At 44.0% G+C, this 115,820-nt stretch overlaps 1 protein-coding gene and 1 long non-coding RNA gene across 3 annotated transcripts; one reads left to right on the plus strand and one right to left on the minus strand.

Annotated features, from left to right (window-relative positions):
• The first annotated feature begins 22,552 nt into the window (after positions 1-22,552).
• Positions 22,553-25,190, plus strand: LOC311485793. Its single transcript, XR_014698978.1, has 2 exons — positions 22,553-23,457; positions 23,690-25,190. It is a non-coding gene; the product is annotated as an uncharacterized lncRNA (long non-coding RNA).
• Positions 23,534-75,182, minus strand: afap1 (actin filament associated protein 1). Of its 2 annotated transcripts, none has more exons than XM_084541402.1 (17): positions 74,870-75,182; positions 62,800-62,928; positions 62,100-62,182; positions 46,088-46,196; positions 45,716-45,927; positions 45,388-45,567; positions 41,468-41,554; positions 40,059-40,134; positions 34,598-34,750; positions 33,358-33,569; positions 32,648-32,793; positions 31,854-31,968; positions 27,647-27,776; positions 26,449-26,613; positions 26,173-26,363; positions 25,901-26,068; positions 23,534-25,496 (listed from the first exon to the last, which is right to left on the minus strand). In XM_084541402.1, the coding sequence occupies exons 1-17, from the start codon at positions 74,904-74,906 to the stop codon at positions 25,470-25,472; spliced, it is 2,220 nt and encodes a 739-aa protein (XP_084397528.1). In that variant the 5' UTR covers positions 74,907-75,182; the 3' UTR covers positions 23,534-25,469. The 2 variants fall into 2 exon arrangements, with proteins under 2 accessions (XP_084397528.1, XP_084397527.1); XM_084541401.1 differs by having other exon boundaries at positions 40,041-40,134.
• Positions 75,183-115,820: the final 40,638 nt, after the last annotated feature.

Genomic DNA, 115,820 nt, shown 5'->3' on the forward strand with positions numbered 1-115,820 from the left:
ACTGTTTGTTGGTCTGAGCTTCCGTTCAGGTCTTGTTTCTGTGCTTTGTGTGTTTTACAGTATGTAATCAGTGAACTGTGTGTTTGCTGTTCAGAAAATGAACCAAAAATTCAAAAACAGTTCAACTTAAACATTTCTTTTCCATAGAATTTCTTCACATGATGCGAATCAAAGTAAAACTGGTTGCCCCTTGGAAAGAAAACTTTATTCTAGCAGAACAAAAGTGGCACCCTAAACACTTTGGTAGGGTGCCTGTTCCGTCATCTATAGTCCATGGCTCACTAGGTGAAAGACGCTATTAAAAATATATTTGTTACTACTTCAGGTTTTGATCTACCTTCCTGCCTAAGTCACTTCTCTCTTCACTCCAGCAGCCCTGCTCGCTTTGTCTGCTGAAAAACTCCACTGTCCTCACTATTGAAAAAAGAGAGGCATACTGAGTATACTTCAATGGTTTAGGTAAGTTTATTATGAATATGTTACAGATGAAGTATCTAACCTGTCACTATCAGTGATCACTCAGTGATACTAAAAGTAGTTTTACTGCACCATACACTGGGCTACACACTCGATTCCTTATTTTTTCATCTCACTGCCACCAGCAGATCCACTGTGTGATTCCATTTCGCCAATCAGACATAGCAAAAATAATCACATGACCATACACACTCAACCTGTCGCTGCTCTACCCACCTCTGTTACTGTGATACAGTAACATGACAGTATAATGGTTTGGACCTTTGTAATATTAACAAAGATTTAGAGATTTAGAGGGCAAATTTCCTACTGCTACAGCGTCACATTAAAAACATTTAACTGGCAAAACACAAGCTCACATTTATTATGAAGAGGTCACAGGACATGCAAGTCTTTACCATAGACTGTATAAAGATGGGCGACAGAACTGCTCCTCTAAAGTGAAGCCAAAGCAAGTAGAGCTCCCCCTGGTGTCTGGCTGCAGTATAGGTCATAAGCTCCACCCCCTCCATGTTAGTGGATGGGACTTGGGAGAAACTAAAACACTAAAGTAGACATCAAACACATTTTTTTTTTCAAGGATGGTTTCTGTCATTTTAGGTGGTTAATATAATGTTGATGAATGACCTGGATGATGTCATCTCTGAGCGCCGCGCGCACCCCGTGCGGCTTGTTTACCTGTAATTTGCTAGTGCTAGTTTTTTTGCAACATGGCTGAATATTTTTCTGATTCTGAGGTTGTGGACAATGATTTTCTTTATGATGGACGTCCTTACCGTTTTTTAGCTGGAGTATGAGGAGCTCGTTGAAAGGAGGATGCAGAGGCAGAGAGAGAAGCAGGTGACCAAAGAACAACAAACCGCTGCACGTCCGCGAATAGATAAGCGGTAACTCCGGACTCAACGAGGAATAGCACTAGCATATCATAACAAAATATTGGGGAAATTAACGAGTTTCACTGCAGATAATGTGTTATTTAGAGGCTGCGTTTCGGTGCCCCAGTCACTCCCACTATATGGATATATGTGTTTCTAAATCTCGTCCGAACAACTCCAAATGACATTAAAGTTATATGGGTGAGTAAACGATCGTATTTTATGCCAGAAATAAGGTCCAGGTTGTAAAAAATGTTAATTCTCCTTTATGGAATTCAAATCCTGAAAACTATCGAAATGTTGGTAGTTTTGAGCAAGTCTGAAGTTGTTGATTTATGAAAAAAATAAATAAATAAAAATGCACAAAGAAATACTGATGTGTGAGGATTTTATGGCTGTTTTTTTGCATGCGTACATTTTTGCCACAAAGCTGTCCAGCGGTTGCAAAATTTTAGATCTGACACTACATAAAAAATAGTAATGCAACTCCTGGCCTGAATAACAGTAACACACAGTTTTTCTTTATTATGTCAGGATATCAGTATAATACAACAATACGCAGTCAACAAACATTTCACTGACCTGACAGATACAAGACAGTCAGCAAGATCCTGTGCATCATGAAGCTAGAGTCCATCCAGTAACTGACTATTGATGTCACTGTTAGGCAAGTCCAGAGAAAGACTAAGGAGGACAAATGGTCTGCTGCTGCCTTCATGCAAACCTAGTATCAGATGTCTGGCCAGTCATATTCCCATGTTAAAAACAATTTTAAATAACTAAATCGCAGCAGAGGTGCATCTACAATTTTACAAAATATCTGATGTCATCAGGAGCATTAAAATCATGAGGTCACCTTTTAGACTATGCCAAACTCTGTTAAAATTTAATCTTTAAAGCCCCATGAACAGGTGTCTGTGTTAAGCCACCACAGTGATGACAGTCAGATATAAATATGCATAATTTGCATGAACAAACACTGACACAGCCACGGCATGCAGATGTGCAGATTCATATACACACTGACGCTGAGTTTCAGATAAGCAGAAGTAAAGTTGGATTTAAGTTTCAGAGCTCTGACTTCTTCTTCTTCTCTCGCTCCTTCTGGAAGACTTCCCCATCAGGCTGCTCTCTCCACTTCAGGGTCACTCCTTTCACGTTTAGTTTCTCCTGGACCTAGGAGACACAGAATAATAGAATAAAGATAGTCCTCTTGCCTCACTATGCTGTGTTCCTGGTGTAACCATTCACTCATTGTGTCGCCACAAACTAAATGATTTAAAAATCACAATATATAGTAGTTATCAGTCAGGTTGTACAAACAAACAAAATGATGATCTTCTTTTACAAACAAAATGTAAATCTTGTGATTGTACACCTGTAAACTTTACAGCCAAGTATAACTTCTTTCAATGATTAGAGGATGGATTTTGGAGACTTGCCTTTTTCAGTAGCTCTGCTTTCACTGCAGGGTCATTCAGATTCACAGAGGGATCTTCCACCTTCATCCTCAGCTTAAACACTTGGAAACAGATGGAGGAGAAAAAACACAGTGAGTTTGGTGGTGTTACATTTGTGATCACAAACTTGTAACTTTTTTTTTTTTTTTTTTACCTTTTTTATGAGTGGTGTCTTTCACGGGATTATTTTGCATGCTGTAGCAGACAAATGGTAGTGTTTTTAAGTGGCTCAGTGGAATCCATTTTCCTGATCTCTGCAAATCTGCAGCACCATACCACCAAGTACTAGAGTCAGGTAGTTTTGGAACGTCATCCCAGTATTTGAATGATGACCCACTGCCATCAGCCCAATGAATGTGAGGATATCTGAACTGGCCGATCCATGCCTGACTTCCACTTGGAACCAAATGATAAATCTGGTTGGACCATGAGTCGACCAGGTCTGTGAAGTTCTCCCTGCAGTACCTCAAAGCTCTGAACCAGTCCATTGATTCATTCACATAAGTATGATTCTGGGGTGATCCTGTAGTTAGTAAATGAGGATAAAATTCAGATTTCTTATATATTACACATGGTAGAAATATTTAAAATGTATATTTGAATAATCTTTGATAAAAGTGATATCCAACGTAATCTTTTGAGGGAAAGATAATGCTCACCATTATAACAGATGAATGGATGTTCCAGAGAGCACTTATCATACTGCTCTCCTCCACTGTTTGTTACGCTATAGCAGAGATAATAGCCTGAGAAAGTTTCATCTTGTATTTGGTTTTCCCAGCTCCAAAAGTCATCATCAATGTCATTTGTGGTACGCCAGGAGAGATGAAAGTGAGCACCGATCCAGACCTTGGAGTTGTGACCAGCAGATGAAACTGTTTGGATAAGTTGGTCCATTTCTTCACAGTTTTCAATGGAGGCCAGGTGTTTGGATGTGTTTCTGCAGTAGGTATAAGCTTCTTCCCAACTCAAGGATTCATTAACAAAGTGGTACTGACGGACAAGGCATGTGCCGAGGGTGAGCCACCCTGTGAGAAAGAAAAACGTACAGTAAACCATCTACACCTCTGAAAATGGAAGAAGGCCCCAAACTAACAATGTATTTCTCCTCCAGTGCAGCAATATCACTCAGTAATATTCACTTCTAAATGTTAACACCAACAAAACACTGACCTGAGAGACACAAGACACCCAGCAAGATCCTCTCCATCATGATGCAGCTTTGTGGACTGGAAAAGGGAACTTTGCCTTTATAATAAAAGGGAGAAGCAAATTCCACCCCTGCTTTATTTTCTCTGTGTGTTTGTCTCCATGCAAACAGTGATGTAATTGATGCTTTATGCAAATGTGTATATGTGTACATAACAACACAGACATATATAACAACATTCAAACCTAGCAGCTGGACCTTGGGCCAGTAGCACCAGGTAGATATAAAAAACATCAGAGGGATTAAATCATATCAATGATTGACCAGTGACATTTTCATTTAGGACATGTGGATTACTTTATGTCCTCTGGAAACAAGAAATGCTGTGTTACTGCCCAGGACGTCAATGGTCACATAGAAGCACGAGGAGCTGAGAGGCAAATATGCAGCCATAAACATTCGTGCATTCATCTGGCGCCAGTCAAAGGTTTGGACACACCTCCTCGTCCAATGGTTTTTCTTAATTTTTATTAATTCCGACATAGTAGACTAATGTGAACACATCAAAACTATGAAGGAGTACGTATGGAATTGCATGGTGAACCGAAAGTGGTTGGGTTTAGAGTTAGTAGGGTTAGGGTTAGATTGTTCAAGGTAGCCGCCTTTAGCTTTGACAGAATTGAGCACCTTCATGAGCTAGTCACCTGGAATGGTTTCTATTAAACAGCTGAGTCTTTGAGTCTGAGTAGGGTTGGTACATAGTTCTCTACAGTGAATAGCTCTGCTATAGATGTGATGTATTCACTTAATTTACAACATAGAAAAGAATACAAATAAAAGAAGAATACTGATTAAGGTGTGTCCAAACATTTGACCTGTACTGTAATAACCATTTCATTTCCTTTTATTTTCATAACCATTATCATATATGAAATATGAAATGTAACTAGAGATAACTACATACACAACTTTCCAGCAGTGTAACTGGACTAACACAGTGGAGTAGACATGTACTGCAAATCTATACAAAGTAAACTCTACCACACTTAAATGTCACTTAAAACGTCATGGTACATGGTACAGTGTGATGAGCTCACTCCAGCAATTAGCCAGGCTCAACCCTCATCAGGAAGGACACCATGACCGGGTAACTCAAAGCCTCAGTTAAGCAAATAGTGTTAAGAAGGTTGACTTCAATTGAAACTAATGACATGTAGGCTGTGGTCCATCACATCCCTCTACAACCCCCACCAGTCTTACAAAAGCAAGGCACAATATACACCAATCAGGCATAACATTATGACCACCTTCCTAATATTGCTTAGGTCTCTCTTGTGCCTCCAAAACAGTTGTGACTCATTAGAGAATGAACATGGGCCTTCTGAGGGTGTCCTGTGGTGTCTGGAAACAGGATGTTGTTAATGGGGGCCTTTGGGTCCTATGTGTTGAGGGGAAGGGCTTCTGTGGATCATCCCACAGATACTTGATCAGTTTGGGATCGAGTGAATTTGGAGGACAGGTGTTCTTCATGTTTTTATTTATTTATTTATTTTTTTATTTATTTTTTTAATTGTTCCTAAAGCGTTTTTGTGTGTGTGTCTGTGTCAGGCTGCATCCTGCTGGGGAGTGTCATTGCTATCTAACATAAATAAAGCCATGGGTTTAGAATATCTTCCCACATCAGCTCTCATCATAGTAAACACAGGTAAAGTTACTTATGCAAAGTGAATCAATCATTGACTGGCGTCTCACCAGCCTAAACAACACATTCGCTTCAGGGTGACGTCAATGGGGATGGTAATCTTTGTCCCTTTTACACTATGAAACACCACCACCTAGTGGAACAGAGAGGAAATTACTTAAAATGTTCATGATGTGAACAAAGATGAAAATAATTAAACATTGTTTAGAAATCTGGCACCTGTTTAGTATCAGTGGGGAGGAAGCCAGCCATCAGAGAGAATGCAAGCACTTTGTCTTCACTTTTCGGATCTGGAGGACACAGTATGGACACATCTTAGCTAGTCCAGCTCATGTTTCAATCATACAGTAAATAATAATAATACATTTTATTTATTTTTATTTATTTTTATTTAAAGAAGCGCCTTTCAAGGTACCCAAGGACACTGTACAAAGTAGGTATAGGCAAGGAACACAAAACACAAAACACCCCCAGACACAAAAACACCCCCAGACACACACAACAGTACACTGAGCACAAAGCGAGGACAGATAAAAACAGGGAAAATAAATAAAATAAAAGAGGCGGTGTAAGTAGAGATCAGGGGGCTGACAGGTAAGCTAAGCTAAAAAGATATGTTTTTAATTGAGTTTTAAAAGTGGACATACATGTATTTTGGCGCATCACGAGTGGCAGGTCATTCCACAGTTTAGGACCTGCCACACTGAAGGCCCTGTCACCCATGGAGCGAAGACGCGTTGTGGGGACTGTTAAAAGACATGCGTCTGTAGAGCGGAGGGTGTGGGATTGCAAGTATGGGGTAAGGAGATCTGATAGGTAAGATGGGGCCAGATTGTGTAGGGATTTGTAGACTAAGAGAAGGATTTTGTATTGAATGCGGTAGTGGACAGGAAGCCAATGCAGGTGCTGGAGGATGGGAGTAATGTGATCCCAGGACCTGGTGCGGGTGAGTAGCCTTGCAGCGGAGTTTTGGACATACTGCAGCCTGTTTAGGGTTTTAGCCGGGATGTCGCACAGTAGAGCATTGCAGTAGTCGAGCCTAGATGTGATGAAGGCATGTATGAGGGTTTCTGCTGTAGATGCGTTAAGGGAGGGCCGGAGTTTGGAGATGCTTTTGAGGTGGAAGAAAGACACCCTGGTGATGCTTTTGATATGTGACTCAAATGAGAGAGTAGGATCAAGGATTACGCCCAGATTCCTAACTTCAGCAGAGGTTGTAGTGAAATAGCCGGGGATAGATAGCTGCAGATGTTCAAGTTTTTTTAGAATGTTAGGGGTGGAAATGAGAATAGCTTCAGTCTTATCTTGGTTGAGTTTGAGGAAATTTTGAGTCATCCAGTTGTTAATGGCATTTAGACAGTTGACCAGATTGGATGATGATAGTATGTGAGCGGGCTTGGTGTGAATGTAAATCTGGGTGTCATCTGCGTAACAGTGAAAATTGAGCCCATGATGTTGTATTATGTGGCCCAGGGGAAGGACGTAGATTAAAAACAGCAGGGGGCCAAGGAGAGTAAAGTCCCAAGAGATGAAACATGTAACTCTAATTTGGTGGTACCAGGAGATGAAACAGTGTTGGTGGTCAGGTCACTGTTTGTTCGTCTGAGCTTCCATTCAGATCTTGTCTCTGTGCTTTGTGTGTTTTACAGTATGTAATCAGTGAACTGTGTGTTTTCTGTTCAGAAAATGAAGCAAAAATTCAAAAACAGTTCAACTTAAACATTTCTTTCCCATAGAATTTCTTCACATGATGCGAATCAAAGTAAAACCAGTTGACCATTGAAATGAAAACTTTATTCTAGCAGGACAAAAGTGGCACCCTAAACACTTTGGTAGGGTGCCTGTTCCGTCATCTATAGTCCATGGCTCACTCGGTGAAAGACGCTATTAAAGGTAAGTTTATTATGAATATGTTACATGTGAAGTATCTAACCTGTCACTATAAGTGATCAGGGATGAGTACGAGTTATATTTACCCTGTTACATTTACTTAAGTAACTTTAAAAAAAAATAAAAAATACTTCCAAGAGTAGTTTTACTGCACCATACTGTTTACTTTAACTTGAGAAGATTTGTGAAGAAGAAATGATATTTCATTTCTCACTCTGCTACACTGGGCTACACAGTCGAACTACATTCTTTGTGAAGATATTATTTATTTTTACTATTTTTTTCTTTTATTATTTGGAAATACCGGAATTTGCACATCATTTTGTATTTGTGTCTGTCTGTCTGATTTCTAAAAAAAAAATAAAATAAAAAAATTAGACATTACCATCAACCAGTTAACTCAGTACGTGGGGCGTTTTTTCATCAAATGCTTTTACTTCTACTTGAGTAATATTATTTAGAAATAACGCTGCTCTATTAGGCTACTCTACCCACCTCTGTCAGTGATACAGTAACATGACAGTAACGGTTTGGACCTTTGTAATATTAACATAGATGCTGCAGCGTCACATTAAAAACATTTAACTGGCAAAACACAAGCTGACGTTTATTATGAAGAGGTCACAGGACATGCAAGTCTTTACCATAGACTTTATAAAGACGGATAGGTCATAAGCTCCACCCCCTCCATGTTAGTGGGAGGGACTTGGGCCAAACTAAAACACTAAAATACACGTCAAATACATTTCTGTCATTTCAGGTAGTTGATATAATGTTGATGACTGTTCAAGTGTAATTCTTTTTTTTGAGAAGTTTCATTTTAGTTATTGCCATGCCAACAGCTCCATAAAGCGGTCCTGTGAGACCGTGACAGATGTAAAATAAAATGAAATAAGTACGTACAGTGTGTAATCCAACATTTCCTTGTAACTGGTGGAGGTAGAGCAGAGCGTAGTATTAATTAAACAAAAATGCGAGTGAGTCTGGAGGAAGTGTCAACATCAGCGTGGCTCCACTGTCAGTTTGGCCAATGGAAGGAAGTGGCGACACAGTCTGTGGTCTTTACACTTAGTGCTGTGTTTGCATAAAACAAGACAAATATTTTTTTAAAACATTTTTTGGACGATAGATCAGTTTGATGTATTTTAGGGAGTAATGGAACGAGAGGGAGCAGGTGCAGTGAGCTGTTAGATGAAGAGCTGCAGGAGACAGATTGCACAACTTCTCAGTGAGGCAACAAACTTCTGCCACTTTTGTTTTCCTCTGCTGTTTTCTGACTCAAAGGTGTGTGAGGAATAAACTCATAGTTGCTTACAAAATGATGGCAAAGGGCAAATCATGGTCTGATTTATTTCAAGTTAAAATGACAAGTTTATATTAATTGTATTTAAGCCACCAAGGTGAAGTCTATCAGATATACAGTACATACTATATGTATAATCTGCACAAACAAACAGAGATGGAAATCTCTACTGAGAAAGACCAATGGTCTATTACTGCTTTTATGCAAAACAAGTATCAGATGGATCCTTTTATGAAAATGTTTTGCCAGTTACAAAGACTTGTTTTTGAAAATAAATAGTAGCACGTTGTTCTCCAGCAGAGGTGATACATGGAATTTGATGCTATCAGGAATATTAAAATCATGGGGTCATCTTTTAGACTACTGAACTCTATTAAAATATATCCTGGAAATCCTATAAATAGGTGCCTGTGTTAAGCCATTGAGAGGAGGACAGTCAAATGTAAATCTGTATAATTAGCATGAACAAACACTGACACAGCCACAGCATGCAGATCTGCAGATTCATATACGCACTGACGCAGAAGTAAAGTTGGATTTAAGTTTCAGAGCTCTGACTTCTTCTTCGTCTCTCGCTCCTTCTGGAAGACTTCCCCATCAGGCTGCTCTCTCCACTTCAGGGTCACTCCTTTCACGTTTAGTTTCTCCTGGAACTAGGAGACACAGAATAATAGAATAAAGATAGTCCTCTTGTCTCACTATGCTGTGTTCCTGGTGTAACCATTCACTCATTGTGTCGCCACAAACTAAATTATAGGGTTGCACATCTCTCTCTGATAAACGATTCGATATGCATCTAGATACACAAGTTACGATTCGATTCAAAAACGATATCCTTTTATTACAGACAGATTCGATTCGATTCGATTCGATTCCGAACGATACGATTCGATTTGACGGTTAATATTCAAGACTCCAAATCCCCAAGCATTGTGGCTTTATGGCACTGGCAAAAAAAACAGAACAACAAAATCACATGTCAATGTATTTATTTTTTAGACATGGACCAAAAAAAGTCTGGCTGAATTGTTGGATGGGAACTCCAGAGGTAAAAGTAGCACAGAATAGTAACAACAAAGTGCAATATTTCAGCCTGAGCATAGTTGGGCATACAACGCTGGCATGCACGTGTTGGTCATATGATTTCGGGACGGTATCTTATACCTGGGCTCTAAGGTATGAATCAAATCCTGAAATCCTTCCCACTCAACAATGTTGTAAGGACATAAACCCTTGGCGATAAAACGCGTAATTGACGCTGTGATTTCCTTAGCGCGTGCTGAATTGTGACCAAGTTGCCCGAATAAGTTAGGAATGCCTGGCTGTGTGCTACTGCTTGCTGCACACTCCTGCTCGTTGGTACGGGGTTTTAACTCACCGTACTCTTGGCCGTGTTTCCTCTTTGCATGCTGGTCGAGATTTGTAGTGCTGCCAGTGTACGTCAACGATGCTCGACACAATTTACAAATAGCATGGCTTCTGTCGAGCTTCCCTTCCTTCTTATAAAACCCAAAAACTTTCCACACTTTAGATTTCTGTCTCCCCGATGCATTGAAAATCTTTCTCGGTCCATTATCACCTTCGGTCAGACTGACGCTTTCGTTCTCCTCCTCCTCCATTTTCCGTGTTGTCCCTTGTTTATCACTCGTGCTAATACCAGCTAGGCAGCTACCGCGTTTAGCGGGTAGCTTCAGCTCTCGCGTTGTTTTAGAGACGCTGGCGCATGTTGTAATGCCGCAAACCGATTCAAAGTCTCGCGATAACCGATCCATGACTCTATAACCGATTCAGCTAGGAATTCATGGATTATTCGCATCGATTGAGGAGTCTGCTACCGATGCAGCCGAGTCGCTCACTTGTTGAATCGAATATCCGGTCGCATCGGTTTATCGTTCACAACCCTACTAAATTATTTAAAAATCAGAATATATGGTGGTTATCAGTCAGGTTGTACATAAAACAAAATGTAAATCTTGTGATTATACACCTGTAAACTTTACAGCTACTAATCCTACTAACAACAACATGGGTTCAGAAGTGTAACTTCTTTCAATGATTAGAGGATGGATTTTGGAGACTTGCCTTTTTCAGTAGCTCTGCTTTCACTGCAGGGTCATTCAGATTCACAGAGGGATCTTCCACCTTCATCCTCAGTTTAAACACTCGGAAACAGTTGGAGGACAAAAAAAAAAAAAAACAACAGTGCGAGTTTGGTGGTGTTACATTTGTGATCACAAACTTGTAGCTTTTTTTGTTTTTTACCTTTCACAGGAATATTTTCCACGCTGTAGCAGACAAATGGTAGTCACCCTAACCCAAGATGGCGCCGGTGAGGTCAGCAGCCGTCGTACCTGCTCCGACACTTTCTTTGTACATAGTGCTTTTTGCTTTTATTTTTAACTTATTTAGCTCACCTACCCTGTGTCATATCACTTATGATAGACAGGCACTCATAAATATCGGATTACATTCGTCAGACTTTTTTATACAACCATTTTCTTCCGACACGGTGTGGCCCCAGGACATCCTGCGCCAGGGAGCCGACACAAACAAGAAGGACGCGGGAGCCCCAGGTCACGCAGACGGCCTCGGGGGAAAAGAGCTGGCGTAAGAGAAAGGCTGAGGCGAAGAGCACACCACACGCCACTGCCGAGTATCTTACTAGCCAATGTCCAGTCACTGGAGAACAAGCTGGACGAACTCAGGGCCAGGATACAGTTCCAGAGGGACTTACGGGACTGCAACATCATCTGCCTCACCGAGACATGGCTGACTCCTCTCGTACCGGACTTCGCCATTCAACCTGCGGAGTTCCTTACAGTTCACCGCATGGACAGAACGAGTGAGTCTGGGAAATCTAAGGGAGGTGGAGTGTGTCTTATGGTTAACAACAACTGGTGTGACAGTAGGAACGTTGTCCCTCTCAAACGCTCATGCTCGCCTAACCTGGAGCTCCTAACCATTAAATGCCGTCCCCACTACCTGCCCCGTGAGTTTACTTCGGTCATCATCAGCGCCGTCTATATCCCACCCCAGGCGGCCACGGACGCTGCACTGTCCGACCTACATGAGGCGATTTCCACCCTTCAGACTAACCATCGTGAAGCGGCCCTCATTGTAACCGGGGACTTTAACAGTGCTAACTTGAAGAAGGTGATGCCGGAGTTCATTCAACACATCGACTGTCCCACCAGAGGAGTACGGACTCTAGACCACTGCTACTCTCCATTCAAAGAAGGCTACAAAGCAAAACCTCTCCCCCCCTTTGGAAAATCGGATCACGCCGCTGTCCTTCTCATGCCCAAATACAAACAACGGCTGAAGCAGGAACCCCCTGCTGTGAGAGAAGTGACGCGCTGGACAGATCAATCGGAGGCCGCTCTGCAGGGTGCGCTGGACTCAGCCGACTGGGACATGTTTCACAGCAGTGCGGGTGGAGATATCGAGGAGTTTACGGAAGCGGTTGTGGGATTTATCGGGAAAGTTGTGGATGATACCACGCCGAAGAGAAACATCAGGACTTTCCCCAACCAGAAGCCGTGGGTGGATCGATCTGTCCGCGACGCTCTGCGTTCCCGCACCGCTGCCTACAACTCCGGACTCGCCTCTGGGAACATGGAGGAATACAAGTCGGCCTCTTACAGTGCTCGCAGAGCGGTGAAAGAGGCAAAACACCGCTACGGTCAAAGACTGGAGAAACTGATGGGACAGTCTGACTCCAGGGGACTGTGGCAGGGACTACGCACCATCACGGACTACAAAGCAGCACCCGCCCCCCCGGTGAGTGCCGACGCCTCTCTGGCTGACGAACTCAACACCTTTTTTGCGCGCTTTGAGTCGGGAAACCGACTGCCTGCTGCGCTCCCAGCCGGAGGGGAGGACACATTCACTGTGACAGAGCGCGACGTGAGGAGGGTGTTTAAAAGTGTGAACACCAGGAAAGCGGCTGGTCCAGACGGGATTAGTGGGCGTGTCCTCAAAACCTGCGCTGATCAGCTGGCACCTCTGTTCACAGTGATATTCAACCTCTCACTCAGACAGTGTGTGATCCCAACCTGCTTTAAGAAGTCCACAATAGTCCCTGTCCCAAAGAAACCACACCCCAGCAGCTCCAATGACTTCAGGCCCATAGCCCTCACATCTGTGGTGATGAAATGTTTTGAGAGACTGATCAAGACATTCATCACCTCCACACTGCCCACCACCCTGGATCCACTACAGTTTGCATACAGGCCGGACAGATCTACAGATGACGCCATAAACCTCCTCCTCCACAAGACCCTCTCCCACGTGGACACTGGTAAGGGAAACTATGTGAGAGTGCTGTTTGTTGACTACAGCTCAGCATTCAATACCATAGTCCCCTCCAGACTGGCTGCTAAGCTGCATGACCTGGGTCTGGACTCCTCCCTGTGCAGGTGGATCTACAGCTTCCTGACCGGCAGACCACAGGTGGTCCGAGTGGGTCACCACACTTCAGCCCCCCTGACTCTCAACACTGGATCCCCCCAGGGCTGTGTGCTCAGCCCTTTGCTGTACTCGCTGTACACACACGACTGCGAGGCCACTTCAGATTCCAACATCATCATTAAGTTTGCTGACGACACCGCTGTTGTAGGACTAATCTCCCAAGACGACGAGACAGCCTACAGGAGGGAGGTGTCCTACCTGGAGGACTGGTGCCGGGAGAACCACCTCCTGCTGAACGTCAGCAAAACAAAGGAACTGATAGTGGACTTCAGCAGGAAACAGCAGAGGGACTTCCATCCACTCACTATCTGTGGCTCTGAGGTGGAAAGAGTGGACACTTTCAGATACCTGGGAGTGACCATCTCACAGGACCTGTCATGGACCCACCATCTGAACACCATCGTGAAGAAGGCCAGACAGCGTCTCTACCTCCTCAGACGCCTCAGAGACTTCAAGCTCCCTCTCAAGGTGCTCAGAAACTTTTACACCTGCACCATCGAGAGCATCTTGTGTGGGAGCATCACCACCTGGATGGGAAACTGTACCAGGCAGGACTTCCTGGCCCTCAAGAGGGTGGTCCGTTCAGCGGAGCGGACCATCAGAACTCCCCTCCCCACCTGCAGGACATTTACACCAAGCGTTGCAGGTTAAAGGCCACAAAGATCCTGAAACAGCCCAGTCACCCCGGACACTCTCTCTTCTCTCTACTGCCATCAGGCCGGCGTTTCCGATGCCTGAGGACAAAGACTGAGAGGCTGAAGAAGAGTTTCTATCCCCATGCCATCCGCCTGCTCAACTCTGAGCCTTAACTGGACTTAAATATCACTGCACTTTATTCATGAAGCTGCTAACACTGTAAATTGATGTACATATACAACCCCCCCCCCCCCCCCCAAGTTTACCAGTCTATATTTTTATTTTTATTCAGTCTATATTATTATTTTATTTTTATTTTTATTTTTTATTCTTATATTTAATTCTCTATTGGTGTACATTACACTTATATTGCTTACCTTGTGTGCATACTACTGTTTACTGTAGTACTATATTTCTTTCTTTTTATTTCTTTTTACTACAGGCTGCAGGTACAACAACACATTTCACTGTACATTGTACTATGTATAACTGTGCATGTGACAAATAAAAATCTATCTATCTATCTATCGTGTCACAGCTCAGTAGTCTCCATTTTCCTGATCTTTGCAAATCTGCAGCACCACACAACCCACCACCGGGACCAAATATTTTTGGAACGTCATCCCAGTATTTGAATGATGACCTACTGCCATCAGCCCAGGAAATGTGAGGACGTGCGAGCCAGCCGAACCATGCTCGACTTCCACTTGGAATCAACTGATAAGTCTGGTTGGACAATGAGTAGACCAGGTCTGTGAAGTTCTCCCTGCAGTACCTCCAAGCTCTGAACCAGTCCATTGATTCATTCACATAAGTATGATTCTGTGATGATCCTGTAGTTAGTAAATGAGGATAAAATTCAGATTTCTTATATATTACACATGGTAAAAATATTTAAAATGTATATTTGAATAATCTTTGACAAAAGTGATATCTAACGTAATATTTCTAGGGAAAGATAATGCTCACCATTATAACAGATGAATGGACGTTCCACAGAGCAATTATCATACTGCCCATATCCACTGTTTGTTAAGCTATAGCAGAGATAATAGACTGAGAAAGGTTCATCTTGTGTTTGGTTTTCCCAGCTCCAATAGTCATCACCAACGTTATTTGTGGAATACCAGTAGAGATGAAAGTGAGCACCGATCCAGACCTCAGAGTTGTGACCAGCAGATGAAACTGTTTGGATAAGTTGGTACATTTCTGTACTGTTTTCAATGGAGGCCAGGTATTTGTATGTGTTTCTGCAGTAGGTTTTAGCCTCACCCCAAGTCAAGGGTTTATTAACAAAGTGGTACTGACAGACAAGGCATGTGCCGAGGATGAGCCACCCTGTGAGAAAGAAAAACGTACAGTAAACCATCTACACCTCTGAAAATGTAAGAAGGCCTCAAACTGACAATGTATTTCTCCTCCAGTGCAGCAATATCACTCAGTAATATTCACTTCTAAATGTTAACACCAACATAACACTGACCTGAGAGACACAAGACACCCAGCAAGGTCCTTTCCATCATGATGCAGCTCTGTGGACTGGAAAAGGGAACTCTGCCTTTATAATAAAAGGGAGAGGAAAATTCTGGGAATTTTTTGTTGGTCTGTTTATGCAAAACTTGACGGAGTGGTGGACTTCATGGAAATGTTGTTCTCTGACACGGTTTCCTGGTTTGGTTAACTTTCAGCACCTTAAAAAAAACGTGAAATAAAGAACAGTTTTTCACGTTATTAAACAACACAGTGAACGCAGGTAATAGCCAATATGGAACATTAAATGTGTATACCAAAGAATCCATCCATTGAAACACAGAGTCAGGAGAGAGCTGTTTGTCAATCAGAAGCTTTATTCCTTTATGTACAAGCATGTCTGACTCTGAGGTGGAGATTGTCAGAGATACACAACAAACAAAATAAAAAACAAATACGACCCCCACCCCACCCCGCCAACCCCTTTGCCAAGCTATGTACAGCAGGTTCACATTTACCGACAGACATCAGACATCCTGCTCTATTCTGACTACAGATAAACGTCCCCTAAGGGCCCCATCTTCCTGCTAACATGCTCTGTCTACGCTGCAGACTACGCTGTGGGGTATCCATCTGAAAGCAGGCAGGAGATAGAAAATATGTACATGGCTGTGGAGCAGTTGTGCCGTATGAAGCACTGACTTCCAGAACACGTCCAATAGAAGCACCTTCCCTACTTATGCAGTATGTGCACGGTAGCAAAGCTTAGGCAGTAAAACTATTATATTAAAAAAAAAAAAAGCACCACAAAAATGTGATATTGGTGAGTGTGTGTGTGTGCAGCACTGTGAAAATCTGAGTCACAGTCTTTGATTTGTCAATTTGAACTTACAGTAAGTGCCACTATTTCAGTCAGTGTATTGTTTGGGATGTGCCTCGGAGACATTGGAGTGCAAACACACACACACTGACACAGCACGGCATGCAGATCTGCAGATTCATATACGCACTGACGCTGAGTTTCAGATAAGCAGAAGTAAAGTTGGATTTAAGTTTCAGAGCTCTGACTTCTTCTTCTCTCGCTCCTTCTGGAAGACTTCCCCATCAGGCTGCTCTCTCCACTTCAGGGTCACTCCTTTCACGTTTAGTTTCTCCTGGACCTAGGAGACACAGAATAATAGAATAAAGATAGTCTTCTTGTCTCACTATGCTGTGTTCCTGGTGTAACGTTTTTAACATAATCACTAATTCTAATGAAACATATTGTCCTGACATACTTTAGTAGATATATAGAGCAGATGGAGCCTATCCTAGCTGTCATAGGACGAGAGGCGGGGTACACCAAGGACAGGTCTCTGGTCTATCTCAGGGCTAACACAGAGAGACAGACAACCATTCACACTCACACCTACGGAAAATTTAGAATCACTAATTAACCAAATGAGCATGTCTTTGGACGGTGGGAGGAAGCTAGAGTACCTGGAGAGAACCCACGCAGACACAGGAGAACATGCAAACTTGGTCTGATGACAGCTGAGATTTATTATATTGTATTATATTATATTATATTATATTATATTATATTATATTATATTCTTTTATAAACCTTGTAAATCTTGTGATTGTACACCTGTAAACTTTACAGCCACTAATCCTACAAACAACAACATGGGTTCAGTAGTGTAACTTCTTTCAATGATTAGAGGATGGATTTTGGAGACTTGCCTTTTTCAGTAGCTCTGCTTTCACTGCAGGGTCATTCAGATTCACAGAGGGATCTTCCACCTTCATCATCAGCTTAAACACTTGGAAACAGATGGAGGACAAAAAAAACAAAAAACAAAAAAACACTGAGTTTGGTGGTGTTACATTTGTGATCACAAACTTGTAGCTTTTTTTTTTACCTTTTTTATGAGTGGTGTCTTTCACAGGATTATTTTGTTTCACAGAATTATTTTGCATGCTGTAGCAGACAAATGGTAGTCTCGTGTCGTGGCTCAGTGGCCTCCATTTTCCAGACCTTTGCAAATCTGCAGCAACATACAACCAATTACTAGAGCCAAGTAATTTTGGAACATCATCCCAGTATTTGAATGATGACCCACTGCCATCAGCCCAGTAAAAGCGAGGATATCTGAACTCGCCGACCCATGCTCGACTTCCACTTGGAATCAACTGAGAAGTCTGGGAGGACCATGGGTTGGCCAGGTCTGTGAAGTTCTCCCTGCAGTACCTCCAAGCTCTGAACCAGTCCATTGATTCATACACATAAACATTCTGTGATGATCCTGTAGTTAGTAAATGAAGATAAAAGTCAGATTTCTTATATATTGCACATGGTAGAAATATTTAAAATGTATATTTGAATAATCTTTGATAAAAGTGATATCCAGCGTAATCTTTTTAGGGAAATATAATGCTCACCATTAGAACAGACAAATGGATGTTCCACAGAGCACTTATCATACTGCCCTCCTCCACTGTTTGCTAAGCTATGGCAGAGATAATAGACTGAGAAAGGTTCATATTGTATTTGGTTTTCCCAGTTCCAATAGTCATCACCAATGTTATTTGTGTAATACTTGCTACTCCAGTAGAGACCAAAGTAAGCACCGATCCAGACCTCAGAGTTGTAACCAGCAGATGAAACTGTTTGGATAAGTTGGTTCATTTCTTCACTGTTTTCAATGGAGGCCAGGTCTTTGTATGTGTTTCTGCAGTAGGTATAAGCCTTACCCCAACTCAAGGATTCATTAACAAAGTGGTACTGATGGACAAGGCATGTGCCGAGGATGAGCCACCCTGTGCGAAATAAAAACGTACAGTAAACCATCTACACCTCTGAAAATGGAAGAAGGCCCCAAACTAACAATGTATTTCTCCTCCAGTGCAGCAATATCACTCAGTAATATTCACTTCTAAATGTTAACACCAACATAACACTGACCTGAGAGACACAAGACACCCAGCAAGATCCTCTCCATCATGATGCAGCTCTGTGGACTGGAAAAGGGAACTCTGCCTTTATAATAAAGGGGAGAGGAAAATTCTGGAAAATGTTATTGGTTTGTTGGTCTGTCTATGCAAAACTTGATGCAGTGGGGGACTTTATGTAAATGTTGTTCTCTGACACATTTTCCTGGTTTGGTTAACTTTCAGCACCTTAAAAAAAAAAAAGTATATTTTGTTGAAGACAAGGTAAATAATATAAAAGATCATTGACATTTATGACGTTCAAAATGAGATGAAAATAACAGACTATGAAATGTTTTTCTTTCTTTTATGAATCTTGTAAATCTTGTGATTGTACACCTGTAAACTTTACAGCCACTAATCGTACTAACAACAACATGTGTTCAGAAGTGTAACTTCTTTCAATGATTAGAGAATGGATTTTGGAGACTTGCCTTTTTCAGTGGCTCTGCTTTCACTGCAGGGTCATTCAGATTCACAGAGGGATCTTCCACCTTCATCCTCAGCTTAAACACTTGGAAACAGATGGAGGACAAAAATACACTGAGTTTGGTGGTGTTACATTTGTGATCACAAACTTGTTGCTTTTTTTTAATTTACCTTTTTTATGAGTGGTGTCTTTCACAGGATTGTTTTGCATGCTGTAGCATTCATTAATACACAGGATTAGATGTTTTAATCCCTTGTGCCAAAATCCAAGGCAAAACACATTTGGAGGCCCTGTCCAACTGAGAAACTCTAATAAACCTATTGTCATGTGATATGACGCTTAACCTACAATCTAAATGAACTAAGTGAATGCTGCTGGCTTGTATGGCCCGCTCTGCAGCACACGCTAACTCAAACCTTGTGGAATATAAGCTAACCAAATGCTGCTGGCTAGCTTAGCCTACAATCTAAATGAACTAAGTAAATGCTGGTGGCTTGTAGGCCCACAGAGCAGCAGAGGATAGTTTGAACCTTGTGAAACATAAGCTAACCTAACGCTGCTGGCTTGTATGGCCCGCTCAGCAGCTAACCATAGCTACCAAGCAACATAAAGACATCCGGAACCTGGCCTAAACAACAGCAGTATGCAGCAAGTCATTAGGGTTTTCAAGTGGGCACCTCCCTTCACCGATGTTTCGTTAAGTTAGGCCTACGACACCTCGAGAAGGCTTAACAGTGAATTCCAGCGTCCTGGAGTCACCCCCCTCCACGCTGCCACTGCAAAACCCTGTTTTTCTCACCATTCTCACCATTCGTATTAGACAACAGACAACACTGGACTGAACCGCAGACTGAACCACGCAACAAACAAACAATCGCGTTTCGCCCTGTTGATGCGGGCTGAAACACGAACCAAACAAAGAAACCAACCATGGTTCGCCCCGATAATGCGGACTGAACCCCGAACCAATCGACCACATCTATAATGATTTGTAAACTTCTATAATAATTTGTAAACACACTAAAGTCACGCAGCCACCCTTACCTTTAGCTAGCTCCCCAGCTAGCATGCTTCCTACGTGTCCAGAGCCACTCGCTCGCTCTCTCTGCTGCCCGAGACATGTTACATACCGCAGTCCTCTGGCTTTTTCCCGTATGCCCAGCTCGCTCAGAAGGGCAATTGCCGATTTTGCCACAAATCCACGGCAGCCGACTTCTACTGGGCGGAGAAAAGCCCTCCAGCTGTTTTGCTCCGCGTCTGCTGCTAACTCTGCATACTTAGCTCTCTTACGTTCATTAGCCTCCTCAACTCTATCTTCCCACGGGACAGTCAGCTCTATGAAATACACTACTTTCTCTGGCTCAGACCACAACAGCAGATCTGGCCGTAGACGGGTGCTAGCTATCTTGGCTGGAGTAACTAGTTGTCCATTTAAATCCGCCCTCATCTCCCAGGCTCCTCCTACTCTTAGCTGTCCCGTGTTATGCCTGATGCCTGCTAGTCTAGCCTTTTCTCCCTCCCGTACAAAGTTAATATATTTAATACCTCTGTTAATGGCCATGGAATTTACATTCACCCGTTTTTCCTCAATTGCAGCTGCTGAACATTTCAGTACCTGGTTGTGACGCCAGGTGTAACGTCCTTGGGCAAGACTAACCTTACAACCTGTCAGAATATGGCTAAGCGTGCATACACAAGTGCACAGTGGGCAGGCAACCTCCTCACCTACCCACTGGTTTAGGTTCTGGGGAGTTGGCAGCACATCATAAGTAGCCCCTATCATAAATCTAATCCTGCTAGCCTCCATGCTCCAAAGCTCTCTCCACTTCAACTTCCTTTTCTCCACACTCTCCCAGTTCACCCATTGACCCTGCTTAGCCTGCAACACTGCCTTAGTGCATCTTACTGCTTCCTCTTGTTTCTGTACCTTTTCCACTACCATCTTTCTCCTTTCTACTGCTGATGCCTTGCTCCACAGAGGTTTCCCTGCACACAGCCCTAAGCCTCCACGCCCTTGCTGTACATTGCCTATGATATACCTATGCCTAAGAGCTGCCTGTGCTTGCTGCACAGCCTCTTTTGGGTTCCACTTCCTCCCTGTCTTAACAGTAGGCGCTGCACTCCTAACCAATGGATCCTTTGACTGAGTAAGAGTAATTTCCAGTCTAACTTTAGCACACTTAAACTCCTCTGTTAGGCTGGTAACTGGGAGCTCCAGAATGCCTTTCCCATACAAGGCTGTGCCACTTAAGCAGCGTGGGACACCGAGCCACTTTCTGATAGATGAATTAATCATCCTTTCTAACTTTTCTACCTTTGACAGGGCAACCTCATACACTGTTAGCGGCCACATTAGCCGGGGCAGTAAACCAAATTGCAGGCACCATAACTTTAACTTCCCTGGTAGCCCTGACCGCTCGATGCTTGAAATACCTTGAATCATTTCCTGCCTCAACCCTTCAAACTGCGCCTTATCTAAGACTTGCATCATACCATCTTCCCAAACTCTTCACTGGCTTCTCCAGCACTGTGGGAACCACTTCATCATTTATAACAAAGTTCTTATCTACCACCTTTCCTTTAACAATGGAAATATTCCTAGATTTAATTGGCTTCACTTTCATCCTAGCCCACTGCAGGTTGCTGTTTAGCTTATCCAGCAATCTTCTGGTACAAGGAGCGGTTGACGTTGTAGTCGTCATGTCGTCCATGTAGGCCCTAATTGGGGGGAGGCAAAGCCCTCCCTGCAGCCTTTCTCCACCTACCACCCATTTGGAAGCCCTAATAATGACCTCCATTGCCATTGTAAAGGCTAGTGGAGAGATTGTACACCCTGCCATGATGCCTACCTCCAGCTGCTGCCATGATGTAGTGTACTCTGCTGTGGTAAAACAGAGTTGAATGTCTAAAAAGTAGGCTTTGACTAAGTTTTTAAACTACCTGGAACTCTAAAGAAGTCAAATGCTTCCCATAACAAACTATATGGTACTGACCCAAAAGCATTAGCCAGGTCTAAGAATACTACATGCAGGTCTCTCTTCTCTTGCTTTGCTAACTGAATTTGGTGCCAAATCATACTGGTGTGCTCTAAGCATCCAGAGAAGCCAGGAAATCTTCCACTCAACATTAAGTAGACTAATTGGTCTAAACTTCATTTCTTTACTGTTTTCAATGGAGGCCAGGTATTTGGATGTGTTTCTGCAGTAGGTATCAGCCTCAAACCAAGTCAAGGGTTCATTAACAAAGTGGTACTGACGGACAAGGCATGTGCCGAGGATGAGCCACCCTGTGAGAAAGACTGTACTGGAAAAGGGAACTCTGCCTTTACATTTAAAGGAAGAGGAAAATTCTGGGAAATGTTATTGGTTTGTTGGTCTGTTTATGCAAAAATTGATGCAATGGTGGACGTTATGTAAAACTTTCAGCACCTTAAACAAAATGTTCAACATGAACTGAAGAACAGTTTGTCACGTTACTAAACAACACAGTGAACGCAGGTAATAACCAAGAGTCAGGAGAGAGCTGTTTGTCAATCAGAAGCTTTATTCCTTTATGTACAAGCATGTCCGTCTCCGAGGTGGAGACTGTCAGAGATAAACAACGAACAAAGTAAAAAAAAAAAAAAAAAATGTATAAGGTGCAAAAACCAACACTGATGCATGAATCTGTACTCCGACCCCCCCCCCCCCCCCCCCCACCCCACCAACCCCTTTGCCAAGCTATGTACAGCAGGTTCACATTTACCGACAGACATCAGACATCCTGCTCTATTCTGACTACAGATAAACGTCCCCTAAGGGCCCCGTCTTCCTGCTAACATGCTCTGTCTACGCTGCAGACTACGCTGTGGGGTATCCATCTGAAAGCAGGCAGGAGATAGAAAATATGTACATGGCTGTGCTTCATACGGCAGTAGTGCCGTAAGAAGCACTGACGTCCAGACGGTGTCAACACGTCCAATAGAAGCACCTTCCCTACTTATGCAGTATGTGCACGGTAGCAAAGCTTAGGCAGTAAAACCATTATATTAAAAAAACAAAACAAAAAAAAGCACCACAAAAATGTGACATTGGTGAGTGTGTGTGTGTGCAGCAGTGTGAAAATCTGAGTCACAGTCTTTAATTTGGCAATCTGAATTTACAGTAAGTGCCTCTATTTCAGTCAGTGTATTGTTTGGGATGTGCCTCGGAGACGTTGGAGTGCAAACACACACACACACACCCACACACACACACACACGAACGCAAACGCGCTAGGCTACAGTAGACCGGCGACGTGATTAGAGGAGCCGGACTGAGGATCTTGGACGAGGGACTAACGCCGGCCACGTCGGCTGAGGTTTCGGAGTTTTTCCGAAGGCGAGCGCCAAAATCTAAGTGTGGCCACGCCCGAGCCTGACCTGCGCCAACACACACCCTGCTGGAGTCCTGCTGCAGCCATCCATCAATACGCTGAGGGGACTATTTAAAGAAGCACAATTACTCTGTTGGCAAGATAACTCTCAAATCGTGTGGTCGAAGCTGCATGGAGTTACTTTGCACACTGGTAGCTAAAACTGTACCGAGGAGAAGGTGAATTTCATTTACTGGCTTAAAATTACTGTTCGATGGCTTCTGTGAAGGTTCTCCGTCATCCAGGTCATGGTATAAACCCCTAAAAAATCTGAAAATGAGGGCGACCGAACTTGTAGAGTTTCTTGAAGACATTGCGCTACCACACGAGTAGCTCATGCCACTTGGATGAGTTGCGAGCGTCTTCCAGGAACTCTACAAGTCCGGTTGCCCTCATCTTCAGATTTTTTGGGGGGGATACCATGACCTGGATGACGGAGAACCTTCACATATCATTTTTAGTTTCTGAGACACGGTGTTCAGTCCAGTGGCTAGCATAACAAATGGCCGAACCCTTGGTGACATTACCCATAGAAGAGCGGTTTTGAAGCTCAACGTAGTGGCACTGGGCCTCGCCATCTTGCCACTGCCTGACTTCTCCTTATTCCTAGCTAATATAAAACCAGGCAAAGAGCCTGAGTGGAACTGAGGCAGACAGCTGCCCGTGATTTAAGCAATACTTTCGTGTTGGCTTCAAAGGTTGCTGCTTGGTTAACTTCAGCAATTTTCTTTCAGGGCGTCTTTTGCCCTAACCAATCAATAGCCAGCTATGTGTTTATCAGACCAATGCTATGTGCAGCTTGTCGGCGTATATGTCATATGTCAAATTACGTTATTGCCTCGTAGCATAATTGCCTATGTCGTATTTTAACGCTTTCGGAAAACAAGAAAAAACGCAATTTTTAGCAAGCACATTGGTATTTTTTTGTTGATATTGTTAAAAATGACCAAAAATCACTTCCAATTATGCTATGAGGGTAACGTACTGTTTGTACAACTTTTCAGTTGCATTTTTCATTAACTGAATTGCACTTAATTGAATAGCTAGTTAGCTAGCTATCATAAAATGTACAGACGTTTGGAAATATAAAGACTGGACAAATAGAAGATACATGGTCCACAAGACTGTAAACTTTTTTTCCAATGGACCCATTGGCTCAAATTCTGTGTTTCTGTCCCTCAGATCAAACTAAGTATTAGTCCATAGCATATCTTTATCAATAAACATGTACATATGTCTAGATGTCAGATTCTGGCTTAGGCTGATATTCTCTTTGATCCAAACGCAAATGATGAGCTCTCATAAGCACATTCGGACGCAGTTTGATGGTACGTGAAGGTTGACCTAGATCCATGAAGATGAATCGTCAACTTCTCTCAACGGTAGCTGCGTCTTTTCCGGTTTGGAGTTTGACGGTTTACCACATAGTTTTTGGAAGTTTTCCAAACACGACACAATACTGCATCTGTTCTCATTCAGGACAGCTGTGTGGGCAGGAAGTAAACATAATAAATAGGGAATTTCCAACCATATCATCATCGAACCGGTTGGGGATATTTATCTGCACTGTATATATGCTGTATACATACTGGTCCTACTAAAATATGACGATTAAGTTTGATATATCTATTGACTTCTGCACCCAGATCGTCCTCAGGCTAGGAAGTAGGTAGATCTGCATGAGCTATTCTGAAAATGAGGAGAATAATTCTGCTTCTTTAAAATACCCGGAGCTGCGTAGTTGCTCAGCTTGTGTGTATTTAATTATTATTTTTTTGTGTGTGTGTGTGAATGGCAACCAATAGTGTCGTAGGAAGTGGGGATTGCGTGAAGAGCCAGAGATTCTACAAAAATACTTTAAATATATCAACATAAATAAACAAAGGGAAGCTAGTATTTCCTTTAAACATTTACAAATAAATACTTGGTTTTGACTCAAACAACTGCTGGAACAGATTTTGAAACGGTGGTTGCTTGAAAAGACATTACAGCGGCCAACACGAGTTGCACAACTAGGCACACTAAGCATGCTCGATAGTATAAAAGTTTAAAAAAGGCTGCTACGTCCGCGTGCCGTGGTACTTACAGTACACCGAAAAAAACGGCTGCTGGTTTTAGCTCACGTGAATGCTATGCTCGTGTCCTCCTTAGCGCGCCCTCCGTGTGTACGAACGGTTTTAAATAAATATATACACAATTTGAAAACATTACGAGTGGGACTGGCGTGAAGGCTTGAGCGGTCTATGTGCCGTTCTTCTGCTCCCATTCCTGCAAAACAAACGGAGACGCAGTCAGTCAGCGGGGTCCTAGCGCCAAGGATCCAGCAAACAACACATGATGAATCTTCAGCATGATGAAAAGCACCTAAAGCACCTTACTTCTAATCTTGGTTGCGTGACTCCCTGCTCCACCTCTCCTTCAATCTGGACCCTGACAAACTCCTGGTCTCCGCTTTGGTGGCACTCTGAACCACATCCCTGCTGATTTGCTCATCTACATATGTACTAACTGTTATGGCCTGGATTCTGAGAACTGTGCTTCAGCCTAACATGTCTTCACGAATCCGACCTTGCGTGAAAAGACCAAGCACAAACTGACGCAAAGCATGCATGCAATGTTTTTGGTCGTACGGACCACAGCTACGTCTACTCCCTAAGGGTGCGGGCTCTGACCTTAGCCTTCCTGAGGACGTGCCCGCGGACCGTCGAGGGCTTCTGGCCGCCCTGCTGCCGGCGGAGCAGCGACGCGCTGTTGACGGGCAGGGAGCAGGACTCCGTGTCGCTGGTGTCACAGCTGGAGAAGGGAGAAGACTCCTGCGTCCGTCTCAGCATGGCCGGCGACTGCGCACACGGATATTCAAAATCAGAACTACAAACGCGGTGGCATGCACCCGTCAAGGATCACAAAAGAACCTCAAAACGACAAACGTCGTTGGCGTCCTGACCTGGAGGCCAGAGGAGCCAGCTTTCGGTTCGATGGTGAGGCCCAGGGTGACCCCTCCGCTCAGGGCTTTCTTCAGGCTCTCCTTCACTTCTGTCAGCTCCAGCTCCAGGTTCACGCGCTCCTCCTCCTTCTTCCTGCACTCGTCCTCCACCTTCTTCAGCCGCTCCGACAGAGAGGCTTGTGAGCGTTTGCCTGGTGGGTGAAGAGAGGAGGAATCAAGAGTTGCAAAGACTCTCCGCAAACACCCTCCTTCCCCGCTTCTTCAGCTTTCTCTTACCGGCGGCGGCCTCCACGGCGGTGCGCAGGTCGCTCCTATCCTTCTTCAGCTGGGTCAGATGGTTCCTGATCTCCTGCTTCTTCTTCATCAACTCTTCCTCCTTGGTCTGCAGTCGCTTGGCGTCAGCCTCCACGCGGTTCTTCCCGTACTTGCACTGCTCTGCATCTGCACAACAAAAGACTGGGTGTAAACAAGCCGGACTAAGGAGGCTGAAATCATCTGGCCCTTTCACAAAAGAACCTCTGCACAGCTGTGCTCTGGATGTGGTGCATGTCTTCATTTGCAACTTCTATTAGGTCATAGTCAAACAATGGCCACCAAAACCACACCCTCAACGCTGACACTCAATATCAACATGCTGTAAGTGGGGAAAAATGAAAGAGACAGCAAGGCGGTTATTATGAGGGCACTGTGAGATGCAAGCTACCCAGAAACCCACTGAACTCACAGCCACAGGCTTAAGCAGTCATTCATTACCGGGGCTATGCCGTGGAGGGCCGTGCGCGTCTGCGTGCGTCCGCGAAGGATCGCTCAATCACACCGCCGCTGACATTTTCAAATTCAATACACTCATTAGCCGGTGGAAATATGAGAAGCGTGCGGCGCGCTCTAAATCCGACACACGCTGCACGCGCAATTTCCATTCCGACATCGTGGGAGGAGTGACGAGCTATGCAAGCGGTTGCAATGCGGCCCTCCGCGTTTACACATTAGGCGAAGACAAAAAAAATAAATAAAAAAATCTATTCTGAGCCGCAGGGATTAGCACGACCGCATTTCACCAGTGAGCTGGACCCTGCTTCTGCTATCCCGTCTGTTCTAGGGTTACCCCGGTGCTGGCAGGAGGCTCACGTCTGGCCTGCATGCGTCACATGGATAAAGGGTTTTTTAGATATTCAAGTTATTTACCCCCCCCCCCCCCCCAAACCGACTGTAATTTGGACATCCTGCATTTTCCAAATTTCTGTGGAGGAGAGTTTTGCTAGAAAGCAATCAGTGGTGGTGAGGCTGGGACAAGGAGGCCAGACATACTGTCTGCTGCTCACTGACAGCACGAGACCTGACTGCATAAAGGTGGACCGCTTGTAAAAATGTCAGCGTGCTAATGATATTTCAGCTTTGGTCTGCACTAAACCGGACTGCCAGTTTGACTTTGTGCTGCGTAACTACGAAAAGCTCCTCTGACGTCCACACTTACTGGAGTTGTTGCGTTTCAGAGACGCCGTCCCGTTTGTCCCATTGACTCCCGTCTTCTTGGGCTGATTCTTCGGTTCCGCCTTCTGTTTCGATGCCACCCCATTGGTTGTTGCTCCCTTCTTTCCCTTAAACTGTTTGGAGCAGGACAAGGAGGGGGGGACAATTAACCGTTATATTTTATCTTAGAAAAGTTAATACACTACATAAACAATATACATGTACCTTACGAAAGAAAGAAAATAACTGGTGCGCACACCGTCACTCCTGTTTCATTGCTTGCTTTTTAACAGTAGTTACTTTAACCCTGCAGGGCAACAGCATGAATTTCAATAGTTTTTTTTACAACTCCGTTTTGGTCTCCACCAGAGCCTAGGGAACATATCTGGCTCTTTAGTTGGCAAATGCTCCACTATATACACTAGCTAGTAGCTACAGTTGTGTGCCTGCTGTTTTGTGCTTAGCAGGTATTACGTAGTTGGATCTTTTTTTTCTTTTTATTGAGTTTTCAGTTCTTTTTTCCAACAAAAAAAAGGTGTCAAGAGCACTGTATAAAGATAATCATCCTGGTTCGCAAGTCCAACAGGGATTTTACCCAAATACAGTGCAACAAAAGAAAAATCGACTTTTAGACCGAAGATTTTAAAATCAAATTTTACACAGCTTTTGCTGCAAAAAGAAAATTACCAGCTTCGACAACCAGTCAGTGCAGTTTCTATCAATGTCCGTCTTTTATCCTATTATCCTTTTAAGCCTTTGAAACAGAATGTGTCGAAGATGGCGCATTCGGATTACCGGAATTTGAAAGCCTTTATTGTCATTACACACGGTACAATGAGATTTAAAGAGCATCTCCTTAAAGTGCACACAGCAAAAACATACAATAAAAACATATAAATACGCAGTAAAAAGACACAAACAGACAGACAGAGACATTACGTCACGGTTTGCGCGGTTTTGGAGAAATCCCATTAGCCTCTGTAAATAACTGTAAGATATCGAACGTGCCAGGTTTTCTGACATTTTAAAAGTCAAAATAAGAGTAAGAGAGAGAGAGAAAAAAGTCCAGGAAGACATTTTTAAACTTAGGCGTTAAAACACAGTTGTCAAACATGCGGCCCACGGGCCAAAAGCGGCCCACCAGAGAGACCCTCTGGCCTTAAAACCATGAATTTGCAAAGTGCAAAAATTACAGCGAATTACAGAGAAGACTCCACTGTTTTAGTAAGAGAAGTGGACAGAACACAACACTGAGACCCAGGACTAAACAGCAGACAGCAATGTGCTCAAATTGCACTTATTTTTCTTAGGAATTTTTTTTTAAGGATAGTTTATTGAATGTAAACAATTTACTTGTTCTTCTTTGCACTAAAACAAAAAATCTGGAGTTGTTGTTACTTTATGCTGTTAGCTTACTGGTCCCACCACCTTGAGATCAAACTGACTGCAGTGTATATTCTTCTGACCCAAGTTACTCATTCAACAGGGAATTGCAAGAATTCTTTTATTTTTTTTTTAATGGTGATCCTAACGTCAAGTTTCAAATCAGGCTGGCACTGTTGCACGCAGTCTGTCATACACCTCGCTGGGATAAAATCTACTTCTCACAGCGGAGCGGTGCTCTGTGGTCTCCGAGGCAATGTTAACACCCGTTGGCCGCGCTACACTCAGCACACACATCAAAGGGTGGCGGGAAGGAGGCGGAGCTCCGTACAACACCATGTGGTGAATTATATGGTCGCAAAGGCTGTGTGGCACTTACAGCAGGGCAGTAAAAATATAAATGGCACACACAGGCGACGCTTGTTGTATAAGGAGAAGGAAGATGGAAATGCAAGGAGCAACCGCATGAGCTCGAGCACCGAGTCGGTCCAGATATATACTGTACGCACCGCGCATATTTTAAGCTCAAAGTCTGTATTTAGGTCTTCAAACCAACCAGTCCATGTGGAGAGGTTTTTAAAAACATGGATCCGTTTTCAGACTTTATTGATATCAGCATCAGCTGTAAAAGTTCTGACCGGAGCATCTGTTATTAGATCTGAAGGACACGGTGAGCATTTCCAAAAGCCTGGACATGGGAGTGATTTCAGGCCCAGTCAAGGTAATAATGAAATTACTAAGGACTACACCAGAGGGGATACACCGCGATTCACGGGGCTGATGGGAAAGAGAGGTGGGCTCTTGGGTGGGCCAACATCAACACCTTATCTTGAGTGAGTTAAAGCGTACTCCTGCAGGAACAATAAACAGACTTTTCTCTTTCCCTCAGCCAAGAGACTGTCAGCTGACGTGCCGTATGCAAAGCAGGGAACTGAACGCATCAGCTTCAGGGTTTTCCCCGGGAAACAGTTAGAGCTGAAGCTGCTTTTGATGAGACTGGCCGATGCAAATAGACAGGACAGCATAACATTTGGCATTAGACATTAAGGCCGCAAGAGCTATACTGACAAACCCACAGATGATTATCACTTAACTCTGCAGTTATCTCCAGGTTAACCCCCTTTTAGAAACTTCCAGCTGCAGCCATTACCCGCTAAACGACTTATGGAGTGCATACTTTTCAGTTAGCGACAACAAAAAGGTAAAAGGAGAGTAAATGCTGAAGTTTCATTCATCATGTGGACACAATTCTGTGTGACTAACTGATCATGACAACATCAGTTTGTTTTTAAAGCTTCTTCCTCAGCTCACACAACATTTTACGTAATGTTTTTCAGATTTTCAGATGAGTTCCACCTGGTTTCAAGTGACATAATTTGGATGACCCGTTGCTTAGCGTCGCTTGGGACGTGCAAACAGGCAGCTGTGTGCTAACAAGTTAGCCACTTTATAAGATATTAATTGGGGTTGTTTTTTTTGTTTCCAGCATGACCGACTGTCCCTACGTAGCCAAAACTTTAATTGAAGGCAGCTTCATTACACACATCCAGTTGGTGGTTATTAAACTCACTGCTGCTTGTGGTTTTGTTGCATGTATCTTTGTTTTCGATGCACATTTGAGGTTGACGGACTTCGCCTCCACTCCCTAAAACGGAGGGAATGTACAGTTAATCCTAGACAAGGCTCATTTAAGGTACTGCGGGACATAGACGCCGTAATCTACGTATGGCCGATTGAACCCTATAATCTATAAAGTAGAAATCAACGTTTCTAGAGTCTACTACCTGATGGACTACTTTTAAAGTCGTTGCCGTCTGATTTTCAACCCAATGCTTGCTTTGTATTCTACAGAGGAATCATGTTTGTCTCCTGACATTAGAAGAGGCTGATTGCTTTAGCTGAGGTGACCTGTCTCCACCCTACAATGCATGGGCCTGACCAAAATGACCAAGTATTTTTCCAGGAATATCCTGGTGCTCACTAAACATGGGCAAAGGATAGCCCAAACTGAGCTAGACAGACTGCTGAATGCAAAAGAGCAAGAGAAAAAAAGAATGTAAAGGTTGAGTGAGTAGAGTACAGTGTTAGTCACCTGAGCAGTGGCTTTAGTTTTAGAATCAGCAGTGAGGAACTTGGAAGAGACTTTAGGAACAGGGGTTTTGTAGTGGCCGGCAGAGGCGGAGGAAGAGGAAGCAGCGGGAGCAGAAGAAGAGGTGGTGTTCTTAGGAGGGTAGCGGGTGGCCAGCTTGGGCGAGGGCATGTTCTCATAGAGGTCTGTGTTCTGGTATTGAGCCTCCTCTTTCAGCTGGCGCCCCCTTGTGCTGGGACTGGAGTACGCCACCTCCGGCTCCTTGAGTTAGACCACGCAAGCATGCAAGCAAGCAAAGCAGTAGGGAGAGAGAAAGGTAGTGGGGGAACAGGAGTGAAGGAGGATAGTTATATAACGTTAGTAGCGTCCATACGTCAATATGTGACATTACTCATAATAGGCCTTCCTAATAGAAGCACAACCAGGAGTACCCATTTAATTAAAGGTACGGCATGTAACACAGTTACAACCATACTAACCATCTAAATGTAAGCTTTTGACAAAGTTAAAAAGGAGGTTTAGGAAAGCAAAGGGGGGTGAATTATAAGGGTTAATGGGAAAATGAGATCCACAGATCACATATGACTGAAGGTTTTAGAACCTACGCCCTTATTGTTATACTGAAAATATGAAAGTTAGCAAAAAGAAAAGAGTCAAGGTGAAGTATCAGATAGACGTGATACCGTGAGCTGAGCTGCAGTAGCTCGCTCTTTACACCAACAAGCAGGCGTGTCCTTACCATTCCATTTATGGGCACGTCGTCATAGTGCAGGGCCATGCCGGTGGGGCAGGCGTAGCCGTTGACTGGGTTGTCCAGGTAGGGGTTGGGAGAGACGGCGCGCTTGCTGGTGAAACTGGAGATAAAACACAGGTATCTTCTTTTTAGGCTTGTGTCACAGACCATACACTGCATGTACTGTAAACGGTGGACACAGAAACGCAAGGTCGCTAGGTGCAAACTCCTTCTCATTCAAATAGTGTCACTGCTCCTGCTCCACCAAAAGCAAAACCCAAGGCTTTAAAACGGTAAATCCGCAAACCAATGAAGCTACGTCCATCTTTTGCATACAGTCTGTGTCACAGGCTGCAAACAGCCCCACAACAATGCACTGTACAGTTGTCAGTGACAGCAATATGCAAGCCTTGGGTCACAACAGTGTCTGAATACGAACTGAAAGTCATTCAAATGAGACATTTTCTATCATCATTGTCAATCTGCAGCAGCTTGTACACCCTGCTAGCATGATTGTACGACCTGCTAGGTTTTTTTTCCCCACCAAAACAAAAGTAGCTAGGTGGATTCTCTGCAACTCACTCATAAGCAGAAAGGGCAAGTCTGAAAAGGGGTTAAGGTTGTCGGGAAGCAGTTTTCAAAAAAGTGGAGCAAAACCAAATATTACTACTCTTTACTCTATCCCTAAAGATTGTTCAGTCAATAGATAGACAGATCGATCTAGCAATCCTAAGTGGCAATGTTCTCCAAGTATTAGACAGAAAATGATAAACATCAAGCAGTAAATGTATGTCCCTCACCAGAAGGACTGCTTGGCCAGCTGGATGACGTTGGCAGTGGTCTCGACGTCGATGTAATCGTAGTGCAGCGTGGCTGGGTCTGTGGTGGAGCCGGTCTCGGCCAGTAAAACCCCCAGCCAGCGACCCATCTCCTCAGAGGAGGAGGCCTGGAGGAAGAAATGCAGCCACAGCGGTTCAACGTAGAGCATAGAGCAGCTGTACAGTTGAAATGGAAACCAGCGCTACTGCCTCGTAGCTGGTGGATGTCAGAGCCTTATTTGAATAAATTCCGCTAGGGCATCCATGCTAATGTGAGAGCCAGATATACAGCATATATAGACTACAGACAATGGGAAAATCTTAAAATATAAGTTTTAATTCTAAATAAATACTAATAATGTGTTGAAATGTAAAGAATTTTAGCATTGTTGTAGGAACTGACCACTCCTTGCATGCTACCGTCCATCAGAGGTTTAGTAATGATATGGTTTTACAGGAAAAAGAAAGTCAAGTCACATAGCGTGCAGACTATATGAAGAAACTGGCAAATGGAGGAAGTTGGTACACACACAACAACATCAAACAAACAGACACAAGTCACTGGCGGTTTAACCACATGACAGGAAAACCAAGAACAAGGAGGAAAACATGGCCGGCGGAGTTTGCTTGCACCACCATGACTGTGTTCTGATGCCGTTTGAGGTATCACGTGAACCGGAACCACAGCTCACCTCCAGCACGGCCACTTCTTGACCGTTGCGAAGCAGTCGGAAGGCAAAGGGGTGCTTGTGGTCGAGGCCGGGGCTGACGTCGCAGCCTCGGAGGGGCAGCGAGGCGATGTGGCTCTTCAGGTCGTCGCGGTCCTTGTGCAGGAGCAGCTGGTTGTCCTTCAGGCGGCACCAGCGCTCCCGCCAGCGGTTGTTGGAGAGCACGTTCAGGTAGCCTGTCAGTTAAAACACGCACAGTCAAGGGTCATTTAAGGTACTACGGGACATAGATGCCATGACCTACGTACGTAGCCTACGGCATTTATACTTGTGCGCCCGTCAGTCTGGCTCGCTCTGTAATAACACCACCCAAACACTAGTCGGCGCTGTGTCTCTTTTGCCAATCAGGTTAATTTTTGTTTCCACTTCCTGCTTCACTTTCAACAATGGCAACTGAAACTTTCGCCAAAATTTTGTCGAAGACGAGTCGTACAAATGTTTGTATTGCTGAACCACGTCACTGAACCTTTCCTTGATGTGTTCCATCTTTATTGATGCAAAACAATCAATTTGGAGTTTGCATGTTCTCCCTGTGTCCGCGTGGGTTCTCTCCAGGTACTCCAGCTTCCTCCCACCGTCCAAAGACATGCTGGTTAGATTCACTGGTGTCTACACTGGCCGTAGATGTGAGTGTGAATGGTTGTCTGTCTCGCTGTGTTAGCCCTGGCGACTTGTCTAGGGTGTACTCCGCCTCTCGCCCAATGACAGGGACAAGCGCCTCCAGAAAACGAACGAATCAGTGAATGAATGGCTGTTATTTGCCCGAAAATGTGTAATTTTCAAAGCCAAATCAAACTTCTCAGGCCTGTCTCCTAATTTACGCTTGATTAAATTCCACATTAAGAGAACGTAATTAGCTAAGATTTTTCTTGAGTGATGTAGGCTATTATTTTATCCGCTCACTAACTATCCGCTAGCATGTTTATTTTCTTAAAGAAGAGGCCTGTCTGACCCGTAGATTAACATCGGTGCCTGTGGACATAAATGCAGTTCTGCACATATTTGTAGACGAGACATCTTTAACAGAAGTCTGGAACCCGAATTATTATCACAGTTGTGTCCAGATCAACTCAGTAAAGACCTCTGGATGCAAACGTACAAAATTCAAATTATCTAAAGCTTGTTTCATGTGGTTTGACCTCACGGACATGGTCAAATGTCTCCAGGATTCAACCCTGAATTGGCTTTATGCCACGTGTCTTACCACACGTGGGTACGTCTTCCTCCGCCGACGAAGTCTGTTCATCCGTGGACGGCTTCTTCTTCCCCAGCCCTATGATCTTGGTGATCTTCTTGCCGGCTCCCTTCCCCACGGTGCCGGTCTTCTGCTCCGACTTTGAGTTTTTCTTCCCTTTCCCTGAAACAAACGGAGAGGAAGGGGAAATAAGCAAAACACGGCGTAATGTGCTCGTGGAAGGACTCCTGCAGTCCTAATGCGCCTTATCGTCGTCATCTAAACAGGGGGAATTACCATAGAGATGTTACGTGTTCATTTATGTTGATTTAATTATGTTTGGATGCTTTTGTAATACTGTAAGAGAAGAGAAGAGAGAGAAAGTGCAACCTTAGACTTCCACTATAAACAAGCATGAGTTCAGGATTGGTTGCACTGGGTATAATCAGACCCTTGTGGGTTCAAGAGGCCTTTGTTGGTGAATTAAGAGTCATTTTAAAAATCCCAGCATCCCCGCTAGTCTGAGTGGGCCGGTCTGAGCTGGCCTAGTTTCTGCCCAAAGACAGAAAGGGAGGAGAATGACGGTGCACATTCTGCTGGAAGGATGGCTAACGTCTCAGGTAGGTCTGGTCTCAGGAAGCCATGTATGAGTCGCTCTGTCTGTCTGTCTGTCTTTGAGGAGAATAGCTTGGCTCACTTCGTTTAGTAGATACCGCGGTCTTCGGTGCGTTTCGGTGGACGCGAAAGAGAATCCGAGTGAGAAAAACTAAGCCTCAGTGTGGCTGCGTCTGTGTTATGAAGGGAAGAACAAACTCTAAATCTGACTTCTAACCCGTCTCCGCTGCCAGATATCGAGGCAAAAGAAACAGTGAAGAAGAAGAAGAAGAAGAAGAAGAAGTGGGGGAGGACGATATAAAGCATTCTCCCTTGCTTAGGTCATACCAAGCGTCTGGACGGATTCTAGACACACATGTGCATTCAGAAATATGCTGCATATAATCACCGGGCCTGCTTTACACACACACGCGCACACACACTTGCAAGAATCAAACACTAGCCGTTGAAAACTAATGAACGGTAGTCCAGAGTGATACGGCAATGACAGAAACTCTTTGTGTTCGATTCTTTCCGGCGCTTACGGGCTCAGGTTTCAACATTTTTTCCACATCACGTCATGATGCGACAACTACCGCGGCGACCGCCCTTAATTAAATAGGAAGCCGTCTGCTCTCGATCTGAGTCCCAGGGGTTTTTCTCACAGTGCAAAAAGTATACAAGCACACACACAATGCAAGGCCTGAGGTGGAAAGCTTTTTTTAAAAAAGGCATTTACTATTATTATTATTATTATTCGTATTATTATTATTATTCAAATGATCAAAAGAAGAGGAGTGGGAAAACTCTGATCAGGTAAATTTATATAAGCCATGGAAAGAGTGTTGCTGATTAAGCTCAAAGGAGGAATGAAGGATGTGAAGACTAAGAAGTTCATTATGTTTCATGATCATCTATTATGTTTAATGGGTGACAGCGCAGTACTAGAAACACCTGCACTCACTATGGTTTTATGATTAGCTCGTCATCAGATCATCCCAAAGTTATAAAATCCGGCAACATTAATATGTCCTAACGGATCAAAACCAAAGTCGGTGTTCGGCAATGAGCCATAACATTATGACCACTTGCCTAATATCGTGTGGTTCCCTCGTTTCGCGACACAAAACAGCCCTGACTTGTTGAGAGATGCGTACACTTGCCATTTGTCCAGCTAATCCTGCAGGTGTTCGATTGGGCCGAGATCATGGAGATTTAGAGACCGACTTAACACGTGTTCCTCAAACCATTTCGTCAACCATTTTCAATTTATGGCATTATACATCAGGGAACCATAGACCAGGACCATAGACCCCGTAACCTACGTACATAGCCCTTGCTGGTGCGAGCCATTTTTATTTGTATGCTTGTCAGTCTGGCTCGCTCTATAACAAAACTACCCAAACGCTAGTGGGAGCCGTGTCTTTGTCTTTTTTTGCCACTCGGGTTAATTTTCGTTTCTACTTCCTGCTTCACTTTCAACAATGGCGACTTGTACCTCCGAAACTCCTCAGTTAACCTTTCCTTGATGTGTTCTATCTTTATTGATCCAATACAATCAATTAAAAAACTGCAGAGATGGAGAAACAGACGGAAATACTAAAGCGGAAACACGCTACTACCAAGCGGACCAATCACAGCTCTTGTGGTCTGCGTCGCCGTGGTAGGTAGTTACATTTCTGGGAAAGTGCATGTCAGGCTAAGTCGTTAGGGTCTGTGTAGGGTCCGTGCTGTCGCCGTAGCTACAGGGTCAAATTGCCGCAGAAGCATAAACCGCGCCGTATGGATGTCAAAGATGTCCACATGAATGGCAGGACCCTAAGACTCCCAGCCGAACTTAGGCCAAAGCATCACACTGCCTCTGCTGGCTTACTTTCTTCCCACAGTGCATTCCAATGCTACGTGGTCTCCAGGTAAACCATCACATCTCTTTGGATAGCCGTAACAGTTTGACTCAAATTACTACAATTTCCCAGTTTTCCGGCGTCTAAAACATCAACATTCTGGCAGATATATAAAATAACGGCTGGTTGGCCTTCTCTTCCACGGCATAACATGTTCACACTGGATAACTGCTGCAATGCCAACCGGACTGCAGTATTTTGGTGAATAAATTATTTTCTTTCAATGTTGTATCTGATTCTGATCATGATGCACAACAAAGTCAGAGTAAATGAAAAGCTGCTGTTTTTTTTGTTTTTTGTTTTTTAATGATTCCAACCTTGTGAATTCTCGACGCCGCAAACCATGAAAGCAGTACCTCTCTGGAGAAACAATCAACAATTCTGTGTGATTTTCTTAAGCTCATCTGGGAGATCACTGCCGAACCCATTTCTTCATTTCCCGTAGTTCCACACAAAAAAAAGAAAGACGTGTAAACATGGCTTGCACAACCGTGTTCATGAATCACAGCTCTTAGCTAACTCCACAAAGACCCAACTGGATAGAAGATTTGAAATGAGCTGCTCGTGGGAAATCTGTTTCAGACTGAATACTTGGAAAAATTAAACAATTTAAACTGAGAAAAAAAAAAATAATAGTGTTAAGTTATAGTTGACAATCCAAGCAACTGAGCTGACAAGTAAAATGAGATTTCTCTCCCAGAGGAATTTTGCCTGCTGAGCAAACAAACTGTAAATAATAGGAGACTCTTTCCAGTGTGTCTCTTTGTTTTGGCGCGTAGTTCTCCAGGGGAAGACCATCCCTTCGTAAAAACTGTGTTAAATAAATCCAAATGCTCATTCTTCAGGCTTCACGCAGCATTAGCCAAAGGCTGACCCTTCCAGAGCATGCAGAGATTCCTCTCTGAATTATGAGACAGATTACGTGAGAAAGGGGGTCATAATTTAACATTTAGAATTGGGTCCAACATGAGAACAATCCTCGTTGGCTCCGAGAAACAATGATATTGATGATGCCCCCGTCCAACTTGACCGTTGTTTTGTGCTTTAGCTTTAGGGCTACAATTAAAGGTACTGGGTGAATGCAGTGCAGTTTATGATGGGGATTTTGCTCTATAAAAAAAAAAAAAGATGAATTCTCAACTAAACACATAACCATCTGCAGATGTAGAAACATCACCCAAGTCAAGCTGCACTTAGCAACTTTGTCTGGAGCTTTCAACTGTATCATACTCTCCTTATTGGGCCAGTTTGTCAATTTGCAATGGAAATGGATCTGTTGACGTGCAAGCTCGGTAGCTATTCTGATTTAATCTAATGTTTACTTTTCTCTCATTGTTTATGAAAGCTGTACAACAGAGTTTAAAGTCTTGATGGAGCCTTTTGATACGAACCCATTGTGTGCCCATATAGGACCTTGAGAGGTCTGCAGGAGGTTTGCTGTGGCGTCAGCAGAACCTCAGCTTGCATTCTGGGAACTTGGGTCTAGCTATGAGTGTTTGATTTCCTAATTATTTTACCCGCAAATCAGTCCAATTTAAGGCTCATAAAAGCCCTGCAAGGGCCCTCAAAATAGCTTGATTGCTGGACAAGAACTAATCTGGGTAAGCCTCCGGACCCAGAAGCCATCCCATACAGACCCGGACCTACAGCCAAAAAAGCAGGTTATGATTTAAAACTTGACCGGGTGCTCTACTTATTTTAACCGGCGCAGCTTCCATAGTGGTTTAGCGGATGAGATAAAAACGCACAATTTGCATGAGACTTAGGCTATCCAACGAGATAACGCTCGGCCAATCGAGCCTGTGCACGGCAGGCGGTAAACACATGCAGACAGACGAGAGAGAGAGTTAGAGGCAAGCCACACATGAACAGACGGTAGAAAGAAAAAGAAAGATAGCGACACGCGTAGAGAAAACAACGACCGAGTGTTCAGTTGTTAAGCTGTGCTAAATTATTATCTGGAAAACTGGTTGAGACTGTTGAGTCAAGATGTGAAACAGAAAAATGGCAAAATTCAAGCTTTTCCTCCCTTCATTTTACTATTTTTTATGTTATTTTGAAAGTTAAGCACTTTATTTGAACGTTATCACATTTGATTTATTTTCTCTTATTTTGAAATGCAGCTCACTTTACATTACAGATATCTGCAATCAGAGATATCTGTTCAGTTTTATGTTATGAGTCTAAATAACTAATGTTGTCAAAATGTTTGCTAATTGTACTGAATTCATCTGATTTGACAGTCAGGTACTGATTAAATGCAGATGTTGGTACAACTACTAGGCTACGTAAATATACACTGCCTGGCCAAAAAAAAGGTCCCACACTCTCAAATTTCGCTGGACCACCTTTACCTTTGATTACAGCACGCATTTGCTGTAGCATTGTTTCGATAAGCTTCTGCAATGTCACAGTTCTTAATCCAGTTTTAGTAGTTTCTTCAATCTCCTTAGATGTTTTCTCTGCTTGATGCATGCCAATGATTTGAGCCTTCTCAAACAGACTAACATCTTTTCCACGACCACAGGATGTGTCTTTAGACATGGTTGTCTAAGAAATGAGAAGCTACTCATTGCATCAGTTGGGGTTAAATAACTTGTTGCCAGCTGAAAGATAATCACCCATGCAGTAGTTATCCAATAGGATGCTCCTATCTATTTGCGTAGTTAAATCTAGGTGGCGCCTTTTTTTTGGGGGGGGGGGGCTAGGCAGTGTATTTATCACACTAAACAGTTAGATATTATGAACTTTTCTTCAAGACATATTCTCAAAGTGGACCTCTTTAAAATCTAGCCGAATAGCCCTGCTCTCTGTGATCACTTGAATGATCTATGGCTCTTAATAGTAGAAACAGTTAAAGTCTTAGGCGTGGCAGACTGTCTCTGCTATAAAACACTAAGACATGTGAGTGAATCACTTCTGTTGGCAACAAACTTTTATGCCCTTGAAAAATATGATACACATCATTTGGTTACCATTGCTGTGACTCCCACCTTGGTCCTTGCAGTCGCTGTGTCCGTTCTCATGAGGCGCCTCGCCGTCTGAGCTGGGCCTGTCACACGATGCCTTCTGGCAGTACGAAGACCATGCAGAGGAGGAAGAATAGGTACTAAGTGAACAAAACTGTACTCTCCCGAAGACAGACAGGTCGATAAAAAAAATAAAAAAAAGGCATTACCGCACAAACACAGCTGTCTAATTACATTGTACATTGTAAAAACCCTTAGCAACATCTGCAACATGTTATAGATGAATAATTAGGCTGGGTTCGAGCGTGCTTTGCCAAGCCGGGAGAAGTTTGTCATTAAAGATCGTCTGATGTTGCTTATTTTCCACCACTAAAGGCACGTAGATAGATCAGGCGCGCATGTGCTCGGATCTGTGCGCGTGCATCCAGTTCTACCCCCTTTGAAAACCAATAACGCACTGTTTCCCCCTCGAGCTGCCTAAGTTTCCCCTCCTGTGTCACATGCAATTAACTGTTGTTTGGCAAACAGCTTTTACTACCCGGTGTGATTAGGTTTGATTATGCCAAGACAAGCTGTGTTCATGGGTTGACGGTATATTTGTAAATGTTTGTCTATTGCAGTGTGTTCATCTAAGGGCAATTTAGTCCAATTAAGCTATTATTGACATATGAGAAAGACATAAAAAAAAAAGTCTGTACTGTTGCCTGTAAGGTTCACAAGAGTTAACAATACTTCACTAGTGGGACATAAGGTACATAAGGTATAGAATTAGCTTGGGGTTTGATAGAATTTTGTCAGAACTTTTTCTTTTAATCTCTTCATTTTTAACAGCTAGCTAGCTAGCAAGATAGATAAATAGCTAGCTAGATAGCTGGGGTTTGATAGAATTTTGTCAAAACTTTTTCTTTTAATGTCTTCAGTTTTACCAGATAGCTAGCTAGCAAGATCGATCGCTAGCTAGCTAGATAGCTGGGGTTTGATAGAATTTTGTGAAAACTTTTTCTTTTAATGTCTTCAGTTTTACCAGATAGCTAGCTAGCAAGATTGATAGCTAGCTAGTTGGCTAGATAGCTGGATAGCTATATATCTGCTGTAAATTCAAGTTTGGACAGATGTTAGGGTGCAATGTCAAGATGTTGCGGACCCATTCACCCATTTAGATGGATGAAATCATTAAATCAAGCATTAATGTGTTCACCGGTAAAGAAGGGCTGATTTAAATACTGCCAGGTTTTTAAAAATATATTTTTTTATTATCAATTAGAATTTGCAAAGTAATTAAAGCTGTCAAAACGTGTAAAAATGTCCTCTGACATGCAGTGGAGTGAAGCGGAAAGTAAAACGTGGAGGGGTTGTTTCTGAATCACATGACGTCCCCAGGTACAAACTAACCCCGTGCGAATTGGGCTTATCTGCATTTTTTTCTTTTTTACCTTTTCCAGTTCAGGTTTGTGCACTGGAGATCCAGATCGAGCTCCGTCTGAGTCCAAACCCCCGTTAGCGCACACCTCTCTCATCACCTGGAAAACGCAAGGAAACACAACATGAACTAATGAGGTTGCTGTTCACATTATACAAGCGGAACATCTAACGCACATGAACGCTGCAGAGGGAGTTCAATCTATACATTCCAACGTCTGGGACCCAAACGTGATCAGATCATATGGGAGGACTCCCTGTTTAAAAATCCTAAAATATTTCCTTGCACAATTGCCACATAATTAAGCAGCTCTTTCCTTCAGTCTATGGATGCCTGGGGTAATGTGGGCCACATGTACGGTGAACTCCCTCCTCTCTCGTATCCCATCATGCAACTGAACGGCAGCCAAGGGATCATAAGGCAGTACAGCCCATGCAGCGGAGTAAGTACAGGACGGCGAGTGCATGCATGTGGTGTGCGGCAGCAGTTGGCGAAGGGGTGGAGCTGGTGGGTCTGCCACACACATTAGACACCACAGAGTTTTACTACATACATGGAATCCCTATACAATAAAGTCCAGCAGGGGTGAATGAGATCTGCAGGTCTCTGGACGGGGCGCCAGTGAGCATTACCCTGACCCTGTTGGATTTCACTTCTGGCAGCCCACCGTCAGATCTGGCAATGCTAGACGCGTGGCAGTGACAGGGATGTGTAGATGAGTGGCGGGCAACTGGGAAATGAGATTTCAGACAAACCGCTGTGTGCGCAATTTGGCTAATGTGTGACACACACACACACACACACACACAAACTCCCACTCGTCTTCTCCACAAGCATTCTGAACCATCTCTGGCCGCGCAGAGCTCCTCAGCTCATTGGTTTTGGCTCGGAGGGAGCATAATTGGGTTTCGCGGGGGAAATGACAGGCTGTGGCTCCATGGGTTTGGCTCGGAGAGCGGCTCAGAGGCTGGAGGAGAGCAAGGGGGAGATAGCAGCGTCGAGTCTGCCGGAGAGGCCGGGGCGCTGCGAAGGTTTGACGATGCACTACAAATCAATCTGCGTGGGTGCGTTGAGAGTGTGGGTGGTAGTCCTGGGCGCTGAAATGAACTCCCGATCGCCTTAAGTGGTTTTAATACATTCTGACCTCTCTGCCGTAGACGTTTCACATTTGTACGCACAATTCAGCTTTCATTATCAAGTAAGGGTGTGACCTCTTTGACGCAACATAAAATGACTGTCTTGGAGTTATATCTGATGATTTTTATTAAAGTTTAAAGGCTCCGGCTGCAAAAGAGATGCATTTAATTGATTTATGTTGATTTATTTTGGGCTATTTTAAAGGCTCGTGCAGGGGCGGGCAATGCAATCTCGATTTTTAAATGATGCAATGTGTGCAATGCTGAGTCCTTTGCCCTGCAACGTTAAACACAGCGACATGCACAGGATCACCATGCACCAGCTGTGAACCACCGTGCAACTTACTTTCCCCAAACTTTATGCAAACAGAAACAGAAACAGAAAGAAGAGAGAAGAACTGTTACATAAGCCAGAGAGACAAAGACAATCGGGTCGTCCTGCAGTAGGAGGCAGAAGTGAAGGAGGTTAAAAAAAAAAAACAACAAGAAAAGGGGGAAAATGGGGAGAGAAGTCTACCCGGTTTTCAAAAAGAGGACTGGGAAGGTTGAGGGGAATGAACTAAGGACACAGTATAGACATGTGTGTTCCATAAACACGTCGTTAGCAGACAGTGTCTGGGAGAAACATTACTGTAACTAGCCGGCTTTGGAAACCCTCAGGTACTCTCCCAGCTTTCCCCTTCACCCTCCTTTCTTCTTTTCTTCTTTCTGACTTCTTCTTTTAATTATTTTCTGCCTTTTTTTTTGTCCAATGCGATTTCACTGTTGTCATTAGGGTTAGGGTTGTTGTATGTCATTGTCGTATGTCAACTGATTCAACAAGGGTGGGGAAGTCTCCTAAGAAATCTGTATTTCCATCATCTAAATCAGCAATGTGAAATTCAAGATTGACTGTTTTGGAACTTTTATGCCTTAGGGGTAGAAGATGATCTCAAGAGAGCATGAGAGACAAAAGAAGAAGTGAGGGGAATAATGAATTGATGCAATATCTGCACACAGACACAAAGAAAACGCTAATCTTTCTGGCTGGATGTCGCTCTCACACACCCCGGGGCTTGAGGGAACACCGAGCACGCCAGGGAATGTTAACACTACATCACTCTGCCGCGAACGGCACGAACGCGGCGCACGGACGGGGCTGTTTCGCAAAGGAGGGCGTGAGCGCGGAGCCGCCGCCAACTGGATGTGATGAGCGCTGATTGCAGAGGCATGACGAACTGCATCGATTAAGCAAAACGACAAAAAAAAAAAAGCCCTGGAGTGATTGCGAGAGTGAAAAACCGACTGCCGCCGCGTTATCAACCCAACGTGTTTCCAATATCCAGGGCACCTGACTAAACACTCGCCCAGGCCCGGCTCCTCCGAGCAACAATTAGTGCAGCCGTTGCCATAGTTTGGGCGGCGCGGAGGTTTGTATATTTTCACGGGTCTAGACGCGACTGCCTGCAGATACCTCGGCCCTGACAAGGTTAACTGCGGCAGCCAGTCAATAAACAATGGCTAATTACCATATGGGAGGAGTAATTGAATCAAGAAGAATAAAACACTAACAGTTTTGATCTTTGCTTCCTGACTGCCGTAAACATGACACAGCTGAAACTTCAAGAACACAGACAGAAAGCAAATAGTAAGACCAGTGTTTCAATCAATGGTCTGTGGGGCAGAAATTGCTCCAGGGGAGAATGAAATTCTCTTGTTGGTAAAATTGCAGAAAAGGGGAAGTGAGTTGGCGGAGGCTTTAAGCAAAAATGCACGAGGAGAGATCTTTAAATAGCACACAATTGGTTGTCTAAGACAAACAAGAAATTCCAGGAGATTCTCAGGAGATCTGAGGAGAGCAGAGGTGAGGAGGAAGAGGGGGCTGAGTTTTTTTTTGTTTTTTTGTTTTATTTAAACCAAAGACCAGATGAGGCCCATCTCTTCCCCTCCTCTGGCTGAAACACAGAGGTGCTGGCACCGCACCGACAACAAACGGACGCCGGGGGTTGAAAAGCAGAAAAGGTTTATTTGATGTCGGTTTGTTTTGCAGACTCGTTGATCTGCCGGCGTGAAAGATCAGAGGGCCAGAAGGAAGACGAGGTTGGGGGGAGGGGGGAGGGGCAGAGAAAGACTGTTTGATGAGACGGAGAAGAGACGGGATCAGAGGAGGACCACTGAGCAAACATCTTCACATCAGAGAGAAACAGGCAGAGCTTCTTAACAAACGAGTTACGCAACATCAGGAAGAAGGCCCGTCCTCGAGAACAAAAGCCATTCTTACTGGCACTGGGAAAATGGAAGTAAAGTGCATCTAATTTTACCTCAGTGAGAACAACATCCGAAGTGAAAGCTAAAGTCGTAGGATTTTCAGTTGAGGCTGTGGTTTATAGTCATTTAAGAGCTAACAGAGCTTTTAGGCCTCTCCACTGTTATACATTGAAGTACTTTTAGTGACATTAACCTTCAAGAAGGGCTCTTACACTCCAGCTCACCTCAACAACAAGAACAAATTGGATTCAGAAGTGATGAACCCATGACATGTAACCAGTTCTACATCCATTATTTTGGAGGAACTGTAACTACTGTAACCTGAAAGCCTCATACAGGCATGGAAAAGGTTGCTACATCTCTACATCCCCTCTGCCTGATGGCACTAAATCAAACAGTGATCTCTTTTTGTGAAATCTATTTATTGAATGATCTGGGTCTTTTGACTTCATCAGTTCGCTAAGCTACTCAATATTGGATACCACATCAGTTCAAATAAGATGTTCTGTTAATATCCTTAATGAAATATGTAGGATATCCATTGTGTTACCTTGAGCCACTCCTCGGCCTGCTCTTTGCTCTGCACTGCCAGCACCAGGGCGTCTGCCCCCTGGTGGACGATCTTTAGCTCATGCTTCTTCTTCTTGCCGTCTTTGGGAATGTGAGTGATGCTGCACCCCGTCAGGGTCAGCTCCATTTGAGGGGTGTGGTCTTTGGAGGATTTGTAGCACTGCAGGGCGAGAAAAAGGGCCGAGATTCAACTGGAGAAGCTTAACGTGATTCCGCTGTAGTTGTATCCCAGCCATCACTGGGTTTTGTGTCACCTATACCCAGGCACACATACAAGCATGCACGTAGATGCATCATGTTCCTCTCACCAGCAGTTTGTTGTCTTTGATGACACAGAGGAGTTTGGTCCACTGGCCGAAGCGTTTCTTGCGCAGCAGGAATGCACAGATGCGGGCGTCCTTCACCAGATCCATGGACGCTTCTTCAGATGGCCACTGATGACGCATCTTCTGCCCCTTCCCGTCCTCCTCTTCCTCATCGTACGACTCGTAGGAGCTGCTCATGGCGTCCGAGTCATAGTCTGAAAGGATACAAAGAGACATCTTCTCATTTTCGTTCAATTAAAGATAAAATCTTGAAACACATTTATTGTTTCTCTTCAGCAGCCGATCCAGTTAGATGGTGTCTAGATTTGTAGTTAGAAAACAATGCATTGCATTATAAATCAGCCATTCACTCACTGGAAGTGATGTATTCAGGAGCCTTCCCAGGGCTTAAAGGAACCGCCTCTTCATAGTAGCCTTCTGGAAGAGAGGAGCTGGGCAACGGAGGAGGGCCGTTGTTTGGAGGCTGCCGAGAGAAAAACAAGTTTCTACTGATTAGAGAGAAGTCTTTCCACAATTTTTTACATTGAAACTACACTTCCGACGCTTTTTCCACACTCGTCAACTGCTTACATTGCTAACATCTGTGTTTAAGTGACACGAAAACATTCCACTTGGCAACAAAAACAACAAAAAGGAAGGTGGTGAAAATGATCAATAATGATTTATCTCCACATCCGCCTTTAATCAATATCTGAATGGGAAGACGGGAAGCAATTAGCTATGTTTGGCTACTGTGTCACGGGAGGGGTGGGGTGGGGGGGTTCTTTTGGTCAGGACATGGGGCAATATAAAAGAAGACATTTATAATGTCATACAGCAATTAGTGCTTGCCTCTTTGACATGTCACAGGCTCAGACATTTCACATTCAAATGCAAAATACGAAAAAGGCGAGAATGAGAAAGATATGCGCAAGAAGTGCAAGATGGGTAGCGTGCGATGATTAACAGGGCCTTGAATGGATTCAAGATATTTTCATAGTATCACACTTTGGACGTGCTCTTTTTGGCACCACATGATCCTGAAAATCCAGCTGCTGGAGAGAGAGGGATCAACCACACGGGCTGACGTGATCCGCCTTGGCTTGAGCTGCATCCCACTTTCTGCATCCCACTTCCACTTCTTAGAAATAACAAGAGCTTTGGCTCCGAACATGAACTCTGATAATGTGGCAGCACGTAGAAACAAATGTGTCACTGGTTGGCGTACGTCGCTGCTTTTCACTACCTCTAGAAAAACGTTGACTGTGGAGTCATGTAGAGTTTTTAAAATTACCTGTACTGTCGTATTTTGGCCTAAGTTTGCGTGTCCCTACTTTGATTGTCTAATGCAAAAGGGTTTCCCATACAATGATAACACTACGGCAGCCCGCCAGGGTCTAGTTTACTTCGCCATGTTCTCATAACGGACCAACCTGACCGAGAAAACGGCTCGGAAAACATTCACGTAGCATGTGAAGCTATTTGCGCTGTTCACTAATAAAAACAGATGTTACCACCACTTTTTAAAACCCGATGTTTGTGCTCTTGATTTTTTAGAACATGGAAATTTACAGTTATCTAAAGAGAGTTGGTCAAAACCGAAGGAAACAACTCCAGACATAACGTGCTACACAGGCTGCTGCTATTTGTCGCTAAAGCCAATGTTCACGTTATTACGGTAATTTAAAGACGGACTGATACAAAACGCAGCCACTTCATATAATGCATGAATAGTTTTAATAGTTGGGACAGCATCATGATTTGGGGCTTTTTTTTAAGACAGAAGAATCCCAAAAAATACACACACAAAAAAAGCCAGGGCCTCACAAAATCGTGTGGGAAACACTGATGCAACATATTCCTGCCAGTGGTTACACACTATTCTTCTGGTCTAAGGCTGGCAATAGAAAGGGTAAAATGTTCAGGAACAAAATACATTCCTTGCATTTGGCGGGCGTCAAAGGCACTAAGTGGGTTTTGATGAGTAACAACAAACAGTTTTCAGTAGGGGCTCAATAGCACTACTCAGGGAGCATTAAGGAACTCAAAATGTACCTTTTCTCTCATTGAAAACACAATAATTTGACTGTTAAATAAGGTTTGTCACAAACCAATATAATCTACAGAGGTTAGGTATAGTTGGCATTGTCTGCAAAACCTTCTTGCGAAAATTTTCTGTAAAGCCCAATGGAGAGTATCATAGAGCATCAAAAGCTTTACCTTTCTTCTGTAGCAGCACTCTAATAAGTATCCTACAAGGCTACAAGAGTGTACCCGACAACCTCAAAGTGTATAAAATGTTGTCAGGCTGTAAAGACCTTATAAGGCCACACTCTAAGCCCTTTTCACCAAGACCATGCCAAGCTGTGAGGACTTTTTCCTCTCGTGGAAAACCCCTTTGATCTCTCTTTATTTCATTTACTGGTGGCAGTGCCGATTTTCCGGGTATAAAAGGAGGGGGCGGGGGATCACCATAACTGTTATGAAACTCTATGTGCCGTGGGCCATCGGTTACAGGCGACCTAATCAGGCGTCAGCGCTGCGGCGTGATGTCAGTACCTATTGCTGTAGCCACGTGGAACATTCATAAAAAGGGGTTCTGGCTAGCGTCTTCAAAGTACAGAAATTATGTGTCACTGCAACATGACAGTGAACCGTCCAACATTACGGTCATTCAGCCATAATCATGGCATTTCTCTAATGAAAGAGAACTATTGAATTTGGTTTGAACAGGACTACTGGGGAATAAAAATGCTGAGAAAAAAACCACCGGGCTTACGCTTGTTTATTTCATAATGACCTGTAGGGTTTTTTTTTTTTTTTTGATTCTACAATCCCTTAGGCCTACAGAAAACTTTATAAAATACTGCAGTTTAATTCTTTTTCCAGAAGTTATCTAGTTATTCTTACAGTTAGGGTTAGGGTTGGGGTTGAGAGACGTAGTTTGTGTTTAACTTTGGGTGTCTCAGTTTTCAATTGGTCAATGGTATGCATTTGTAGAGATGAAAACCAACCATTTTCAGGCCTTTGTGATTCAGTAAATAACCATGTCTGACAAGGACAAGATTTCACATTGATTGTCCAAGGCATTTTGCTTGTTGAAAGCACACAGGTGAAAATCAAAATTAGAATACTTTATTAATCCTTCAAGGAAATTGTTGTTTAAAAATTGTTTAAACGCCCAACGTGGGGCTCGAACCCACGGCCCTGAGATTAAGAGTCTCATGCTCAAAGTAAGATCAGCATTGGAAGCACGTCAAGGAGGTCATCGAACATGACTGAAGACTGCTAAGTAATGTGAACACACTGGAACTGGAATTTGGTGACAGTAGAGATATGGTGTAGTATCACAGGCATAGCAGAAGGATTACCCATGGCCTCGTGAATTTATTGCTTTTAAAACTCTTACCCATCACCATTTGCAAAACATCCTACTTTTGCTATTACTTGTGTTAAGTCAGACATCAATAACACTTGAGTCAAGCCAACTCCATATCAAGCCTTTAAGGTACTAAGCAGAGAAATCCGGGAGAAGAAAGATGAGCACTGATAAAAACACTACAACATCGTCTCAGACACTTTCATTAATTTACCTTTTCTTTATCAAGCCAACTATCATAGCCATCCTGATCTCCCTATTCATCTGTCTTGCATTGAAGTCTTACATGATAAGATCCATTTAAAATAATATATCTGGAATTGAGCAATACACGATCAAGACTGCAATGAAGCAGGCATGCCTGTTTTACCATGCACAGAGCAAGGTTGCATTTCTTCTTCTTTGTCAATGCAAACCTCCCCTGTATTAATCCTCCTTTTACTGAGACCTTTCCTGTCTCTTTTTATTTTCATTTCCAAGTCAAGTGGCAGGCTGGGTCTCTAGCAGAAACCTTATCGCATCTCCTTTGAGGGAAATAGTGGTTTGGTGAACTCATTTCTTGGCAGGGATAAGGTGCCCTGCTAAACCCCAGCGCCGCCGGCGTTCTCCTCCCCACCCCAGTTCTTAAAAAAAATAAAAAATCCCCTAGAGAGGAAGACAGGAGGAAAGAAAGAGAGAGTAGTGAAAAGAATGAAAACACCCAGACTGGACGGTCAAACAATAAGTCGCAATATCAAGTCTGGGATGTGGATGTGAAACTGGACTTGTTTGTGTTAGCGGGGTCAGATTGTTGATATGAAGCCTGCCGCTGCAAATCTCGCATCACAATGGCTTCCCTCAGAAAGCTTTGGGGGCAACGGTAATACTATTAATAATCGTGGAGAAGCCACTTGTTTGGGTAAGCATTTTTCCCTGAGTGGAGCAGAATACATTACATTAGACTCTAGAGAATGTGACCCCATTGCTCTGCTATGTGGTGACTCAAAGCGCCGGGTTGAGGAGAGTGTGTTTGCTGCAAACGCTGACTTCACACACTTGTATACAGTCGCGCACGTAAACACCAAGAGCTTTTTTTCGCTTTCATTCCCCATCACAACAGCTTGGCCCAATCGCGCAACCGATCTGCAGCTCAATTACGGTGAATAAACAGAAACTAACAAGAGTGCAGTTCAAAAGAGCTTCAGAAACTACCGCATTCATAAGAAGATGGATCCATTTTCATATAGGCAACTGCTGCTGACAGTTCGGTGCCAAGAGATCTGACTGTTGCACACATTGGACGAAAAGTGTGTGTTGTTTCTTTTGCGAAAACACTTTCTGCAGTACATCTCTTATGTCTTCTCGTGCTCCCACAATGATTATTCTTGTCAAGTCTGTTAAGTGAAAGTAAAGAATTACAGTGACATATTCTTGGGAATTAAACTTGCAATCGTGTGGTCAAAGAGAGAAACCGTCCATCTCTGTGCTCCCAGCATTCCTACGCCACTGTCTGACATTGCGAATACATATGTAGGGAGCTCCTGACCGGCTTAAAGCAAATATAATATGAGTGCAAAGAGAGTTTTCATGTCCCGTTCACGGTCCAAATAGTGTTCCTCCCTGACAAGAATACATTTCTGGAGGAAACACTGCTACCACCATAAGTACAGCAGCATGTAAAGGTCATGTCCATGGATGCACATCAGAAATGCCAGAATTCCACAGTCATAATGTGTAATTAGGCAGCGGTAAAGGAGTCCTGACCTTGGTTTGGATACTCTGAGTGGGAGGTTTTGTCTGCAGCTTCGGCAATGGCCTGAAACTCACATCTAAACATTTATGCCAAGTATCCATTTTTGCCCCGAGTAGGAGGACCGGACTTGAATAAATGTTTCTTCCACATTTCCAGTGGGACACAGGAATGGATAAACTGAGTGGACACAGGAAAGCCACTCCCTTAGAAACGGATTTGGAGAACTGCATTTCCCATGATTCTTGGAAAATTATACTTGGTATATATTTCCAGCTGGTGCAAATCTCTATAGATTTTCCTACTGCACGACACTAATTAGCTAATATTACAGGCAGTGGTCATTAAATGCACTTCTTGGTTCAGATATTTTAAGAAGACTTTCCAGAAACTAAGAAACTAAATCCACTTCCATCTCAATATCATGCAGGCGTTAATGAAAAACCAATGGAAACCTTCAGTTCCCCCAAGGTCAAGGACTAGCAATGGAAGGTTTTTGTAGGATTTGCTTAAAGCTTTATTTATCCAGAGAATGGTTTCACTGGAGCCAAGGCTGACCATCCAGTACCACCCTGCCTCATGGTTACACAAAGTCACATCTGTTCACGTCAGCTGCACATTGCAACCACAGCCTTGTACCGCTGGCATCTGGTCGCCTCTTTTCTTGTATAACTGTAGGTTAAGTGAATTGCCCAAGGTCACCTGGGTGGTAGTTCCTTGAGAGAAGGACAGGGGTGTTACTTCTTCGCTTTCCTTTATCAGATTTTTCCAAATGGTCCAACCGGCTCCGCTCATTTCCGCTTCATATTTGTCCAAGCACACGTGTCTTCAGTCCCGTCTCGTGTCCGACGAACCCAAGACTGACCAATTGCTTTAGATCAGCTGCGGCAGCATCAACTTCTAAACCTTCTAAAACTTAGGAAGATTTTCAAGCAGGATGCCAGACTAAAATAATCCTTGTTGAATCTTCTGTCACTTTGAAACCTGCAATAACACTCGACAGCACAGGATGGACAGATGTGGACAGGCACGCAACCCCCTACCCTTCCCCCATACATTCTTTGAAGCTTAAGCGTGAGGTCAAGGCACGGCAATGAGTATTAAATTGATGCCAGACTGCGAAGGAGGAAGATGAAAGCGTAGGCATTTGTGTAAGTTACCCATCAGCCTCCGATTGACCCAGAATGTCCTGCCTTTGTCCCAGGATAACCTTGGGACCGCAAGCTTGTTGAAGTAACGGACGGCATTTTAGAGCTTGTAATGGATCAGTGTTGTAAATGAATGCATTCTGTTTATTTATGTTCATACTTGAAATTCAACCAGGCAGAGCATCGAAGAGTAAAAAGGGAATTGAAGTCTAGTAACAGTACAGAAAGCCTTGCTGTGTGTAAGAGGAACTCAATCTGGACGTCAACTGATTGGCAAATTCACACTATTTAAAACGCACATGTATATATTATAAAACATGCAGGCATTCCCCCAAACTGTGCTCACACGTATAAAATCCTTTCCAAAAAATACCTCTCTGCAGAACTCAAGGCCTCATTCACACTCAGGACCTGCCAACCTCCTGCGATACACATCTGACTGTTCCACCTCTCTGTTTATACATGAACCACCCATGCTAGTGTTACCTCTGACAAAACAAAACCTTTCTCACAGCTCCCATTTTTGAGACTCCATTCTCCGCTTCCTGTCTACGACTCTCCCTCTTTCCTGCCTCGGGGCAGCCCAGTTGAGTGTGTGTGTGTGTGTGTGTGTTTTGCGGGACAGGTGCATTCACCAGAGTGCCGTTACTGGCGGATGTGCCAGCTCGCCAGCCCGGGCTGAAAAAATAACCGGAGAGCGAGATTAGGTTGGGTGTTTCCTGCATTTCTCTCACCTCACAATGAGGTGTAAATGTGGGTCAGCTAGAACCGGTGTGAGCCGGTAGGAACTTGTGGCCAATGGCTTCGGATAAAAAAAAAGGAGTGGTGGACCTGTTTTCCAAGTCTTTCGAAGTGAATCAATATCTAGTATGGTCTTTTATAATTCACCCAGACTTAGAAACAGTCTTTCCCTTTCTCTTCTAGCTTTGTGGTTCAGTTCAGAATGGTTTATTTGGTGACCACGTTGGAGTGACTAAAGACAAACTAAATGGCCATTTACAAGTAACCCTTAAATTAATGGGTTGTTTCCTTACTTTCCTTGCTTGTATTCTTTTCAGACCTAGTAACTGTTGATTTAAGAGAATGTCCGTCCTCCCAAGTTGGACATTGGGCCTGCAAAACCACTTCTCTTGGGGCCGCTAACAAAAATGTTGGTAATTTGGTGTGCACAAAGTAACTTTCCATGTTCCAAAGTTTACAGGTTGCTGGGATAGCAGGGATCTGAGTATTTAATTGGGAAAAGGTGTACGAATTACAGTGTTATACACCAATCAGGCATTGCATTATGACCATCTTCCCATTCTTGTGTTGGTGTCCCTTGTGCCTCCAAAACAGAGAATGGACATGGGCCTTCTGAGGGTGTCCTGTGGTGTCTGGCAACAGGATGTTGTTAGTGGGGGGCCTCAGGGTCCTATGGCTTGAGGGAAGGGGCCTCTGTGGATCATCCCACAGATACTTGATCAGTTTGGGATCTAGTGAATTTGGAGGCCAGGTCAACACCTTGTGCTGTTCTTCATGTTTTTTTGTTCCTAAAACATTTCTTTTTGTGTGCATCCTGCTGGGGATGACTTCTGCCATCAAGGAGTGTCATTGCTATGGGGTGGGGGTGCCTGGTCTGGTCTAGGTGGGTGCTACATGTGTAAGTAACATCCACACCAATGAATGTTAGGTCCAAAGGTTTCCCAGCAGAACACTGGATTGTCACAAGATGGTCAATGTTATTTACTTCCCCTGTCAGTGGACATAATGTTATGGCTGATGGGTGAGTAGCCTATTTTGGCGCCATTACATATCATTTGGTTCAGCAGTAAATTGCACTAGTTCTCTAGCCTGCAGAAATAGCTTCAGTTTTCCCTCAGTGCTTTATTAAGTCTCTTCGATCACATCATGTGTCAGGGAAAAAACTTGGCGCTGTAAAAAGCCTTCAAATGCACCAGAGTGGGGGGAAAAAAGTTGTGAAATAGGTTTTCCATTCGTGCTCCAGTTTCTCAGCGGGGATTTTTTCCAAAGACGTGTTAGTGTAAGTAGGCTGAAACAGCGCCGGCCCTCGAGTTTAACCATGCTGTGGGCATGTGTCACTTAGTGAAGCCCCACTGCTGACTGCAGTTAAGACTTAATCAATCTCCAATTTGCCACTTGTTTGGTTACCCCAGTGACATTTCAATAATATCGCTCAAACAGGCTCGCTTCCTGTCTCGAGTCAGTGGCACAATAGTGCTGATGTCACTGAATGCTTTGCTGTGGTTGACCAAGCCGCAGAGTAGGGGAACCCCTGTGTGGAATTAAGTCAAATATGAAAACCGATTCATCAGCCCCCGAACGGTGACCAAAACAAACCATATAACAAAGCCCTCAAGGCAACTCATTTCTAAACACAAAACACAAAACACAAAAAGCGGGGCTGGTTCAAATGAAAGCGTGTGATGGCGAGCCAGCTCCTGCTGCACATACACGCCATAGCTTGACGCAGCACAGTGACACATTGACTTGCTGCAGTGTGGTTCCCCTTTCGGGCTTGAAAACATTTGGTTTGGCAAAATACCTCAGGGTCACATTTATTCCAAATACAATGCCGCTGCAATGTCTTTGGAGAAATGCAATGGGATGACGGTGGGGCGAATTCGTAAAGATCCCTACTTGACGTGCAGTGATACCAAGCTGTACGTTAGAGTGCATGTAAGCATTTTGGGTACAGTCCTGGCTACATTTCAAACACAAAGTTTGGACTAGGACGCATATTTATCTTCTAAAGTGCTCGTGGGGAGGGAGATGTCTGATTCACAACGAGAAGAGGAGGAAATGAATTCCAAATGAGACCCAGACCGCCACGGATAATGCAACCCACTTAGCGTGTACCGTGTGTCATCACATGAGCATACTTGTGTAAGCATTGGCGCTCGTAGGTGGAAAGAAAAAAAAAAAAGAAGGAAAACAAACACGATGCACGCTGTGAATTTTAGACGGGATACATAATGCAACGCGCCTCGGTGTGTTTGTTAAACGGGGTAACTATCGGAGCGAGGGTGGGTCTGTTTCTGGCAAGACGAGGAAGGAGGGGAGGAATGGGTAGGGGATGGGGAGGAGGCGAAGGGGAGGGGGTGGCACTGCTCTCCAACATCAACACAGATGGAAATCATTTGTGTTTCAACAAGCAGGAGGACTGGTCCACATGCACGGAGCAGCCGTTGCCATTGAGCCTCCTTCGGCCCGTAGGATGCAACTGATGATGTGACCGGAACGCCGGCTGAGAGGCAACTGCAGCTAGCGCTAGCACTGTGGCAGTTAGCAACGTTCGAAATGGTAGCCTTGTAAATGCTACTCGTCCTTTGCCTTGTTTAGATTGTTTTGAGAGGAAAATTGGTTGCACAAAACAGTTTAAATATGTCTCTTGGGGACTGAAGGACGTAGAAGAGCAGTGTTAGCTATTCTAATTGGGAACAACTGAACTAAGTCAAGGTGCTGCACACATATGATGGTAGAAGTAATATGTGGTGAAAGTGGAGTTGACGTTCCTCTGCTAGCGTTAGCGGACGCCTTTTCAGATGAGCGTACACTGCAGGAGTACGTTTGTTGTATTTCATTTTCACTGACTTTCATCTTAAGTGAAGTATTTCCACACAGTGCTGCTTGAATCGCTGCTAGTTTGCTGCAACGACCCACTGGCCTCCTCACCTGTCTCCTCGGAGGCGTCCGTGTTGTTATTGTCACGTGATCGGTGACTAGTCAACTTCCTGCTTAAAGCGTCATGGCACAGCAGTAAAGTCGACTAGTCGGTACAACCCCTACAAGACACCAAACAAGCGTGAATAAGTCCTAGCAGGTGTATTTAAAAATCTTATTTACTCTTGTGAAAGTGCTATTTTCTACCGAGGTTGGAGCTCTAGCCTCCATCTGGAACTTGATTTGTTTCCTTCAATGCAGCTTAATGGAAACACATAATTTACATTTTTTTATTTTTGGGTTCAAACTGGCTAGACAGCTGGCTAGGAACCGTTCATGCGGCTGAGGGAGTGAGCTTTGCAGACGGCAGGAACGTATTTCATGCCCGAGATAAAAGAGCAATATTAGCGTAGCATAAATCTGGGACGGAAAGAAAAGAGACGGAGCTTCACCGGGGTTTGTGTCGCACTTAGTGGTCAATCTGATCTAATTAGAGCCAGAACTTGCTTTGCATGTGCGTGCGTGCGCTTCCATGCATATGTTTGTGCGGTCTAGTGTGTTCTGTAGCACATTGTAAAACGCTGCAGTGACCGTCTTCCTTAGATGACTGAGGAGATTTATGAGGCGAGTGGAGTGGAGAGAGGATCAAGCTGACAGGAAAAGATTGTGTTTCTTTGTGAGAGTGTAGTATAGCACGTGTGTCTGAGCACAACCCAGTGGTTTGACTGATTTATTCTCTTGTGTACACAGGCACAATGCTGCAACCGGGACCTTGTCAGGAGGACTTTTGCGTATGGCATATCTGACATTTGTAAGTGAAAATGTGAGGAAACTTTTGAGAAAACTCTGTAAAGAGTTGCATTATGGGTGGGATACTGAAGGAAGTAAAACAGAATCTGATGTGACCAAAACTGAAAGCATCAGAGGATGTTTTGGATATAATCAGTTGCTAATATATCACTTTTAACCCCTTGGTTTGTTTCGAGTCAAAGCTTCGTTTGCGGTGTTTGTCTTTATGCACAGAGGCGGACAATAAGAGGAAGGCAGCAGGGTGGTTCAAAGGTCCCAGTGGATGTCTATTTGGTTAGTGCACATCCTGCTAGGTCTGCTGATTCCTAATGACATTAGTCCGTGTGCAGAACTGTTGTGTACATGAGAGTCAACAACAAATCCAGCGGCTCACACACGTCGGCTTTGTTTTGCTAACGCGGAGGCTAGCGAGTGTCGCGCACGTGACTGTCATGCCAGCCCAGCCGTGTCTTGACTTCAGCTGACTGTCATGAGGCAACACTCTGCGGTTGAAGGAGCACTAAGGATGTTGTTAAATGAATTCTACTAATAAACAGCCGGCTGAGCGGTGTTAGCATGAAAGCGCCAGAACAAACACAGCTAGCTAGTTCACCGTGCCAAAAATCCATTCTCACTTGCACACGTGTAGAGAATATATAAATAAATATAAGGCGACTTCGGCAACCTTTTTGGGATTAATTGTTGCGAGCGCCCTGTACTTTGCTGTGGTTTGTTGGGGGAGCGGTACCAGCTAAAAGGACATCGGTTCGGATCGACAAATTGACCCAAAAGGCCCCGACATGTAATCGGCAGTGAGTTGGAGACGTTTGTGTCGGTGATGGACAGGAGGACACTGGACAAACTGCTCTCCATCATGGACACTCCATCGCACCCGTTTCCCTGGACTATTCATTCATTCATTCTCCAACAGAGTGATTCAGCTCCACTCCCACAGTGAACGCTACAGGACGTCATTCATACCAAACTCTATCTCGCTGGACAACAACTCACCTTTCAGCAACAGATAACTCCATGTCATTAATGTTAATGCACATTATTACACTTTCTTAATCGTTTCTATGTATATAATATATATGTACTTCTGTCTTTTCTTGTACATTTGCTGATATGCTAATGTTGTATATTTTTGGTTATACTATTTTATTTTACTAGAGTTTTACTTATATTTTATTTTTATTTTATTTTATTAGATTTTTTTATTTTATTTTTAGTTATTTTATTAGATTTTTACATATATTTTATTTTATTAGACTTTTTTTATTTTACTTTTTATTTTTACTTGTGGTTCTCAAGAGTGTTTTTTTATGTGGACCTGAGCTACCGTGACCAAGCAATTTCCCTTGTGGATGAATAAAGTCTCTAAGTCTAATAGGTAGAGGGATATCAAAGATTAAATAAATGCAAAAAACCTGATAAAGAGGCTAATTCCTCCTTGTGGGGGCAACGGGACATGTTTTAGCAATGCAGGTTTAGGTGAAACCTGCTAGCATGCATTGGGGAAACGGGACAAAGTAGAAGCAGTGTGTTAATTTACGCTAACATAGTTCTATTCTGCTAGGAGCATCACCTCTTACCAGTATAAATGTGGCTTAATAGGAGGTTTAGGCTTCTGCGTCAAATTGACGTCGCAGCTACGCCGTCTGACGTGAATCTCCCCAGAAATGTAACTACGCGTCACGGCGTCGCAAACTGAGCTGTGATTTGTCCGCTTGGTCGTAGCGTGAATCCTGCTTTAGTATTTCCAGCTGTTTCTCCGTTGTTTTGGATCAATAAAGATGGAACTCATCGAGGAAAGGTTAACTGAGGAGGTTCGACCATACGAAAATTTGTATGACTCGTCTTCGGTGAAATTTTGGCGAAAGTTTCAGTCGCCATTGTTGAAAGTGAAGCGGGAAGTGGAAACAAAAATTAACCCAACTGGCAAAAAAGACACAGCGTCGACTAGTGTTTGGGTGGCGTTTTTACAGAACGAGCCAGACTTACGATCACATAAGTATAAAATGGCTCGCACCGATGTAACCTACGTCCGTAGGCTACGTCCGTAGGTTACGGTGTCTATGTCCCGCAGGGGTATAAACCGCACATAAGAAAAAAAAGGCACTCCCTGTTGGATAATGCCATAAATTGACAATGGTTGACGAATGGTTTGAGGAACACAACAACAAAGTGTTGAGTCGGTCTCTTGATCTCCATGATCTCGGCCAAATCGAGCATCTGTGGGATTAGCTGGACAAATGGCATGTGTACGCATCTCTCAACTTGCAGAACTTTAAGGATATTTGTTGCCCACGTACGTAGGTTACGGCGTCTATGTCCCGTAGTCCTGTGAATGAGCCTTAAGCTACAAAGCTATTTTGGGGATTTTAATATTTTTTTCTTGCACTGCACATGGGACAGGGACCTGCATGACAAACTGCAGAGCATCAAGGGATTTCCTCTTCCACGTTTAATACCCGAACAGAACATTTGTTTGAAATGACAGGATCCCTTTCCATCCCCTTCACCTTCATGCCTGAGTAAATTTATTATTAGCGCAGGAACACCGATCCTCCGACTGAACATTTACGATCCGTGCAGTAAATCAACCATTCCTCATGTAGCGGCGAGCGGTCAAAATGGCCGCCGCGGGCTTTCGGGGTTAACGGAGCACCGGCGCGGCCTCCTAAAGCCGCAGGCCTCTCGGGCTCGCGGAGAGTGCTGGTTTGGCTCGGCGCTGAGGCTTGACGGGTCACAGACAGACCGTGGCCAAGGCCGTCTCTTCCTCCTCCAGCCCTCCGCCACATCGCTCTTGTCTATTTATTGCACTTATTCGCCGACAATAAGTCAAAGCCGATGTGTTGTGGAACATTTTACCGCGCATAATAAGTAAATTTGACAGTTAACTAGACGGTACGAGAGTTTCATTTAACTCCTGTTTACAGCGTTTTTCTTTTACTCATATATCTTTACATTGTTTTCGCCAGAGGCTGAAACTCATACGAAGGGATAGAGAGCGGAGAGAAGGAGCAGAACAGTTTTCTTTTTGTTCCTCAGTCTGGACGGCTTATCCAGAGGTCAGTGTGGGAATGTGATGGATTATCATCTCAGAGCAGCGAGACGGCAGCAGAGAGACGGAGAGCTGGAAGAAAATAAAAGACAGTAGCTGGGTTTCCATCCAAGTATATTTATGAGAATTATACTTTACTGCCCTTACTCTGCTGCACACCCTACACATATGTTACTTGTGGAGTTGTTGTTGTTTTTTTGTTTTTTATATATATATGGGCTCAGTATCCACCTTTATACGTCTCACAGTTGTAGTGGTTGGCTGCAGCGGCTTTGAAATTCCCCTCTTTGCTATTTTCTTTTCTGCTGATGCATCACGTTCGATCCAGCTCGTGGCATTATTATTGTTATCATTTTATTTTTTTTTTTTGCAGTATGAAATATGAACATCTGCTTCCCATTTCTTAAGGATTAACATTTAATCATTGTTACTGACGAGAACTGGGGGCAACGAATTGTAACAGAAGGTCCGTCTGTGGAGTCTACAAGGCCGAGACACCAAACTCACTCCCTGGCGACCGCATTTCTTTTTCTTGTGGTCGCGCAAACGTGCAAAGAGCAAACTGACTTAGTTGCTGTGCTCTCTGTTTGTGAAAGGGTCAAGAGACGGGGCTCGAGGCTTTGTTGTTTTCTTGTGGTCCGACTGGACTGCAGGACTGCGAAGACAGGAACGGACGAGGGGGAGAAAACAGCAAGGACGCAGGAGACGTCACTCCGCCTCTCTAGGTCTAGTGTTTCCGAGAAGTCCTCGGCTGAGATTTCCAGACACACACACACACACACACACACACTGGGGTCACCGGAGGAGGCTGAGGCTGTGGACTGGTTCTAATTACAAACTGCGCTGTAAGGCGTCGTGCCTAAGTGCGTATGTGTGTGTGTCTGAGATGTAGAACAAGGTGTTGTGGCTTATTGTTATGGTTAAAAGGCTTTGCGAGTCCTCGAAAGCCACCTGCTTTCCATCAGAGGCATCTGCTCCGACAGTAATGACACACACACACACACACACTGTTATTCCTCACACATGCATGCTCCTCATATCACTCCCAATATATCACTTATGCACACATACACAAAGTCGCTCTAACGGAGACGTTACGGTCCTCCCTGACTGTCACGGTGATGCAAGGCGCTGCGTGAGACAGGAAAACATATTGAAGCCATGACTGGCCTTCCTACTGCTTTACAAGTGACTGTAAAAACACCACTCATATGGCTTCCATGCCCTGCTGTATCGTAAAGTCTGGCATTGATGCATTTAGATAGCGTTCAGGTGCAGACCGCCTTGTGTACGTTTAATTGGAAGGCCCGGGGGTCTATCAACGACGGTGGTTTTCCTGAGAGATTTGCGGTATAGCTCTGTACGCTAAACAATACCCCACACCGCAGCCTGACATACGCCTCCCCAGTAACTGCACAGCGTGGCAACGCAGACCACCACAGCTGCACCGGAAAAGCCCGGAAAAATCATCCTCCTCCTTCAACCTCCTGGACACCATTTGCTTTCACATCTTCTGTCATTTGCACGTTGCAGTGTGAAGTCAACGAAATCCAATCCTGACCTGAGAGATTTCTACTACTCACAACTATGAGACTTGGTTCACTAGTGTGACTAAAGGGTCATTTAAAGTACTGCGGGACGTAGACACCGTACGTAACCTACGTATGTAACCTATGTACGTAACCTATGTACGTAGTTTACATACGTAACCTACATAGCTGGTGCGAGGCATTTACACTTGTGCGCTCGTCAGTCTGGCTCGCTCTGTAACAACTCCACCCAAACACTAGCAGGCGCTGTGTCTTCTTTGCCAGCCAGGTTATTTTTTGTTTCTCCTTCCTGCTTCACTTTCAACAATGACGACTGGACCTTTTGCCGAAATTTCGCCGAAGACGAGTCGTACGAATGTTCGTATCTTCGAACCTCCTCAGTGAACCTTTACTCCACGTGTTCCATCTTTATTGATCCAATACTAAAGCGGAAACACGGTACTACAAAGTGGACCAATCACAGCTCTTGCGGTCTAGTTACATTTCTGTCTACGTAGAGTTGATTGGCGCAAGAAGCCTAAACCACCTGTAAGTATAGCTCTTCAGGATATTTGTTTTCTTAATAATATAATTTATAAATACTGGAAAAATAAGGCTCTAAACTGATAAGAATAGTTTACTTTGTAAAAACCAAAAAAGGATTTTAAGCCAGCCATATCTTCACGGTCTTCACCTTCACAATTGAGACAGTGAGATATGGCTGGGTTATTTTTGTGGTCACGAATGACTTTTTAAACTCATGATACAGTCCGTCTAAGAAGCGCCTCCCACTTCTGATTCACCCCTTTTCTATGTGACCTGCAAGCGACTTGTTAGGATAGGAATTAGTCAGTGTTAGCACAACAATAAGGAAAGTCCTCGTCTTTCACCCGAGACTCGTCAGAAATTTGGCACCAATCAACCCGACTGGGCCTCGTCTACGAAAGAAGACGACGACTGATGTTTGGATATTTGAAGACGCCCTTCTGTTCAGTCAGACAACCAAAGCTCTTAGTGAAAATTGCATGCAGTAAGGTAAGTAACAGGATGTGGTACTTGTCTCGGGTTCAGTATTAAAGGTCTTACCAGCCACGGGTGAGGGATCTCTGGTAGGGGCATCTGAGGCGGGGCGGGCAGACCACTGTGGATCTCTGACTTGAATGACGGCTCTGGGAGATGGAGGATAAAGTGACTGTCTTTTATGATAGACAATAGAGAGCGGACATAAACAAGAGGAGCCTCGCAATGGGACGCATGTCAAGTTGTAGCAGTTGCAACAGAGCAAAGGTCTTTCCCTCAAGGGAAATAATAAGTCTAGGAAATGCAAAATGCAAAAATAAAGCTAATTCATACAGGCCAGTACAATACACAACTACACTTCCATGTTCCCAGTGGTTAGTGGTTTGACACTGTGAGGACACAGGTTTGATGCCCTCTATGTCCAGAGCTGAAATGCTTTGGGCCAGCACTTAAATATCCCCCCCAAACTGCACCCTGCATTGCATGGCCCTCAACTGAGGCAAAAGTGGGTAAATACAGTTTTAAACTGGGAACAGGAAGCCAGTTGGTATCGGTACTCAGTATTAGTATTATCCAGAATCTTTCTGTGCTCATTTCTGTTTGATCTACACCAACAGTGAGGCGCCGTCGATCCACCTGCAATCTCTGTGAAAGTTTGAATTCGGATGCGGAATAAAAACCCACAGAAAGCTCCAACTTCCTTTGACGCCCGTTTTGTGACTATTAAAGGAAAAGGGAAAGCATTTCGAATGAGTTCCAACCTCACCTTTGTCTGAGAGGACTCTGTGCAGGATGTTGGAGAGGTGCGTCTTCTTCTCTCGGACCCCAGCGCTCAGATACTCCCTGTCCAGCAGGTCCAGGAACAGACGAAGCTCACACACCAGCTCCTCCATCGCTGCAGAATGAACGCACAAAGACAACACAGTCAGGTTATCGTTTTTCCTTTAAACGCTACCAACATTCATTGCAAGACCCATGTCTTATGAAGAGTATACTGGTAATGAGCACTACTGCACTTTAATTGAAGGCAAAGCTTCCAGTGAGCGCACTGTAGATGTCAAAAAAATCATTCCTCACTGAACAGGATGTCCACCCGCGTCCTACGGATTCACACTCCGCCGCAATCGAGGCCTGCATAAATGATGAATTAAAGAAACACATGTTCTGTTTCAGCACGATCCCCGGGCCAGGGTTCGCCTTTGTTTAACTCTAACTGTGCGGATGTGCGCCGCGGGCCAACAGAAACACTAATGCAACTGTGTTTGGGGAAGGAAGAGCATTATTCTAGCGCGAGCTTTCACCGTGTTTAGTATAACACGGCCGGGCTGCAAACCGCACAATCCGTTTCGCCCGCTGCTCAGTTTGTGATCACTCCGCGCAGTACGCAGAGCATTTATCACAGCTTTTTGGTGCCGAAACGGAGGGTAATGGGTTCAGGTCTGAGATGCAAGTCTGTAAAGTTGTAATTTTGATGGATATTTAAGGTTTTCTCATTGTCAACAAATCCCACAAGTGACACTTTCTGCAAGAGTTCAAAATCTTTAGCAATACTTTGAGCTGAAAAAAGCTAGGTACCTCTCTGATACAGCTGGACGCACTGCTGATTAACAAGTTGAATATGGCGAAATATCCATTTTTATATATAATAAAGGTTTCTGACATGGAGAGATGAGAGATATCAGGTATTTGGATGCATGCACACAATGAAGAAAGGGAGTTTTAGACTTTTACAAAACAAGAACACGAACAGCTCCGAGCCACCACATGCGCAAAGCAGAAACTACTCACAGAAATAGGCCGCAGCATTAGTCGCCGAATAATCAATCCTAATGTGTTGTATGCTTTAGTTGGAACCCCCTGCTTTGACAAGTGTTATTTGGCGCCATGGCCCTACATTAAACAGACACCGAACGAGAGCAAAACACTGTTATATAACAGATAAGTGGGCAGCCAGGTAGGGAGATGGAAAACAGAGCTTTCCAGTCGGTCAATCAATCACCGAAGCAAACGGCGCTTCAGACGGGGACAGACCTGGCAAGGCAACTGATGGGCATATCACGGCGGGATTACAGCTGCAGCTGGAAAATACGCCTCCAGGTTCCCACATAGAGCAAAACAAAAGCAGGAAGGCCTAATGTAGACCAGAGCTCGTGGGCTGAGGTATGAGGTATCTGCGTGTCTTCATGCGTTCATATCAGAGAGCAGGCTGTGATAAGGAAGGACGTCAGAATGAGTTCACAAGTGTGACTCGGAGCCGCCACGGGCTCTGCAGATAAACCTCTCAGAATGAGGGTTCAAGTCCGTTTAGGCGCCACTCAAGCTTTTCGTAAACACCTGATGCTTATCGAAGGCGATGACACTGTACGGGAAAGCAGCTGCAGATTAAAGGGGTTAAACGGAGTTAATGATGGCGGCTTTATTTCACCCAGGAGATGCTGCCTTTTAGGGTTTGATGCTCTTCAACACGGACACCGAGGGAGTCCGAGAAATTAGTTAAAGCTTTCAAGTTCCAGACACCATCTACCTTCACACTTCAGACTTCTCAAAATGACGGCAAAATGAAATCTAAGGAGCAAGAGACATGGAGATGTACCTTGAGATACAGTCAATTTAAAAACTGTTGGTCGCTCATTACGCATTTGAAGGTGTCACAACGGACTCGGGCTAACACTGACTGAAAGCTATACCTGCAGAGCAAACCTTTACATAGCAAATAGATTTATAAAGTAATCAGCACGTTAATCCATGATGATGTTGAACCTTAATGCATTGCAGTCTTGAAGTCCAACATGATGAAGAGGCCAGAAAATTGCGGGGAAACCCAACCCCTGATCACGCAACCATTCCGACTGGAAGTGCATCCCCGTGCCTAACAAGCTGTCACGCTGGCATGCGAGGCGTGCCGCCTTCGTGGAACCCAATTTCATCCGTGGCACATGACCGGCATGCAGCCAAGAGTTGGGAGTGACAGCAAGCGTCCCAAAGGAGGCGAAGGTCTCGCCTCCCGTCGAGCCAGCTGTGGTGAGCTCGCTGAGGTGTTCCGATTTGACCCATGCGCCAAATGTCTCAGCAGTCTAAGACGAGCCAGCTCTCCCCATGCCGAGTACAAGGTGTTCTTCCTGCTTCATGTAATATATCTGCGATGCTCCAACAGATCTGCTCATAACTCCCCGCGCCCCTCACACAGGTATGCGGCTAACCGACAACAGGTGAGAGAGCTGCTTGCTAGCTGGCACGCCGCGGAGGAGGCTGGCGCCAAAGGTTTTCATCTGCGTATCTCAGTGTTACAACAATAAATATAAGAGACATTTCTATGGGATTCCAATACAACCGTAATTCATTTTCATAGCTGCCGGAGAGGTCTGACAAGCGGACAGCAGCTATGAGGCTGGACACACGGCCGCTTTCACACATTCCTCCCGTAATCGGACTATCCTACAGGAGGGGAGGGAGGGGAGAGGGAGTGGTTGTAGAGTCCGGTGAGGAGGAAGAAAAAGAGTTCAACGCAGCAGAGAGTGAGATAAAAAATGGCGGATGCGATGCGAGAGACTTGAGATACGTGGACAAGTATTTAAGAGGAGTAAGTTGTCAGAAAAATGGTGGAAAGGTGTTTTGCGACAGCGATAAAACTGGTATAGTAAGCAACAGTGGCTGTCATGTTTTGGTTTGCTATGCTTTCAAACAATTCGTACAGTATACGAAATGTAGCTAACTTTGCTAGCTAGCGCTTATAAAGTTAAGCTAGCTCACATTACGTCTGGAGTCGTTTTCTTCCGGTTTTGACAAACTCTCTCAAAATAATCGTAAATCTCCATGGTCTAAAAAAATCAAGAGCGTAAATTTTTATTAGCAAACAACACAAATAGCTTCACATGCTACGTGAGTTGTTCGAGCTATCTTCTCTGTCAGGTTAAATCGTACACGGCAGGTTTGGAGGGTCTGTTACAATATCAATAAAAAATACCAATGTGCTTGCTAAATATTGTGTTTTTTCTTGTTTTCCGAAAACGTTAACCTATGACTTAGGCAATTATGCTATGAGGCTAACGATTTGTGAATATGTTGTTTAGTGGAGGTATGAGAATCAGCTGTAGTCTGGAACAAAAGCTCCTGGGAAGCCTGAAACCCGAAGAGAGGCTGTTTATAGCACCACATTAATGCCAACAGCCTTGAAATTAAACGGCGTGACGTCTGCGAAACAGTATTTGTTTTTTTGGAGCGCTGTTGTCAAAAGCGAGCAAAAAATCAAAAAGCACTCCCAGCTCTAAGCGAAATCATTTAGTGAACACGATGTTCGTATTAGCGCTAGGAATGATGACCAGGACAATAAAAATAAACCAGAATTACCCTTTTTTAAAAAAAAAAAAAAAAAAGCCTGATGTTATCTACTTTTGCAAATAACACTTGAGAATGGCCCGTACGCAGCTCCGGAAGCATCTTTGAACTTCACACTCAGATGGGAGCATCATTAATCATGTCAACCAACATGTCAGCCTCTATGTTAAAAGGGAACAAGCACTCAACATCCCCCACTGTGAAGCTACGCACAAGCTGGATGAAGTTCACCATTCCCCTTGTTTTTTTTTTTTTTTTTTATATTGTACCCAGAACGGCCAAGGACTATTTACTGCTCCATTTACTGCTTCATAGAACTTCGTGCAACCTGTGCAATACTTTACCTCCACTGGGGTGGTCAAAAAAAAAAACTCAACTTGTGTGTGTGTGTGTCATTAAAAACCTAAACGCGAGCTCTCCAGATCACCAAGGACGGCGAGGGAAAATGAAGTGGCGCGGAGAAGGACCACCCTCAAACAAGGCCCGAGGGCGAGCTGCAAAAAAAAAAAAAAACCCTGTCGTGCAAACAAACCGCCCACACCCTTTCTCCAAAAACTCACTTCTTTCCTTCTGTCATTCAGCTCCATTCCCTTCCCTCCAATGCGCTCGGGGCGTTCTTGAATATGACGGTGCAGTTATTCCACGTTAAATGCACGCTCACGTGTTTCGCTGTGTATTCTTGGCATTCTTGGCCGTGGAGCTGGCCTGGGTCAAAACTGGGAGGCGTGCGTAGCAAAAGATAGGAGCTGCTTCCAAACAAAACAATTAATCCCTGCACAAACACAACCTAAAAAACACCTAGACGTGCCAGTGGGATGTTTTCGCTCCCAGGTATTCGCATGTCCCTGGAGCTCGGAAAACACAAAGGGGGTTTTCCTGGATGAGGCGTGTGTTTGTGTGTTCGAGGCAACGGGGTCACGTTTGGGTCTCGCGGAGAACTCGAGACCCTGCGGCTCCGTTCGTTGTTGACGGCGCAAAAAAATGCTCAGCCAGGTTAGAGGGAGGAGGGCTCTCTGCCCTTCTTCCCAGAATACAGCTGTTGTGATTGACGGCACACTGACAGATGCTATCCTACTCTCTCTTTGTGTGTGTGTGTGTTTGTGTTTCAGGTGTCTGTTTCTCGTTAACAGCAGCGTCTTTAACAGTCCAGGGATGTGTTTAGTCTGGGTGTTTGACAAGTTTTCAGGTCAGGAGCCGTCTCCACAAACGCCGAAATAGCTGAGGCGTCAATACTTGAGCATCAAGTATCCGTGGGTCACACACGCGTTATAGTGAACGCAGTTTTTTTTCTTCCCTTGAGAAAATGTGTCAGAGTCTAATTACAAACCATCATAATCGTCATAAAGCCACGGCGCTCTTGTAAATCGACATGGGCTTTTAGTTCACTTGGGTAAGTGGAGGCTTACAAACACTATAAAGGTCTATGAGCGTTGGCTGGGACGGCAAACTCATGATGCCAGCAATGAACGAAGCTAAAGTCTTTATATTCCTGATGAAAAAAAGTGTTTCTGGCAGCATGGTCAGAAAAATACTTTTTTTTTTTTTTCTCATGCAGAATTGCTTGTTACTACAGCTCAGCAGTAGACAGACAAACTACTGCGGTTGTGGTCATTTTTTTTCAAACTTTCTTTTTTTGTGTGTGTGTCAAATGTAATCCAGCCGAGAGACAAACAAATTTTCAAGGTGCAAATTTTTACAAAAGCCATAGATGAATACATAAAATTTTTAGAAGTTACTGCTTTAAATGAGTCCTGAGCACATACCAATTTTGTGCAAAATGACAGTCTATCCCAGCTGTCACTGGGTGAGAGGTGGGGTACACCCTGGACAGGTCTCCAGTCTATCACAGGGCTAACACAGAGAGACAGACAACCATTCACACTCACACTTACGGCCAATTTAGAATCACCAAGGAACCTAAAGAGCATGTCTTTGGACGGTGGGAGGAAGCCCGGAGTCGGAAGAAAGAAAGGCCCCAGTCCCCTGGATTAGAACCCAGAACCTTCTTGCTGTGAGGCGTCAGCGCTAACCATCATGCCACTGTGCTACCATATAGGTAGTAGAGCATATAGCAAGTGCCACAATGATTAAAAAGCAGTTAAACCAACCGGAAAACTAGGTCCCATTCATGTCATGGAACCACCTTGATTCGCATTCTCCATGTAACTTTAGATTTATGAAATTATGCAAAAAGGGCAATGGTTTGGTTGTCCTCGAAACCAGAAGGTTATCGGTTCAATCCCTGGTACACAGACCACACCCTAAAGGGTTGTATGAAGTTTGAGCAAGACACTGAACCCTGAGTTGCTCCCCGTGCATAGCACTGATGTATAAATGTGTGAACTAATGGCTAAATGTGTCATTGTGACTGTAAAGCAGTTTTGAGTACTAATAGGTAGAAAAGCTTAACATTATGACCACCTTCCTAATACTGAGTAGGTCTCCTTTGTGTCTCCAAAACAGTTGTGACTCATCAGAGAATGGACCCTTCTGAGGGTGTCCTGTGGTGTCTGGCAACAGGAAGTTGTTGGTGGGAGGCTTTGAGGGGAGGGGCCTCTGTGGATCATCCCACAGATACTTGGTCACTTTGGGATCTAGTGAATTTGGAATATGGGTGGTACATGTCTAAGTAACATCCAGGTCCAAAAGTTTCCCAGTAGAACAATGTATTGTCACAAGATGGCCAATGTTACTCACTTCTCCTGTCAGTGGTTTTAATGTTGTGGCTGATCGGTGCACAATCAAAACAGCTTCCTGTAGTGTCCGTTGCCCACCATGTCAGATCCTGTTGAGCAACATCTGCTCTTTCCAGCCATGAAGTCTGGGGACTTACAGTGTAGCACTGTCCCAAGCACCAACAGATTTAGTCATTTCTAAGCAGTAGCACCTGGTGTGCTTCACGGTTCTCGGTGACAGATTCCTCCCCCTGGCTTTAAGGACACGACCAGCAGATGCACGAGGGGTCTGTGCCAAGCACCCAATCATCTTGACGGTGCACTTTCTGTGGTTCTGGGAAACTTAATTGCGCTGTGGGCTGAGTGTTACAGTAAGACAGTGGTTGCTGTTAATTGCGGTTGGTTTATGATCTGGCATCGTCATGGTTACTGCCTCCAGTGAGCCACCAAAACACAGTGTAGCATCGCTGGAAGGCATTCACTGGAACAATAGTCACATAGTTATATAAGAATCTTAAAAAGAGGCTTCCAATTTTGAGCGAGGGAAAAAAGAAAGAGTTTTATTTAAATACTATAGTTTTTGATTTCGAATTCTTCTCAAATGTCTCACTGTCTACATAATCTATTTGTATCATGCAAAGAAGCCTATCCACTGGTACCATTTGGTATGCATTGCTGGCGACAAGCTGTGAAAGTCGTGCAATATCGCCAGTCATAAATGTTTCATAGAGGGTTTGTAAAGCCCTCGACTTGGAAAGACACCAGGCGAAGAGGGAGAGTTATGGACAGATCAGAGGACGGGCGACGCTGCATTAGTTTATGATGAAAGACAAGCTGTCTCGCTCTCTCCCCCATTTCCCAGGTCTGTAATTATGAGGTTTGTGTGTTTTCTTCGTTCCACTGGGCATGCCAAGCCGAACATCACAGAGCGGGGCTGATTGCTATCGAACGGTACAGGTGGTTTACCGTACGAGCAGATGTTTCCCAGACCGCAAACACACATCTGCAAAACCCTGATCTGAAGATGGGAGGCGGGGGGAAGGGAGGGTGTTAGAGATGCAGGGCAGTGCTGATGGAGGTTTATAGAAGATATAAGGGAAGAGGAGGAAACAGGGTGGAAGAAAGAGGGCTTGTCCGTAAGCAAGCAAATGACAGATAGTGGTTGAGGGAGTGTTGATGCTCCCTTCGGTATCTCTTTTAAACAGATAATTAGAGGGTTGTCAGCAAAAAAGGAACCGCAAGCCAAGGAAAGGGAGATGGGGTGAAGAAGGGATGGAGGGGACGTGTAGAGACGCTCCAGCTTCGGGTTTCTATCTTCTGGTGGGAATGGAGTACATGCGGTTTTCCCCTGATTGGACTGGGAATGGTAGCCGCCTGGGTGTGAGAAATGTGTCACACTGTGCAGAGCGTTTTGATTAGCGAGAGGCGATAAGCCGCCTAAGACATCGGGGCGTTATTCATTCGTACGCTGATGACACACAACCGCGGATGGTTTGATTTGCTGCTCGGGAAATGAGTTTGACCGGTTCACACTCAGAAACGGTTAATGCCACCGTAAAACTTGTCTCGCCACAAAAGTCGGTTGCCTCATTTTCCGTAAAAACAATCCCACCGCTCAGTTCTGTGTAGTGTGGAATACAGTTTTTAGTTTGCGGGGGGAAAACGAAACTGGTACTGGCTGAGGGATGAGGGATGGCTTTCTGCAACTATATATCATTTCAGGCACTGGAGAAGAATTTTTGCTCCGGCACTACACTTCTTAGTCTTCTGTTGTCATGTGTTTCATTTTTGAAGCACTTATATAATCCACAGATTTGCAGGGGAGGGGATCATGGAGGCAGCATTGAATGTTTACCGGTTTGGGTTTTGGACTATGGGTCAAACAAAGCAAAAGTCTGACTTTCACCTCTTCAGCTCATGGAAATTACAATAAGATTAAGAGGTTACATAAAAGAATGAACATAAACGGTATGTGAATCTTTGCCTTAAAAGTTGCTTAATCAGAGGCATCACAATTGCCAACACAAACAAAATTCTGGGTACGTATCTTCATCCAACCCAATGGCATCTTGCCCGCTAAGAGTCCCAAGTGTGATGGACTTGCACAAGCCGACCACTGACAAACCCCTGCGGGCATCGGTGTGAGTCTCAGCATGTGTAGGTAAATGACCGTGGATCGACAGGGGCAACCGAAGCCAAGCCGAAACGCAACGCGACACGTGGAACTCGAACAACCAAACGTGCCGTCTGTGTACAATCTTGTCCGTTTGTCTAAACTACCGCCGCCCACACAGCTACACCTCGGCCCTCCCCTCACCCTCCAACGCCGCTTTGGTCTTGTAATCCTAAAAGCTTTGTCCATGACCGACAGCCTAACAAGCTAACAGGCTCATCGTACTGTAACAATAAGCCTATTAAAGATGCCCGGTGAGGCTCATCAGAGATGATCCCATCTTAATGGGCCCAAATGATCAAGGTTACTATTAATGCCAAGACTAAATGGGACAATTACAACTGTTAGTTTTACATTTTGAAGTAGGAGTCTAGGGTTAAACGCTTAGTTGGTGATGTTAAAACAATGGGCCGGTTGCCAGTTGCACTTAAGCCATACGAAGCCGTGCTGTTTGGCATCAGGGTCTTCTGAATCGTGCTTGAGCTTGGCACGAGATCCCCATGCTTCCCCCTGTGTTTTTCCACATGGATATTGACAGAAGGGGAGAAGGCCGGGAGGGCTATGATTAGTCAGGCCAAAATTAAAGCCTCTCCTCCCGCATGCCAGCTAACTGACAGGCCGGCTTTCGAGGGGAGGGGAGGGGTGGAGGAGGACGAGATTACAAACTCTCTTCTCCTCATCTCGTCTCTCCACTCCTGGGATCTGTCTTCCCCCCGCCACCAAAAAAAATAAAAAAAAAGGAGGGGGGGGGGGGGCTTGTGCGTCTGACAGATGAAAGTTTTTAAACTTCAATCATCATCGAGGCGAATGAGGTGGAGAAAGAAAGCGACCCCCCCTCCTCCTCTAAAGCAGAACCAAATGGGCCAAGTGGGCCAGAACCGTGACACCGTGTGCCCGCTCTGCCCACATCATACGCACCCCGATTAACTGCTTGTCGACTCACGGTTACTGCGAGGGAAACTGCAGTAATAAGCGGCAATAAACACTTTAACACTTGGGCATTTTTGCCCCCAAAATATGGCACCCCATAAGTGGGGGGGCTCTGGGGAGCAAGGACTCGCTGAAAGGGACTGTTGACTTTGCCAACATGGCTTGTTGTGTTTCCCCCAAATCCGCCCCAGACGTTTGAGTCAACAGGGAAAAGAAAGCAAAACCCGTGTCCAGCACCTTTATACTGGTGAAATATTTGATCACAACAAGTTGATTCAGGCAGAATAAATATGACTGGACCTTTTTAATGGAGTTCAGCAACGGGCTTTGGTGTCAAATTCTCACTGCGAACCATCTTGTTGGTGGAGATCCAAAGCTTCCAGCATCTTGATGTGCTACTGTTCTTTTGCTGCACCACCTTCTGGTACAATATAAGTCTTCTGATCACACGGTTTGATTATGTTTGATTGTGAAGTGAAACTACCCCGAGTCCCGTAAAAGCTTCTCTAAGAGCTTCGTCCAGGGTGTAAACTTTAAATTCACAGGCACTTAGGTGCTGTTTTAGAGCATGAAGAGGGATAAAGGTTAAGTTAACCTCTGCAGCAAAGTGAATTGAGTCCACGGCTGCTCTTGTCAGCTGGGAAACTAGGTGACCTAGCTGCGTTTCTCAAACCTATTACATACCTGAGTATTGGTTTTCTCAGATCCACAGCGGTTAAACCAAACCCTAAAACCAAAACATCACTTACTACGTGCTCGTGTGCTACCGAGATGCGATTACAACCCCGCTACACAATGGGTGTCTGTAAGAAGCTCTGAAAATGCCCGGGCAGAGAGAGCACCGCGGGGTCACCCGATACCCTGCAGCTGCTCGGGTCGGATCGTGTTATTGTAGGACTCCGTTCACAGACACAAGCGGGAGACACTGGAGATATGGAGCGCTTGTGTTGTCATTCCCCGATCGCGCTGGGAAAAACCTCTGGCTGCAGCGCGGAGTTGCCCCGAAGCTGACCTGAGCTGTGTAGTAACAGACTCGGCGCTGGCAGCTCTCCGGAGCCAAGCGGATGAAAAGCTTTTAATAACATTAATTACCAGAGCCGTTGACAGACTACAACCTTACTACATTTGACAGGGTGTGATCGGGGAACAAAAGTTAAGAGAGTAATACTCAGCGAGGTAGATTTAGCCTTTGCCCTGTTGATGCGCTAGGAAGTCTAGGAAGTTTGTTGTTTTAAAATCCCGGCCCAGATGAGGACAAAGACAGGATCTCAGTGTTTATAGTCTGCAGGTCAGCTACAACAGTAAATAATAGAAGCTAATGTGTTAATCTGTTGTGGAGCAACAATGATGTAATGAGAAACAGGCAAGCTTTTAAGCTAATCTCAAAAACACTAAATGATATATTAATAAAATGGGTTAGGGTTAAATCAAGCCTTACTGTCATTTAGATGCACATACAGCTGTAGTGCAGACAGATCTGTGCTGACTTGAGTAAGCAAGTACAAGAATGAATATGTACATGTTAGTAAATTGCAAAGTGCACATCCTGGATCGGATCAGCAGTGCAGCAGTCTAATATCTGAAAACGTGATGTTAGCGCCTTCTACGTGCTATTATCATAGCTTTTTTTTTTAGGGGAATCAAATGTCATACATGCGATCAGATGTTGCCTGCAAGTTGATGTTCACTCACTTGCCAGTTTATTCGGTACACCAATACCTAAAGCCTCGTGGCAGCTATGATAATCGGCATTTGCTTCAAATAACTCAGGGAGCTGCTCGTTCCGCTGTGTTTTCGTATTGTCGTGCGACAGAATCGTATATTGTGTGGCACTGACGCACGGTTAGGCTGAATAACGGAATCACTTCAGCTGAACTGCCAACTTTCTGACGCAACACGAGCTTAACATTAGGACAGTCATGCAGGGGGATTTGGTGCAAGACTGTTCTATCAGAATGCATTCATTTTCACCTGGTGTACCTAATGTTTTGGGAAGCGAGCGCAGCTTTCCTGAGCAAGTTAAAACTCCAAAACTCCTCTGCAACGCGCCTGCTGCACAGATCACAAAGGAGGTCAAACTCAAGCACCCGTGAGTTTCGGGCTTGCTCGTTTTGCGAGCCTCGTCGCAGCGGGGTGAAAAGCCACAACCAATCCCCCCCCCAGACGATCGGACGGACTCTGGCGAGGAGTTCATACTACGTAGACACTTGACAACCCGCCGCAAGCCTAATGACACTCTCAGGAGCCAAGTGTCTCTCCGCAGTCTCTCCCCGCTGACTCCCCCTCTCTCCCCCTCTCTCTCTCTCAGTCTGTGAGAGAATCTAGCATACCTTTTTGCAAACACTCCTCATTTTTGGCCACTTCCAGCGCGTGTGGTTGTGGGCGCGTGCGTAAAAGCAGCCGAGGGGGCGCCTGCTTTGAGCTGATGGGGTGAAGCTTAGGTATAATGCTGCTAATACATGCTACAATTGTAGAAGAAGAAAACAGAAACACGGCTAAATGAGGATAAGAATATTAAACCAAACTGTTATCGACCAATACCTTGGCATATGATACAGATTTGCTACAAACTGCCCCTGCAAACTCCATATGCTAACAGCTCTTGGGGGACCATGAATGAATACAGTTATAATGTCTCCATTGGATGTGTAACCAGAAATTAAGGAAAGTACAGTGTTTTTTTTTGTTTTGTTTTTTACCCCGGGGCAGGTTGAGCCACTCACCCCTGCTGGAAGTGAACAGAACGGGGTCGCTCCTCATGGTGAAGTCAAACTCATCTAATCCGCCCTACGACGCACACGGGGAGCAGGAGCGTGCCAAGCGGCAAAAGAAAAAGAAAAAGAAATCCACAAGCACAGACTTTCAGTCGTGTCTTCTGCCTCCTCTTTCTGCCTCCGCTGCTCGCTCCTTTCCAACCGGGAACCGGCCACTGAAACGTCTCTCTTTTCCTTTCAAACTTTTTCTCCGGATGTCTTTCTCCTCCCTCCTTCTTTTTCTTTTTTCCTTCTTCTTTCCTCCTCCCCTCTTCTGCTTCTGCAAGGCAAGGCAGCGTCTCTGGGTCCCACTCCCACTCCCTCCCTCTCCCTCTCTCCCTCTCTCCTTCTCCTGTAAACTGCCTGCATGGATAGCTCTGCTGCTTTCAAAGACCGTCGGAAATAAGGCCACTCCCTGCACTGATTGTCGATTTATCAGTCTAGGACAGAGACATAACCAAAATTATTACTGGACTGCATATATTTTTCTGACTATTTTTCAAATGTTGGCGTCGTGCTGCGAACACCACTCAACGTGGGATAGACATAACTCACTCCAGTGGTAGCTAATAATATAATTATAGTAGTTTTTAATGCTAAAATTTAGCTGCACAACTGGCCGTCTTTTGTTATCCACGTTGTCAAAGCTGACGTCTTTGTTTTCTTCTGGAGGACGCTCATGTTACTGCACAGGGGCGTGACAAATCAGAGAAGGACACACGTCTGAGTCAGTTTTTCCGAAAGTCTCCGTTTCGGGCCCATCCACACCAAAATGCAATTACAGACTTTTTTTATTTTAAATTGAAACCGGGGTCAGTAGTATTTCCAAATGTCCCCGTGTCAGGGGTTATACGATGGTGAGTGGCGCGGACGTAGCTTCCAAAGCGAAACTTTTCCAGCGCCCTTGAAAGCAGCATCGTCACCCTTTTTGACTCCTGCCCTCGCTGCTCCCCTCTGCCTGCATGGATAGTCTCTGATGTTGGTGTGCATGTTTTAAATATCTTGTTTAATCGCAGTTTATTGACTGCAGTTTAAGGACTATTTGCTTATGATAAAGAGTTACACCAGGTGCTCAGGCTTGGGGCTGCAAGGGAGGTCTTACTGGAGGCCAAGGGTGACTTTTAATGATGGTTTTTGCCTTCATCAAATAACTCCTGAGAGTTGGGCCTGTCTAAAACCAGTGGTGTTGATTACAGTGACATTTTGTTGCTAGTTTTGTCCATAGACAGAATAAAGATGGGCCAAGGATCTGCTTCTTAAAGGTGAAGCCAAAGCAAGTAGAGCTCCCCCTGGTGGCTGTCTGCAGTATAGGTCATAAGCTCCACCCCCTCCATGTTAGTGGGTGGTACTTGGGCTGAACTAAAACACTAAAATACACGTCAAATAAATTTTTTTCAAGGATGGTTTCAGTCATTTTAGGTAGTTAATATAATGTTGATGCATGTTCAAGTGTCAAGTTTTTGGATAAGTTTCATTTAAGTTATTTATTTGACGCTAATAATGGCGACTACCAGTTGCTATGCCAACTGCTCCACAAGACAGTCCCACGGGACCGTGAGAGTTGGAAAAACAATTTTTAAAAATAATTACAGTGTATAATCCAACATTTCATTGTAACTGGTGGAGGTAGAGCAGAGCGCAGTATTAGCTAAACGAAAGGAAGCGAGTGAGTCTGGGGGACGTGTGGGCGGGGCATCGATACCGCGGCTCCGCTTGGCTCCACTCTCTGACCGTACTGCGCAGACTCCGGCTGCAATCTTGCAGGATGGCGCCGCTCGTATTCCCCGGGAATGTAGAGTCGGTTTGGCCAATGCAAGGAACTGGGGATGTGTTGTCCATATTTATATACAGTCTATCTTTCAGTCGCACATGGACCCTCAGCTTCATGCCATATATAATAAACACTGGCACCATTTGTTATCCGACCTTCCTTGATTGGGATATTGTAGCTAAGGCCTCGACCTGTGACTTCCCTTTCCTTTCCTTCCCTGGTTTTGTTTACTTTCAGCGTGTAAATGCAAAACCATTCCGCTTTTGTAAAAGAAGATGAATCTTAACCAGCTTTGGTTACACTTTGTGGCACTAAAGCCACGTACATTAACAGGAAGAAAACAACATTTAAAGCACGAGAGACAGGCTGCCTTCCCTAATTACACTCCATTACCATAAGCTGCTGATCCCCCGCAGCCTTCCCGTCCCCAGGGGCAAGCGAGAGCCAGTCTGAGTTCAATATCCCATCTGCCACCAGGGCAGAAGGAAGGGGCGGGGGAGGAGAGGGCCGGAATGAGGCTACCCAGCGCTCTGTTTTTCTTTCTTTTTCTTCGGGGCTGCACTTTTTCAGCGAGCAACATGAGACTGAGGGAGGTAACAGCGCGGAGAGTTAGAATAATGTCCCGGCTCACCTTTCAATTCAAGCAGTTCAGGGACAGCCAGCCACAGAATAGCAGAGGTTGTTCAAATGTATTTCCCTAAAGGATAATCACCATAATGGATCTGTAACTGACCTTTCCCTGCAGGGAATTTAGTGTGTGTGTGCGGTGCCCAGTACAGGGTATATAATTTAGTTTGTGACATTCTGTTTAGCTATAGTAATTCATTAACCACGTAGTCTCTGTGTATGGTGCAAGGCAACGAGGCTCTGAACTGTGGGGCCTTTTATTGTTGCAATGCATCACCCTCGTGCAAAAGTCCTATGGAACGTCAGAGCTGTATTCTTGTATTTCTTTGGCCACTAGGGTACAAACACCATACTTATCACCACATTATACTCTACCTAGCTCGTAGGATTGCAAGTGAAAAGGTAAGGAAGAAGAGTTTAGGAAGAAGAATCTCTTTTTCCTCTGTCTATACAGTAAATGATTCAAATTTTGCACTGTAGAAAAGCAGGATACAAGACTGTTGTACTGGAGTTTCCTGCTAACATGGCTAACGTGGCTAACGTATTCATCCAGTAGCGGAACATTCATTTAGATTAGTTTTTATGCATACCTGTGTAACATTAGGCGACTTTTCCCGCCCCATTTTGGCTCTAATTTGGTCTCCACCACCTCCTGGGAATCTCCCGGGATAGATGCTAATTGTTCCATTATGCTCATCAACGAAAAAGCTAGGTCCATCCGTCTCTCTGATAAGAACAGATAGCAAAATGACAACGATTACCTAAAAAAGTCTCTTTAAAGTTGAGCCAGGGCTGCAAAGATGGGTGATAATAACTCGTGAGGGTTTTCGCTGCACGTTCGATCGGCAAGAAGAAGACTTTAAATTTTGGGTATGTTCGGTTAAGTCATGTTGACAGGAGTTACGTAGTTTTAGATTCGTCCTCACCCACGCTCAAAGTATGGCTGCCAATCATCTTCAAGCAACAAAGACGGCAAAGGGCCACACACAAAAAGGCAAGTGCAGTTCGAGACAATTGCTTCGGACATGCCTGTCAAAACAAAACGGCAGACTAACGTGAACCCGAAAAACCCAACTCGGATTTTATCTTAACACTCACCGAAGCTAACCAGGCCAGACAAACACTTCTGAGCTCAAAACACCACAGGCCAGTAAGGCTTTGGTTGTGTTTTTATTGGGCAGCGGAAGGCAGTATTCTTCACGGCTCAGTCCGCTGTGGAGTGCTGCGCAGGCCAGACGACCTTAAAGTCTGTTAATTGCAGAGGAGAACTCCAGTGGGAGGATTTCTGCTTGAGCTGTGAGAGTCTTATCAGGGGTTAAATATGGTGATGGAGTGGGAGCGTGTGCTGAGCATGTGTGTGTGTTGAAATGATGAGCAATGAAAGGAGGGAAAGGTTGCAGCGAAAAAAAAAAAGAAGAAAAAAAGCTAGGTATAGAATATTTTTCTGTTCTCCAGTTCTCTCAGACTGGATGGATGTTAACTTGGCATGGCCGATTAAAAGTCAACAGTGACATCAGTGTTTGGCCCCCTGACAGCTATTAAATCTAATAGAGACTGAGAAACTGTAATAACTTGGACACTTCCATGCCCCGGTCAGCCATCATCCTGTCATGTTACTCAGACAAAACACTGAGAACACACACACACACACACACGCATTTACAGTTAGACACATGCATTTGTTTCAGAGATATGACTCCAAGTTGAACTATTGGGCTATGGGCTACATTTTATATCCCACGCATGGCAACTTGTCATCAAGGCAGAATCTACCGTTGAGGATGCAAAGGTCAAATTTGGGTGGTTTATTACGAGAGCAAAAGGGATTCGTATACTATGATCGGCCTTGGATGAGGCCTGAGGTGGACAGCCAGACAGCGTGAAGGTGTTATTTCTGAAATAATCAGCACGGACCAAGGCCGTTGCGCACAGGCAGCAGAGGAACTTGACAGCGTGGGAGGATGTTAGAAACCGAGCGATCAACTGGACAGGACATATCTGGAAAGTGAAACACAGGCTCAGGTTTCTCATCAAAGCACAGAAACTTAATCAGTGCTTTGGCGCAGAGTAAATCTGTGACATCTATTGCGGAAAACTCAGTGCCTTTCTCCAGCACTTGGTCGGTCTATCAGGCAATCGGTTGCAGAGGTAGTGAAGGTGAGGAAGCAGGTATCCAGCCTCCATACTAAGGGTGCAAGTACCTCCTTTCACCCGGAGAAGAGTTAAAAGTTGAGGTGGATGGATCTGGGATGGCAGCTTCTTTCAAAGAGGGAAATCTGCAGGACCAGTAATGCTGCTGCGGGCTGCATCTGTAAAATCAGTGCTGAAGGCCAAACCTACTATTCCAAGGGAGAAGGAACTGGAAAGAAAGGCAGAAAAATATCCAGCCTTGGTCATAGAGTGTAGGGAAGGTGTATGGAGACTCTGGAGTTGGAAATCCACCAGAGAGGATCCTAATGAGGGTGGTCTCGTCTGCAACCTTCAGAAGGTGCTTAGGAGCAGACTGAAGATGCAGCTGATGGTGTACATGGAGAAGATTTGTGTGCAATCAGCTGGGAGAGCTTATCCAGCAGCAATGCCAGGTTCATGGTTTTGAAGCAATGCCAGGTTCATGGTTTCAACAATCCAACATTGGAGACTCCTACACGAACAGCCTGCAAGAGTGCAGGAGCTGGAGATAAAGTAGAAAGTCATGTCTACTGCACTGTCTACAGACCTGTTGGCTCTGCATGCCAACTCTCTGGGAGCCAGGGAGTGGTCTGGGATGATTTGTTTTTCACCATTATGCAAATTGCATCATCATCCTGTACAAGTCGGGTCACTTACCCTAAGACCTGGATATAAGTTCTGGATCAAACAACTTAAACAGTTTCTATGGACAGCAAGACAACTCTGCCTGGACTGCCAAGTGGAAAACTCTATCTCCGCTCTAGTGACAAACAGAGTCACACGGCAGACGTCTGACTTAGGGAATCAATAACACTTCCTCAACCCATCCCCCATTTCAGTTATTCAATTAAGACACATGGTTTGGTTTTGAGACAAGGCGAGCCTTGTCCCTGCAGCGTGGAGAGCCTCTGACGTGGAGTGTGTTGCTGTCAGGGGATGCTGGGAAGCCAGAGACAAATGGTCACATAAAACTCCACTACTGGGACTGAAACGCCTTCAAGAAACTGTACGAGTCCAGTTTCTTTAACGTTTTTGGATATACAGAATGTCTCTTTAGGCCAAGCGCACGCTGGATGATAAGACATGATGACCTCACCCAAGGTTCAGGCATAAGCCGAGAGTGCCCTCCGTTGCTTGTGACTTCATCTGAGATGTGCTCATAATTATCAGACAATATCCAGTCTTCAAGGTCTAATAGTCACAGAATTTTGGGGGTAGCAAAAAAAAAAATATTGGAAAGCAAAAGCAATCTCCAAACCCATCGCCAAATTGCAGTTAAAGAATGCTAATATCACAAAAGCACTACCCTCAGGATGGTCAGTGGAGCTGAGAGGTCAAAGAGGATGGACTCTGACGGACCAAGGCCAACTTGAGGGCATCTCAACCGGAAGACAAGCTGAGATGAAAAACACAACTGTGCTTGTAGCCAGCCTGTTTTGATTCTGCGTTTCCACCTTTCCCTGAAAAAAAAAAAAAAAGAAGGCTGGTATTCAAGGCACGCCTGTCAAAACAGCAGCCAACCTGAGCACCTCTCAGCACGCACCAAGACTTACTCCGAACTCACGCACACATATCAGAGGTTTGTCAGGGAGAGCTGGTCTGGATTTGATGTTGTGTACGTTCATGAGAATGTGTGTGTCTTTACGCACTCACAAACAGTTGCACACCAGGATTCTTTAGTCGATTATGAAGTGTCAGAACGATTGCTCGTAGCGCAAGGAACTTTGACACATGCTCCCAGATCCGGGAACCCCCACTTCTCCTTATGGACTGTAACTCATTCCCTCTGAGCGTGCTCTCAGACTGCTCCTTACTCCTACAGAAGGTCAAGGGGTTAACCCACCCTGGCAACCAAAGCTTCTTTCAACCACCGGAAAACAAGGACAGGAGTGTGACTGGCTCCTGAAAGGTACAAAGGCTGTCATTTACTGGGTAGCTGCCTGGTTTGGATTCAGGAGTCGTACTTTTTGTTTTTTAACCACTGAACTTGCAGGGTGCAAAGGTCATTGGAGTGAGGGCCGAGAGAGAGAAAAAGGGATCTAAACTATGTGTCCTTTCACATGGAGCGGAACGAAGAATGTTTTCCATCGGCAATCAATGCTGACAGCTCTGTTTCCTCACAGCGTTGGTTACAATGTGATGTGAAAGACTGTTATCAGAAGCGAGCGTTTACTCTTCGTACTTTAGTCCAACCCCTTATTCTTCTGCTTTGCCTTTGTGACTGTTAGGTTGTTACAAACGTAAATGAACAAATACTTTTTTTTGGACCAGTACTCTGAGATTAACTCCTGCAAATTAATGTTATGTATTATTTGTTAGCCTGATTCAATTCTTATCAGAATTCGGATTTCATTATTGGCCGAGTTTTAACCTCAATAACTACGTTGTGGTTAACCAAGCAATTTGATTGGCCTGACAGATATTTGCCGGTGCTTAAGAGAAACGTCAGTCTGAAAAATCTCCGGGGAAACTTCTGGCTGGTTTCCAGGCTTATTATTATTGTATAATTTAATGACGTCTCCTCGTTACATTAGCTTTGACAGTCCTATTTATTGGACTTAATACAGTCACACAGTGCAGAGGTGATCTAGGAGAATGCAAGGAGGAAAAGAAAAACCTTTATGAATCTTGAAGGGAGGAAATTTTGTTTATTTAAGATCGGATTGGGACTCGGATTGGCCGAATAAAAGATCGGTACAGGATCGGGGACATCCCTACCGAAAAAACTGCGCAGACTGAAATGTGATTAATCACAGGGTAGCGCTTTGTCTTTTAAGTCTTTAGGGAAAGTGTCCAAACTCGCTGAATGCTGCACATTCTCCTTTCAAAGCCATCACGCTGGAATGTGGGTGAGGACTGCAGAAATTCCTCTGGATCCCAGACCTACAGCTGGCTGTGTTGCAACAAGCTGCAGTGTATCAACACGACCATCAAACACGCCGCGCTGCCTTCCCAACACATCCAGTAGCAAGCACAATCCCTGCTTGTGCCTGTTTTCCATATGTGACAGACATATCCAATAATATCAAAGAGTGGGGAATAGGAAATACTTGACGCCTAACCATTATACTAATATACTCTGCATGTATAAGTAGTATAAACATGTAGGTTTTGATGTCTGAGGACCAGGTAGACTTGATTTTAATGCCGGGAAAATATGCCATTTAAATGAAGATATTTTTTGCAGTTGTTTGCATTTATACATTCTTTCAGATCTTATAAAAAGTATTCACCACCTTGGATGTTTGCCCCTTCATTCAATCCTTTCGAGGGGAGTTTTCACCCCCTTCAAGTCTTTCTCAGTCAGGACCAGGCATGAGCAGCACTTTTCAAATCTGCTGCATGCGTCAGGACTTTGTCTCGCCTGAAAATAAATCTTCTAGCGAGTCAAAGTTCTCCTGCAGACTGAATCAGATTGTCCTGGGTCCTTGAAATTAAATTGGGATTTCCCAAAATTTTGCTGCACTCACTTCGGCCCTCTGCCTTTACAAGTCATCCAGGGTCGGCTGCCAAGAAGCATCCCCAAAGCATGATGCTGCCGCCACCATGCTTCACAGTGGGGAGGATGTGTGCAGTATTTGATGTCCGCCAAACATAGCAGGAGTTTCCAGTGAGAATGCCCGTGAAAGTATTCACAATATGTCCAGATGTTTCGCATTATGCTAGCACCATAACAACCCACAGGCAAGGGCTCGGGAACACTCGAAAAACAAAACACAGCTCGGCGAGAGAAGCAGGTAAATCAGAGTCAACTGGGCTTCGCATCACCGGGACAGCGGTGCAAAAAAATAAAACACCCTCACACTGCTGCAGGCTCGCCTTTCTTAACGGGAAGTGTGCGAGGGATCCTGACGTCAAGCTGTTATAAATCTCAGGTGGCTGTGCGTCACAGCTGAGCGGCGAGCCAGCTCTAATGTCCAGGTCTGGAAGTCCCATCATCATTATCATCATCATCATCCTCACCAGAGTCAATAAGCTGTGCGTGTGGTTGTGTGCGCCATGCCTATACGGACATGCATGTGATTGTGCAGCTGGGTGTGTTTCTATGTGTGTTTTACTGTAAATCTCGGAGGGCTGCAAGTACACAAGGAGACAAGAAGACACAGAGACATCCTAAATCCACATAAAAACTGTGGCACGCTCCCAAAGAAGCTGGGAACAACCTACCTATCAAGTTCCCTGAAAAACTGTGTGCAAGCTCGCACACAGATATTTGTCAAAGACAGGGAATACTTCTCTTTCGTTTGCTTCACCTTGTATTTTTGGGATACTGTCAGTCAAATCTGGTAATACTGAAGTTGACTCCTGCTCCGTCAAACCTTGGAAATATCCCATTAAATTCACTGAAGACCACAAACTGTGCGGTAACTGTTAACCTGCAGTTAAGCGTCAACCTTCCGCTGCACATTACGATCCGATAAAAAGTCACGATAAATTTGGCAGACTGATGAATGGAGTTTGGCGTCAAGCTCTCTCCTCATAACACAAACGGACACCGCTGCTGACGAATCTAATGACGTTGTCAGAAGAAAGTGTGCGGCCTCTCAGTGAGGGTTAGGAAAAAAAAAAAAACATGCATGGAAACGGTGCCAACAAAGGCTTGTCAGGTCAACACGACAACGCCGTGTGCCACCCGCCTTTAATTACTGGGTGATAGTGAGGAGCCCTGCATGAAACAATTACCTGATCTAACAGGGAGTCAAAGTGACGAGAGATGAGTGTCAGCTTGATGAAAAGAATGTTTCCAGCCTCTCCATATAACTTCCCCCTTAGTGCGTGAAGTTTTTCCATGCATTTCAAATGTGCTATTCGGGCTGTTCATTCAAGGGCCAGGCAATATGTTGATCCTAATTCAAGAATTTCAGTTTTTGTTGTTGAATAATGTGGAAAAAAGCCTAAATTGCAAAATGGAGGCAACTTCTGCCACTGCTATCACACAATTGACGGCCAGTATTCTACAGTTATGTAGGCTGACAGGGTTTTCTTTGAGTTGCTGGTGCGTCTGAGTTTCAGCAACAAACTTGGGCGACGGAAACCGCTGAAGACGGTGGTCACAGGATTTCACCAGACCATGGTTTGGTTTTGCAAAGATCTGACGTGGAACAGACCTCTGCAAGCTTTGTAAAATGTTGACCGACATAGGTAAATAGTAAAATAATAGAATAAACGTGGCAGCACCTGAAACAGGAGGATGCAGTTGATGGATAAACGTGTTGAGAAACCAGAATTTCATGGTAGCTGGTGACCCAGCAAGTAACAGAACACATTGGCGAAGACCGAAAAACAAAAGACGAAAGATGAAAAACTTGCTTGTACTGATATTGAAAGCTATATATTGCAAGTGTTAACCATTCCACAAATATTTAGTGGAGATAGCATTACTCCGTTTGCACAACACCAAACAAGAGAAGATTGAGTTGCAGCTGAAGATCTCTGCACCAGCAGGACCATGCAGTCTGACATCATGAATCCCAGGTCATACCGCCCATCCCTAGTTCACCAACATCTCTTCTTGCAGGGCTAGCGCTGGTTCTAGCTCTAAACCTAGGAAGTGTGTAGAGCCCAAGTGTGGATATTGGAAGTGTGAGTTTTTTCACAACACAGAAAACGTTCTTTTGTCTCCTAATAGCCCTCAAACCTGCTCTTGAACACCCCACGACTTGCTCTAAAACCACAAAGCTTTGTATTAGCCTTTACCCTTCGACCCCTCCTGCATCAAAGAAGCACCGTGGAGGCTCCATTCCCGTCAGAAGTCCTCCTTAAACAACCCTAAACCCACTTAAATTAGCCTTAAGCTTTTAGCTCTCCCACACATGACCTTAACATTTCACATTCCCCATATGAGTTGCTCTAAAATGATGGCTACACCATCCTTGAAACTGCCCTAAGCCTCAAAATATTCCTTCGAAAAAATCCTTGTAACTCTAAACTCCACGTAAAAGGAAAAAAAAAAACTAAACCCTGGAGCTCTTAGCTCCTTCAAAACAACTCTCCATCTCAAAACAGCTCTCTAGACTCTCGCAATAACCTTAAATGTTACCTACACACTTCAAGCAACCTCTGACCCCAAACCACCCCTTCAAGATATTTCTCTTTCATCAACCAACTGAGAAGAGTAAACCTCTCAGAGTAAACCTCTCAGAGTAAACCCTGGTGGTAGCTGAACCGCCGTAATAAATGCACTTCATAGTTTGGTGAATTCCGCCTTTGCGACTGGTGAAAGCATACAGTAAAATTAAAGGATGGATGTGCGTCAGGCTCTTCGGAGCAGTGCGTGTGTTTCGGTTTGTGTGGATGCAATCTTGGCTCTATAATAAGAGGGGCTGTTATCAATCAGTACACAGGAAATTCAAACAAGCCTCCTTCATTACAGCAGTGATTGACCCTCTGTTCACCCATGTGCGGTGACGTGGTGTTTATGTGTACGTGCAATCAGACCATTCTGATCGGATTTCAGAGTTTACCCAACAAACAAAAATAGACTGATGATTGGCTCGTCGCCCATCCCCTTGTAGCTGACAGTTGTTGGCTAGTGGACGTTATTGGTTCTGGTAGTCTCGGTAACCCTCTTGCACATATCCAACCCAAAATATTTCGGAGTGAAATGAGCAGAACATGAGAAAATTGCTAGACAGAACTGGCTCTTCTTACCGCCATCGCTGTCTGTTTGGAAAGGAAATACCGCTAATGATGGCAACGCTACCGCTCCATCTGGGTTCAACCGGTGCTCCAGGCACACTATCAGCTCGGGTGAAATCAGGGGCAGGAACCAAAGATTACGACTGTGCTTCTTAAACGTTTGCAAGTGTGCTTCATATGTCAGTCAACAGTGTGAATTGTTCCCATTGGTCATTGTCTCAATTGTGTTGCCTCAGAGTGGATCCAAGTTCAACTTGCTCAGGATGTTTTTTGCATATCATCGCAATCGGATTTCGGTACGACTCCATTGTCTCTTGTCACCGCAACGCTACCAGTCTCTCCCTGAGTGTACGTCTCAATTGACTGTACAGCTCTAAAAATATATCAATCTGTGAAGGACTGGTCGTCCCAGCAGAAACCAGTCAGGACCAGTCATGAGCAGCACTTTCCAAATCTGCTGCATGCTTTGGGACTTTGTCTCGCCTGAAAATAAATCTTCTAGCAAGTCACAGTTCTCTTGCAGACTGAATCAGATTGTCCTGGGTCCTTAAACCAGACCCTTTTCGTGGAAAAAAATAAGTCTCCAAGAACCCCAAAATTCCATAAAAGAATCTTCAAGTAACTCTTGCAACTGCTGATGTCAAAGTATAGAAATGAATGTTCTTTGTCAAAAAAAAAAAAAATGTTTTGAAAATTTGAGCATAGAAAGCCATCTGTACAAAACACAGCCATAGCTGCCAGTAGAACCATGAATGTCCGCATACGGTTTGCATAGCTTAACGCCTGACAAGATGAATAGTTGTGTTATCTTGTGATCTTACAACAACTCATCTTGAGAATCCAACTGTTTTACAAGTCAAAAGCTGATCCTTAAGACATTGTTCAAAAGAGGAATATTTCCATGGAATATAACTGTATTATACAAGATCTCACACACATTCACATAGCCCTAAGTGTTATCCTTACTGCCGGGTTATGTTGGTCTGTAAAGGTAGGTAAGTGGAGTTCTCATCATGGAAAACTTGCTAATGTTGACTAACTAACATAGTATCTCGAGCTATGAAACCTATGCAAAAAGCTTGGTTCATTGTTGTTGTGTCTCTGTTTGACTGGTAGGCAGACGCTTCATTATGGAAAATTAACAGGGCTGGGTTTAAAAATAATTTTTACGACTTGAAATATCCAATTCCTAATCATAAAGTCCTTGCTCGGGTTGATTTTTAAACTATATGTCATGACCCGCACAATCTCGAAATCTGTGCGAGAATCAGTCTTGTGAGGCTACGTATAGGTAGTCACTCTACGAGATTAATCAGTCGGGCCTAAAACATTGTGGATTTAAAGAGTATGACGACATAGAAGAGCTGCGCAAAAGCAAAGCCCTCTGGAAGATGTGCCAACTGGTGGTAAAATACTGTGGAAATAATGAAAGTACATAGTAAAGCACTGTATATTGGGACATCTCTAGTTAGATTCTGTTTTTCCATTATTCAGTTATTATCTCTAACCCATTATCCTGTAGTGGGTGGCAGGGGCACTGGAGCCCATCACAGCTGTCAGTGGGCGAGACCTCATTAAAACGACCCAACTTTATTTCATTATTACATCACTCAACAATTCACTCATAACTCTTGTTTTGTGTGTGTCCTTGGTATGCATGGTCACTGTGAGTCAGCAGCCTCCGCACCTAATACTTTATGTCAGACCACTCGCTCATGCATTTTTAATGGAGCTAAACCAAACCCACATGCAAACACACCAAATAAAAACCTGGTGGCCGTTACAAATGGGAGCAGATGTACTAATATGTCTACTTACTCACTCACACACACACACAGAGAGAGAGAGACACTCACCATGACTTCCAAAAGGCCAGATGGTTTAGTGCAAGATGACTGGAAACGAGGGTGGATGGAAGGGGATAGGTTTGGGATTGTACGTCCCTCTGATTCAGTTCTAGACACCAAGCATACTTCCTGACTTCTGCCGAGATAGATCTTGCAGCTGCTGGATTTAATGTGGAGTTGAACTAATGAAGGCTGAAGTAAAGGGAGTAGAGGCTTTAAAGCAAGGCTGTCATTTTTTAAGAGGAAATAACAGAATAACTCCTTTTGAAAATATAAAAGCAATAAAAAGCACTCTTGATCAATTCAACTCCGGGATTTTATTTCTATGACCTTATTTGGTCCGTTCCTGGTCTGGTTGAGTGAACCGATATTCAGTTTCCTTCATGACTCTTCCCTGCTTGTGTTCCTGCTACACTTGGTCAGATTACTTGGGAGACGTTGGATATTTTCCTTTGACTGAAGTGCAAACATTATGTGATGTGATCTTGCGGTCCAATTTTGTAGGCACATCTATAAAACGTAATTTTATAGCCTTCAACATTTCAATTGTGACTGTATGGCGCTTTTCACAGAATACATTTTGGGAAGAATACAGGGGGGTGCGGGCGAAACTCGAGAAAAACACAATTATGCAGACACTAGATCAACATGGCGCAGGAAGTGACGGCCAACGCATGCTAGCGTGGGCGAGCAAGGATTCCACTGGGAGAGAATGAAGTACCCAAACATAAATACACTCAGATGCCAGTTAATTAGGAACACTAGTGAAAACTGATTCATTTAATGTAACGGTCCTGCCCTAAATCCTAGCTTCATGAAGGTTATGGTATTCAGCATTTGTTCCAAATAACAGAGAGAGCTATTTATTCATCTGTGCTTTTATTTTGTAGTACTATCGAATTGTACTGTGTTGTACCAACACATGTTTCCAGTCAGACAGTCAGACAGCAATTTGTAAATTATGCAATGGGGATGTTTGGCGAGGTGGTGGGAGGAGGAGGTCGTCAAGCAATACTACCAGCTTGATTCACTACCAAAAAATAAAATAAAAATACACAACATATGCCGAGTACACCCAGGTAACGCTGAAAATGTTTAAAACAGAGGTTCCCAAAGTTTGGATTTTGCGGGACAGGATTTTTTTGGGGGGGGCAATCACGTGACTGCTAGCGATGAGATGGACGAGTTTTTGACGGGCTCCCACGCAAACGCAAACCTGTTACACTGAACATAATTACACAGTAAAGTTTACTTTTATTTGTTCAAAAAAGGTTGAGGTTTGTATTAATTACAATGTTTGACGTAAACTACAATGGAGTCTGAAAACAATATATTTGTATGTGTGTCCCAGAGGTCGCGCTAGACTTTTTCGTTGTCGGTCATTTTGACTGACAGGGTCATAAAAATCCCGTCATAATCTATTTTTACCCGTCACTTTAATTTTTTAAAATGATAATAAAGACATATTCAACAGCATTTGATTTTCATTAAAGTTTCATTAACTTTAAGTACACGTGCATCGACAAAAGTTCCGCGATGTTTGGAACGCAAACTGCGATGAGAGACAAGAGCCAATTAATAAGGTCACTCGCCACCAAGTGTCAAAATGACGGCTGGCCTTCTCATTTTTCCGTCACATTTAAAAAAAAACGGTCAATGACGGAAAATATTCAGTTAACGCGACCCCTGGTGTGTCCTGTTTTTTTTTTTGTTTGTTTGGGGGGGTGAAGACTTTCTTATGTACCAAAGGGGGGCCCAGCAGAGAAAGTTGGGGAACCACTGGTTTAAAAGAAAAGTTTTCTGGAGAAAGTGTCAAAGACAAAAATACTACAGAGAGGGTTACAGAGTTTATGCCGCTGGAGGACCAGCCCCCTTTTTGGAGTACAGGTTTTCTGGAGCCGAGGTAAAAGCTACCCTCTCCTCGCTACAATAGCTTTGACAGCCCTATTTAGTCCACGTAATCCGGTCACATGGTGCACACGTGATCTAGGAGAATACAAGGAAGATAAGAAAAGCCTTTGAGAATCCGCAGGGGAGGAATTTTGGTTTATTTGAGATCGGATCAGGACTCTGATCGGTAATCGGTGGGCAAAAAAACTCGATTGTGACATCCCTACCACAAACTACATCCTCCAAAATAATCATCCATTTGAATTACAACATTTCTAATGTCATTTAAACATAAACTGAACATTTAAAATACATACATTTTCATCAGTGTACCTTAAAAACTGCCAAGTGAGCGTGTTTTTTTACAGTGCAACGACAAGGCAACGGCATTCACAAGCCTGAGGAGTCACATCAGTGCAATATAAAAGCCATATGCTCCGACAATGCGGTGGGTGATCCCAGGGATGGAATGAAACGACATGACTTCATCTCTTTCCACTGAGTCCAAGAGGAGGACGGAGGGTGGAGGAGGTGCGACAGAGAGCCTGGAGAGCAGAGGAAGTTTCGTCATCCTGCTTCAGCTTACTGTCACATGGTATTTATAGTGCGGACGGTTTGTTGGACGTTGCTGAGTTTGTGTGTTTGCGGAGTTTCATACAGTACGTATGAAAGACACACGCCAAACTTTGCAACTCCAGTCACCCGCCACGCTGGCCGAGGGTCCCGTTTGGCGTGCAGGTAGGAAACTGAACAAGGTTATTGCAGCTTGTAACCAGGCAAAAGTGAATCTGTGTGTGCGCGAGTGGGCTACGTCACGCACCATTCACTCTTAAGTGGTCAGAATGGGCTCCGGCCAGCCAACCAGCATTTAGCCAAATCCCAGCTGTGCTTCCTGTCTGGGAACCAGCCTCCAGAGTTCATACACGCAACTGAATATTTTTAACACAGATAATTAGTCAAGTACAGCTTTCAGTTTTAATATTACTCCCAATATATTTGCTGTAATGATTTCATTTATGCACAGCTCACTGCATTTGCTTTCCGTGTGAAATTTAAACAACTGTATTTTGAGATAATTTTTTTTCCTTTCTTCCAATTGAGTAAGCAATTTTGCCATTTTTCCCCAAAATACCTGGAACATTCAATAGCTGGCATTTACAATATACTGCACATATAAAAGTGTAACAACCTTCTGGGAGAGGCACAAGTGGAATTACCATATTGACACCATGTTCGCTATATAGCACAACAGAATTTTTTCCGATAGCGTAAAGCGTGACATAAATTACGGTAATCCAAAGTGTGCTTGCACAAACATGCCTGCCACCGATTCAACCCATTTTTAAGGGTTAAATGACTGATTTAATTTGTAAGAGAAAGTACGTGTCATTGTGTTTCCAAAGGTTACACTGTCTTTGTTGTGTTAGGGGTCAGTCTGTATACAAGGAGATGATTGGTCAGATTTCCACTTATGTACAGAATTCATGGTCCACAACAGGATTTAAAGGGGAACTACTGTCTTTTACAACCTGGACCTTATTTCTGGCATAAAATATGATCGTTTACTCACCCATATAACTTTTGTGTAATTTGTAGTCGTTCGGGAGATATTTAGATCTGAGTTATATCCATATAGTGGGAGTGAATGGGGCACCGAAACGCAGCCTCTAAATAACGCATTATCTGCCACGAAACTCGTTAATTTCACCAATATTTTGTTATCGTACGCTAGTGCTGTTCCCCGTTGAGTCCGGAGTTACCCGTTATCATCATCCGGGGTCTGTAGATTGACCTACAGACCCCGGATGATGTCTTCTGACCTGGATGATGTCATCCGACGGTCGGCTTGTTTACCTGTAATTTGCTACTGCAAATTACGTCCACAACCTCAGAATCGGAAAAATATTCAGCCATGTCACAAAACACTAGCAGTAGCAAATCCCTAGTTCCTTTACACAACACTCTAGACACACTGGTTCTGTAGTTAGCACAGTTTCGCCACAGTGAAAAAAACCTGGTTTCAAATTGCCTCCTCCAAGCACTCTAATGTCTCTAATGTTTTACAAGAAAAGGCAAGATAGGGCACTATTTCCAGTACGCCCTCACTGACCCTCAAAGACACCATGCCCGCTGATCTCACATGGGTCATGTTGGGTTTTTCCCCTACAAGACCATCAATGTACAACTTTACCTCTAAAAAACAAATTAACCAGAAGTAGTCACTTTTCAAAGCAACCCCGGGATCCGGTGTGACCGCACTAACCTCTTCCAGAGATTTAACCTCCTTCTCTTTCTGCACACGCTATCGCTCTCCTTTTGGTCTCTTCCAAGTAATACTAAGAAAACAAACACCAGTTTGAAGTTGAAATGTAATCTCAAACACTTTTCTTTCCAGTGTAATAGAAGTCGTGTAAATAACTGCACAGCTACCACACTCTCCTACAGCATCAAAGAGAGCAGAGAGGGGAAAAAACACCCACATTAGAGCTGGGACCATGTAAGGGCAAATCTCAAATCCTCATGATTCATGTTAGGAAAACCTACCATGTTCAACTATGAAACACTATCTGATCAATAGCTTAAATGTCTGTTTCTTCTTTTGACAGAAACCTCACTAAGTCCCCTTTGGTTCTAAATTATTTAACAAAAACAAGCTACAGAAAAGGAATTGATTAAACAGTTATTCTAGTAATGCAAACCATGTCTTCCTCTCACACGAGGCCTGGCTGATCTACTGTCTAGGAACGCAGATTTTTTTATTTTTTTTTTGGTAGAACTATTTACACAAAACCCCCTCAATCATTTATATGGCTTTTATGTGTGGATGCGGTGGAGTTCAAGCCTTCTCGAGTTTTTCCACATCACAAGTCAAATTTGGCATTCAGGTATCTGCAGGTTTGCATTCCTGGTGGTATACTGTATGACATGAATGCTGTACTTCTACTGTTAACCAAACACCAGACGATCCAAGAGTACTTGGTACTGACCAAGTTCGACTCTGCTTACCTTCCGAGGTCAGACGAGATCAAGGGTACTATCAGGGTGGTGTGTCCGTAAGTGACGCTCAAGTGCATGAAAAGGCCTCAAATACACACTGCGGTGTCTAAAACATTAGATCATGTGTTTACTAGGGGCGGGGAAGTGGTGTGGTGTGGTGACTAGCACCGATGCCTCATAGCAAGAGGTTCTGGGTTCAAATCCATCGGCCGACTGTGGCCTTTCTTTGCATGTTCTCCCTGTGTCTGCGTGGGTTCTCTCCGGGTACTCCGGCTTCCTCCCACCATCCAAAGACATGCTAGTTAGACAGTTAGACTGGCGACCTGTCCAGGGTGTACACTGCCTCTTGTCCAGTGACAGCTAGGACAGGCTCCAGCCCCTCCGCAACCCTCCAGAAGACAAGCGGTCACAGAAAATGAATGAATGTGTTCATTAAGTTTGCCATAAGATAAGATAAAATGATTGCCACCACCGCAACCGTCCACACCCATAAAATAATTCTTCATAATTCCATAAAATACTAAGCATCGGATTAGCTGCCATGCTTACGGATCTGTTACTCAAACCGGGTTCCAGCAATGACCTCTAGCACTCATACATTACTCCACAATTTAGTTACATTGTGTATTTTGTACCTTTAAGCTAGTTGTACCTTCAAGAGGTTCTCCCAGAAGCTTTGTACTGTTATGGGTGTGAACCTAAGAAACCCCTAAACCCTACAACCAACTGCGCAACAAAAGGAGTCACTTGACTCTTCCATCTGGTCTGAGGACCGGGGTGCGTAAGGGAGAAGGACGTTCAGGAGCCCTTGCTTTAATACGCTGATCTGCTGCAGAGCCTTGATAAGTGGTGGAGAACTGATCCATTTTGGAAGGACGTGTCTCTTTCACAACAAAAATCTCTCTCAATTTGACATAAGTATAGTGGAAAAACAGAGCTTCTATTATTTAGATAGTTCCATTGCTTGCCTGCCAATGCCTCCAATAAATCTAGTGCATAAGAAAATTATCATGGAGGATGGAACAGCCCAGAGTATTTATGGACTGACGAAGAGCCAAGCGCTTTAAAGAAAATGTACAGGAAGGGTTTAGGATAATCGAGTGTCAACTGCTCGTCGTGAGACAGTCCGGCGCGTTACTACTATCAGTAGGTGACTTCCATTCCCGGTAACACCGCTTGAAAAAGCCGGTACCGAGAAAACAAGCCGCAAAACTGGGCTAATTCTGTTCTTTTCCTCCCTGGCGAGAATTTCGAGGTGAAGACACACCGCCAAGGGAAACACATATTTTCGAGGACGCAAATTGTGCAGTAAATCCTGAGAGCTGGGCCCAGATTTACAACCTAATGAGAGGCAAAAAGAGGAGTATTAGAGAGAAGATGATGAGGTAATGAGAAAACGGTGATGAGTTTCACATGTCCGCCTAAGTAGTACAAGCCAGAGAAGTCAGGAAGACACGGGGCATGACAAAGACCATGCTGCAGCTTTTAAAAAGAATGCAGAATGGTAGTCTAAACGGAATGGGGACCGCTCTATAGCTCTATAGCTAACTGATTAGTTCATTTCGAATGCAAATTCTTTAAGATATTCTCAGTCACTTGAAGATTTACATTGTTTTATAACCTTTCCCAGCTCTGACTGTTCTGACTGCCTTCATTTCAGCAGTGTGTTCAGACTTAAACCTGCTGCATTGTAGATCAAGGTCTTTATGACGATTGTTTAGAAAGTTAATGGCTCAGCAGCCACCTGTATGCAACTTCAAAGGTGTTGTGATTGCTTCTGTGGCTTTCATTTTCCGGAACTACCGTCTTATTCCGTGGCCGTGGAAGGCTAACGGTAAAAGCACATAATTTAGTGTCAAGTAATGTTCTGACACCACGACTGGAGGTGGAAGTAAAAGGCCATGTGCTGTGCTCTCTGCCTCTAGCAGCTCCCCTGAGCTCAGCCATACTCGAAAACCTTGCCCAGAACCTCGTTGGCAGGGTAAAGCGGTGCGATTCAAATTACTCCTACCGCTGGGGCTTTGAAAAATCAAGGGAGCCGGGAGATATGCAAATCCACATTTAATGACATTTTATCCCGGAGGATCCTAGCTGACAAGCGTTTTTATTTTTCAAAGGATTTAACTCTGATCTCATCAACTGAGTTTAGGATTGAGTGTTAAGATTAAATTTGCACGTGCAATTTACACTGCTCATTGGGAGTTACGCATCCGAGCCTGTGCACACATGTCTATTAATTTAGATTTAGGCTGTCATATACCTTTGTGTTACGAACTTTAGAGCATAAATAAACACGTTTCCCCGCTCGAGACGACAGCCGTTACCTGCCGTTCGGTAATGCACGGTGAAAGCGGCCGCCTGTCGATGCTTAAAATGTGGTCGGACGAAAGTGGAGCAGGTAGTGGACCGTGAAACCAAAACAATTAGCTAAAACGTCTGGAAAAAAGCTCAGCAGAGCTGAGGGAAATAGTCGAGTCAAGTAATAATTCTCTGCGGATTCGTCATTTGAGTCATTGTTAACGTTAATACACTGTGAGTTTTATACTCTGCGCCGAGGCTGCTTTCTCGAGCTGCTCCTCTTAACCCTGGCACGCTGAGGTTCTACGACATTTCTTGAATTCCACTGGAAATAAATACAGCTACTGGATGAACTGACCACTGTTAGAGACACATCTGAGTTCGAACCGGGGCGACGTGACTGTGCGCTGTGTGGCGGAGAAGAGAGGAGCCTTGTTTCGGCGTGAGCTCTGCTTTCTGTTCGCCCCTCTTGTTATGGATGTGGCGCTAGTGTTTACTCAGGGATTCCACTGCACAGACGGTTCAGTGTGGGACAAGGACGGGAGGGCTTGGGGCCGGGGGGGGGGGGGGGGGGCGGTGCTCACACCCGCACAAACACTCACAACCATACAACTATACGTAAACATTATAAATCATGGCATATATTCAAAACGCCTATACACACACACTACAAAGCTAGGTGCCACGGCTGCCCCTTCACATCTGCATCCAGCACCGATTCTTTTCCACCCTTTACATTTTTATTTATTTTGTGAGGGCGTGTCACGCTCATTATCAGGGTAAATACTGAGCGGGAAGCCCAGAATAGCTGACATTTGCATGGAGAGAGAGAGCGAGAGAGAGAGAGAGAGAGAGGGGAGCGGAGGAATGAAGTGGGTTAGAATAATAACTGGAAACTTTGCGTGAAATTGACTTTCAGCCTCGCAGTTAGCACGCGGGCCTTGTATAAATAACGACCGGAGCGGGCCTGCCAAGCGGAGACACACATTCGCCGATAGCAAGTGAAAGGCGCAAACAGGCGCACACACGCTTCAGAGTGGAAAGAAATGCCAGCCCCCGCTTATTAACATTTACTGAATTTGCCAAAAGAGCCACACACGGCAAATATGAATCGCTGCGAGGAGTCAGAGGGAGCGGCAAAAAAAAAAAAAGGTGCAATTACAGAAGACTGAGATTCTAGATGTGGGCCTATAGAAAGTGGCCTCGGGACGCAACAAAAACACAACACGGCAGCACGTTTTGGGTGAGTATTGGATGATAAAGATGCGCACTTATGCTATGAGTGGCTCAATCCACTGTCACATCTGTTTCTAATGGATGACTGGGGTCGTCGTGGCACCCGTCACGCTTCTGGACTTGCAGAGCGACGGAGGAGGCGGAGGTCGGGATGAGACCTTTGTCAATCACCCACACAAGTTTCCTATTCACACCTGCAGCCCGCCGGGACGGACGGCTCTTTTACTGGAACTGCTACTTTTTCCAGATGCTCTGCACCACAAAGAGTTCAGGTTGCGGGATCAAAACACCGAGATGAAATGAGGTTGGTTTTGAAGCCTGCATGCAACTGCCGCTTGCCTCAACGTATGTCCTCAAGGCATCCCTTTGTCCGATTCTCGTGCACGCAAGAAAGTGAAGAGGATTCTGTGGCCCTAGCGTTTCTTAAAAGCAGAAAAAGAAAGAGAAAACCCGTGGCTCCGTTCGACGCCGAAAAGACGTCAAGAGCGAGGAGAGTTTCAAAGGCTCATCCTGATCCTTTCCAGGTCTATTTCAGGATGTCGGTGGCCGGCTTTGATAGCACCACTGGAAGCAATTTCCACAATCCCACTGATCCTGAACCACAGCTGGCAGCGTGAAGCAGGGACACACAGTTTATCAGGAGCCATTCGGGATGACGCCATTGGCGCTGAGGGCCAGTTCTGAATCAAAGGAGGTGCGTAAACGAATGATGGACTAACGTTATGAAGTCAGTGTGCAAGTTTACTTCCATATTTTTAGGCAATTTTTGTTCCCTTGGTTGCTATCGCAGTGCATGTGAGTACTCAGGTCTACCCATTTGCCAGACACCTCTGTTGGGTGTGCAGCAGTACGTTGTTTAACGCCAAATAAACCACTCCTGGAAGCGACTGCCATCGGGCTGATGCCACCTCGTCTAACCTGGCTCGGCTTGCTTCATTTGTTCTGGAACAAAGAGCGGTTTCTGTGTTCATACCAGCCCACACAAACCGACCTGAAGGGGCAACGCTCCAAGTTTGGGAACAATGACCTAGGTGTGGAAGCACCCTTAGAAAGCCCTAGCAGTAACAGAAACCAGGAGCTTGCCCAGACTGGCAATTTTAATTTGACGTAGTTCTTCGTTTTATTATTATTATTGTTAAGCAGTGCTTTTGAAAATTCACCCACAACTGGGAGGATACAGTGTATGTTATACATCTTTGAATAATAAATCTATGAACAAAGGAGCAACATGCATGGACAAGTTCAACAAAACTTTTGGAGAACCAAATTATTATCATTAGCTGATTTTTACTATTTTAACTTCTCTACTAGCTATTATGCAGTGGCGGGCCGTGCATTTACCACCTAGGCCTAAATGCCCTCCAACCTCATTTAAAACACCTCTTAATATGATCGTTATGATGCCACTGCTATAGAAACCATCAACATCATATGGACACGCAATAAAACAAAACGTTGCATCATAGGCGGATATCTCATATTGCGAGATGACTGCCATTACTAAAGCAAGAAACTCACAATTCAAAAAGTCTCCTCTCACCCACTGTAGCCACTAGCGCCACATATGTCAAATCTAGCAGAAGCATCAATATCGACCCAATAAAATGGCAAAAGTATACGAAAAAAAGATGTAAATATAATTCATTTTACTTTACAGAACTTAAGAAACAATTTAGAGTTCTCCTGAGAACCTGTCAACCAAGGGTAGCGCTCATAGTCGCTGTCCTGAAAGTTGTCCCGACCGGGTGAAAATAGCTTTCTAAGAAGATCTCCAACCAAACCAATAGCCTCTCCTCCTTTGTGGGTTCAAAAAATAGCCATCAAAAAATGTTAACAGGGACGATTTGGTTGCACAGCTCTCAACAGATGAACCGCTAGCTTGGCTTAAACAGAGCAATGCGAAAACGCTGACGATACTGTAGGCCACAGAGAAGGCCTAGGAATACGAACTTGAAATGTGATTGGTTAAAGGAACAGCGTCATCACAATGCGTTTCAAGCTTCACCCATCTGCAGTTTTCATTTGAAAGACCAGGCAGATTTCTTTGACTCCGGCAACGCATGACGGCTCAAATATGATTGGATAAAAGCTCTAATACAAAGTTACACTGCCAGAAGCACCACAGCTGAGAGAGAGACAAGCTATGACATGAAAAGAAAAGGCTATTGGGAATAATTTAATAAGGTTAATAGGAAAATATTAAAATGTAAGTCAGTGATTTTGATAAAAAAGGCTCTGCTGGCCCTGAAGTCCTACCACTGTTATTGAATATAAATTTGAATTTATATGAAGAAAAACCAGAAAACTGAATATTATTCAACTAAGAATTAGTTTAGTATCAATCACTATATTTTTTCCATTGGTCAACTATCTATCAAATCAAATATTTACTACAGCTAATACAAGCTTTGTTGCATTTCCCCAACATGCACTGTTCTGTCTGAGTTTTAAGCTACTTCCCCCGTGTAAAAACCCGTAAGAGCACAAAAAACAGACGTATGGATTGTACTGCATCGGCCTCTCCTAACTGAATAATGAAGTGGCCCACTGTGAGAATCAGGAACGGGCAGTTAGGAGCAGGGAATGGGCTCATTCATTCAGACGTCTGGTGAAGTTTAATGAGTGACTCAGCGCAGCAGGAAGTGACATTGTAAACCTGTCACTAACCATTTCCTCTCACGGGTCACCAGCGGCCGATCGGGTTCAAACGCTGCGATGATTGAAACGTTCCCTTTTTCATTCCTCACCTTCCTCGCAACATTGCACGGTGGCAGAGCTGACATTTTTGAGCTGATAACGGAACGCAATTTGAAAATTTTTACTCCTAAAAACAAAAAGCATAAATAAAAGAAAGGACGGAGAAAGTGCAGGAGAGTTTTAATATATAGCGAATGAGACACAGAGACGCCATAGAGCGATGACAGATACACCAGAGACGTTACAGTATGAGCTGGATATGATGCGCACACGCACGGCTGAACAGCTGGGCAGCACATTAACGAAATATGAGGGTGTGCACATGAGGTGGGAAGGTCAAAAATGAAGAGAAGGATTATTAGAGGACAAGAAAGGAAAGCCTTAGGCGTTGAATAGCTGTAGCTACACACCTGCGTCTCTCTCATACACACCAAAACCCCACATTCCTGCTGCTTGCTTGCTAAATGAAGCGTGTTTGTCCCGAATGAGAATTTCCTGCATTTCATTGATACATATACTGGAAGAAGTGCACAACACGATTCTGCCTCATCGCATTCCATCCAGGCAGCGAGGCCTCAGCCTGAAGAACGACTCAGTTTGTCTTGTTCCACTTGCATTCTGGTGTGAAGGAATGCAGAGGTGATAGGTAGGACCCGGCATTTGTGTGTTGTCTCTCTAGATGCAGCGGTCTTCTCTCTCTATGGGGGATTGCTGTTTTATTTTATTTTTTTTCCCCCCTTCTTCTGTCTTCCCCCTGAAGCCTTTTTAATAAACAAGCCTTTATCTGTGATCAGACTGCAACAACAAGGCAGAGTCTGGCCCAATATCCTTCGTACAGGAAATGGAACCCCCTCCCTAGCAGTAAGGCGGCGTGTTTTAGTGGATTTATCGCTATTACGAATGCGCAAACAGCAAAGATTTGGACATAGCGTGCATGAGAAAATCTGTCATTAAAGGAAATTAAAGAACACCATATGGAACTACAATATTAACAGGAGTTAAAGCTGCACTAATCAAGAAATTTATATCAACATTACACCAATCAGCCACACCATTATGACGTAGGTGAGTTGAAGTTAAAAACACCACAGAGTTTCCCATACAATGTTAATATATTGCCCCGACAGGGTCTTGGGACGAATCGGAAATATTTTTGCAAGTCTCAAACAACGTTGGGCTTGTGTTGCCCCCGAAAGCATCAGTTAGATCGTCTTTACCTCCTTTCCCTTCCCCAAAACTGCTTCCTCTAAGACGTTAACCCCGCCCACAAAACGTATCGGACAACTCACGTAGCATGTGAAGGTATTTTTTTTGTTTAGTAATAAAATTTTACTTTACGTTGTTCATGATTTTTAGTACATGGAGATTATTTTATTTTAGAGTCGTTCAAAACCTGGAGAAAATGACTCCGGACGTAACGTGAGCTAGCTTAAAATTAAAGGTGCTAGCTAGCAAAGTTAAACTGAAAGTTAACTGTTTACTATGAATTTTTGATGATTTATATGAATGATTTTTATTTATTTGTCCATACAACGCCGCGTATCAACAGCTTATGTTTTGTATTCCTTAGTGTTTGACAAGAGTGCTGCTATTTGTCGCTAAACCAATATCCGCGTTATTGCGGTAATTTGAAGGCCGATACAAAACGGATGCTGTTATTTTCTGTGCAGGCATTTCTTATACTGTATAATATTCAATATTTGAGATCACATCATAGTATTCTCACAAAATCCTGTGGGAAACACTGCACTACCTCCTCATAATTGTACTTATGAGTAGGTGCCAGTGGGCATTGGGCAATGCTCTGGTGCCCTTGGGTCCTGCAATCCATATGGATGTTTCTTTGGCACATACCACCCGCCTAAGCTTTGGAACCTTACCCAAACCAACAACTAAATCCAATATCCTTACAACATCAACCACATGAGTCACAAGCTGAACTGATATTGCCAAACCCATACCGTGGCGCTCCAGGTCAACATAACCTGCGCAATCCTAGTTTCCTCCCAGTAAAAAAAGTTGAGCTACAGATTTTGAGTGTTGTGAGGTGAAGGGAAACAGGTGTTGTTTTGAGTGGTGTGAGGCATTCAGGGACCTTGTGATGTGGCTGCTAACAAGTCCAGACTGGTTGTCTTGACCCACGCTGATGTATTAATGCACTGCACTGCACGTGAGGAGGCGATATTCGGTCCAGATGACGCTTCCCTTTCTTCTGACTTTATTGTCCGTTCTTTATTTCACACGGCTCGGGAGGCAACATCTGTTTGTGCTTGCTCGTGTGCGTGGGTGTGTTTGTGTGTGCACAGACGTGAAAGGTATTCCATGAGGGCAGGGAGACGAATGATGCTGGTGAAAGAATGAAGGGACCCAACAGTTTGAGCTGCGGTTTGCGTTGCTGCGTACGGCAGCGAAGCGCCGAGCAGAGGAACAGCTGTGCATGAGGCACAGGGGTAAAAATGTGATGACACACTGTAAATCACCTTCGGATTTTGAGTTCACTGTGACATTGATGCAAGAAACACATCACAAAAGAGGAGATTCTCCCCTCTGTACTCTATGTGGACTGTGGAAATAAATCTGTAGGATGATGAACTGAAATATTTTTAGTACCTGCACTTGGAAGATTATAAAGTCCCCTTTATTTATGTCAAATATGTAGATGTTAACTACTGGCCAACACATTCAGCCCCATAATGGTTTCCCCATAATGCCCTAACAGTGCAACAAACCCATCTCTTTCCAAACCACTACTTTGTCAAGGTTAATGGACCTTGGGGTGGCGGTTATTAATATAACTTGGGTTAAAGGATGATTATTAAAGAAACAAAAGAACTTGTCTGAAAGTCAAAGTCTGATGTTTTGTTGACCCATCTATCCACCACCTTGTCACTCAGTTACAGTGTCACCTGACTTCATTCTTTTTACTTGGTTACTGAGTGTTTTGGGGGATTATTTATCCTTAGTTTCTTAGTTTGGTGGCATAACTAGTGGTTTGTCTAGCGGCAAATATTTTACTTGATTCATTTTAATTTTAATTTTAATTTCGGCCTCATTTAAGTCTAGAGATTATATTGTTAATCAATACTCAAGTTTCAACCCAGTCTAGTCCTCCAGGTAATTACACATGTAATTGTGGAAAATCAAACTGTCGTCAAAACTAAACAAATTATTCAATAGATATATATTTACTGGGCATTAAATGCACCAAAATGCATTCACTTTCCAATTTAATGGTCAATTATTTGTGTATTAATTGCTTCATTTCAACTTTGTATATGAATTTTCAATATTTTGTATATGAATTTCAATGTGACATGATTGGCATTCCTTCCATTGGTATTCTGCTTCCCCACTGGATATTCAAGAGGTGGTGATAATGCTCCAAGAAAAAAAAAAAGTAATACAAATGTACAAAAGTTAGCAAACAAGGTGGGTCTCAAAAAACTTGTCACAACCTTTAAATTAAAGACAAAACCATGCTTGTCAATGACAACGACATAATCAATTAATGCAAGTCAACGATATTTTTCAGTAATATGAAAAGTCAAATGTCTATTACACACTGTGTACTACCACACCACCGTCATGGTTTCTAGTACAGAAATACTACGTACTTTCATACATGGTATGATCCTCTGGCAGTGCTTTATTACAGTATTATTCAGGCTTCTCATCATTACAATGATTCTGACCCCAGTATAAAGTTGCCTGACATGGAAAGACGGGAAATTCTACTGGAGTGAATATGTGGATTCACACCGAAGCAATGTGATGACTAAGCATCTGTAAAAGGGTAAATTTGAAGTGACAAATTTTTAAAACAAATCATAAACTCAGGAAATGATGAGGTGTGACGGTATTAGACAAGAAGACTCTGGCCAATGCCTCGACATCCGAGATTCTTGGTTTTTGCAACTCTTAAGCTTCTACTGAGTGAAACATCTTCTAAATAGATGATCTTTGACTTAGCCTAGCATCTGTGAACCATTTAGCAAACGGCAGCTAGCTTTTAACGGGAGCTGGGTGCCTCACTTGGATGAGCACCACCCCTTAAATCTCGCTTTCCACTGCTCCCTGAAGGAAAGTGAGTTGAAACTCCATCCGCTTCTCTTTAAACGCATCTACTTTGGGCCGGATCCAAACCACACCACCTTACTCCGTTTACTTTCCCTTGGATGTGGCTGAGGTGCAAACGATACGCCGCTCCTTCATCCCCCTATCGCCATCTCCTCATCCCTCCCTAACCAAATTTGGACTACTTTTTTTCTTCAATATAAAGATCTGAGGTCTCAAGAAAGGAGTGACCACAAAAGCACAATTTGACAGGCTACCTGTACTTACATATCGTGATTAATTGCATATGGAGGTAGTACCTAACTGTTTGACTGTAAAATACTGTATATACAATAATGCTGCGTCTGGGTACAATGCAAACATTTTGAGAAATCTGCTTGTTGCTGTGTACCACCACCCTAGCCTGTAGCCATTACTCGGTTGGCCAAACAAGGTCCCATTGGTCTTGGTTGCCTTTTCCAATCATGTTTTTTGGGATGGTGAAGAAGATCTCCAGCAACCTTTCATGTATTAAAACTTTCATGCATTGACAGACACGAGCCCAGAATTCCCCTCCAACAAAAACATCCTAGGTTGAAATTCATGGAAGCAGCGTGATTCATTTTCTCCAAAACATAATTGCTACGGTTTGCTATCCATGTTAGCCAATCCAAGTAAACAGCTGCCTAGACCACAACGTCTTCTGCAGAAAGACACCATTCTCACCTGTTCAAAGCAAAGTTGGTTTGCAGTGCAAGCAAGTGGTGGATATTGAGCAGCGTCCAGAGAAACCCCTCCTCAATCCCCCCTCAAAGCCAAAACATCCTGTTTTTCCAGGAACCAATGATGTCACTGGTTCCAGAGACGTAGTTAACCAGAGGCGTAGAAAACTGTCGCTGTTTGACACTGGATCAACAGAAAGATTGAAAGATGGCAAAATTAGCCCTCTCCAGTTCTTTTGTGCATTGCATTGTGGAATAAAACTATGCATAAACAGTGCTGGTCAATCACACCAAACTAGATGTGGTTAGTATGAAGTATAGATTTGGAACAGCCTATAAAGTCTAAGAGCTAATGTATTGGTAATCGGTTGTTTTTGAGTCTTATGCGTGCAACGTTTAATTCTGCTTCTTTTCGGGATTTTGGAAGTTATTGGAGCTGCCAATTGTATCACTGCCCTCTGCAGGAGGAAAATATTAACAACAACATGGGTCTCTGAAGTGTCTGGGCCTCTGTCTAACGCATTTTGATGTTCGGGTGAAGGCTTTTTCAATAAATACTGCAACACATTCCACACGAAACGAGCCGTATTCACGCAGCGGACGCCATTAATCACGAGTTGTTGCAGCCCTAATACCGCACATATTGAGACACCAAGAAAACAGTAGACATGACATTTTCATCGCCTCAAACGTACGGGTACGTTGGACAAATACAACACGCACAATTTAAAAAGACTGGGGCGAAATAGAAAGAGCAACAGATAAGGAGTGGAGAGATGGAATGGAAATAATGGCAGCCTGAGGGGACCTTTGACGGACATGTTTTATAGAGTGGATGAGAAAGACAGAAAGAGTGAGACAAAGGATCTCCTGTGTATCACCCTCACTGAACTGTGCAAACCACTGACTACACACACACACACACAGACACATAGACACCTCGTACCCCCTTAGACAGTGACTCACGGCACCAGGGCTTCATCGGTCAAATTCCTTGACAACGTCTCTCTGCGCACACAGACACACAGAATGAAATCCTCCCGTCTCCTAACTAATGCTTTTCTTTTACCTGCCCTGCAGCAGAGTCTGACATCTTAATGGAGGAGAACTCCCCCTGCCCTGCTTCAGTTTCTACACACACACACACACACACACACACACACACACACACAGACACACACACAGCTCTGTTGTACTTGACATTTTTCATCACCGGCGGCCCTCTTAAGCCTCTTTGCTTAACACACAATGCGTAACACTCACAGTGCCTTTAAACATATTTCAAAAGCTTATGGGTGAATATGTGGATTTATTGAGATATTCATCATACCCAGTGATAAGCCTGCACGGATCCCTGCCAGGCTGTAACCCGACTGCATAATTAAATCCAATCTCTTCAACAAGGATTTACAATTCAATGCTAAATATTAAATCAATCATGTTTAGTTTTTTTTTTTTTTTTTCCCCCAATATTTGGATTTTGTTACCCAGGAGCTGATACGACTACCCAATATTGATTGTTGCGAATATGACCAAAGCAAAAAAACTGCAATGTGGCATGAGTGAGCAATGATTCGAGGATCTATCTGCGAGGAGGAGGAGGAGGTACGATGCAACAATGACCTCTTGGCAGAAAAGCTCACATTCCAAATGCTAGAAAAAACACATGACAACACTGAAATGTTTAGCAAGTGCATGAAGGAGACAGGGGTCGAACGACTTCAGATTTCAGGGCCGACATGTCACGGTAAGAATGAGCTTCATCTTTAGTGAAGTATTTCCACACACTTGATGAACTGCTGCTAGATTGCTGCAAGGACCCACTGGGCTCCTCACCCGTCTCCTCCGAGGCATCCGAGTCACGTGATCGGTGACTAGTCGACCGAACCGAAGTTAAATGCAACGTTACCCCCTGAATAGGAACAAAATATAAAAAAAAATGTGAAAGCGTACGACACCCGCTGAACGTCAGCTGATGATATTGTTCATCATTTATGTCAATCAGCTTCAGTGGCCAGTGCCCAACAGATGAAATCATTCGATCTCAAAGTGCAGGCCTACTTGTGGTTCCTAGACAGACTTCAAAAAGTAGAATGGGAGGTAGAACCTTCAGCTATCAGGCTTCTCTCCTGTGGAACCAGCTCCCAGGTTGGGTTCGGGAGGCAGACGCCCTCTCCACTTTTAAGGTCAGGCTTAAGACTTTCCTTTTTGATCAAGCCTATAGTTAGAGTTGGACTGGACCATCCCTTAGTTATGCTGCTATAGGCCTAGGCTGCTGGGGGACAATGCACTGAGCACATGTCCTCTACTCTCTTCTCTCTTGCACCGAGTTCCTGTCCTCTAATTTATTTTCTCTAGCACTGAGCTCCTATCCTCTAATTTCTTTTCTTGCACTGAGCTCCTGTCCTCTAATTTCTTATCTACTTTCTTCTAGTCATGATGCAATTCTGTTAGGAATGCATGATAACTTTTTTTAAAAACTGATTCCGATAACCGATAACTTTCCATTTCCAAAGGCTGATACCGATACCGATAACCGATAACATACGTGACATATCTTTCCGGCTAGCTTGCTACCTTCTTTAGCCACGCTGGCATCCTCATACGCCTTCAAAACCCCATCGAATCGATGGTTATGTTTCAAATGACTTTTCATGCTCGAGGTATTAAAGCTGGTGCTGATTTTTCCACCTCGTGGCACTTTCTTTAGACATTTCTTACAAACAGCCAGAGAAATGTCATCCTCGGAAACTTTGAAAAAGTCCCACACCACCGCCGCTGCCATGTTGTTTGTTTACAAACGTATGCACGTTGTGTTGCATTCAAGTGGTGACGGAAGTTCCCTGTTCCCGGTTTGAGAGTTGTTTTTCCGGCCTTTTATGTTTCTGTGGTTTATGTGTAACATCCTGGGTAATGGCAGCTACTACCAAAATCATGACCGAGCTGACGAGTTGTTTTCCGACATGAGGGAGTATTTTAATGATTTTTTTCAGCCAGAATGTTGTTTTTTCAATTATACCGATGCCACTTGAACGCAGCATTCACTTCAGGCCGTTCAGGTCTCACGTGGGAGTTGGAGCGATGGATTAAAACAACCACTCACACCGCAGTACTGACAAAATATATATTATATATTATCGGGGCCATTCGTTATGATATCGGACGATACCGGATGTTGTAAAGCATCTTCAGACAATTTGTATTGTTGTTGATGCTATATAAATAAAATTGAATTGAACTGAATGCGCCCATACAAGTAATTTGCAAATGTCGTTTGATGACACGCAATACTGGTTGAAATGTGAAATGTATCACAAAAGTGACGACCGACTGTCTCCACACTTTAAGGCAGGGGTGTCAAACTCATTTTAGTTTGGGGGCCGCACACAGCCCAATTTGATCTCAAGTGGGCCGGACCAGTAACGACAACTCAAGACTTTTTCTATTTGTTTTAGTGCAAAAAAGAACAAGTAAATTAGGATAATCTTTACATTTAATAAAGTATCCTTTAAAAAAAATTTTATTAACAAAAATAAGTGCAATTTGGGCACATTGCTGTCTGCAGCTTAGTCCTGGGTCTCAGTGTTGTGTTCAGTCCACTTCTCTTTCTAAAACAGTGGGCAGACTAGGAATAGCAGTCATTTTCACACTTCAAATTCATGCTGAGGGCCAGATTAGACCCTCTGGCTGGCCGTGTGTTTGACACCTTTGCTTCGAGGGATCTTCTTCAACCTACAGCGCAGTACTGTAAAAGGAACGACACGCGAGCCCCCCGAACAATGTACAAGAAAACACACAGTCACTCAGCACTGCCGCCTAACCTTGTAACGCAATCCCTCCTCTCTAATCACTTTTGGTGTTTCTCTCCTGCTGAGACGCCGCAGGATGAGGGGCGAGTGCCAACACACTCCAGACTCAGAAAAAAAAAGTTAGATGATTGAATTACAGAGGCATACATTGTGTTTGGGGTTTCTCTTTTTTTTCAGATTCTCTTGCCTGAAGGTAAAAAGGCTGAAAGTAAGTATATAAAAAGGGGATATGTGTTATGTACGCACATGTGCCACCACATCCCATGTGCATGTTCGACTGCGCGCGCTCGATCCATTTGTGCACATGCATGCAGAGATAAAAAAAACAAAAAAGAAAAATATGTGTTTGCAGCACTGATAAGCGGAGGTGAAGCAAGGCACGCTTTCTTGCACACACAGCGTAAACATCCTGATCTCCTTCCACAACCAAAAAGCCACAGCCATCTGCGCCCTGACAGGCACGATGTCCAGCTGTCAGTAAGATGTTTCGAGGACAGGAACTTCGCAACTCTGCTGACAACCTGTTGTTTCAGATTAAACGCAAACTTCCACTCTGGATAACATCCTTCCTCCCATGAGTCAGAGTTACAACATCTTAAAAAACCCAAAAAACAAATTGCAGTACACCTTCCAGAGATAACGCATTTACAGGAGCCTATTTTCCTCAGTGAACTTCTTCCTCTGATTGCAAGGTACTACAAGAAACACTGAAGTCTTAACATTTGGACCCAAAAAGTTTTTCACTTTTTGTTTTTTCATTCACACCTTGAGACTTAATTGGTCATAAGAGTACCGTTAACTGTAGAAAGAAAACCTCCAATTACAGGTGAGCATCTGGACATTACATACCCTTGTTGCATCAGTTTCAGGTGGCCATCGCCATCGGACGTTCCCAACAAAAACACCTACTCCCCACCAGTCTTTTAGAACTGAAAACGCTACTTGGATGGGTAGCAAAATGTCTTTAATAAGCCTTACAAGTCCAGGCGCCATTGTTCCAGCTTTGTTTTTAGGATTTACCATGACCCGGAGGACCAAGAACCTTCACAGATAGATTATGTGATTTTGTCCCTATTCATATCACTGCTAAAAAGGACAAGTTGGAAAAAGTAAGACACATCTTTGTTGACAAATCAGAATGAAGTCGAAAATTAGATAAAATGAACTTGGAAATTACTGTTAATATGAAATCAGGAACTCCAGAAACAGATTTTTGGACAGTTGAAAACTTTATTTGGATTCCTAAACAAATGTCTTGTTAAATAATACTGAATATGTTCTTCTCTTTTATAATACTTATTCGATCATGAGTATGTAACTTCATGGATAACACTCTTGGATTTTTCAATTCCAATCCGATTCCAACACCACAAATCTATGAAAGCTATGAAAATTAACCATTAAGCTCAAACTGGTGAATCTATTGTCATTATGAAATACTGAAACACCTTTTTTATCTCCATGAGTATGATCTCAGATGCATCCAAACTCAAGAAAGAAGGCACTGTTTGACACACTACCGAGTCGATTACTGCTTGACAGGCTCGTACTTGAACTAGCTTGTTCCCGTTGCTTCCAGTCTTTCTCCTAAGCTACAGGCTAACCTCATTCCGGCTCAGCCTGAAAAAGAAAAAGTATTCACTGAGTTCTCCGTGATATGAGTTGATAACGCCATGTGCCACCACCTTTTCAGTCTATTTAAGATTAGCTTACAGATAGAAGGAAGCAACCCTGTGCAAACAAACTCTGTTGGGTTTCTCTTGCTTTAAAACCAACTGTCAGGTCATTTAACAGTTTGAATCAGCGGCTGTCGACTAAAAGCGCACGTTTCAGTTCGGGTGCACATCTCCACAAAAAAACCCTGACAGAGGCCAGAAAGCGAGGTGAAGAAAATAGGGGATGATGGTTTGCTGAACTTGTATTGAAAGAAAGCGAACCATCCAAACACATTAGCTGTAAGCCGCGGATGCCGGCCGTGCCCCGACTTGACGCTCAGCGCCTTGGCTTCCAATCGCAGGCACTGCAAATCACGCGTTTCGTCTCCTGTGTTCTCACAAGCACTGACAGGCAGAAGGAGACGGGGAGAGAGAGTGAAGCAGAAAGACAGATGTGCTCTGAAGAGTCACCTTTGACTTTAGCCTCACCGTCTTATACTGAATGAAACTACCTCACGGGTCCGGTTTCATTCATTCCTACAATTGCAGGTATCTCTGGCCGTGCATCAGCAGGCTGTAATTCACAGCACAAGTTAATGACTTGTAATAATAATTAGTATAAAAATGATAGGGTATAACTGTGTGTACGTGTCATTGTAAAGGTGATAACACACACACAAAGACAGTGATAGTGTACACACTGCAGGCCACATATTTAATCATTTTCTCTTCTTTATGACTATGAGAGTCATCACCAGCAGGCAAACACCTGGACCCAGACAGTAGAGAGAGGGAAAGAGAGAGAAAAAGAGAAAGAGAGAGAGAGAGACCAGACTGTAAATGCTGGCCTAAAGCAACGCAAGGCACAGTGGGGTAGAAATACTAAAAAGGGGTGGGGAGACACAGACAAAAGGAAGAGCAGAACAAAAGGGATAACAAAAGTACGGCGAGTACGAATAGAGTACAGTGCCAGCTACTCATGTGATGACTTTGAAGATAACGCATCAGTGCTATGACTAAAGGAAAACCACTTACAGCTTAATTTATCTTTAATTTTGACATATTTCCAGCGGAACCTGAAGGCAACAATTCAAACAGGAGTAATATAACTGAACTGAACAGTTTAGGGGGTACTGAGATGATGGTGGGTGGGGGGGTTTCAGTGTATCAAATCTCAGCGCAAACTGTTGCCATTGCTCCTCAACACACGCACAGACCAGACCCAGATGTCCAACAGTGATGATGTCACAGGACCGAATTAAATGGGGCTAAGGCGACGGAGCCTTAATAAGGATGCACTGTGTCTGTGAAGGTTCTCAGTCATCCAGGTCATGGTATATCCAACAAAGGTTCAAAAAAGGCAACTGGACTTGTAGAGTTTTTTTGAGAAGACGTTTCACCACTCATCGGAGTAGCTTCTTCAGTTCTAGGGGACTGGTGGGAAGTTTGAGGTTTAAATAGGAACTCCTCCTGAAAACTTGTTTGTTATGGAGCTTGTTTGGAAATTAGCTGCACCAGTTTCTGGTTATTAGCATAACAAGCAAGTTTTCAGGAGGAGTTCCTATTTAAACCTCAAACTTCCCACCAGTCCCCTAGAACTGAAGAAGCTACTCGGATGAGTGGTGAAACGTCTTCTCAAAAAAACTCCACAAGTCCAGTTGCCTTTTTTGAACCTTTGTTGGATAAGGATACACTGGCACAAATGCCAGTGCTTCCTACAAAATTTCACGGGACCCTTGGGGTGGGGGGATGGGGGGGTTCTACTGTCTTAATAAAGGCCCCTAATTATGACGCCATCCCAACTATTAAAAACTAAATATACAGTATATGGCACATAGAATGCGTATTTTTCTTCAGTCCGAATGTCCAAACCCCGCAATAACGCTGCACCAACACGCCAATCTACATTAGCTTTCATCCCCAATTTAAGGGGCCCGCCAGGCCTGAATGAAAATCACTTCAAAAAGTGCGTTCAGTTCATGAAGATTGATATAGTTGCAAAACTCCACAAATAATAATATATTCCTTAATTTTGACAAACATTGGAATGCGCAAAGTAGATATAAACTGCTGAACAAGTGTATCCAGAAACTGCTGCATCCCATCCATCCTGGAAGGCCGACCATCTTCACTGTTTTTGCAGCAGTTGGTTTGGAACCACTCCATTGGGAACTCTTTGGGTATGCCTTGTGTACAGATGGTCTCAAGAGTAACAGTGACGCAGTGGAGTTGAATTTATTTACAACAAAATGGCCTAGACTGGTTGTGGGACTTATCTAATTTGTGTGCGGAGGTATTTGCTGAGGTAGCATCAGTTGAAGCGGGCCCCCCCTGATAAAATCCAAATGGCTTTTTATCAGACTCACATAGGGTTGCAAAATTCCGGGAATTTTCAAAGTTGGAAACTTTCCATGGGAATTAACGGGAATATATGGGAATTAACGGGAATTAACGGGAATATATGGGAATAAACAGCAATAAATAAGAAATTTACAAAATTGAAGGTTGGCCCTTAACAGGGAACTTAAATATAGTTGGGGGGAATATATTGTAGCATAGTCTTGGCTAAAACAACCAGATTTAATGCAAGTACACTCCTCAATCACATGCACACAACACTGCTTACTGCAGGGCTATTGAGGCCACGCCCCCTACATGCACTGTGCATTCCTCCATCACATGCACAGGTGATTTCTTGAAGCCTGGAGGCCCCACTTTTGAGCTCAAAGCACAAGACTATTGAAGCCACACATTTGAGCCCGCGGACTATATAAAGTCAAGTAAGTTTTGATAATATCATGGGGTAAATATATTTGATCTATAACGTTATTAATGTTTAACTTGCAAATATTAAATAAAAATGTATTAATACAGTAGCTAACTATCTGGTAAGTTAGGTGCTAAATGAAAGATTAAGAGTATGGGCAGCACAGCCAATGGTTGTTATATATGACAGGGGCATTCTCTCTGGAGAAGAGATTGTTGAAATCTCGGCTGTTGAAATGTCATGTTTTTGTATTATTTTGCATGGATGTCTGCTTATGACAAAAAATATTTACATTTATGTTTGGATATGATACAGTTTGTTTAAATTACCCCCAATTTCCAGTTAATTCCCATAAATTCCCAATAATTCCCATAATTCCCATGGAAAGTTTCTAATTTGGAATATTTCCAAAATTCCCCAGTTTAACTTCCCATGGAAAGTTTCTGGAAATTTACCGGACATTTTCCACCCCTTTGCAACCCTAGACTCACACTGTGATAAGGAGTGAGTGTGGCTACGCCAGGCTAGCTGCTGCCATGATATCACAATCACAACAACAAGTCACAGTCACCGCCGCCACCACCGCCTCCACCGCCTCCACCGCCTCCACCACCACCACCACGCTTTGTAGTGTTATGGCAGCAAAGGAAAATGATCCCAAATGTTAACAATTATTCCACCCCGATCTCTACAAAGAATGTGAAAACCATGTTAAAATAGAGCACCACCACCACTGCCGTCCTCATTTGCAAAAAGAACATTAGCTTTTAAAGCATTAGGCGGTAGAAACTATTCACTGAAATCCTGAAAAAAAGCGCTTCCAGTAAATCACGCTGGGAGCTCCTCCCCATCTACAAGCCAACAGGATGTATACAACTTGTCTGCCTGCTATTGTCCACTGTCACGTAGCGACTGGCTGTGGTGAAGCTGGCCTGGGATTTCTAGCATCTAAGGAAATACCAAGGATCCAACACAAACACATACAACCAACCTAGGGTGAAAATACAATGGTTGCACAAGTCAGTTCAATGGGTTTAGGGAAGCCAGAGAGAGATCAGCTAAGGTAAGAAATGTGGGAACAACAGGAGCAACAAGTCGGGCCTATGCGCAGCCTGGGATCTGCACGGCGGAGGCTATTGATCCTCTAAAATGTTTGGTGCTGACTGAATTAAAAACATGAACAGTAATTGAAGGTGACATCGGCCGCTGGCTGAGTAAGAATTTAGACCGAGCACCGGAAAGTATGAAGCGTTCCTCGCGGTCCATCAGCGTTTCAAATTCACGTTCGGCATGACTTAATGCATGCTCTACTGACAGTAAACTGAGCTAATCAAGAGAAAATGGACGAGGACACCGGCGGGGCGAAGCCATGCTAACCAGATAATCACAGACCGGATTTTGAGGTTTGGTGCAGTGTTATATTATGAGGGTTGCAGTCAAATGAACTCTTACCAATCATTCGCCAGTTTGAATTTGTTTGAAGTTCACTTTTTGAGGAAGCGACATTCGGCATTGTAGGCAGCGCAGAAGGAAGCGACGGGAATGAAAAGAAAGAAATGATTCCGACTTTCTCAAACCCTCAAACCTGGACTACTGCTGCATTGAATGCGCATGACTGTCAGGTTGGTCCGCAACAAAAAAAAAAATGTTTTTTAAGTGTACCTCACATTTCATTTGAGGTCTGTGAAGGTTCTCAGTCATCCAGGTCATGATATATCCAAAAAAAGAGCTGAAGAAGCTACTTGGATGAGTGGTGAAACGTCCTCTCAAAAAAACTCTACAAGTCCAGTTGCCTTTTTTGAAACTTTTTTTTAATATTTCATTTGAGGCATTTGTGTTTTTTAAAGAATAGTAAAAAATGCTTTGGTATTGGTAGGTCTTAAGCTCCACCCCCTCCATGTTAGTGGATGGGACTTGGGCCAAACTAAAATATACATCAAATATTTTTTTCTTTTTCAAAGGATGGTTTCTGTCATTTTAGGCAATTAATATAATGTTGATGAATGTTCAAGTATCAATTATCTGGATAAGTTTTGTTGCCCGTATACCCCCGGGAAAATAGCATCAGTTTGGTCCAATGAAAGGAAGAGGGGATGCATTGTCCATATTTATATACAGTCTATGTCCAAACCTTCAGAGATCATAGAGGCACTGCTGTGGTAACATTTCAATACTCATCTACAGAAATCTACCCAATTAGAGGATCCGAATGTACATCCTGGTCTACTGTAAGCATTTGAAGTGTACAAGGAAGACATTCTTGAGTTAGAACGCTTGTCTAAACTTTCTTAAGTCATTTCCGATGCCAGTTTCCAGCTTAATTATCTGTAATCTCGTGCTTTGTCTGTCTGTTGTGTTTGATTAATTGGATTTGTCCCACATCATTGAGCTGCTGGAACGCCCTCCTCCATCTGCAGTCTGTTGCATTAAATCAGGGGCGGTGGGGGGGTTGAGGGGATTGCCAGATCAGCTGTGACTCGGCTCCAAATGACGCGGCAACCCGCAGCCAAAACATCCCGCTCAAAGCAAAGATCTCCAAATAAGATTAAGACGATCTGTGCATATTGCAACACCTACAAGTTTTTTTTTTTTTAGATGTTGAAATCACCTGGATCAACAGCCGCCGTTTGCTCTCATCTACTCAACGCAGACCTCTTGTCTGGAGGTCAGAGGGCGGACAGTGGAGAGGGATCCGGGCTCCCAGCTGGTCCCCTCTCCTCCACCTCCACCTCCTCCCCCCCTCCTGCAGGGCTGCTGATGCTGGGGGTCCAGCCTGCAGCCTCCAGCCCGGGGCATGGCACACCCTCAGCCAGCCAATTAATCACACTCCTCCCTATTTCCTCCTCCTCCTCCCATCCTCCCCTCCTCTACCACATGGCCCTTTGTATTTCCTCCAGTCCCATCCACCACACTGTATTTCATTGTGACTCATCTGTGCGCTCACATATAGCTGAATATTGCAGTTTTGGATGCAATTTACCCGCTGTCATGTGATTTAATACAGAAAATAGTACAATGACAACAAAATAGCAAAATAAAAGGGAAATAAAATTTAAGCTAATCACCATGGAGTCATGACGCAGTAAAATAAACACACAATAACTATCTTTCATGGCATTATAATGCTGTTAATGCCTTTAAATAATGATATAAAAGTACACAAAGTTGCCAATATTAATTGCCACAAATGTCCCAACAGGAATTTAGAGCTGGTAAATGAATTTTTAAAATATTTTGAGTGTTAAAAAATAAATAAATAAATAAAATAGCATACCTCCTCCATCACTTTACTATGAAGAAATTCAGCCAAGAAAGAAGAAGCGCTAACACCAAGCTGTCTTGCCTCCGTGACAACAAACCCAGCCCAGAGCTGGCGAGAGGCGCAAACTCGTGAATGAAAGTGGAGCAGGAGGAAGCGTTCGGAAGCGGCGAGCAGCTTACCTTTGTCGTTTTTCTCCTGGTCCATGTTTAAAATAAATATTCCTCTCCGGCCGGTGACAATAGAGGAAGGGCGGTGGGTGCGCCTGTGTCGGCCAAACCCCCGCCCACGTTAGTGATTGACGGCGGCCCCGGCCAATCGCAGGCGACGTAGAGGGGGAGGAGGCGGGGTTTGTGTTGTTGAACAGACATGTGGGACACCATGCTTCTTCAAGGGAGGAAGTGAAAGCAGCTTCTGACGGATTCTCTCATGGATTTGGAGGAGTCTGAATCACAACGTTGTGAAGCATAATCTCATATGATGCT

The sequence above is a fragment of the Chelon labrosus genome (assembly GCF_963514085.1).
Source record: "Chelon labrosus genome assembly, chromosome: 1".
Classification (NCBI taxonomy): Eukaryota; Metazoa; Chordata; class Actinopteri; order Mugiliformes; family Mugilidae; genus Chelon; species Chelon labrosus.

Coding starts and splice junctions, on each gene's coding strand:
- afap1 (XM_084541401.1), bottom strand. CDS start 74,906: ATGAGGAGCGACCCCGTTCTGTTCACTTCCAGCAGGG. Junction 27,777..31,853: donor ACGTGCCCATAAATGGAATG/GTAAGGACACGC, acceptor TGCTCCAAACAG/TTTAAGGGAAAGAAGGGAGC. Junction 26,069..26,172: donor CTGGCTCCTCTGGCCTCCAG/GTCAGGACGCCA, acceptor CCGTGTGCGCAG/TCGCCGGCCATGCTGAGACG.